Raw genomic sequence first — 121,899 nt, forward strand, 5'->3', positions numbered from 1 at the left:
TCTATAACCCGTTCATATATAGGTGCAAAGGCCCTTGTCCACACATAATATAACAAACTATTCAGTCACAATAATAATAAAAATAAAACTTTTGACCGCATTAGTTATTTTTGCTAGCCCTAGGCCTATACTCCCATGGCAAGTGTTTTTTTATTATTATTATTTTTTCCCTGGGCTTAAGTAAAAAGATGTCTGTGAAAATAGTAGTATAGGCTATAATTTAATTAAATGCATTTATGGTGAGATTACTACATTTTCATGTCAATCTATGTTCATTTTGACCACGAACCATGCGCTGTCACTTTAATTCAGCGCGTGCAGCACAGCAGAGCCGGTGCCGTCCCTTAAAAACAAACTACACTGCTGAGCATGTCTCGGAGAGTTTTAAATTGTGCAACATACAGCTCTAATAGGCTACATGTCTAAAAAGACCTGCCATTTCTCATATTTTTATCACAACATTTATCAAAATGGTAAATTATAAAACACATTTCGTTATTATAGCTGGAAAATAGAGTACAGACTAACAAAATATGCCTGGCCGATGCCTCTGCGATGTTATAGGGAGGGAGGCCGTTATAGGATCACAGTAGTGCGGACAGTCCGCCTAAAAAGAGCTGATTTGCCTGCAGTCTTAACATAGCCTAAATAATCTGTGAACTCATCTAATTAAAAAAATATTTGTTGTCGATATGTGCCAGTGTTAAAAAAAATCATGAATTAATTTTAAATTATTTGCAGTTGTGGTCATTTTCTTCTCTTGACCCATCTACTTGATGATTGCCGCTTGGTTATTTATTGTTGTAATAAATAAGGTCTTATGAGGCTTTGCTTTTGAGTAAGGGTTGATTTGTATAAATCACATGAATGTTTCTTAGTCTGAAAGCTGGGAAAAGTCTGGATTTATATCAAAGTTTATAGAAAAGGTCAAGGTCACAAGCACTTAACCTCTCTCATATAGTGGGGAAGTGCACATCTGTACTGCAGCTTTCCAGCTGCACTCGTCTCCTAACCTTTCCTTCTTCCCTTTCTCCACGTTTGGAAATTTACAGGTGTCAGCTGCTTTATGTTGTTATGATATTGTTGAAAGGGAGTTTTGAATTTCCCATGACTTTTTCAAAGAGTATCATCATGAAAGCACTTTATGACGCTTGACAGTATGTTCTCTTAATATTGTTTTAACAGACGTTATGAGAAAAACATTCTTAAAATTCCCTTTTGCTTTTTGGGAATTTGTATAAAACTCAGATTTACAAACCAACAGAATTTTTATATTTCACCAAGCTACTTGTAACAGTTGGTGGTTTTAATATAAACGCTCTCATATATTCTTGAGCACGATCTTCAACTCTGTGCAAGGTTCAATGTGTCTAACTTTTGAACTGAAGGAGGAGGATAAATTTACTTTTGGCTATAGGGATATGAAATGGGGCATGGGAGTGTGGAATCGGAATGAGATGTTGCCTGGGGGAAACTTTAAAGTTGTAGAAGTGGCAAAGATTTTAAAAGCTCCCGTCGTGAGTCATGTGAAGAAATATGAGGGTGTGAAGATGGATGAAACAAGGCGTTCAGTCAAAAGCATGACATTTTGTATAAAATATGAGCTCAAGCTTGTCCAAATTAAGCTGCTTTGGATATAGATTTATAAGGACTGAAAAGAAAGTAAAAACAGGATTTGTTTCAGAGATAAAGATGACATGATGACAATAATCATCAAAGTCATATTATCTGATTATTTTATTTTATTTTATTAAAAATTTTATAGATTTTTTTATTTATTTATATTTTGGACTTTTTATATCAGGACTTATTAACTGGTTTTGCATCAAGACTAAATTTTCACATTAAACATCAAGTGGTGATTGATAAAATATTATTTATTATTAATTAAATAAATGAATTCAATTATTTAGTTTCATGCTTTCGGTCTCGAATAATTCACAGCACAAAACACAATGTTTATTGTGTTGACTATATTAAACAAATGTGTTAAATATAGTAGGCCATATTTTCTTTTATGCTGTTTTATTCAGGATGAAGACATTTCATGTTGGCATCTGCCTAATTTGATATTCTGTCTAGTTACAGAATCATTTATTTAAATATTTAGTGTAGAATACTTTGACTGGACCCATGGCCTTTAACGGTAACAATAAAAGATATGAAAAGCTTATCATTCCCTATTTTTTGTCATCCTAATTATGCACAATTATATGATTAGCTGCATATTTTTCTGTAGCATAATTTTAATCGGAATAGATCTTCAACTCATTTTTATGTTGCGATCCACTATTTGAAATGGAGCTCATGTCATTATCAAGTCTATAAATGATGATCTGTGTTGGGCATAACGCATTAGCATGCATAACGTAATCAGATTACTTTTTTGATGTAACGATTAAAGGAAAGTAATTTTAGAAATGTTCACATTAATATTTGAGTTACTTTATTAAAAAGTAATGCACGTTACTTTTCAGTTTAATTAATTTAAAATTCCATTTGAATTCTCTCTTCTCCATAACGTAATCTCTTAGAGATGCACAATCATGCGTGTGCAGGAACAGACAAAAAGTACAAAAGTAACAAAACATATTTCAACTTTCAATAAAGAGTTTTAGGTAATTTAAGAGGTATTTTGTATAGCATACATAGCTCCAGGGATCAGGAAATATGTGTTGTTTTTTTAAAGAAAATGAAGGTGTATGTTATTTATGTTGATGAATTACATTACTGTGTTAAACTTGCAAAAAAAATTACAAAAAAAAAGAAAAGAAAAGAAAAAAAACACCTGCAAGGCTTGAAAGAGAGCAAGCCTCAGCCAGGTGAGAAAAAGTAGTGCAAAAGTAATGCAATACATAAAAAGTTACTAAGTAATGTAATTAGTTACTTTTTAAGGGAGTAACGCGATATTAGCCCCTTTTACACATAAAGTCTTTACTGGTAAATTACCGGTAACAGATCATGTGTGAACAGGACCACTTCAAAAATATAGGGTAAATTGGTTCCGGTAATTTACCAGTAAGGGAAGTTGTAACATTACCAGTAAATTATCGGTATATGCTCTGTGTAACGCGGAATTAAGATTACCGGTATTTTACACGTACAAGGTCAGAGCGCACTGACATAAGAAGTGATTTGGGCCAATCAGAAGCCGTTGAAAAAGCCATTCATAAAAATGTGACGCAGATGACGCGTTTAACTCAGAACTGTTTACAAATGTCTTCAAATTGTATACCGAAACTAAAGCGCTTCTCCTTGTCCGGGCGGATGAAGAGATTTGTAAACAACTTTAGAGGTCACTTCCGGTTAATGACGTCATCACAGAGTTTACCGGTATTTTGAAACTGATGTGTGAATGGTATATTACCGGTAAAAAGCCAGAACGCTGTTGCTTGTGTGAACAGCACATTTTTCAATTTACCGGTAAAGTCGTTCTCTCAATTTTACGGTAATTTACCGGGATTGCTGAGTGAAAGGGGCTATTGTAACGCATTACTTTTGAAAGTAACTTTCCCCAACACTGGAGATTTAAATTTTAGCAAGACAACTTCCAAGAAAATGCATTATAAAGAGTAGTTCCCTTCTGAGAGTAGCCTACTCTCTAATAGTTCAAAGAATATTGTGTAATTTGCTGGTGTAAAGTGAGCTATTTGTCCATGAAGTGACTGATGGATGAAGTGCTTGTGGTAAAGCTCAGCAGATCCTGGCCCTGTTCCCGGTCACACCCTCACATCCAACTTTCCTCTAGCTAACATCCCGTTTCCTGTTCTAACACCTCACCAACTCCTTCCCCTTTTTCTCCCACACATTCCCTCACTCTCACTCTCACTTGTCATTCCTCTTTTTTTCCCCTCTGACTATCTCTCTTGCTTCCCTCAAGGTCAGTCGAGACGCCACAGCAATAACGCAGAGGGTGACACACAGAGCTTTGAAGTGGTTTTTCAGGGATAGAATCACCTGGAGTTGTGAAGTTGTACGTAAGGACTAAGGTATTTGTTCTGGTGCTGCTGTGGTTATGGGTCTCTTGGGTGGCCCCCACGGGCCCTTGAAGATTCCGGAGAGAGGGAGCAAACGGACAGGATTAGGGCCAGGTCCAGCCAGAAGTGGAACTAATGGGTCCATGTGTGCACAGACACTTCTGAAGACCAGATGCTGAGGGGAGGGGGGGGGGGGTCTCGTTCTCTCACACCATTGTTCCTCAATAGAGACAGGAAGTGAGAAGGAGAGTAAAAATCGTTTGAAGTAGTGTGTAGTTTAATAATATTGTGATGTTTGATATCACCTAGTGATCACACATATATATATACTACCAGTCAAAAGTTTGAAATATTATGATTTTTTAAAATGTTTTTGAAAGAACTTTCTTATGCTACGTAGTAACAGTAGTAAACCGTACTATTGTGAAATATTATTACAATTTAAAACATCACTTTTCTCTTTTAATATATTCATTCATTCATTCATTCTCCAAACCGCTTTTATCCTCTGGAGAGTCGCAGGGATGCTGGAGCCTATTATTTCATTTTAAATGTTATTAGCTGAATTTTGTCAGCATCATTACTCCAGTCTTCAGTGTCACATGATCCTTGAGAAATCATTCTGATATGATGATGCTGAAAATTCAGCTTTGACATCACAGTAATAAATTGCATTTTAAAACATATTCAAATAGAAACCAGTTATTTTAAATTGTAACAATATTTCACAATATTACTGTTTTTACTGTATTTTCGATCAAATACATGTAGCTTTGGTCAGAAGAGACTTTTAAAAACATTTTCTTTAAAATAATTATTCCAAACTTTTGACCAGTTGTGTATTTTATACATTTTTATGGGCATGAAATGTAAATGAATGGTTGCATGAATGTATGAATGTTTATTAATTTTACAACTGCACTATCCAGCTTATTTGTAACGCAAAAGCGTATGTGGCCATTGAATGTGTCTGGCTTCCGGTGTCATTCGCTTCCAGTTATTTTTAGCTGTACAAAACAGCTTGTTATTATGCATTGCAAACTGGTATTTCTTACCACATTTGGCTAGAAATGTCAGTTTGCAGTACAAATAGATTTACCGTTTACTGCAATTTGTTATGCTTACTTATTTCCCTATAGCGGTTAATGAATAACAAGTTTTACGAATTCACGGAAAATAGCTACTTCACCGTTTAAAAATAAGGTGGATAAAGCTGAAAAGAAAAAAAAAAAAACCTGAATGGGAGATAAAATCCACAGTAGGAGGAACAGTAAACATTCACACAAGTCACAAGTGACCTTCCTTTGTGCCTTGATTATTGAAATGAATTTGTGTATATTACATTTTAAAATATGATACAGTATTGATTTAGAACAGATGATGGATCGTATTTTCCTGTGGATGAGTCAGGTCTTGGCTGGGACGGGGATTGGGAGGTGGTGTTTTTTGGCTGAAGGGTTCTTCTTTCACTTGGATTAATCTCTCTCACCTTTTTGAGGTCCTCAAAAGGTCCTGATAATGGTTTCTGACGTAATGGCCTAGAATAAAAAAAATAATAATAAAAAAAAGATGTATTTTCTTAAGTGCAGCCCACCAGATTTAACATTTGTAATCTACCAGCTGTTGGAGCGTCTTGAACGTGCAGCTTCAGACTAACAGAGGGCAGCGTCTTCCTGTGGTAAAAATACTAAGTGTTAGTCATTCGAATGATCATCTTTGATTATATAAAAACATTGATGAACTTTCTCAGTGAATATCATATTAATACAAAATGTTTGAGGCCAGATTTTTTTAATTGATGTGGTAAAAGGTCCTTTTGCGGGACTTAATCTACCTCGTGTACTTTGTTGGCAAGGAACTTGATCAGAATCCATCTGATTTTTATGCACTTCTATGCGGTCATCATTTTCCCATAATACTTGTCTTAACACTTTGTTTTAGATCATAGTTCAGGCTTGACATCAAATCCTGAAAATCTGGGAGCTTTTAAGCAGAATTAGGATCAATCAAAAGGTTTCTACATTCTGGCTTGCAATGATCAATGCCTGACTTGTAACACTTTACAAGTGCAGACTTTGGCAAAACAGGCCCGAAATCTTCTCTTAAAGCACTGTAGTAGCTAGTAACAGTTTTATATTGACATTTAAGGCATTTTGCATGGTGATCTTATCCAATATTTTGCTTGCTCTTATCCAGAGAAAATTACAAACATCTTTTTCATGTTAAATCTGGCATAGAAGGAGAGAGAAACTCCGACACATTTCAAACAGGTGTCTTATGATTATGTTTTCATGCATCTTGGCACTTAATGTGATTTTAGCAAGTAGGACATGTTCCTGGATCAATGTCCTGGTCCCGGAACAAAGTTTCTCTCAACCAATCAGATTTTCGGGATAAGGAAGGAGTTAGACCTGGGATTAGGAACTTTAGGAACATGTTATTATCAATTATTTCCCAATAGGTTTAAGGGAGGGGAATCTTGTTATCTTCAGTCCTTTCAGTTCTTTCATCATCTACAGGTCGATATCATAATTTGATTATGAAGCATTCAGGAAAACGCTGCTAAATATGCAGTGTTTGTTTCAAAGTATGTCATGCATATCTCAAGCTCTTTGTTTAGGAGGGATGTGAATGGGATGGTGATATTTGTCAGGCACCAAATGGAGATGCGAGCGCTCTGTTCATCGTCAGCTAGCAGAGGACATCGCCTCCCGTATGTGTTTATCAGAGTCTATCCTCCGTTACGCTGACAGAGAAAAAACTGAGGCAAGGCCAGATGGGAACTATTACTATCCCTCTCAGTGTTTCAGTCTGCTTTATTGGCATTACAAGATACGCTACATGTGTATTGCTTAAGCAGTTGCGGGTTAGCTGAAGACAATAGAAAGCATAACCTGTAAACAAAGCAAGAAAAAATTATTAGTAGTAAATCGAGGTTACAATAAGAAGTCAGAAAAGTAGTCCACAGTACATTCAGAAACATATCAAATCATTTAGGCACTGTCAGAACGTATTTATAATAAAAAAAAAAGTTCATCCAATAATATTCATCATTTACTCGCCTTCAAGCCATTCCAAACCTGTTTGACTTTTTTGGGTAGTGAACAAAAATTCATATTTAATAATAAGTATAAAATTGAATCCAAAATTGCAATTGTAAAATATGTATAGAAAATGATAAACAATATATAAAAAGGACAAAAAAACTCAATTTTAGTAATTAACTATCAGTTATGATATTTTTATGATGTTTTTCCATACTGGCAAGTTATTATTTTTCTCTCTAATTGGTCTCTGTTTCTTTTATTTTTGTACTTTTAAATTGATCTGATTGCTATTTTTTAATGGGTTCTCATAGTCTTATGATGGCTAGTTCTAATATGATACAATGTTTTTATGGGAGATTTTATTCTTAAAACCTCAGGAAATGGGTAAATTATACAATATCAAAAAATTTATAATGACTAAATTATATATGCTATTTTGAATTGGATAACTCAAATTCAAGTTCATACACTCTTAAAAATAAAGGTTCTTTATTGGCATTGATTGTACAAAAGGTTCTTTATAGTGGTAAAGGTTCTTTAGATTTTTAAAAATGTTCTTCACACTAAGAAAAATGGTTCTTTTAAGAAAGGTTCTTTGTGGAGCCAAAAATGGTTCTTATACGGCATCGCTGTTTTGGAACCTTTATTTTTTTAAGAGATGACTGAGAGCGAAATGTTCTGACAGGTTTGTGTTGATGAGCTTCTTCTGAATGCTAGCTATAGGATGAAAGAGGTTGATAAGGATGAAAGTTTAAGTAGGTGTTGAATTTCGAATCTAAATTCGTTCTGCAAGGCGTCCAGAGGTCTCTCGTGCTGATTTGGTATTCATCGTTTGAGATGTCAGTCCCGCTGAGAGAATATAGTGTGAGTTCTGATGTGATGGCCAACATCAGGTGAAAAGAAGGATGATGCAATATGACTCACCCTCAGAGTTGACCGAAATGAATTCAACAGCAACAAGCCAGCCTTCATCTAGTGTTACACTCCCTCCATCATCCAGAAGCGCTGGCAGAGAAGAAGAAAGAATGATGTAGGAATGTCGGAGTGAAATCCTTTGGCAGAACTGGGTCTTGTTTGCACAGTAAACCTCACAGTCTTGTGTAGCGCCATGAAGGGAAATGCCCACATTGTTGAGTTGGGAGACCCTGGTTACGGTGGAGCGAGGGGCCTCCACCAGGCAAGTTTGGAGAAACAACAGGATGAAGGTCAGCTAATATAGCAGTTAATTCCACTTCCCTGTCCCCATGGCTCCCAGCTGGGGTTTATTTGAAGATCCCAGACGTCAAAGTCACCGAGTACTTTGTTCGGCTGGTGATTGCCGCAGGCCAGTGCCAATACTTGGGAATATTAATGTATTCTGATGAAATGGGGGTCAATAGGGATTGCCTGTGAAGGATGGAAAATTCCATGCTCTCACCGTACTGTTGTATTTCTGTCCGCACTTTTGTTGTATTCCCATTGGGCTGTTAATCCAACAGTGCTTGACAGTGGACTTTCCTTTTTTTCACAGGGAACACTCCGATCTGATATTTTTTAATGTCCGATGAATCAGTGCATTAATGTTTTTATCTTCTCTGGACCTGCGCTGCACTTTAGTAATGCGTGGTTTGATTGGTTAGCTTTTTTCAGTGGTTATATTCCTTGAAGATCTTTCAGAGAAGATCTTTTACTTGTACTATTGTGCTACAGTCATGAATGTCACCTTAAATCTTAAAGGCTTTTTGAGGAAAGAGATCAAACCTTTTTTGCCTCGTGGATGATAAAACAGGTGAAGAAATCCCATAGACTTACACTTAAGAATTCATTATTTGAATTTGTTGTGTGATAAAAAAAAATATATTTTGGAAGTGTAGCATTCAAAAATAAAATAAAAAGTAATTGTGACTTTTGTACATGCAGTTGTAAGTTGATTAACTTGTTCATATTCTATGTAAGGAATAATTGACTCAGGGCCGAGGGTGTGCATTATTTTTCAATAATTCAACGGCCCTGAGTCAATTATTCCGCTTATACTACTGTAACAACACCTTAAAATTCTTCAGATCATGTATTTCAAGACATTTGTTAGGTTTTTGTCCTTAAAACGCTCTTGTGTAGGACTCATTTCTTACACATCTAAACCAAGCATCCGTCGCTAATTCCAAAATGTCATTTTAGAGCTAGTGTCTCAAACGGAGGCTTGAGACACTGATATTAATGCAGTTATGAGAGAGAGAGAGAGAGAGAGAGAGAGAGAGAGAGAGAGAGTATGTGAATTACCTAAGTGTGTCTTTCAACATTGTTTAGCAGCAGCATAATAGCTGTAATAATAGCGAAACTGTAAGTTTATCTTCTCCAAGAACAGTGCCGTTATTACCTCACTAGTGAGAAATCATGTCATGTAGCTTTTAAGTTGTTGAACTATTTAATCAGAGCAGCGCTGACAACACTTTTCTGTGCGAATGTGTGTCCGTACTGTATGTGTGTGTGCGTGTTTCAGTGGGAGAGTGGGAGAAAGTATGTGCTTTCCATTCATAATAAAAACTTAATTTTGTGGTAAAAAACATGGAAATAATTTGTCGTTTTTATCCTATTGTTTACTACATTTATTTGCTTGGTCATTGTCACTGTGGGTTTCGGTTCTTTTGCTGTAGACCTTTGAAATAAGTGATATAGAACTGTAACGCGGTCAAGACCTGCCTGGAACTACTTTAGCCGTGCATTTCTCTGAAAATAAATGCACACCTTAGAACGTTCGTCAGCCAATCAGATTCAAGCATTCAACAGCCCTGTGGTATAAATGTGCTGAAGTTACAGTTTTGTAAGTTACGTATAATTGCCCTTAAATGTTGTAATGTCATATTGTAAATTCCAATTCACCATTTTGTAGCAACAGTAGTGGGTTTGCCACTGTTATGAAATTATAAGGCAGCATAAATATATTGATATGACTGATAACTACATACATCAAAAGATACATACGGTATATCAATATTTACATGTTATTTCTCATAACTGTGACATGACATCTCATAATTGTGACTTTTTTTACTGTAACAATTTAATATAGCCATGTCTGCATGCAGGTCAGATTAGTTTTAGCCTACATTCAGGTTGAAAATGGCAATTATATAGAATTATTTTCGGTAAGTGATGTGATCTCTAAAGTCTTAACAAAAGGAATCCAATTAAAAGTGTATGTAGCATCCAACTCGTGCTTTCAATCAGGTGGAAATGGCATAAAATTATCAAAAAAAAAAATTTTTTTTTTTCACTCTGAGGTAAAACAGTCTTCCCTAAATTTGAATGTATAAAGTGAATAAGTTGTTTTAATGTTGTTGTTTTTTAGCACTAACACTTAAGATTGTATATTGTGGCCTGGAATGTGAAGAGCACATCTTAGTTGTCGTCCCACTGGCGAAACGAGAGCATCGAGCTCACACCTGCCTTTGCCCTTTCTTGACAGCGTGTGAATGAAAATTAAGAGTGCTTGAGCATTAGCCAATTGTCTTTTTCGTTGTTTACTTGCAGCTGGCGAGAGCATAGCTATATCCCAGGGAAAGGCTGACATATATAACATACAGGTCTTGAGGGCCAAGTGGCTTAATCCTGTATGGAAATGTTAATGAGATAAAAGCAACCCAACCTCACATTCCTGTGCACGGTGAGGAATCCCAGCCACTCTTATGCACATAAGAGGCGGCTTTGTGCCCGTGTCTCGTAAGCCAGAAATTAGTACTGAAAGAGAGGGGGAAATGGAGAGAATGAGTGAAAGGAATAAGGGAAAAGGACAGAGAGAAATGCCAAGGGCGTAGGTGTCAAACACTTGGGCCCCTATTTTGTGTGCATGTGTATGTGTGGCTGGGTGAAGCGCTTGATATTGAGCACCTCTTTGAATCCTGCTCTGATTTGGACTCCATTAAGGCGCCTGGGCATTTGTTTCTCATGGAGCAATTCTCAAAGGCTTTGGGCCATTCTGTGAAAACGATGTGAGAAGAGAGAGCGAGAGACGGGGAGAATTAGAGGGGTGGGAGAAGGAGAACTGGGAAGTGCACATGCTCAATGTGTATTCGCTTTGTTTCCAAACTGGCAACAAGAAAACGCTGAACCCTGATGCTCACGAGACAAGACACCAGAAAAGCATTGCGACTGTTTGGTTTGTTTCTTAAATGAACATTTGTATGGGGTTTAAAGAGGGCTGATGGCCTGCTTCTGCCTTACATGAGTATATGCTGGGGTGAATTAGGGTCATCTGGAACATTATTGAATAAAAAGTAAATAATAGGTTGAAAGTGCAAAACGTCCCAGTCAGGTAATCTTAATTTCTCTTGTAGTATATCTGCGTAGCTTTGCATATAGATTTCTGTGTCATAAAAATAAATAATTTGATTTTGGGAAAAGTATACTCCTATACATTCAAAACGTGATATATGACTTTTTGCTTAGCTACATTTCAGAAAAAAATTCCATCCTTATATTGAGGTGAAGAAATTGCAACCGATGTCCGTTTTGTGAACGAATCATTCTTTGGAGCCAGTTCTTGTCAATGAATGGACTGAACCCATTCACAAGTAGCACTGAATTGAATTGAATTGAATTAAATTGAGTAGCATTTGTGAATCCGACTGATTTGATTGTGGCAGTTACTGATTCCATCAACTCACTGATTCAGTGATCCAGTTGGAGCGAGTCAACAATTCCAAGAATCGGGAGTCATACAGTATTATTCCTCACAGCTCAAGTATAACAGGACGTTTTAGTTTAATAATGTCTCTATCTCTGTCTTAAATGAACATAAAGAATTAGAAAAGAAAGCGGATGTGAATCAGTATATTGGATCTGTGCATTGGATCTTAAAGTGAGAGCACAATAAACTGCTGCTACTGTCTGTGTCATTAATGTTAATCAATCCTAGTGTTGGGGCTAACACATTACAAGTAACGTGAGTTAAGTAATCAGATTACTTTTTCATGTAACTAGTAAAGTAACGCATTACTTTGACAGAATATCTTTCTCAAATAAGTAACACAAGTTACTTTGTTTTCCCATTTATGGACTGACAGCTCTCCTGTCCCCATGTTGAGAGAACATGTGTGCCCATGTCTGCGCTGTGTGAACATGATGTGTTATTGTAGTTCTAGACTGATGTGAACATGCATTTACTCATCTCACTCAAATTGAATAAAAACAGTGAAATGCAAACTCAGAATATTAGGAAAACCTGCAATAATTAAATATGTTAAATAATACAAATATACTTCTTAATCTTACTTTATTAACCAATGTCTTTGCTGCCAATTCAACCATACTGATGAGAAAAACTTACTTTAGATAAACTAATTTGTTTTGTTGTTTTTATTTCTGAAGTACAGTACAGGCGTGAATTAGCATTTCCTTTTGCATTTGCACTTTTGGTGTAAAAGGGCCTTTGCATTTGCCAAAAACAGACCTTTTTTTTTGTGGTTATTAAAAAACCGTATGGCAAGCCCAGTCCAGGTGAGGAAAAATGTACGCAAAAGTAATGTAATGCATTAGCCTGGCTAACGTCAGACCTCTTTCTCATTGAGACGTGGTCTGGGAACCACATGTTCATTTTCTCGAATTTGAGGCGTGGTTTACGAATGCCCAGAGACGTTTATTGGGCGCTACGAATGTCTATCAAATGCGCCTGTACGTAGCTTATAGCCAATCGTTTCAATTATACCAGATGACGTATGTAGAGCGACAGAAATTCGACGAGGAAGAAGACGAAATAAACTTGCGTTCTAAACTACAAGAACACTATCTAAGGCTGCATCGAAAGGTAACTTCGCGTCTGATGCCATGTTGGATCCATAGATATAAACAAACTGCTTCGGTGTGTCGCATAGACGTCGTCATCGTCTTGCTGCTCCCTCCCCGTTCTGTGATTGGTTCCCTTTTTGAGGGGAAAATCTGGTCCATGGTGTCCAGGCTGCCTAGCAGCGTGAATAAAATCGCACTGTGCTCATGGGGAAACCCAGGCTAGTAATGCATTACTTTCCATAAAAAGTAACACAATTAGTTACTTTTTAAAAGAGCAACACAATATTGTAACTGTACCCAACACTGATCACTCACTGAAAACAGAAAATCACTCACTGCTCTTGGCTAAATAATAAGGGTGGGCGATATGGCCAAAATCTTATTTCACAATATGAGTAATATTAAAATAACCAAACGTAAAAATAAGATTTTGGCCATATCGCCCACCCTTATTAATAATAATAATAATAATATACAAAAACATTTTTTCATATAACATATTTTTATTTAACTAATCTTCTATCACCTTACAATCCATCACGCTCTTTAAGGTCACAAAACTCTGGGCTTTTGATAGTACCTAGAATATCTAAGTCCACTAAAAGAGGGATAGCGTTTTCTCATTTGGCTCCTAAACTCTGGAATAGCCTCCCTGATAATGTTCAGGGCTCAGACTCATTCTCCAAGATTAAAGACGCATCTCTTTAGCCCGGCATTCATATAATGCATCTCCTAACCTTATACAGCTATATCAGATCAAATGCACATGATTATCCTTGATTAATGTTATGAACAGCAGCTACGCTAATTATTTTCTATTTGCTTCTCTGTTTTATCTTGGGATGCCCATCCTGAGGTGACTAGAGAGTTTGTCAGCTCCAGTTTGGATCCAGCCTTTTATGAAGACTTCAGATGCCAACACCTGTGAAGAGACGGTTCCAACCCCCGCAAAGACTTCAGATGACGCCAACTCTGAATCAACATGCACCAATGCTATATTTTCTAAATGTCATAATCATTTGTTAACAAACAAGTATTCAGTACTTCAATGAGCACATTGTATCTGCATTAAATTACTACATTGTTTAAATTAATACATCTTTAGCTAACTGTGATTATGTACCTGTACATTTCTGAAATACATAACTTAGACAGTTACCTGATAACAGAACACTCTAAATTGTAATATGGACTCATGCTATTTCTGTAAAGCTGCTTAGAAATGATGTGTATTGTGAAAAGCGCTAATAAACATGAATTGAATTGAAATTGAATTACTTATCTTTGAAATTGAGTAAATTTCCAGCAGGGTGTCTGTACTTCAGCTAAAGTATTTAGAAATTTTGGTTGCAGTATTCATGATGGCTTTATTTATAGCATAATTGCTGCTTAATCACTTTATTTGTTACCAAGTTGCCCAATGATAAACGATAAAGATGTTTTGTGTTACATAGCAAGATATACAGTTATAATCAAAATTATTCAACCCCATTTCAGATCTTCTGTGAATTATTTATATGATTTTGAGCACTTTTCTTGTGCTTTTGGGTCAGTAGTGGTGTATGTCTTGGAGCTCTGGCATGCATTTAGTACACGCCTTACTGTGCAAGCTGAAACCTCAGTAGCTGGGTTTCCATCCAAATGTGAACCAAATCTTTTCAAAGTTCGCAAAAGAAAAAAACGAATGCGAATTAGGTGCGTTTCCATCAAGTTGTTTGAGCAGATGACGGAGGTATTGGTAACCTACACTCACCTAAAGGATTATTAGGAACACCTGTTCAATTTCTCATTAATGCAATTATCTAATCAACCAATCACATGGCAGTTGCTTCAATGCATTTAGGGGTGTGGTCCTGGTCAAGACAATCTCCTGAACTCCAAACTGAATGTCAGAATGGGAAAGAAAGGTGATTTAAGCAATTTTGAGCTTGGCATGGTTGTTGTTGCCAGACGGGCCGGTCTGAATATTTCACAATCTGCTCAGTTACTGGGATTTTCACGCACAACCATTTCTAGGGTTTACAAAGAATGGTGTGAAAAGGGAAAAACATCCAGTATGCAGCAGTCCTGTGGGCGAAAATGCCTTGTTGATGCTAGAGGTCAGAGGAGAATGGGCCGACTGATTCAAGCTGATAGAAGAGCAACTTTGACTGAAATAACCACTCGTTACAACCGAGGTATGCAGCAAAGCATTTGTGAAGCCACAACACGCACAACCTTGAGGCGGATGGGCTACAACAGCAGAAGACCCCACCGGGTACCACTCATCTCCACTACAAATAGGAAAAAGAGGCTACAATTTGCACGAGCTCACCAAAATTGACAGTTGAAGACTGGAAAAATGTTGCCTGGTCTGATGAGTCTCGATTTCTGTTGAGACATTCAGATGGTAGAGTCAGAATTTGGTGTAAACAGAATGAGAACATGGATCCATCATGCCTTGTTACCACTGAGCAGGCTGGTGGTGGTGGTGTAATGGTGTGGGGGATGTTTTCTTGGCACACTTTAGGCCCCTTAGTGCCAATTGGGCATCGTTTAAATGCCACGGCCTACCTGAGCATTGTTTCTGACCATGTCCATCCCTTTATGACCACCATGTACCCATCCTCTGATGGCTACTTCCAGCAGGATAATGCACCATGTCACAAAGCTTGAATCATTTCAAATTGGTTTCTTGAACATGACAATGAGTTCACTGTACTAAAATGGCCCCCACAGTCACCAGATCTCAACCCAATAGAGCATCTTTGGGATGTGGTGGAATGGGAGCTTCGTGCCCTGGATGTGCATCCCACAAATCTCCATCAACTGCAAGATGCTATCCTATCAATATGGGCCAACATTTCTAAAGAATGCTTTCAGCACCTTGTTGAATGCCACGTAGAATTAAGGCAGTTCTGAAGGCGAAAGGGGGTCAAACACAGTATTAGTATGGTGTTCCTAATAATCCTTTAAGTGAGTGTATAACCAACAGTAAATAAAACACCATGAGCGGAAACATTAGTGATGTGTCGTTCACGAACGAGTTGGCTCTATGAGCCGGCTGCTTTAAGTGAACAGTGAGTCGGTTCCCGTCTGAGAGTCATTTTCCCTTTTTGTATATTAATACAAGAGAAAATGTAATGATTATCCTTTCACTACACTGCTCAGCCACACTTCAAGTAGTCACTAACTGAATGTTATTTTGATGTGTATGTGCGTGCGATCTCGTGTGATGACATTACCCCGCTGCTCTCGATTTGTCACACACACTCAGTAGGCTACACATTAACATAACATCAGACACTGCATGGAGTGCGTGTGGTCGAGCAGTTTGGCATCCTTAATATCGGGTCAGAAAACACACTGAAGAGATGAGTAACACATGCAAACGAAGTAGCATTTGTAAGGTAAAACTATCATATCGAGCAGGGACTATAAAGAGCCGTAATTCCCATTATGAGGAAACAGCCGATTAGTCACGTGGGTTTAATGTTCGCCTACGTCAGAATTTATTCGGTAAATGCATTCCCATCTCCCAGCCATTGATAGCTTCCTTTTTCTGCCCCATCCAGGTAGTGTATAACAACTGTTCCTTTAACTTCAAACTTACGAACTACTGTATGCTTCCAACGATGTCTCTAGGAACATTTAGTGCCTTTGCTATCTTTTTGTATCCTGTTCCTTGTTTGTGAAGGGCGATGATATCTTCTCTCAACTTTTTGTACCATTCTTTTAACCATACTTATAACATGCAGTCAAACGTGATACTCAAAAAAACATAGCCAGGTCATGTATTTCATGTGTTCTAGCTCAAGCACACCTGGTGCAACTAATGAAGCCCTTGATTACTTGCATCTGGTGTGCTTGAGACATCACCTTTTTTGCATATTTATGCAGTTGTGAGGGATTCTATTCAGGGGGTTGAATAATTTTTAGACTGTGGAAGTTATAAAATTATTACATTTTCAGTTGAATTTGGGGAAACCACTTGAAACATTTGTTGTGTTGAGCTATTTCAATTACGTTTGCTTGATTTGTTCATTGCAAACAGCTGAAAGTCTGTACATTTTGCCAATAAACCTGATTTGCAATGGGAGTTGAATAAATGCAAATTAATGGCAAAAAAAAGGAAACTCAATAAACTAGACGAGATGTTTTCTGAGGGTTAGTACTGTAGATGAAAGTCCAAGGGCCCCTCAGAACTGAAAGAGATCAAAACTGTAGATAGAGAGAAAGGGAATGATTCTTCATAATAGAACATCTGAGATGGGAAAAAAACAAATTAAACATTTCTCCTTGAAATGAAAGCAGAATGAATGTGATCTACAGTAAATGGGCTATGTTGACTAACCTCAAGAAGTTTAATGAGGTTTCTTATGGAGTCATTTCCTTCAGAAGCTGAGGCTGAGAAACCCAGACAAACAGATGATCCGGACGTTGATCCGTCCTTCCCGTCACAACAGCACACGGCTGAGGTTCAGCTACCCATCTGATGCTCTGAGAACAAGATATGCTCTTTGGTGCTTGCGCTGGTGTAGTCGTGTCTTGGGGTGATCTGAATTTGACCTTTCCAGCCCTACACACACTTGCAGACATTCCGGAAGCCGTTGTTTTAGGAGGTGCCTGATGGCTGTTAACAGAGACACAATGGTGGGAGTGTGTCTAAGATAAATGTTTTGAGAGCAAGCCGGGGAGTTTGCATTTAACTGGTGCTTCCCTTAGAATATCCCCCTAAATTATTGGAAATGTACACTTTCCATTTAGTCATATCTGCTTAAAATGTCTCCTCTGTTGCTATTGGCTGTCCTGACACTGACTGACATAATTCTTCAGCAGTATATTCAGTATATTTGCTTGCATCCACCATACATCCACTTTTAAAAAAAAATACTTTACTTTGTTAAGGAAATGCCTTTGTACTTTTATACACCTGCTGTATTGCTCAAATGGATGTTTAGGACAAAAGGCAAACTCCTCCATGCAGAAGATTTCTGAAAATGGCTTAATTTTCATTTGAATAAGAACCACCAAGTGCCCACCCTGTTACCAGTGGTCTGTTTTATGTGTTTGATATATCACTGGGTTAGTTAAAGCTGAAATACACGGGCCCTGACATTTACATGTTGAAGCCCTTCTGAAAGGCTCTGGTCTTTATTGAGGTCCAGAGAGCCAAAGTAAATGATGATGCAGCTTATCGCGTCTGCTGCTGGGTTTCGTCGCAAAAACAGAACTGTATTTTACTTCCATTTGACATTTATTGTTCACACTAACTCTTTGCTTCGCATTTAACAGGACCTCCATCCGTGCGGCACTTGACGTACAGTATTTAGTTGTGTTTAACTTGGCTCACTATTCTGGCTTTCGGAATTGTTACAATTATAATTTTTTATTGTTATTTAGTTGGTACTGTTAAATTAGCCTAGAGTGCTCATCTGTGTAGTCTCTTTCTGGCCATGAGGGAACAAAATAATATCACTAGGACATTTGAAATTTTATGATGTTCTATTACTACTACTATTGAATAAATAAATAACAAGTATTATATATATATATATATATATATATATATATATATATATATATATATATATATAATGTGTGTGTGTCTGTGTATATATACATTTTATTTATACACACACACACAGACACACACACACATATATTTATTTATTAATCTATTATATTATTATTTATCATTGTTATATTATAATAAATTATATAACAATTTCAATATAATAATGATTACTATAGCAATAATAATAATTATTATTAATATTATTATGAAATAAAAATAATTATTATATAATTATAGTTTTTAACTACGTTCATCCATATGAAAAATGTTGGGGTTTATAAACCCATTTATAATTATATACAATAAAATAACTGCATCTTAGAAATGATTTTGCTACTATTAATGGAGATTTTTTATTATTGTGCCACAATATAATTGAATATAATTACAAGTATACAGTTTGCAGAATTGTTTTCTTTTTTATAAGTTTTCTTTTTTTTTTATTGGTCATTAGTGGCTGTACTAAAAAAACTGAGATAATATATAAAATATCATATTTGGGACCAAAAATAAACACACAGCCATGTGAGTTCATGTATCATTAAATATGTTCATTTATGAGAATCATAATATATTAGTATGCATTACAGGACAATACACAGCTTTTGCAAAGTACACAGTAAAACATCATATACAGGAGGACCATGAACATTGTAAATGTCTTCATCAAAAAAAAAAAAAAAAAAAAAATCTGTTCAGAGTCATTTTCCAAAATGTCTGGAAAACTGGTCAAAGTCTACTTGTGAGGTCAGGGTGTCTCCAAAGACCTAGACCATCTGTGAGTTTTAATAAACCAAAGTCACTGACTTTCAGTTCGTAGTCGCTGTCAGAGATTCAGAGCTGGACAGTGACTGGATGTTAAAGTGTGTGTTTGTGTGTGCATGTGTGTGTGTGTGCGCGCGCATATTTTCATGTCACATAGACATAGTACATCCCTCTCTCTACACTATCAACTCGTGTAAACAAAGAAAACCTAAAATTCCTTTTTCTTATTTTCAGAATATTCATAAAATAAAAAATGGTTAATTGCATGTGAATATAATCTACTAAATATTGTACAAAAAAAAAAAGAAAACTATACAACTATACAAAAACAGTAGAGCATATCACTGTAGTAAAGTACCAGAGCAAAGAAAGGTCCCACACAAGTGATAACACAGAAAATTGTTTGTTTCCCTAAATAATAAGAGTCATTTTATCCTATTTATTTTGGTACGATGTAACCTTATGTTTGCATACACTGGTCAACATAGTCATAAAGACCATTCAGGCTTGTGTTCATTGTTCTGTTATATCCTTGATCCATGAGCAATGACTTACAGTATGTCTCAAATTTAGTATCTAGAACATTAAAATTTCATCAAACTCTAGTCATCTTGACATGCTGAAGGACATTGAGCTTCTCTGATTTCTCTTACTGATGACAAATCTACTTTTGGGGAATTTTGTGATTATTGCATTATCAATATCTGGAAAATCTCAGATTTATTCTGTATAATATAAGTAGGAGTCTGCAGTAAAGAGGGAACTTGTTCATAATGAAAATACACTTTTGTTTTTCAAATCAAAAATCATAAAGTGGTTTAAAAAAAATCATACTCTATTTGTATATCTAAACTCATATTACAGCTAGTTATGGAAGAGAAGGTAGACTTCACACTTTAAAGATCACCACAGTTATCAAAGAATCAAAGGCCAAAAGTATCAGCATAGCTTTTGGCACCAAATAAGCCTTATGGTGTCGTGCAATTTTGAACCAATCACAGTTCTTCCAAACAGCAACAGTGAGGTATTGTCAACAGATTTTCTATCTGAGAGGAAGGAATGTAAAGGATGTTATATCTAATTTTGGCATGTATTGGCTTAGCAGATCTTTACAGTTCCCTCATAATCACGTATGCTGCATTCTCATAAAAACTGTACAGTGGGGCCCAAAAATCTGAGGGAGATAATGAAAGTGCTTTTATTTTGAAAGAAAAATCATCCCAATGAGTCAAATGTGCACCACAGGTCAAATCATTTTTAATAATAAATTTGCAGATTCGTGAATATTTTGTCATTTAAATTCTTCTTTGTTTTACATTTCTGCAACTATGTATAATTCCAGGTTTTAAATCCAGATATTGTGCCCTCAGACCCCACTGTGTGCGCTTTGAAATGTCGACCGCCAGCACCCTTCTTCTGAAGTGAAACGTTGTAGATACATTGACTCAGTAGCTTGTTTCTTTTTATATTTGTGGAAAAAGGCAGAAATCATAAAGGATCACACATAAACGACTTTACATATATGTATACTTAATAGTAGGTGCAAATTCTGCAAAATTGAAGATATGAAAAAATAAAATCTTGATGGGAACAAAAAAACAAAACAAAAAACTCTAAACGACGGAAGGCAAAACTGCACAAGTGGTTGTCCTTCACCACGGTTCTGATCAATCGTCAATCAATCTGCTCCGACTTGTAGGTGCTCGGGTCATTATTTTGTCTTTCCTTCTCTCCTGTTCTTCAATCCCTCTATGTTTCCTTCTCTAGCACTTGCCCCTCTTGTCACGCTGCTGGAATTTCCGAAGCCGACGGGCCCACAGGTCCTTCCACGGGATGAGCAGGCTGCCCTTGTCCGCCACCACGCCGCTCTGACCGCGGGAGTCGTCGCCGTCAGACCCCATGAGCAGGTACTTCCTCCCGGGTTTGATCTTGTGGCACTTGCAGGCCACGTCTTTAGCGCGGACCCACAGGGACTGGTCTCCTCTGCGAATGCGGTGTCCCCCCTGCTTATAGACGGATATGATGTTGATAGTGAATTTCCACCATTCGCCCGCCTTGTCTCCTTTTAGTACGTGAACCTGGACCGCTGCGGAGAGAAGCGGGAACAGCAAAATGAGGACACTTTTAATTCAGACCCAAAAATATGTCACAGGTTTTAATTGGTTTGTGGACAGCAGGGAAAAATTCGAAATATATATATATATATATATATATATATTGGCCGGAAACCTATGGAAGCTTGTTTCTGCCACGGAATAAAACATTTTAAAAGATAATTGTGAATTTTCCTTAGAGTCGGACATTCTAATGAGGGACAAAACACTGGACAAATCTATTTGAGCTTGATTTTGATAAAATATTAATAATATAATGACACATGCAAATGTCTGACCATGTAAACTTTGACAACAACGTGTTTAATAATGTTTAAGTATTTTTCCATTTCCTGAAAAGTATTGGTTTTGGAGATGCAAGGTTTTTGCCCAACAATATCCTTCCATCCGTCCGTCCGTCCATCCGTCCATCCATCCATCCATCCATCCATCCATCCATCCATCCATCCATCCATCCATCCATCCATCCATCCATCCATCCATTCATTCATTCATTCATTCATCCATCCATCCATCCATCCATCCATCCATCCATCCATCCATCCATTCATTCATCCATATGTATATATAAACAATTATTTGTCAGTATAATGCAACAGTATTGTAAATAGTCAGATCTTTTTTTATACACAGAGAAATAATAAAAGAAAGGAACACATACACACAAAAAATCATAATGCATTTTAAAAGATATACAATATTTACATTATTTATATATGATATTATTTTTATAATTATTATATTAATAACAAATGATGGTTAGTATAATTAAATATATATATTTAATTTAATAAATATAATTAATTTAGAATTTTCTACACACACACAAAAAAAGTTTACCTTTTTAAAAATAGTTTTCTAAGATTAGCAGTTTTGGGACTAGGAAGAGTCATTATTTGTTGTCCAATATAAAATCTGGGTCCTGAAGCAGACCCATTTGAGCCACAGTTACCATAGTATCATTTGGTAAAACCACAGTATATTTAAAGTGATGTTTGACCACAATAGAAGTTGCCATAGAAATGCTTTCCTTCCATCTCCTGATACTGATAAAACGGAAAAGATGGAGACCCGCCCATTCCGCTCTCTTCATTATCTTTTGTGTGAAACGTTTAGCTTTTATGTGACTTTAAGAGAGGGGTGGGGAACTCATTGGCCAGAATATCACATCCGGCGGGCCGAGAACAGTCAGAACACTCTAATCTAATACTGTACATTTAAATAAAGTGTTAAACGTGACAGCAGATGCACAATAGAAAAACAATGAGAATCTAAGATTATCAGACAAATGTTATTGAATGAGTATACATTAGTCCCTATATCTGTGAAAAGTGTAAGAATTATGTAATCATAGAAAACCTATATGAAGCTTTACTTGTAAATATGAAGATATGTATTTTTGGCCACCCTTGAAATGGGTCATTCCATTCACATTACCTGAGCACTTTTGAATGGTTTAGGATTTTATAACAATTGTATTTGAACTTTTCCTTGTTTTTTAATTGTTCAAAATCAATTGTTATTGAAAATTATACCATCATAATCATTTTAGTTGAACTAAAAACAAATAATTATACAATATTATTCCCAGGAAAATCATTCAAAGTCCTGAAATGTTCTTTATTTACAGGTTTAAATGAAGAAGAAAAAAAATCTGATTTGAATGTGTTCTCAGTATTTTGGACACTAGGTATCCGCAGCTATGGAGCAAACATAAAAAGTTCTACATCAGATGTTAACATCCAGCCCATGTGGTAACCGCTAACAAACCCAGTCGGCAGAAATCCCCTCGGGTCATGCATTTTAACTATCATCAGACTCGCAGATTGCGAGCTAATCTGTACTTGACATGGAGTGTTTTCACACGGGGAGGACGCCCAGAGGGGGGGGAAAGATCTCGATTACGCATTTAGCATGGACCCGGTGTGTAACGGGGAAGCATCGCTGTGCTGCCCTGAAACACTCACACACACCCAGCAGCCAGTAACCCGTGAACCAGTGGCACATCATGTTTAAGAAATATGCCATTACAGCATTGTGTGAAAATGACACAGGAAGTGCTCTTTCTTTCCTAGCACTCTTTCTTTGCGCTCTTGAATGTGAACACTCTCTTTAGAGAGGGAGGCAAGGATCGCCCCGATCGCTGAATGGAATGTCCCAATTGAGCAGCAGGGGGGGAGGCTGCGAGCAAATTGCACCCAATTTGAGAGAACGCACTCCCACAGCCCCTCCATTCATCGCCTGTGTTTCTCTGGGCCGGAGCCCGCTTCGCCATCCAAATAACAAGAGATAAAAAGAAAAGAAGGGTGTGCGGGGGGTAGCGCGGCTAAGAGAGGAGGGGGGCCACTGTTTATCATCCCAGCCACAGAGAAGTTGCCAGAAGAATTGCGGATGTGTTTCGACCTCATGAGCTATCTGAGCCCGGCCGGCGGTGCCCGGTCCAAGAGCAGCGTGAGAATCCTGCTCCGGGTCTCGCTCTTGACCTGCTCTCGTTTCTTCACAGCGGGAGACGGCAGCGAGCCGAAACCTGACTCAAAATGTGTTGATGAGCTTATTTAAAAAAGGTTGAAAACAACTGCTTTGACTCATTAGTGGTGTTTGCTAAATTGTGTTCAGCTTGTATTAGAATTGAGAATTTGCGTTTTTTTCTGATAAAATTGCTTAAAAAGTTCCATTTTGAAAGTGAAACTCATACCATATACTTAATTGACTCTTTATGCTTGTTTCCAAAAGTAACCACTTAGAAACCATCCAGAACGCCTTTGCAACCACTTAGAATATGTTAGCAACAACACAGCATTGTCCTTGTGATCACCTAGAACCAGTGCTGAGAAAGTTATTTTTAAAAGTAATGCATTACAATATTACATTACTCCCTAAAAAGTAACTATTTGCGTTTCTTATTTACTTTTTATGGAAAATAATGCATTATGTTACTTTTACATTACTTTTTCTCACCTGGGCTGGGCTTGCTTATTTAAAAAAAAAATTTAAGCTGTATTTTTGGCAAATGTTAAGGCACTTTCACAACAAAAGTGAAATGAATAAGCCTCAGGCTGAAGGAAATGCATTTTTATGCCTGTCCAGTAGAGGGCGCAGCTCAAACAAACCTTTCAGCTGTTCTGCCGTTCTGGATCACTGAAGAATATGACGCAGGAGAAGAATGTTCAACACTCTTAAGCAATAGAAAAAATGTTTAACTAAACTAATTTGTGCTTATTAGTATGATTGAATTGGATCATAGAAGGTCAGCAGCCAGAAGGTCATTAAATTAAAATTTTATTATTGCAGGTTTTCATAATATTCTGAGTTTGAATTTAACAGTTTTTTTATTCATTTTGGGAAACACTGAATTTGTTAAGTGAGATGAGTGAATGCCTGCTCACATTAGTCTGAACCTACACTAAAAGTAATCTGATTACGTAACTTGCGTTACTTGAAAAAGTAATCTGATTACATAACTCGCATTACTTGTAATGCGTTACTTAACTTGAAAAAATAATCTGATAACATAACTCACGTTACTTGTAATCACGTTGCTTGTTACTTGAAAAAATCAGATTAAGTAACTCGCGTTACTTGTAATGCGCTACTTGTAATGCGCTACTTGAAAAAAGTAATTTGATTACATAACTCGAGTTACTTGTAATGCGTCACCCCCAACACTGCCTAGAACACCTTAGCAACCACATAACAACATCCTGGCAACAACAGAGAATAAACTGAAATCACACCATCCTGGCCTCCACATAGAACACCTTAGCACCCACATAGCAACATCATGGCAACAACCTAATACACCTTAGCAACCACATAACAGCATCCTAGAAACCAGACAGCACACCTTAGCAACCACATACTGTAGCAACTAAACAAATAGGTTAGCAACCACATAGCAGTGTGTGTGCTACATTGCATATATTGTATGACTTTCAAACAAACACGAGGAGAACCAACCTAAATGCTTTGTGCTGAAAATATATTAAAAGTGATGTCATCACTTTATTTTACACATACTGCATGAAGTGAGCTTATATTGAGAGTATGTTACTATAATATATCAAATCTTTCTCTCTCTCTCTGCACGACGCTTTAATGCTGTGATCACTGGCACTGGTTTCATCGTACCCTGCCAAACTGGCACATTTCCTGTCTGAATCCAGTACTGAGCCTCAGATACGCCATGCGGGTGGCAAACGCTTTCCAGATTTGTCCAGGTACTAAGAAAGACTATTTTCTGCAGCAAATTAAAGATTTTGTTCATTTCGTTCGTTAGTTGGACAACTTTGTTTCTGACCATGATGCAGCTATAGAGAGAAAATGGGAAAGAGAAAGGAGATCTTAGACAGATTCTCCTAGTCAGCAATGAAATTAAAAGGAGAAAAAGAAAGTGTATCCTTTAGAGTTTCGGACAATATCTACAGTGTCTCTCAGAGTGCTAATTTACATCAACTAATTTGTAAATATCAGCTCAAACATTTCTCATCACAATCTTCCAAAGTCCTCTTCATAAATGATCCAAATGATGCTATCTAAAAAAAATGATGTACATTTTTTCTCCTAACATATTTTAGGTTGACAAAGTTTATATAAATTAAATGTTTAAACATTGATGAAAATTAAATAAGACTTAAATGAAAAATAACAGAGAACTCCAGGAAGTCCTGTGACCTATGAAAGAGCAATAAATATGCAGTTTTGAGATGAATTTGAGCAATAAAATGTTCTTTTTCAAAACATTTCATTTCTCGGAATGAATTATTTTGTAATCATTTATATTTGTGAGTAGCTTACAAGAAATGCTTTCACATGTGGTTTGACATGCCATAGTCCATCTAACATGACTTTAAACCACATTTTGTTAATTATTTTATAATTATTAAGCATGTTGCCTTTATGAGCTCATATTAACTGACTGACTACATGGAATATTTGTATTTCAAAAAAAGTAAATATGTATTTGTCACACTGCAGGACAATAGAAATGTAGGCTACTAGTGATATGAAACGGAAGTTTTAATAGTATTTACTGACGTATATTTGAGTGAAACAGCTTCTCGAACAAGAAAAATAATAAATCAATAAATGTAAATTTGATTTTGTCTATATGGAATTGATTGGATGGTTGTAGTCCCGCCCTCACGCCAGTAAACACATCATAAGAGAAGTTATTCTGATAAAAGATTGAGGACACATTAATATAAAAATGAAGATGTGCACAGACAAATGATTTATAATAAACTCTGCACTATTTCATAAAAGAAAAAATAAGAATTGTCCATTTTTATTTCAATTGTGACTTGAAGAATAATGAAAATAATTTATAAATTTTTTTTGCAAAGATTTAATATATACATATATTAAAAATATAAAAAGAAAACATACATTTGAATCTAAATCTTAACGTTAAATTAAAACGGTTGACCTTTCTATATTCTTTACAAACGTACTTACTATGTGGCATAAAATCCTGACATATCCTGGTGATAATATAGAATAATTGGCTAAACATACCACAAGCCAAGATGCACAAGATAAGAATAGGCTATGTTAAAGTGTCTATAGGGCCTGTTTAATCTGGCAAGTTAAACCCTCTTTTGCATGAGGCCACACGGCACAGGGCAGCAAGACAATCCATCTCCAAAGCTCCATGAGATCAGCTGAATGGGATGAGACCACTTTTATTTTCTTTCATGACAATGCAAAGAGAAAGAGAGAAAGAAAAGAGTTAGAAGGTAAGGGATTTCTCTCCTGATTGAGAGAGGGAGAGAAATGAATTTAAAAAGAGGAAGAGGCCCCTAGATTTGCCAGGTGTCCCGCTGGTTTTCTGTGTGTGCAGTCAGTGTGCTGGAACACGACCCGCACGCGGTACACAAGCCGAGCTCTAATCTAATTAGTGCGCCTGATTACCACACTGAAGCTCCTGCGAGCTCCCCACTGGGACGCCCTACGCCCAGCCGCTTACGCCGGGGTACTGACTGCTGCCTCCGCCGTGTGTGTGTGGCAATGCTAAGCAGCTCCATACACACACTGACACACACACACACAGTTCTTTGATTCATTGTCATTCTCCCCCCACCCAAGAGTAGGAGAATGCGACCCTTTCGGACCGCTGTCTCCGTAGCGACGCCGAACAAAAGCGGATCGACGGGGAGTATTTCTTCCTTTCTCGCCTCTCTGTCGGTCTCATCCGACAGCACTGGACAGATTTAAAACTTCACCAAGGCCAGGACTGAAATGTCGAGCTGGATGCAGCAGCACTGACCAGTAGTATAAATGTCCTGTGAGTTCTGGACAATTTGTACCTCTTTGATACAAGCATTCACTGCAATGTCATTGCACAAAGTGGTCTGGTCTGGTCGCTGGTCTGTCGTGTGCTATATGAGCCCAGGTCGAAATTTTTCTAGGAAACCTTTTGTCCAACATCTTATTTGAGGTTGTAGAGTTCCCTTAAAATTTTCCTATGGTTTTTTAGAATGGGGTTTTTCAATTTATGAGTAAAATAAGGTCTGTGGTAAACTTAAGCTGATGATACTTGGACATTTTGTTCTACAACATAAACTGCACACAATCACACCCCAAACATTCTTATCTAGTTACTTTATTAAAAACACTTTTTTAAAAGCTTCAAATTTTGCATTTCCGATATGGGTGTGCAATTTATATAAAAAGTTGATCAATCAACTTAGATGTTTAAGTCATTTCAACTTAAATGACATTAAACTGACTTTAAATATGAGTTGAATCTTGTATAACATAAAAAAGTTGAAAATTGCTTAACTTATTTTGGTGAGTTAAAGCAATGTAAAAACATATGTTGTCATAACTTATTGATCACATAATTTTTTACAGCGTAGGCCTACTGTAACACTAGACAATGGATGCCAGAAAAAATGGATCCTGTGTTAATAAAACATTATAAGATCATAACAAATCTAGGCCAGACTTGTTGTTGTGTTGTGTGAAAAAGAAAAATTGGTCACAGTTTAGTGTCCAATTCTCACTCTTAACTAACTATTTCATAACTACGACTTTTGCGTCAACAAACTCCTAATTACTGCTTATTAGTAGTTAGTAAGGTAGTTGTTGAGTTTAGGTATTGGGTTGGATTAAGGGACGTATGGTCATGCAAAATAAGGCATTAATATGTGCTTTATGAGTACTAATAAATAGCCAACATCCTAGTAATATGCATGCTAATAAGCAGCTAGTTGATAGTAAGAATAGGACCCTAAACTAAAGTGTTACCGAAAAAATCATTGAGTCTTTCTCGCACATGGGGGCCGGTTGAACGGGAACACGCCATTAGCCCTTCCATACACCCCACCCAATGAGATTTATACTGCAGTCAGGACACTCGCCTTAGCCAATGTTACCTGTCCTATATAACATCAACATGATGAATGACTTCCCTAAGAGAGCAACCTCTGAGTATGAACACTTGTGGCTGAGAGTGAAAAACGAATGAAACTTAATATCACAGCCTGAACGATAGCAGCTACAGATGACCAGCAATGCCATTAATAGTTCGGTCTCTCTCTTGCTTTGCTTCATTTTATTGTTCACTTAGTCTTCGTGGTTGCTGATTCAACCTGTGGATATTATCTATATTAATATTATCTGCTTCGCCCCAGGAGATGCCTAAAAATGTTTTGGGAACCAATGTGATAGCAGAGAGAGATTGTAAATGAGTCATTTAAAAGTAATGAGAAGTACAGAGATCTTAATATAGATAAGGTGCTATATTAATGAGGAAATTGCACTTTAGATGGCCTGTGTGATTGGGATAAATTGGAAATGTGTGTTTCTCTCTGTGTGTTTATAACCCTAATTCTGTGTGCAATAGTTTTAGCCGCAAATTCACATTTCAGTTTGTACTAGATGCTGCAGACATGCTGAGGCCTTCATATACGCTGGGGTCCAAAACTCTGAAACCACACTGACAATCTGGAATGTTTTTCATTTAAAGGTACACTGTGTAGTTTTTTAAGTATTTTATTAGCTAAAATCAATGTCTTTATTCATAAATATGTCCTCATTGGAGTAAAATTACCTCTGCCAATGATCTGACTTATCCTCGTAAGCGAAGAATTTCTTATCTTTATTTACATTGGACGGGTAAGTCCAAGGAGGCTTCCATGTCATTCCGCCATTTTGAAAAACTATAATAGCAGAGCGGGACAAAAAGCACTAGCCTACCTCAACGCGTTTCCACAACGCTTCTTGGTACACAACGGCTACCGTAGTTGCAACACGCATTTGAAAAAACTAGATGGCGCTAGAGAGCACTATTCATTTGAACGCAAAATACAATTTCACCACTAGATGGGAGAAATTCCTACACAGTGTACCTTTAAGGAAATAAAAAAAGCTTTGCACATGAAAGCAAAGTTGCTTCTGCACTATTTCTAGGTCACTAATCAAATAAGCAAATTTGTGACAATGTGCATGCGAACTTCTTTGTGCAGATGTTTTTACTTCCACTGAAGCTCAAGATGCTCTTTAGATCATTTTCAAATCATGCTGGAGAACATGATCAGCGAGTTTTGCACCTTAACTCAACTTTAAACTTTCAGTTTCAAATATAAAATGTAACGCTAACTAGTGTTGGGGAAAGTTACTTTTAAAAGTAATCCGTTACAATATTGCATTACTCCATAAAAGATGGAAACACATTTACTGAATAAATCCCCCCATGCACAACAAAAAAACATGTGACTTTGCCTCAACAGTGGATGTGATAGGATAACTTGACTAACCAGCGACCAATTTATTGCACAGCATCTCAAATGTTGGTATGAATTTGGTTTAATTCCCTCCCAGAAGCATCTTGCATGATTGCGTTCACAAGCACCAGCCTCCGAATGCAAGATAACATGACGCGTTTATTTATTGCGTTTCATCTATGCGCTCAGACGCAAGTCATTTATGATGTACAGTAGGATAAAAGAGCAATAGTTTCTTCCGCAATTGCAGTAACTTCCATTTTAATTAGATATTTTGCACCAATTTCCCAGGAAGTTATGATTTTGCTCTCTTGAACACATGGAAACACTGCGTTATTCACAAATGTTTAAAAGTTAATTTCTCAGCTTTGGATGGAAACCTAGCTAATGTTTGTTTATAATTTTTCCGGTTTCAGTAAGGACAGAAAAAGGACTGCATTGCACCATTTTAGGACGTGTGTCTGTCTGTCTTCATTTTAGTTTTTCTTTCTAGCTTGGCAGTGTTTTTTTGCAGAGGCAGTGCAGTCCTCACTCTTGGACACCGCAAATCTCAGATGTGTTTCCAGACCTGAGGCCAGTAAGGAATGAGTTTATGATATCACACTGTGAAATCAAACATCTTTTCTTTTTCTCATCTCTGCGAACAGCCAGAGGACATGTGTGCAGTCAAAGACAGATTCTGCCTCTACCGAATATGCATGCAAGAGCCTTTATATTGGGCCCTGATAAAAGGTGAAGTATAACAAATATAGTTTGTATGTGCATTTATGAATTTAACAGACAATTTGATCCAGAGAAACTATATATAACTATATTATACTATATATAGTATAACTATATACTATAAAGATGAGCTGTGCAAAGTATCGTCATCATCGACATCGATGGACTACCAAGAACTAAATCAAAAGTTTGGAGTCAGTAAAATTTTTCTTTAAGAATGTAATCATTTTATCCAGAAAGCGTTTATTAAATCGATCAAAAGTAACAGTAAAGTAATTTACAAAAGATTTATATTTTAAATAAAAGCTGTTCTTTCTAACTTTATCAAATAATCGAGAAAAAAAGCTAAATGATTTTTACAAAAATAACTTCCTATATAATAACAATTCTTGATCACCAAATCAGCATATTAGACTGATTCGTGAAGGATCATGTGACACTGAATACTGGAATAATGATGCTGAAAATTCTGCTTTGATCATAGGAATAAATTACATTTTAAATGGTAATAACATTTCACCATTTTCCAGTTTTTACTGTATTTTTTATCAAATAAATGCAGCCTTGGTGAGCAGAAGAGACTTCTTTTAAAACATTAACAAATCTTACCGACCCCTTGTTCTACCAGTTGAGCTACTTTGGTTTACTACAGTTGAATAGAGTTTGAAATTTAGTGTATGTGGAGTTTTTTGTATTTTTTTTTTCTTTGTAATCTGTTTCTCATGTGTGGTACTACAACTTTCACAAGAAGACGAAAAAAACTTGCATTGACCAGATTTTTAAGAATCTGTTGTGCCACTTAAAACCTACAACTACATTCTTGAACTTCTATAAGTCCTTTATTATATTAACTATATTAGTATTTAAACTTGTGAAATCTCTGCTTTGAACAGGAACCAGCTGTCCCCTTTGTCCTCTAGAAGCTGCGAGGCAGTTTGAGAGTGTCCATCTGGAGAAACCTGCTGAGTTCACACGCTTTGATGCTATAACATAAACCTTTAGCCTCTGAATAAGCTGTCCGCGCTATGAGAGAGGGGGAGCACATATAGAGAGAGAGATAGAATAGACCTAGAAGAGAAAGATGTCTAGTGACGTGAAGTGAAAAGACAGCAGGCGTTTCTAAAAAACAGCTACTTACCGAAATCTTTTTTGCAGTATTTTTTCATGGTGACCTTCATCTTGCCCTTGGGGCTCTTACAGTGGGAGTCACAGTCTGAGGAAGATAGCAGACAGATAACTAGTGAAACACAGGTAAAATCTTCTGTGAGAAACAACAAAATTAGGTTTTCAGAAGTGTTTGCAGGTGGAGAAACATCTGCCATTTCACCATCTTTGGTACTTTCCCTTGTAAAGCCTGACATGAAATAATAATCAGAAGAAGAAAAAAAAAAACATTTTTGATTGGAAGAATTTATTGAACCTTGAGACAAAATCTAAATAAATAAAAAGTATGCATATGCGTTTTTTTGTTTTGAGTATCACATTTGATACATCAGGCTTTTATGGCTTATTTAGTATGATATACGAGAATCTAAAGATCACACTCGAGGAGGAAAAAAACACTTTTATTCAGAGGCCCAAACTGAGCAAAAGTGTGCAATTTGGTGCAGTTGCTGATATTTATATTACCAAAAATAAGATGAAATTCTGATGGCTTGTAATGTAAATCAATGAGTTCTTTATAAAAGTGTAAGAGACATAAAGGGAATATAAATATCAGTTTATGTTTTACCCTAAATCTCCCAATATGTCTTAGTAAGAAGAAGCTCTGTAGTTTTTAATTTTGGGGGGTAAAACATATTGCAATGCAATACAATGATGATTGACAGACGAACAAATAAACGTTCCTCAAAAGCCTGATGTATCATATCATCTTAACATGTTTTTTTTAGAAAATTATGAATTGATAATCAAGTAAACCTATGTTGCTTCAGTCCAGTAAGTGTTCATCTAGAAATATTACTAACAATATAAAAAATTATTATTATATTTACTTTATAAAAACAAAGATTTCACAGCAAAAAGACACATGTACCACAACCTTAAGGGGGAAGTTTTTAGAATTATATTAAAAAAGTATTTTACTCGCTAAAAAAAAATTATAAACTATCAATCAGACGACAGAAGGCATGTAGTAGATTGTGTACAACAGGTTTTCCAGTAAAGATTTGATAATGTTGAAAACATAAAAGCCTTAGAAATTAGCTTATTAAATATGATACAGTAGGCTTTAGGGTGAAGTTATGGAAAATGGACTTGGCTGTGGCACTAATGTATTAATAGCATTGCATTAGATAACAAAAAATCAAACCAAGTAGCATTTTCTTTTTCCAAGAAAAGAAATTTGATATGCTATTTCCGTTTTCAATACATGCACTAAAAGTCATCTCGGGACTCATTGGTTAAAAGTTACTACAAAAGCATAATATGTTTGTCAGTGCCACTTGTTTTGTATGGTATTGTCTAATGCAATAGCATTCATGCACTTTTAACTGCGACTCAAGTGTCCAGATGATTTTGGGGCTGCTGTTTCATTCATACATTTAAAGAGAGTTACGTTAGACCTAATTAAGACTTAATGGGTATTTAATCATTTAATCTTTTCTTCACTTAACCCAGTCATTTTCTCACCCTAATTATCAAGCGCCTCCCCATATCCCCCCACTTACTCAGCAATGTCAGGGCAGGGGGTTCACAGGTCATTTAAACTTCATTCAGACACAGAGCACCCCCGTCACAATGCCCACAATACCGAATCCTCATTTAAACGCAGCTTTCCACATACAGTATAAACCTCAGGGACGGCATCCAGCGCGCAATGATTTATAGCTCTAGCGCTCAGCGGATCTATTCGACACCACCATGGAGACCCGAACCCCACATTGAGCCCTCGGCGATGGAGTCGCTTCAACGCCAGGCAACTCTTGGACTGAGACCAGAGTGTTAAAATGGCTCAGTTCTCCTGTTGCAAACCGAAACCCGAGAGTCTCTCGTCGCAGCTACTTCACATAGCGTAATAACCTCAAGATTTCTGGTGGACTGGAAGAGATGGGAGCGAGAAGACCTTTCAGCTTTCGCCTGAATATGGACAAACTTCATTATTTTCTCCAGCCCTCTGTCCAATCCACCCTTTTCATGTCCCTTTATATTCCGTCTGAATGAGGTTACCTGGGCAACGGCGAAGCAGGAAAGAACCACCAACCCGAATATAAAAAAGTTTGAAGGGGAAAGTAAAAGAGGGGGGTGCTAGAAGAGCGAGATGTCTGGCAGCTTTGGGGGGTGGTGGTAACACAAAAAGGTGGTGCGCAGAATTAGGATGTGAAGGACCGTGGGGGGAGAACTGGAGGCAGGGAGTGAGAAAGTGCAGAGAAGGGGGTGGAGTCGCAGAAAGTAAATGATTCTGACGAGTCCATATCAGCCACGCCTGATTTCCATGTTAATGCATGAACGGAGGACGGGGAGGCTTTTGTGTGGCGATGGCCCTTGTCCGCCTCATCCTGCTTCTCTTTGATAAGACTGGGCGTCCATTAGGCATGCAGCACAATGCCTGACGCTACCCATTACACCCACATCCCCCAAATAATGGATGTCCCCTGTGGAGGGACAAATGTCTGCTTAATAGGGTCCCTCAAGCACAACTGTGCTGCTCCACCGGGGAGCCCCACCAGAGCGTTCTTCACAGTAGAGTACAGCAGGACAGGTACAGAGAATAAGGACTTAAGAGGTTAAATTTACTAATACATTTATATTTTGCCCTTTTGCCCTATATCAGGGGTGCCCAATCCTGCTCCTGCCGATCAACTGTCCTGCACAGTTCATCTCCAACCCTAATCAAACACACCTGAAGCAACCAATTAAGGTCTTCAGGATCACTTGAAAATTAAAGGCAGGTGTGTTTGATTAGGGTTGGAGATGAACTGTGCAGGACAGTCGATCGGCAGGAGCAGGATTGGGCACCCCTGAGCTATATTGTATGTATGATTTGATGAAAACACTTCTGAAAACATTAATATCTTATTAATATCCTTGTGGAAACCATGATAAAAAAAAATTGCAAGATTTTTTTAATGAATAGAAAGTTGAAATGACAGCATTTATTTGAATTATATATATATTATATATGTCTTTACTGTCATTAATGTATCCTTGCTGAATACAAGTATTAAAAGCTGTAAAAATCTTCTGACTCCAACATTTTTAACAGTAGTGTATATCATTTATGATATAGTGATGTTTCATGTCTTATGTTGTCATTCTCTCATTAATTTCTCATTATATTTGATTCTTCTTTTTTTCCCCTCAGCTCTCTAGTGGTTTCAAAAATAAGTATGACAGAAAACCTAACATATTAGCTGATATAAAAAGAGAAAAAATTAGTGGTCTGAGTCCACTTACAAGGCCAATGTCAATGTGAATGCAAAGTGAACTGTTCTTTTTCACTCAGTTCACTTATTGGTGTGAGTTTAGTTACTTTGAAGGACGTTCGAGATTTAATGCTTTGTACAATTGTACACTTTCATGATGAAAATAATGGCTGGTGATGAACAGAGAATTTTATACACTTGTACCTGTACCAGCCAATTTTATTTTCTCAATTAATAATATGGTCACACTGACCACCACTACTGTGTCTGTTGCATGTGCGCTAACCGGGGAAATTGAAATACTCTTACTGAAACATCTCAGAGCCAGAAAGTGTTCAGAAGCTGAGTTTGGCTCCATGGGACGACTGCACGTCACGGGCGTTACTCCCACAGCGCAGACAGTGATCGGGCAGCTTGGGTAATTGAGTATGAATGAAAGTACAAGGGTGTATTTTCCCTTACGGCACAGCGCTGCGAGAGTGTGACGGAAAAGCAAACGTGTTCAAATGAAGCATGTAATCAGATTAAAGTCCCAGCCAGTTTTGATGGTGACCGAGACAAAGCATGTGGAGAAGGAAAGCATTGGCTTATGTTGATATCACCAGATCATATGTGTGAAAGATCCACTAATACATTTTTATGGCTCTGTTTTGGCAATCAAAGGTTTGCAGTACAGACACAAGAGGTCTTGTATCGCCCTGAAAAGGTTTATTGTGTAATATTGACACAGGTAGCTGATAAACATAAATGGACATGAAATATTGATCCGTTTTGGAGTGAAATGAGAGACAAGCTACAGTAACACAGCTACAGTATGTAGAGAATTTGTTGTTGAGACATACACATATTTGTACCACAGATTAATATAATATTAATATATTTAATAGAATTAATATGCGGTTCACATTTTTAAAGGTACACTATGTAGCGTTTTTTTGGTTCAAAATGAGAAAACGACATTGACAACATTGACTTTTTCGGTGATGACGAGAAGTGAGGGACTTAAAATGTTGTAAAAGTGACACAGAGATGTCTGTGTTTTTATTACTCAACAGGTGAGTGAGGTATTTTATTGAACAGATAAATTGCCATATGTAGCTGTCTAACAGAGTTTATTGTAAAGCATTATCTGTTGTGAAGGGTCAATTTATTGTGGTTGTTGTAGCGCAGTGTACCGAGTCTATTAATGGGTAAAGCTACAGTGACGTCTTCAGCGAGTCAGCTTGAGATCCTTTCCATCTAAACTGATTATATCTCTTAAGCCTAGTAGTGAATGTTTTATGAGCAGTAGGATAACCATATTCATCCTCAGAGTCAAGCAGAGCCGAAGCACAACCAAAACAATGTTCTTCCGCAAAATACATGCAGTTTTGTTTTTTAACAGTGTACCTTTAATTTAAATAATTGATTTATTATTAATTACATTATTATTAACATTATATTCCATTTCATTCATCTTATTAACTATTACGCTTAAACACAATTCCTTTGCGTTACTCATTTAGGCATTGCAGAGAATGTTTGAATCAACGCATAAAAAAGGATATATTTTACCATATAGAGCTTGATGCCACAATAACGCCAGTAAATGGTTTCATTTATTTTGGACTCACCTGTAGGCTCTTCTGAACTGCTGTAGGTGGCTGTGGGTGCGGCAACAGGAATTTCTGTAACAAACCGTCAAGAACAATCAATCAAAACCTAATGCCGTAAAAAAAAAAAAATTCATTAGTTTTTCAGATAAATTTTAGTAGACATATCAGGTTTATTAGACATATCACTGGTGACATGAAGACGTGGTGGTGTCTAGTTTTAATGTGTTTCCTCTCTGAAGCCCCTTCTTCCTCTTTTAAGCGTTCTGCTGTTAGATATACGCCGATGGGGGATCGAGGCTTGTTAAAATGTGCAGTTGGCAAAATGTGTGATGTCGCAAAAATTTAATATCAGGCTATTAAAACAAAAGCACGTTATATCACAAAATATATGAGAAACCAAATATTTTCCACTCGATTGTCGGGGCTCCCTCTCTCTCTCCAGATTTAACAGCACATTTGTTACTTACCCTGAGAAATTAAGGGAAATCTAGTTTCTAAGGGTTTCATTTGTCTACGTGAATCCTTGCCAAGCAAATCTGAATGGCTTCATGTCTATAGTTGCTTTTGTCAGAGGGCCAGATAAATCTTTATTTCCATGTCATCAGTTAGTGCATAATAGAAGCGGTTCACATTAATAGCCACATATTGTATTGCTCTCCCAGTGAGTATCTTATCGAGAAATGCCAGCTGCTGTGTGGGCCTGTCCTTAATCGCCACAGAGACCGTCTGCTGCCTTGTTGATACTGCCAATAAACATATCACCCATCATGCCCCTGGAGCAGGCGTGAGATTTATGAGTTGAAAGGCCGTCAGCAAGGTTCGGGGCAGACTAGGTCATGTCAGCCAGGGCTTTATGGTCTGTTTGACTTAGCGGAGGGCAATCAGCGAAATGTCCATCCAAGGAAATAATGGAACAGGGGACCGATACGGAAATTAAATGGGCCGGGGCCATGAAATCATGAATAATAATAGGTGTTTATGCAAAATTTCTTTGGAGTATTTTTTTATTAATGTCTCTGTGGGTGGTAATGGGAAACAACTCATGTTGCACCACCTAATTTGGTCCAAGAATAATTTTTGAAGGAAGCTGCATAATAGTAGATTTCTTTCTTATTCGTTTTTAATTTGTAGGTCGCACTCATTTTTCAAGAGGTAGAGACAATGAAATTTAAGATAATTCAGAAATGTTTTCCTGAACATTAGTATGAGAATAGCTTCCTATTTATTTGTTGTGGTTAATAAAAAATAGTAAATATTTAACTGATCAAAAATATTGTTTGATTGGTAGGAGATCTACAACTGATCTTCTGGTACTCTCATAAATATTTTTAAATGCTTTAGAAATACACTTACTATTTTTTACGACTAGTAAATATGAAGCTGTTCTTAAAGTTTAACAGATTTACTTAGATTGACTAACGATTATTCTAATTATGTTACCCAAATTAGAACATACAATCTCGATTTTGTTTTGTAATTTATTCATCAGTAATGATATATCTTTCAATAAAATTATTTTTTATCAATCAATTTCCCATAAAAAGGTTTCCTAGGCAACATTTCTATTAAAGTGTCTATTGCATTTTATTGCAGGCTTTCTTAATTCTAAAGGTACGTTTACACGACAACGATGTACTAAAACGGAAATGTTTTTCCTGTGCCTTTTTCGCGTACAGACGAAAGCATTATCAAAACGATCCTCGTTCACAAGGATCCGCGAAAACGATTAAAAACGCTGTATTCTGCTGCCAGGCCAGTAGTTGGCGATGTCACTTTGTAAAGAAACACTACGCACCTGTAGACCGAAAACGAAATACTCATGCGCATGACGTCATCGTTTTCACAAATTTGCGTTTTCGTAGTTTACATGGAGACAATAACTGTATAGTTTTCAAAAACTTGCACTTAGAAACCTGTTTTCAAGAACGTGCATTTTCAGCCCAGCAAAACGCCGGTGTAGTGTAAATGAACAGCTAAAATGTATTCGTTTTCAGTTTTTAGTTGAAAACGGTGTTGTGTAAACGTAAGTATCTTATGCTCACCAAAGCTGCAATTATTTGATAAAAATTAAGTAAAAACAATAATATTGCAAATGATTATTATTACAATTTAAAACGGATTTCTATTTTAATATATTTCTGTTATGGCGAAGCTGAATTTTCAGAAGCCATTACTCCAGTCTTCAGTGTCACATGATCATTTAGAAATCATTCTAATATTTAATCATTTTTGTGGAGACAATTTCTTTAAGGAAAGTTGAAAAGAACAGCATTTAATTGAAATATCTATCTTTTGTAACATTAATACCTTTTCTGTCACTTTTGATCAATATAATGCATCCTTGCTGAGTAAAAGTATTAATTTATTTTTAAAATATATCTTGCTTACCCCAAACTTTTGAAAGATTAGTGTAATTAATTTGTTAATTTTTGGCACTAACAATGAATAAACATTTTTTTTTTTTTTTTTGAAGACACAGTAGGAGAAAGACAAAAACAAGCCAGATGAATCTTACTGATGCAAGGGGCGATAGGTGATCTGCTTTGCTGGTATCCTTTAGCGCAGCGGTTGCAGGTGATGCCAGTCACACCATCTTTGCATGGACACTGTCCAGTCGTCTGGTTACAGGTCTTACCAGCTGCACCGACCGGATGACAATCACAGGCTGAAGAGAAAACATAAAACCAGTGGTTACTGATGCAGCACTTTAATGATCTAGTGACTCATATTTGCCTGATTTTGCACTTTGTAATACTGTACTGTGGCTCTACATACATGTTTACACTGCAAATTATCACTATTTTACGTGATGTATCAAAAATATAGAGACCCACTGAAAATAATAATTACTTTCAGCTGCGTAAGGATCGGATGTTGATTCAGTTACAGCTCTGTTGAAATCAGTTCAGTGAAAGAATTGTCGACTGAATCAAAATGGTGAACTGGTTTTGAGCTATTCATTCTTTTAAAGCAAAGTTACCATCATTTGTTCGGGAATCAGACTACGCATCATGCTGTATGTTTTTGATTTCCTAAAAATAACTGGCTCATAAGAGTAATTTGGTCGCGAATGAGGCTCTATGTTTTTGATTCACTAAAAAGAACCGGCTAATAAGAGTCATTTGTTCAGGAATCAAACTACACTAGTTGCACTGTTTGTTTTTGATTCCTAAACAAAGACGGCTTAAGAGTCATTTGTTCGGGAATCAGACTACGCTAGTTGCGCGCTATGTTTCTGATTCAGTAAAAAGAATTGGCTCATAATATTCATTTGTTTGTGAATGAGGCTACTGCTTGCGCTGTGTGTTTTGATTCACTAAAAAAATAACCTTCCCATGGCTTATTTTGCCTTGAATCGGACTGGTACACTGGTAACGTTATATGTTGTTTTCTCCCGTAAGGAAACTATATAAAGACATTTCTGATCAAAGATCACTGTCTTTAATTGCATTGCATTCAATACAGACTTCAAACACACATTCGCAACTTAGGTAAAATAATATTTCTGTTGCCGTGGCATAGAAGATTTCACAGCGGGGGAGTGCAAGGTTATACCTGGGTTATGCCTCTTAAAATGATATATCAAGTCTGGTACTTTACTTTGCCATATCACAAACCAGAAACTTCAGTTTAAAATAAATGAGTGGGGTTTTAAGAACAGTTATGGCCCACACCTGTGTCCATGCACTAGGTCTGGATCCTGTCCAGAGAGTGTATGTGGATATGGTGGATACCCGCCGTGTGGAGGAAACAGACCTGTCATGCGTTCACGTTCTGACACAGCGCTGTCATTCGCATAGGCCGAGCACCGTCTGATCAAGTTTCTCTTGACACTTGGCATCGAATAACCCTCACAAATAAAGGCTGAATAATGTTCACATTAATGACGGAACGGCGTGTACTTCAAAGGTGCTCTGGCTGAGCTGTTAGTCGAGAGGATCACACGTTAAAATGTGAGAATTTCTTTGTGCGCTCACGCTGCCAAACGTTTACCATAAAGCTGCTTGTTTGAAGTCTAAACTTAACTCTTCCCATCAGGCCTTCAGCCGTTTTTATGTAGCCAGGGATTAATTTGGAAATTATATGAAGGGGTCCAGCCGTAGTGAGAGCTAAAGCTCTTGGGAATAAAAAAAAATGAATATTAGAAGTCACTTCTTGAATTAGTAACAAAGGCAATTGTTCGTCTCAGATTTATGTCTGCCCTGGAGAAGCTGTACACAGTCTTAGCAGTGCCAGAACAGAAATGGTTGTTCTGAAGAGACGAGTCATTGCGCCATTAATCATTTGGCTTTTTTTTCTCTGTGAGTTTTATGCAACCTCACAAGTGACTGATCTGAACGCACTAAATACTGTAGACACTGTTCAAGCGTCTGTCTGTCTGATGGGTGGTCGTTCTGTCTGTCTCTCTGTCTCAGTCTTTCTGTCTGTCTGTCTGTCTATCATTCTGTCTGTCTCAGTCTCTCTATCTGTCTATCTATCTATCTGTCTCTCTGTCAGTTGTTCTATCTATCTATCTATCATTCTGTTGGTTGTTCTGTCTGTCTGTCTGTCTATCTATCCATCCAACCATCCATCCATCTATCTATCTGTCTCTCTGTCGGTCGTTCTATCTATCTATCTATCTATCTATCTATCTATCTATCTATCTATCTATCTATCTATCTATCTATCTATCTATCTATCTATCTATCTATCTATCTATCTATCTATCTATCTATCTATCTGTCGGTTGTTCTATCTATCTATCTATCTATCTATCTATCTATATACTGTATCTATCTATCTACCTATCTATCTGTCAGTTGTTCTATCTATCTATCTATCTATCTATCTATCTGTCTGTCTGTCTGTCTATCTATCTATCGATCTATCTATCTATCTATCTATCTATCTATCTGTCGGTTGTTCTATCTATCTATCTATCTATCTATCTATCTATATACTGTATCTATCTATCTACCTATCTATCTATCTATCTATCTATCTGTCTGTCTGTCTGTCTATCTACCTATCTATCTATCTATCTATCTATCTGTCTGTCTGTCTGTCTATCTATCTATCTATCTATCGATCTATCTATCTATCTATCTATCTATCTATCTATCTATCGATCTATCGATCTATCTATCTATCTATCTATCTGTCTGTCTATCTATCTATCTATCTATCTATCTATATACTGTATCTATCTATCTACCTATCTATCTGTCAGTTGTTCTATCTATCTATCTATCTATCCATCCATCCATCCGTCCGTCCGTCCGTCCGTCCGTCCGTCTATCTGTCTGTCTGCCTGTCATTCTATCCCTCTCTTGGTTGTTCTATCTGTCTATCTATCTGATTGGGAAAGAAATTTCAATAAACATTTTAGAACGCAATGTATGTAATTCAGATTGTGAAGTATTTCAGTAAAGTATTTGCATTCACATTCATATATAGAATACATATTGGGCCTTAGCATTTGGCTAAAGAGAAGAGAATGCATATTGTTTTCTGAATAGAAGGTACACATGGAAGAACTGTAGAAATCACTAAAAACACATTTAAGAACAGTGTTTTAGCAGTGCATCAGTTTAATTTGGATCGCTTTCGCTATTCCCCATCACTGATGATTTAGCTGATGTTAATAAATGCTACACAAAGTGGTGGGATGCTTTGAATTTCAATGCTCACTTAACATTCGGTTAAAAGCAGCTACAGTTCTGCACTTAAGCCACCCACCAACCAGCCCACCGCCTGATGAATTACGACACCGCTCTTACGCCTTCACAGGCGACCCTACAGCTCTACAGCACATAATCTAAACCAGAGCTACTAATAATTCAGCAGTAGTAAGAAGAGATGCTGGGGAAATGAGCGTGGGGCAATGCGGCATAGACTGTAAGTTCTCATGGCTTTTGAAAACCCCTCTCCATGTTTAAAGGAACAGTTCACCCGAAAAATGTAAATTCTGTCATCATTTGTTCACACTTATGTCATTCCAATATGACACTTTCTTCAGTGGAGCATGAAAGGAAAACAGTTTTTTATTTTTTATTTCAGCTCGCTCATGCAATTGCAATTAACGGAGACTTCAAAAAGGATACAAAAGCACGATAAAAGTAGTCCAAATGCACTATACAGTATTCTACATCTGAAGTCATAGTTATTCACTAATAGTCCTTGCATTGAGTCAGTGAACTACTCATTTAGACCTGTTTTGTGAACTGAATTAACTGATTAATTACAAGATAAAACGATTAATTGAAAAGAGCCGACTCAGAAGAACAATTTGTTCACAAACCAGATATTGCTACTTTCTTTAAAGAAATCAGCACAGAGATTTGGTTGGATTTTTACGATTTTTTTTTAAATACATTTTCAAGTTTGAATTTACTGTAGGGCTGTAGAATACTTATATTTTTATGGTGAATTTTGCATCGTTTTTGTATTCTTTTTTCATTGTAACTGCATGAAAAATAACTTAAATTTAAAATTCCTCCGTGTTTCACAAAAGAAAGAAAGTCAAAGGTAGGGCTGCAAGATTTAGGGGAAAATCTAATTGAACATTTTCTGATAAAAATAATGATTGGGACTTAAGGTGAAATTTATCTTTTTATTTTTTTATCGCCGCACAATTTGGCCCAACTTTTTTTGATTTTATATCAATATGAGTATAAAATTGTCTATAAAATTACATGACTATTAAATTATTATTATTATTATTATTTGCATTTTCTGCTGAGTGTGGAGCAGCATTTACTGCAAATCAAGCCACTTCGAGACTCTAGATCATGAGCTGCTCGCATATAAAAAAAACTTTTCACGTTTCACTCTGATTATATTTATTCCGTTAAATCCGTCGAGCAGCCCTAGTCAAAGGGGTTAATAATGATATGAAGGTGAGTAAATAAATAGTGACAGATCTTTTATTTTTGGATGAACTTTTCCTTTAAGCACAAATATGGGACAGAAAGAAATGTGACATGGTGTTTATTCTGAACTCAATGAGGGATGAAGTTGTTAATCTGGGATATACAGTAAAGCATGAGGTGTTCCAGACTGCCACTGACAATGGATCTGGTTTTGGGTCTGATTTGTCTTGGTAGGTGCTCTGCCGTCTTGTTATTTACAAGCAATATTCCTTCCTTTTCTAAACGACCCCCTATAGAATTTCCATACGCGCTGAACACTGCTGGCACGATGTTGCGTTTCCCATCCAAAATAAGCACAATGAGATGGTTGGCTGACACGAACAATAAATACAGCAGTCCGCTACACGACGTCACAATGTTGAGGAGTTTGTCACCTGAGACGAGTGAAGCAATCAGCTTGACAATGGTGACTGGAACTCCTCAGCATTTCCCGGACAAGCTTCGACTCTACCGGCCATATTCTGTATGTTAAGGTCATTACAAGACCTTACAAGCCCGTATCCCTCGCATCTGGCCTCCGAGCATCCCATATATAGCTCGAGTAAATGTTTTGGCTGGCAGGGGAAAGCTGTTTAAAACCATTTGTAACCTCCCCTGAATCAAATGCATTCCTCTTGTGATAACACACAGCAATGTCAATGTAACATGGGCAGTGTTTGCCATCCATCACATCTGCACATTAGAACCCGACAGTCCGCAAAAAAATTAAGCTACTCCAGTGATTGGGTTAGCAGCCTCTCATATCAATTATGCTGTGGTTTGTTGAAGCTTTCAGTCCGTCAAACTCTGGGTCCGCTAGAGTCAAATGAGAATACAAGTTATCTTGGCTTGAAGGTGGGAAATATGCAATAGCAAAGAATGTTTTGTGAGTGAATGGACTATGGGAACCCGGGGGACTGACATTGTGAAATTCATCTGTGGACCAACCGTGGATAAAATCCATGCATTTAAAACTACAGCCGCCTTGGAAATGTCTGATTTCGCAAGGCTGTGAACGGATTTCATGTTTTATATGAATAATATAATAGCCTATATATATTTAAAATAATATAATATAATATATTTAGATATTCTTATCTTTAGGCATGTATTTGCACAACTGTGTGCCCATCTTTTTTGTTTCTCATTTCATGTCCACAATCAGGCCCCGTTGCAAAACCTAGTAGGAAAGTTTGATTGAAATACTAGGAAAGTTGCATAAGTGACTGATTTGGAGCGTTCTACATGGGCAGCAGGTGTGTCATATGAATTATGGTCCTCATGTGAAGTGCATGGGAGATTACAATCACAATTGATTCCAACAGAGTGTGCAACAATAGCATTAGCATAAGTTTGCCAAGATAATTTCAAAATACTCTAATAAACATAGAAATACACTGGAATATTATTAATAATTTAATTTAGAGTTAACTGTTTTTATTAATAATTTTGGCATTAAAACATTATTTATAACATTATTTATAACCAACATTTCTCTCATTTATCCATCTTGAATGGTTCTTTTCACTAAGCTTTTCACAATGCATTGCTTTGTTTGCAAAGGATATGCAGTGCTGCCTTAGAAATTGGCCAAAATAAAGCATAATCATGCTACCTACTGTAGGCTACCTTTTGATATATCAAAAGGCCATGATATACTTCAAACGAAATCGAAGAACGAACTGATGTGACGACATTTCGAACAAAATCAGGCCGAAACGAAGTTTGTTTGGAGTACATTTTGGGAGTTCGAAACAACTTGCCAAAGCAAACTTTCTGGAAAAGATAACAGAATATCGCCGGTCACGTATTTCGAACTTCGTTTTACCCCTAAACGAAGAACGAAAAAGAACTTAGCTGTGAGTATATCGGCGCCTTTAATTAACATTGGGAGTGTGCCCATGATGCTTTAAAGGCAGCTCACTATGTTTTTTAACAGGACCTTACAGACCTTACATCTGACCACTAAGTGTGAACATGAGGTCTAGAACATGTGCGTAATCTCTGGTGTCTTTACATTTATTTTCTTTCATGGGTGAGTGAATAATTGGCTTGTTTCACTATTATTGTTAATATGCTCTGTTGTCCCAAATTCCATGGCAGTCCCCCTTGTCTGCTTGGCCTGTGCTCATTTTCCAGGGAAACCCCATTGTACAAAAACTGTCTTATTCTAATCTCTTTCAGCTCAAAGTCATTAAGAGTTCTGTATATAATGAAGCAATTAAATACAATTTTATATAAAAGAACCTGGGGCCTATTTGTTCAATATTTGTTCATATGAAGACGAACATTTTGAATCCAAACCCAAATTGAATGTTTTCATTATGTAGTTGATCCTCAAAATAATTTATATTCAGAAATTATGTAATTTATTATTTATTTAATTACATAAATTCTTCTGGATAAAAACAAAAAAACATTTTACTGACTTAATAATTGTTCTCAGTACTGCTACTTTTGTTTTCCCAAGTAAGTGTATCCAAGTAAATGCAAAAATGTCTTATTCAATTTAATTCTTACATATGGATTCTTTACATATGGACTATTAATATGAAACGCTCATTTAAGCAAAGCTAATAGTGTTGTCTTTTCTCTACTTTTATGCATTTTAGATTTTGCTCTTGTAACTTAGAAATTGCTAAACTGTGAATAATTTTGATTCTCTATGATAAATTGTGTGTGATGTCCTTTACTTAAGTAGCGTTGGATAAAAGCATCTGATTAAATGTATTACATAAATACACAGACCATCTACAAACCTCATTATAGTATAACTTTGACGATTTTCAACCCGCTTTGTATTGTTACAATGTCGGTAGTACTATATGCTCGTTCTCTGTGTCACCAGGACTGAGAAATTCACGTTATTTGTCAACAACAATTCAGGGCTTTCATAAAAACTACAGAATATACTTCCGCATTTTTGTGTCCCCACCCACAGACAGTCGGATCGACAGAGGGTTATTAACAGAACAGTTATTATAAGGGTATTTTTATCACTGAAAATTGCATTGTTTGTCTACTCTTTAAGCAGCATTATGGTAAAAATAGGACACTATATGGCAGTAGCTTTTTTACCTGTATGCGGCGGTGTTTTTCTTTGGGCGGAACTGACAGAACAACAGTTCCCTTTAGAGTTTGGTTCTCTCGACTTTGTGTCAGTAGCTGATGCTATGGGTAAACACTTTTTTCAGAGAATACTGAAGCCCTATATCTCGCAGACAATGGCGTTCAAGCGCGAAATAGAGGCGGGCTCTTCAGCTCAACAAGGCGCCGCTGAACGTCATTCTCTCAGAATCTTTCTCCTTCAGACATCTACACTGTCTTCAAGAAGCCATCTACAGCTCGCCGTTGAGGTATGAGGTTGAGGAAGGGTGCCTGGATTGCCGCTCCCCTGTAGCATTCCCGTGAGTATGACATCTTTCTTTCAGATTCCTTCCTGACCGCTGTGTTTTCTGCTTGGGCGAGGCCCACTCAGAAGCACCGCTGCTCCTGACTCCTGTGATGAGCTCATGCCTACAAAGTGTCCGCATTTCTCTCACCCAGCCCTTCAGGAAACAAACCCGGCTTCTCATGCTCTCCGCTCTGTGGTGGAGCAGTGAGCTGAGCAAGGAGACTACAGCTAAGGGTTCTCTAGTTCCACAGGTTTCTGCCATGTACAGAAGAGAAAACATTTCCCACTGCTCACTCATATAAGCATCTCCCTGCCTCAGAGCAGCGATCGGTCGTGTACAAAGCACAAAAAGCTTCCGGCCACTACGATATTCACACGATATCCACATGATGTCCGCTCACTCATTCACACGATATGGCCTGCCTTGCATAAAGCGGAATGTGTGTCGGCTTAGGGCTGGGCGATATGGGCAAAAATGTCAGTCGATTTCGACAAAGATTCTTATCTTTGCCACTTTGGCCTAAATGTCTGCCATTCCTTTTTATTCTATATTTTGTTACTTTGTAAGGTTTTGTTTTTTAAATAGCGACATTAGTTTGTCTGTACTGTTCAGTCACTTGCAAAATAGTAAAACCAACATGAAAAAGAATCATGATAAAATCGTGAATCGTGATTTTCCTGAAAAAATCGTGATATGAAATTGTTGCAATATCGCCTACCCCTAATTATGGGTGTTTTAATTCTTCCTACCTATTTGGCAAAAGGGAAGACAACAGCCTTTTTTCTCCGTTTTCTCTAGTCAAGTACCATCGATAACATTTTTTACAAAATCACCTTCTACTGTATAGGCATGCAGCCAAGTTTTATTGAAAGCCCATTTTGCCAGCCCTTTAAGTGCAGATGATATTTTAACATCACTATACAACAAAAAACTAATAGACAGCAAAGCAACAATCCCATAACGTTAAGTTACTACATCATTTATTCATGCTGTGAACTCTCAAAATGCTCAATCAACAGCATTAGAATGTTTTGTTCTCTTTAGGCTGTTTTAGGCTAGTTTGGACAAAATTTTGAGGAATATTAATGTTTGTTTTTTTTTATCTAGATTTTAAGTACATTATTTGCAGTGATTGCTTACCTTTGCAGGCTCGTCTGTGTGAGATGGCCTTGGTCATGTCTCTGTAGAAGCCCTCTTTACAGTAGTGGCAGTGCCGTCCGGCTGTGTTGTGTCTGCAGTTGAGACACACTCCTCCACTCCTGCGGCCCGATAGCTTATACAGCTCCATGTTGAAGCGGCAGCGGCGGGCGTGAAGATTACAGTGACAGGCTTTGGAAACGATGGACATTGGGAAGATAAAAAAAACAAAACAAGAGATATATTTAGTGGCAGTGGCAGTTGTTCAATTCTCACAAATACATCCCCTTTTCTGTTTCTGTTTAAAAATACATTTTTACACGTTCCCTTTGAGAGCTTTAACTGACAGGAAATTGCAAAGGGAAAATGACTGCGAGATCACATTCCCACATTTTTACAAATGCTTATATCTGTAAAATACCCATGAAGTACATTTCTCACAGAGTATCATATATTTTAGTGAACAATCATACAATTGCTTTATTGGTGTTGAAGGGTGTACCACTTCTGGTAATGTGGAGTCTGAATCTGATGTGATGTGAAATGATTTTCTGTCCCCTGGTGATCATAAAAGACCCTTAACACAGTGAGCGAGAGAGTACAGGCCAGATTCATCTAGACATATGACTAGTATCCTGAGAGAGCTTTATTATTTTAATGACATCATTGGATCTCTGGGCTTCCGTCTATTTACAACGTTTTATTAAGAGACAATGGCTTCATAAAACGAATCGCTCCAGATCTTGCACACACATACACCTGCCCATGGCTTTCACCTCTAACCCTTACTGGCAAATGGTGTTCAACCTTCATCTATCTACAGGGGTTGGACAATGAAACTGAAACACTGGCCAATATAGAGTTGGAGGTTTCATGTCTGTATATGCGGGGCCTGGTGGCCAATCTTCACTGATTCCACATTCCATCAGTAAGAGCAGAGTGAAGGTTGAATTAGCAGAGCAACAGCACAGCTGAACATAAAATATTGCAATACACAACATAACGGGAGACTAAAGAGAGATTGTTGGTGCGCATCTCGCTGACTCATCTATCTATCTATCTATCTATCTATCTATCTATCTATCTATCTAATTGATACAAGTGTGCCACACAAGTCCTGAAAAGTGTAGCCAAAGCTTCTCGATCGCCCCCAGGTGGCTGGATGCAGTATAGGTCATAATCCCCGCCCTCTTCATGTAATCGAATGGGACGTAAGACAAACTAAACAATCAAATTACACTTCAAATCGATTTTTTCCAAAGATGTTTTCTGTCATTTTCGGTAGTTTTTTTATCATGCTGGTGTAACTTCAAGTGTTCGTTCTTTAAATAAGTTTAGTTTCAGTTATTTATTTGATGCTATAAAAACGGAGGTGTGACGTCATGATTGACAGCTGAGATTGACAGCTTCTCTGAGGGAAGTAGCCTAGTCCCTGAGGCAGCAAAGGACTTTTTTCGGGGTTTTTGTGAGGAGATTGGAGCTTTAACTTTAATTTCTACATTTCCATAACTGTTTGTTTCACTTCAACATAATGAGTTGCAGTAAACTACCGATTCTGCAGGAGTGTGGGCGGGGCCTTGATGACACGACTTTACTTTTCTACAATGGATTAGAGTGAACAGTCTTTTTCTCACAGTCTATGGATCGATATAGAACAGAGATGAGTAACTCCATTCCTGATATACAGTATATACATTGAAATAACCACAAAAGAGAAGCCACATTCGTACTGCTACACAGAGACTGCAGGCACCATCACACCTGCTGAGTGTGACTAAATAGGGACATGGACCGTCACTCACACATACACAGAAAAGAAGTGCTAAGCAGCTGTCATGTTTTATCCTGCCGACACCTAGAACACTTCAACCACTCATCATAGTGATAACATACCAGACCTTGACTATCTTTCTCTCTTTTATACACAATCTTCCATGCTACTTCTGATAGCGACAACATTTTCGCTTTAAGAAGCGCATTAAAAAATTACAGTGTGCTCATACTTAGTCAAGTCAGTTCTGAAATGAGGCTTCCATAATTTTTTATGACTTTTTCAGCTGGAAAAACACAACACAAATTGATATTGTAACAGTAAATTAGAATTGAAATGAATTGCTCTCCTTGCACCAGCTTCAGGGCACTTTCTTCTTTTTTTCTGAAAAGAATGAACATGTTTTTCCATTATCAAACCCTAATTCATTATGATTTTATTGCGCCGAAATTTGTTCCTCACACTCATCTGCTGTGCTTGTGTAATGTTTGTCGGAACATTGTTTGCACATTAAATCTCTTGCTTGTTTTTACTCCGTTATCTTCTGATAGGATCACAATATTATTACAAATATGTCACAATGTCAGTTAATCAGACATTCTGGAGATTATGTATTATTGATTGCCTAAACTAGTTGGAAATGGAAAAAGTCTGTTACATTTGTCATTCATCCAGGCACGCCAAGCTTGCATGTGAAAAGACATTCAGCCAAGCATGGCTCCATTATTCACAACAGAGACCAGCTCCTCTCACTACGAAAGCCTTGCAGGGTTTTTTTGGGTGAGTGACTGGTAATCCTCAGAGAACTAAAAATCTAAAGCAAGAGGTGTAGAAATGGGGCAAATTATCAGGCTAAACTCAGATGGTTTAAACATGGTCAAATGAACTGAATCCTGCCATTAATGTTACCACTGAGTGATTCCAAATGGTGCATGTGGACCAAAGAGGGCAGATACATTGGTTAAAAAAGACGACCCATCAGTGTTTGCACATTGTTTGTGCCCAAATATATATATATATATATATATATATATATATATATATATATATATATATATATATACTAAATACCCCTTATTGCACATTTTACTACACCAGCTACTTTAAGAGTTTAAACTACAGCTCATTTCCACAGCATCTTTTTTTTTTTGGAAAGTAGCCAAGGTTCCAGGAGAATGACTGTACAATAATGATTTATATGTATCTATCTGGAATGCTTTTGATGGCCTTAGATAAATGTAAGCTTATAGGAAAAAGAAAGTTACTCATGAGTCACATCATTGATTTCATAAATTGCCATGTGTGAGTTGAGAATACGTATTTATGTGGAAAGAAGTGGATGTACAGTATCAGGGTTGACAATTTAGCAACTTTGTCACTAGATTTGTGACTTTTCGACTTTTCACACACCTGTAGCGAGCGACTTCCCCCATTAAATATGTAAATGAAAACAGCTTTATTGGATATTCGGCTATGTTAATATTAAAATACAGTATGTGAGCACGGATTAGGGGAGAAAGACCGTTGGCACGACATCATCTAGTGACATTTAGCGGATTTTTGAGCAGGCTTTAGCTACTTTGTAAATAGACTCTTGCTTTTTTTCATTCAGTCAGAAATTAGAGTTAATTCTTCTGTTTGATGTAGGTATAAAAACACATGATTTTAGTAGCTACCAACTATTTGAGTAGCTTTGGAGCTTTGGGGGTAAAATTAACCCGTTTGCCAAGTTAGAAACACACTCACTACTAACTTACCTAGTTCTGCTGTGTTTCCAGTAACAAGCTAGTTTTTCCACAACCAAACGCTAGCTACATTGTTTTTCAAATGCCTGAGCTGAGGGAATAATCAAACACTCACCTCAACGGTCCTTTCTTCCTTTCTCTCATTTACTGTTAGCGCTAAAGCTTGAATCATTCTAGTGAATCGATTAATCGAATCTCTCTCTCTCTCATACTGCGCTGTGTGATTCATTCTAGTGAATCGATTAATCTTAAACGAATCTCTCTCTCTCTCATACTGCGCTGTCTGATTCATTCTATAGTGAATCGATTAATCCTAAACAATACTCTCTTTCTCTCATATGCAGCAGTGAAAAGTCCAATTCATTTTAGTGAATCCGTTTATTCGTCTGGTTCAGGAAATGTAAATAAATAAATGAAAAACTGCTCATTATTCAAGTCCCTGAACTATGTATTATATATTTTCGGTGAAAATTAGGGTGTATTTGTTGTATTTTTGAGTTAGCAAAAAATCAGCTCTGATTAAATTATGAAATATATAATTGGATTCTTATGTTTTTTATTTGGGCCTATAAAAACATATTGCTCCCTTGAGTAACCTTTTTTTAGAAACTGGAAAAGGTTTCAGAGGTCACTGTTATAATTTCACTATTCGTAATGATTAAAGAACTGTTTAAAAAAAGATGCAAATGCTCTCACAAACAAAATGCTCTTCTTCAAATAGGTTTGCTGCTTCTCATTTTTAAAGATCTTTCCTCTCCCGCGTGGCCACCTGGAAGAGCCTCTGTTCGCCCGAGTGTGCTGTGATGTAATGACGGGTGAGAATTAAGGGGGAGTTTCCGTTACGGGCCTCTGTAATAGTTTGCCAGCACCAATTAGCGGGGCAATCGGACCTCCCTGCTTTTTGTTTGTGTAACTGCTTGCCACAGTTGCCTAGTGAAAGTGATATACAATGTCTCAACAAATACGATCTGACCAAATAAAGCCACAGCGTGCGCTTAACTAGCAAAAGACAACAAAGAGCTTATTCTGCCACTAACTGGCTGTGAAATTGCTACAGCATTCATCACAAATCGGTATGACATTGCACGTTTAAAGCAAAAATGTATGTGACCTTTGAATGGCATCATCATTTAACCTGCTTCAGTATTGTTGCATTACAACGTAGATTGTTACTCAGCCTACTACTTCATGTGATGTTTAATGATTTAAAAAGCCAAAAAGACTATCTAGGGATCAACACAGGGACACGTGCCAGTAGCAAAGTTGTAAGACAACATTACTCTTTTAGACTTACAATAATTCCTAAAGTTGCTTCTGGAGGTCATGAGCCTCTTAAGGTGTGGAATCTTGGGACAACTCAATGCAAAATAAAGATTTATATAGATAAATATATACAAATATTTATACATATATAAAATATCTATAAAGATAAATCGTATAATTATTAAATAAGTTATGTGCAGCAGGGCTGTACACAGACATTTTAGGGGGGAGGTGTTTAAGTGAGAAAAACGGGCATCCCTCTCATAATTACTATACAAAATGCATAATATGAAGATAGTTACATACTAAATATGTCTTTTGTTGGCATTATGCTGGAATTGGTAAATGAGCTAAATCAATGTTGTGCATTACTGACAGAAATTACTATTTATTATTACTATTATTATTATTATTATAATATTGGACTCATTATGGTCTCATTAATATCGTGTGTGATAAACTTGTTTGTGTTTGCCTTTTTTAGCTCTGTGTTTTCACTCACTCATTGCAAAGTCTTATAAGTCTAGCATTGCAAACACTATTTTACACCAATGCCGGACCTGTCTTTTTGTTGTAAAGCTAATGTGGGGCTACTGCCTAGTTAGGCGGCTCTAAGATATTGTGATAGAGGTTTATTTTGACATTATCATTACCTGGCTGTCACCAGAGAATGCTGCTCCGCTTGATTTGCAAGGTGGCTATATGATGAGGGACGTAGAATTAGATCTTAATGCAATTTTCGGCACACATTTAATTGAGAATTTATGTCATGGGCCAAACTTTAAAAAAAAAATGTATGACTTAGGTCTTAGGGTACGTTTACACGACAACGATGTGCTTAAAACGTAGAAGTTTTTCCTTTGAGTTTTCTGCATACAGACGAAACCATTGTCAAAACGATCCTCATTCACACGGATCTGCGAAAACGACCAAAAACCCTGTATTCTGCTGCCAGGCCATTAGATGGCAATGAAACACTATAGACTGAACACGTACAGTAGAGATGCGCGGATGGGCTATTATTTCATCCGCAACCGCATCAAAAAACTCATCATCCGTCCGCCATCCATTCGCACCAACGTTTTTGACCAATTTTCAAAACCGCACCCGCCCGCCATCCACTGATTGGTTTATACATATATTTTTCATTTGATTGGTTCAACCGCCCGCCACCCGCCCGAATTTAATTAAAATATCATTTTTCGTCACGTCATCCGCCCGATCCGCGGTTTATCCGCGGAGTCCGCGGCTGTAACCGCCAACCGCGCATCTCTAACGTACAGTACTATGCATGTGCATGACATCATCGTTTTCAGAGATTCACGTTTTTGCTGTTTACACAGAGACCGTTTTCAACTAAAAACGTAAAACTTTGTATGCGTTTTGGCCCTTTATTTACACGACAACGGCGTTTTGGGTGCCTGAAAACGCAAACTTTTGAAAACAGCTTTCAAAGTGCAAGTTTTTGAAAACGGTCTCTGTGTAAACAACAAAAATGCGAATCTCTGAAGACGATGACGTCATGCACATGCGTATTACATGTTCAGTCTAATGTGTTTCATCGCCATCTAATGGCCTGGCAGCAGAATACAGAGTTGGGGATCGTTTTGACCATGGTCTGTATGTGGAAAACTTAAAGGAAAAACTTCTCCGTTTTAAGCATATTATTGTCATGTAAACATACCCTTAGAAAAGGGCACTTATCTAGTATGAGACCAAAAAGGAAGGTGCTTTGAGCACCACTCGGGGTCTATCTGTGCACATGGCTGATGTCCAGGTCTCCATTTCTTTCATGAATAAATCTCGCTAGTGCATTGTGCCAATGATAACAACATGAAATGGATAATAATACATAATAGCCAGAATATCTCTGGCAATTTCTCCTGTTTAGAGTGTTGGAATTGGCCCAGGTTATCCCATAAGGAATCCGGCTGGTACCATTACTACGCTCAACTCTCAGAGGGAAGCGGTCCAACTGTTCTCAGAATCGTAACTTGTTTCTCATGGCCTGTGTATCTTCATGTCACACTCTATTGACTCCTCGTAGAACCCCTGTGCTGTGTTATTAAACCTCTCTGAGGCTTATTGAATCAAAATGGCATTGAGTATACAAGACCTTACAGTAAGAATGACTTGACTGCTTGGGCGGGCGGCACTGGAAAACATTGGCCCATAAAAATTTCCAATTAAATCACTGGCTGACACATTAGTCGCACTAATATTTCAGGGCTTCTGAGCAGTTTGGGAAAATAAACAAAATAGGTGGATGTGTCGGCATGTTCTGTTGAGGAGAGTATGTTTCTTTTTGGAATATAATCACAGGCGAAATGTGCCAGGGGGAAACTCATCGCACCACGCTGACTTATTGCATCAGCGAATCATTGCGCGGCTTGTTAGTCATTTGATTTATCTCCGAGTTTTGCCTGTTTGTTTTCATAAACGCAACACACCCATTGAGTAATTGGTGATTAATTTGCAGCACTTTAATTTTTCTTTACATGTACAGTGTTAAGAGTGTGAGAGCAGCTGCAAATCTTAGGGAACAGTCAACCTGCCAACGGAGCTGTTGCGCTGTAACTTTGCAGCAAGAGTGGCCTTAGGAAACGTCAGATGCTTTTCCAATTCGAATGAAAACATCCTGTCCAATTAAGACATCTAACATCAAGGAATATCGAAATCTTGCAGTATCCATACCCAAGATTTAACATGTCTAATTGGACTTTTACTGATGTTCTTGTAGCTTAACTAGTATAGCATGACGCTAGCAAAGCCAAGGTTATGGGGATTCTTTCCCAGGGAGTGCTTGAGCAAGGTTGTGCGCCATTCAGAATTGAACTGAGAATGTTTTGAGGTAGCAAAAGGGATGGGGAATTGTAATTAGAATGTGACTAATAATTCAAAGAAATTCAGAAATTAAATTGTAATTAAAAGGCAAACTATGAATGTTGGCCTGACAAAGCCTTGTTTGAAAGTTTTGAAAAAAGAAGCTTAAAATCATCAAGTTTGTATGCAGATTGATGCGTTGCTTTGAAGTACAATTCAACAAATTCCTCTTCATTTCAATTCATTTAGCAGAAGTCATTCTGCTACTGAGAAATTCTGGTACTGTGCATGAAATTGCATTTGTTGCATTGCCAACAGTTGTGAAATACAACTACTTGAATTGGAAATCGAAATTTCTGATTGGCAAGTACAATGTATTTGAGACTGTGACTGTAATTCTCCCAGTTCATGCATTTGTCAGATTGGCTTTTATTTCAAGACATATTTTATCTTGATACTCAACCCATTGCGTTGTTGGTACCATATTCTATCAAGTTGAGCAACAGGAACACTTTATGATCCAGCATAAACATTATCCTAGTTTTTTTACAGTTAACGTAAGTCTTGCTTGGATTTCTCACGTTTTTAAAGTCTGTTCTTCTTTGTATTTACTGTATTACCCTGAGTAAATGTTCCTTCAGTCATTCAGTAAACTTCAATAAAATATCTCATGTTGTCTCAGAGTTGAAAGCTGAAGACAAGTGGAACTAGTGGAATGGAAAAAATTATACTGTAGATTGGAGCTGAGTGCAAAAGATAAAGACATTTGAAGCAGCACTGGACACCAGACGCTGAAGAATTTGGCAGGACTGGATAGGCTTCCCCATGGAACATAAATCAGTTTGAAAGAGGGGGACCGCAATGTGAGCGCTTCCCATCTTTTTGGCATTCCTTCTGTTTTTCGAGCCTATGTAAATCATCCTCACGACAGGCCCGGGCTGCAGATGTGTGGCCAATCGGTTCCACCACAGCTGGAGTCTGGGGTCCAAATCCCAAATGATCCGTAAATAGGAATCTCCCTCGGATCACGCTGTGATGTGGCACGGGACGGAGGGATTGTGCTTTTCCACTGCAGGTGTCGTCACTCTGTTCTCATTGTCTCTGACCAGCTGAGATTTACAGCCCTTGAACGGCACTACGAAGCCTCATTGACGCTGCCTTACTGGAATGCAGCTCCACGCTGAGGAAAGGCCTCCGTGATGAGCTTTACAAGGTGTGCAGTTGATGTGGATGATTGAAAGGCAATGAATGACTACAGTGTGCTTAACTTAGTGGTATTAAATTTCAGTGTGAATTCAGAAGGGATGCAGGCCTATCAAGACTTGCATTTGTCAATATTGGATATTTATTAACTTGTGGATGCTCATTTCGCTAACTATTTTTATTTCAACTACTCAACCATTTTATCAACTTCATCTCAAAATCAGGTCTAACAGTCATTCATATCTCATGCTGTACATGATAATATTGTCATGCATAAATTCAATTAATAATTAATAACATTGGTTTGACATTGACAAAAACTATTAATCTGAGTTATTTAGAGTGTTTTCGATGGATGTTGAATTACAATTTATTAAAATCCTCAGAATATTCATTCTGGTAATGAGAAAACAGAGCTTGGATGCGTTTTAATTCTGTTTGGATAAAAGTGACTGACACATGCATAAATGATTTTACAGGTATACTATTAATTACAGTAATCTATATAGATGCATTAAAAAACAAACTTAAATGAGCATGTTACAGTTCTGCTACACCTAAAAGTCACACATTTGGGGCATACAATTAATAATGTTTACAACATGCAATTTATTGAAACATTGGCATTTTGATGGATACTTGCATAAAATTGCATTTTGTCAATTAGAGTGTTTTTTACAATCATTTTTATATGAGCCATTTGTTAACATCTATGGCATTGAATATGCTTTCACTTGTGCTTTAATTTGTAAAATGTTTAAATCCATTGCACTGGTTTTCCTCCAAAATCTGCACAGAATATGCAGGAAAAAGTCCTTTAATGTCTCAGTGCACAAGAATGTGGGTCATATCATGGGGTCATATCATGTGGAATCAAATTTTCCTTGATCTGTTAAGATTTTTAAAAAAGAGAGTTTAATGGACTTTGAAAACATAATGTAATTTCAGAACTCAAAACATCAGTGGAAAAAGTCTTTTACTGAAGCTATAAGCTACAAAAAAGGGCTTGTTCCAAAATGGAACTCGTAATGAAAAAAATGACATGAAATGACCCGTTTAAGGTCTTAGCCATTTGCATTATAGCATGCAAGTGCTCTGTTTTTACCATTTAAGTCTATTACAATAAGGAGCTATAGAGAAAAAAGGACAATACTAGGAGATGTAGCTACATATCCATAAGCAAAACCCAACTAAAGACTGCAGACAAAGAATATGAAGGTGAGTCTAGAGCTATTAATTAAAAGTTTGCCTGAGGAACAGAGAGCAATAGCCTGCTGTCAGTCAGACTCAATTATAGAAGCACCAAGAAAATTAGATGAATCTCTGGAGGCTTGAGGTGTATTTTCTGTAGACGCCACAGCGGGCTGAACCTCAACCAATCTGCCACACGCTCTAGCTGCAGTTACCCCACCGCGGACGAGAAGCCGAGTAGCAGAGCTGTAAATTACAAACTTCAGGAGGCCATTCATCCTAACTGTGCTTTGACTGTTTTGTTGCAGGCCTGTCGTACATAACACTACAAACTCCTCCTGACATATGTTGAATTGTGTGAGTTATATAGCCTCTACACAGTACCGGCACTTCTATATTTGAATCTAAATAAATATTTAATAGGGATGCACCGATATGAAAATCATGGCCGATACGGATAACCGATACATCTTTATATTTGAAAGCAGATAACTGATATATTGGCCGATAAATCTAAACCCAAATTTTTATATAATTTTTAAGAGCCTGATTACAAAAACAAAAGTCTCACCATTAAAAAATCCATGTCCCAAACACACTATTATAATGTTTTCATTATAATTTTAGTTATCCTATATGACAGATTTGCGAAGCGCATGTTGCACTTTACTGTATTTTCCGTTTTTCAAGTGATTCCAATCATATTTCAAGCAATTCAAAACCATCATGGGGAACAGTGCACATCTGAAGGAAAAATCATTATTTTTCTGCTTTAATATATATATATGGGCCGATAACAATAACATTAAAAATGAATATAGTAGCATCCCTAATATATCGATATATATATCGTGCATCCCTAATATTTATTTAAAAATAATAAGTCTGATCACTTCTAAAAGTAACAGCACCCCTCTTCAACAAGCCATATGTTTTCAGCCAGCACCATTATTTGTTATAATATGAAATGGCAACTGTGTAAAGAAAGCTGTGCCACATACAGTACACTTTATAATGAGACACACTTGTAGCTAGGTGGCTTCCAGCAACAGGGTGGGAAAGGAAGAGGGAGAGAGCTTCCTGCTGTGAGCCAGAAGTGTGTTGTCCCAGGAAACACACTATAGCCAATTGCATCCTGAGCAAGAGAGCACACACAATGATCTGACATGCGCAACTGTTTGTCTGGTAACCCTTGGAAACACCAACATGCAATATGTCATCATCGCTCTCGGACCGGCTTTCCGCATCTGTCAACACGATGTGGCGCATCAGCTCCACGGAATATTTGAAGTGTTTGGAACACCAAACGAGTTGTAGATTCGAAAATTTGCACTGTATGTGTAAGTGGCACATCTTGACATCAGCATGCCTATTAACAAGGTGCAGTATTTACACTGGAAGTAGTTGACTTTTAAGCTGTATGTATGTTTGTGGGCTGTACAAGCATTCAAGTTTTGGGTATTTATAGTGTATAAGAGTGTGCTAAGGAAATGGCGAGTGTTTTAGCCGGAGCAGCTGTTGAGTGATCTTGACGTTTGTGTTTTGTTGTGTCGAACACAGGACACAGAATTCACTCCGTTTCCCATTAGAGAGTGTAGAGGGCAAATAGCATATCTCAACAGAGATATCCTGCGGAAATAGAGTTTGCTATCTGGACAAATATACCAGTAATAGGGCTTGAGACTTTGGCGTGATTTGAAATGTCTCCAGCTAAACGCTTCGCTTACACAGGAAGGATTCACCAGTTTTTCTGTATTCATTTACCGAACAGAAAAATGATGTTCCACACTGAAAGTTACATGCTGACGTGAAGTGATGAAAGTTATGATCCAGTGGGATGTAGTGAGTGAGTGTATTCATCAGTATGGGTGGAATACCAGTAAAATTTAAAGCTACACTGTGTAGGATTTTCTCCCATCTAGCAGTAAAATTGTTTATGACTACCAACTGAATATTACTTTCTAGCCCCTTCCATTCCGAGGGTGTTTTAACTCCTACGGTGGCCGTATTATTTCAAATCTGCCGGCAGTCGCGAGTAATCTCCCCCTCGCATTCATCACGGTGCCACTGAGTGTAAAAACGCGAAAGGCGAAGCTTGAATTTCCAGGTATGTCCCTCTTTGGCTAATGTATTTTCAAGATGGAGGCACAACATGGCTGCCGCCATTCGAGTGACTCGCTCGTATTTATTCTAAATGGCAGATTCTACGCTTACGAGAATACTTGATTAGTGGTATAAGTAATTACACATTAATGAGTACATATCATTTTGAAAGAACAAAGTGTTTTTTGCTAAGAATCAACTTAAAAAATTAAAAAGTGTAGCTTTAAGGTAAAACTTTTTTTCAATAGTCCACTTTAGACATTCTATAACTATAAGTTTTTTTGCAACTACATCTCAGAGTATTAATAGACTGTCTGATAGCTGAATGTTAGCTGACATGTAGTTGCAAAGTTATATATAATCAGAATTGAATGTCTAAAGTGGGCCATCGAAATGAAGTGTAACCAAATATAAAAACCTAAATCTTTCCAGATTTGTTATATCTTTCCCCATTTTAAACCATTTTTCTGCAGATGTAACCCAAGGCTGATGGAAAAAATTAACAAATAATCTAATGACCATTGAACCAATAGTACTCGTATGTGATGTATTTCAGAGTGAAATTTGTTTTCTTGAAATAAATAACATATGGAATTTAAATGCATTGCAAATGTTTCATTTTACTTGCACAACAAGTAAGCCGCAAATACACAGCGATGATCCCAAACTTGTTTTACAGACAGAAATCTGATCTTCTAAGAAGGTATAACATGTATAATAAGTAATTGTGGCTTGAAATTGCCTCTACTTTCTGACAGTATAAAAGTATGCCTGAATCATCTCTCAACAGCCAATGACAGAAGACCTTCATCCATCATTTCCTCCTCATTGGCAGCCATTGCGCAGATGTAGTCATGATTGGAATGCATTCATTTCTGCGTTTACTGCAAATGCAGCCATTGATGTTGCTTGTAGTGACTGTAACAGCAGTGTTGGGAAGGCTGGTATGAAGCTACTCATCATTTAAAGTAAGTCAACTACAGTCAAGCTAAATGTTAGCTTTCCTAGCAGATTGATCTGAAAGGAATTTGGGGTAATTGGCTATTAGCAAAGGAATCTGATCATCTGTGTGTTTCTAACCCTGGCTTGGTCATGTGGCGGCACAAAACGTTTTTGGCGGCATGTCCATTGTGTTAAGTCGTGAAGCGTGAATTCTGTTGGTGTGTGCCAGTGTGTGTAATCCAAAAAAGTGTGTGTGTGTGTGTGTGTGTGTGTGTGTGTGTGTGTGTGTGTGTGTGTGTGTGTGTGTGTGTGTGTGTGTGTGTGTGTGTGTGTGTGTGTGTGTGTGTGTGTGTGAAAGAGAGAGAGAGAGAGAGAGAGAGCAGAAAATGTGTCCATTTACTCTAGCATTCATTATTCCACCTTTTCTCTCTCTAGCTCAGGGTGGTCCTGCCTTTAGCCAGGGGCGCTATCACAAATGCAGGCCATAAAGATTCAAACCTGCACTGCAAAACCAATAGAAACATGCATCTCACCATGCACAAGCAGATTTTTGACTTTCTCACACATACACAACTATGCAAGACCATTTAACCTCAAATTACATGTTTACTTCTGAGCTGCTGTTGTGTTTGCCCACTGAAACAATGTGAGCTCGGTCAACATACTGCGTCATCGAGAGCCAATGATTTTGTTTGAGCTATAAAAAAAAAAGCATTATTTTTTATTTGTCTTATCATATCATTTTAGTTTAGAATGAGTAAAGCTGTTTGTTGCTAGGATGACAAAAAGTTGTAAAAGTTACATTTTTAGGCTGCCCTACCTCAGCAGTCTAACAGCACTCATCAATGTAAAAATGATTGAGACGGCCAATCAGATCAAAGAAGGCGGGTCTTACTATTTTACTGTCACTGTCAATGAGTTTTTTTTACAATAGAAATGTTCAGCGGCCGACAGTAATAGACTCTAGTGATGCAAATTTCCCTGTTTTGAATTGAAAATATGTGATCATGATTCATAAATGAATGTGACACAAGAAACATTTGCGTTTTTGACACACTAGACATACATAGTGAATGTGTGCACATTTTAAAATAAAATATTCAAGTTTAAATTGAATACTTCATAAATACAATTATACCTAGAACTTATTTTTTTTACCATTCTTATTTATTCCATTAAATCTTATTTAATCCTTCAATTATTTAATTCCTATATTATTATTATTATTATTATTATTTAATACTAATATTAATTATTATTGATATTGAATTACCCCCGGCCCCATGCTAGGCATATGGTGTGTTTAAATACTTAAATTATGCTTTTAAGTTTCTTTTTTCATTTATGTGCATCGTGGTTTAAAATGAGTTAATGGGTGATTATGAGGAAGGCTGAAGACAGATATATTACCCTACTCTAAATAAATACTCCAATTTAATAAATGAGACTTAAAATGGATTAAACCAAATAAAGACTTGTTTAAGATAATATTTAATCAAGATTACTTTTTTTTTTTTTACTTTTTTTTTTATGTGTGTTTTTTTGTTTATTTTGTTGTTCATTAGCCTCTCAAAATACAAAAAAAAGCTCAAATATGGCTTGTTTTATTTGCCTGGCCTATACAATATATCCATGTCATTCATTCAGTATCATAGTAAAGATCAAAGCGATATGGTATTACCATTACCATTTGATATCCATACTGTACTAGGGTACAATGCTGCCACAGAACCATTTGATTCAATTTCAGCATTTCACAGATGATGTTTCATTTTCCCAAAACAAGTGCATTTCAAAAGTGACATCATCACAGGACCTGAAAACTGCCGGAAAGCTTTGGCAAGAGTTTCAACCCCTGGGATGAAACACCGGCACAGACATCCAAAAAGAGATTCAAATAATGCCCAAAAGGCCGATCGCAAATATACACTGACTGACAGGGGATTCAAAACATAAATATTAGTGGGGAAACAAGCAGAAGGCCAAAGCAAGCAGACCCTTCCACCAGAAAATGGACCACCTCTCCTAACCAGCCTCTAAACCCAGGATATATCGTGTTTTCTCTGAACTCCCATAAAGCCAAACAAAGCCTTTTGGCTCATAAGTCAAGTGTGTTTTGAATTATGAGCTCAACAAATCAAAATCCCTAAAACATGGAGCTCTTTGCCCAGAGGACTGCAGATACACTCGGGTTTGGATTTTGAAATCCTAAAATGCATCCCTTTTGTGTTTTCTTTGTCTTGTTCTGTTTTGGGTTTTTTTTCCTTCACCGCAAGAGCACAATCCTGCGATCCTACAGTTTTGGTTTGTCAAACAATGCTTGTGGTTTAGAGGATGCTTTTAAAATGGCTATAAATAAATGAAATGTTACATTAAAGGCTTATTCTGTAGAAGACAAAAATAGCATAAAAACTCTATAGCAAGTAAGAGCATAAATATTATAGAGCCATTGTTTTTACTTGTGAGCAAACCCATATCTCTAAGTGTTAAACTAGTGCATAACTTGTGTTGAGGAGAGATGTGGCACAACTAAATTGGTGGATAAAGTAGGCAAAAAATCCTATAGACTTGCACGGAAGGAGGGACCTACTTTGGAGTAGTGAGCCTGAAAAACCTTAGCAACCACATACATAACAACGAAGCATTTAGAACACTTTGCAACCACATAGCAACACCTTGGCAACCATCAACAACAGCCTAGTATTATGGCGGCTCATATTTTCTTATGAAATCGAGTTGTCTTTTCAAGAAGTAGCAATGGCAAATCTTAATACACTACAGATTATTTCTGTTTTCTGTTCTGACGCAAATGTCCAACAATCATCTTGAGAATTGAATGGTTTAACCTGAGTGAGTCACCGAGGGTCCCGCAGGGGTATGTCAGGAGATGTGTGAGTTTACATGTATTCAGGGTCAGTAGCAGCTCTAAAGGACTGACCAGCAGCCCCACCTGCTTCTGATTAGCAGCTCTTTCTCTCTTTCTCCTTTTTTTCCTATCTGCATGTTTTCATTTTTGTGGCTTCATTTTCTTTTCATTTAGGAAAAAGGATCACACCGAGGTAGTTTTATGAGATTTGAACAATTTCATTTCCTGTTTTTAACAAATAACCTTTGATTTTCTTGAGGCACATTGGTTACACAAAGTCATAACCAATTTTTCCATCCACAAATTGCTGCGTGGCAAGAAAAAATCAGTGCCAATCAGAGGATATGATTGTAGTTATGAGTAGAAGGATTTTGGACCAATCAGATTTCACAGTAGGTGGGGCTGTACTCATTTACATTTTATGCATTTGGCAGACCCTTTTATCCAAAGCGACTTAGACTGCATTTAAGGTGTAGCCTACATTTAAAGGGGGGGTACAATGGTGTTTCATGTATTCAGAGTTGTTTACAGTGTTAAAGAGATGGATTCTCATGCTAAACATGGGCAAAGTTTTAAAAAATATTTTGGACGAATAACGGAGAATTTCTGTGCTGAAAATCTTACTTCCGGGTTGGTACAAGTTTCGGCTGTTTTTTTTCCGATCGTGGATCTAATGACGCAGATAAGAGTGGAACTCCTTATATGAGCATTTCTCTCGGAAAAGCTCGCCTGCGCGCACGTCGACCAGAGGAGAGCGAGACCGCGCACATCAACGCGCTTCAACAGGAAATCATCGGCGCCAGCGCTGCATAGGAATTGTTCAAGAATGTCTCCAAAAAAGTGTGTTTTTGGATGTGAGGGATAGCTTACCGTGTCCAGCTTTCCAAAGAACCCAGTGTAACAGGAACAGTGGATGCAGTTTGTTTTTCCGGGGCAGCAACGGAGTGTAGGAAGTGCGGTTGTGTGTTCTGGCCATTTCAGTGACGAATGTTTTATTAACAAGGCTCAGGTCGACGCTGGATTTGCAAATCGTTTGCTATTGAAACGTGGAGCGGTCCCAGTGATAAAAGACCCCGTTCATGTAAGTACAACTGGATCAGATTTCTGTCTTTTGCTGGAAATCAAGCACTACCGCTTGACTCTATAGCTCCGCCTCCAGGACCTCGGCTTTTTCCGGAGAGAATCGGAAAGCTGTATTTTTCTTTTATAAATATAATAAAACTAAAGACTTTTTGGAGATATTAAGGATGCACTACTACTCTATAGGTACTCAAGATTAACATGAGATTAGGTGAAACTGTGCATGTTATGTACCCTTTAAACACTTCCACAAACGTGCATTAGTGTTGTCCGCTGTTGAGCTGAGTCATAAACACCTCTGATTGGCCATTGTGTTAATCCGCTCATCAGATATGTCTGTGATTGGCTACAATGATCTACACACGAGAGTGTTTGAAAGTGTTTTGAAAGCGTTGGAAAGCACAGGCGTCTATCAGCAGACCGTCTATAAATGCGATGTATATTTACAACATGTTTTTGAAACGCTGATCATTATAGCCAATCACAGACATATCCGATGAGCGCGTGGGTACAATGGCCAATCAGAGGTGTTTACGATTCCGCTCAACAGCGCACAAAGCGTCACATTTTTAAAATGTCAGTACCGACTTGGTACCGAAGTCTGAGAATACTGTCTGAGTAGGTACTATGTTTGTATGCTATATTTTACTATAGGTACTCACGGCCGTTAAAAAAATCCATTTTATAGGCTATAGTACGGATATGGGTAGTATGAATAAAATCCAGACGTACTATCGCCATGTTGTCAGTTCACTGTCATTCACAAATCCTCTCCCGTGGCCCCATGAGATAATAAAGTGTGCATTTCTGCACTTCAGAATCTCTCCTGAAGTAGTAGGTCATCCGGGTACTTTTCACCTGTTTTTCAAATGCTATGTATTTGGACATACTACTCTGATTTTCGCATACTACAGGGAAATATTTGATTTCAGACACAGCATTAATGCTTTCCCTGGTAATCAAACCCATGACCTTGGCGTTGCTAGCGCCATGCTTTATTGTCTGAGCTTTTTACTTAGTGTGATGCTGCAGCAATGGAAAACCAGTAACTGATTTAAAAGTAACTGACCAGTAACTTTTTTTTAAAATGTTGTTAAAAAAAAAAGTTATAAGCTGCTAAAATGAAAATTGCTCCCGAAGCCTCATTTAAACACACATGAGGAACTGAAAGTCATTGTTTTCTGCAGGGGGACCCGAGAGGTCTTATGACATCATCCTTTTGCACAATTCTTTCATCAGACTTATGGTCCGGCAACACCACTGAGAAACCCACAGATGGTCCACAGACCTCGAGCAGCTCTTCATGGTAGCCCAGAAATCTGCTCACGGTTCCTGTTAGTCTGCTCACATCACAGCAGGCCAAAAACACAACGACTCAGAGGACCAGAGTGGAACAATGCAGAGAGATCCAACGGCAAGACAATTCCAGCCGTCTGCTCTGTGTCAAGGGCTGCGACGCACGTCTGGCTCAATCAGCTTCCACCCGCGGGTCAACTTGCTTATGTGAACATTTAGTCAATGACAACATTTTGTCTAAACTACATTTACATTCAAACTACACGGCACGTTGAAAACCTCCTGCCTGCTGAAGACATATTTATGCACAATAAAAATTGACGTATTGAAAGTTTTCTGATAGAAATTGTCAGGTTTTATCAAAAGAGATTTTATCACTGTAGACCTTTTAAATCTAAAGTTTAACACGGTAGATGAGCTGCATTGTGGGATATATTAAATGCAATGGCACATTTAGTTTTTTAAACCACACAAAAACTGTCAGTCAAAAACATGTTCATGTACAGTAAGTGATGATCTTTCTGAGGGATCTTAAGTCATGCGCAGATTAGTTCAAAATACTTTCTTGATATCACTACTCATATCTTACAAAGATGCAAAGTTCACATACCAAGCTCTGAACGTACTCTGAAAACTCCAGTATAGTATACTGTGATCTCTTAAAATTTGAAACAGTTTATAAAAGGCAAAAAAGCCAAAAAAAATTATTTTACCAAAAACCTTTTTTTAAACTGAGGAGTTCAGATGCAAAAGCCTCTAAGTGCAATTTTCTTCTAGAATGATCATTTTTATCAAGCTTGTATATTTAAGTTCAGTAAATTCACTTAAGTGGCAATGAAAATTACCTATAAATCAGAGCTTTTTTTAATAATTGCATTTTTAAACATGCTTGTTTAAAAGTTGCATTTAAAATTAACGCACACGTTTGAATGATGGATCTGATTGTGAAATCCAAAAACTAATTTTAAACACTTTTTGTTGTGACGATGATTTTGCATCACTGACAGATGAGATGTTTAACAAGTATTTCCTATCAAATCATTTATAGAATTTATTGACAATATCAGTGACATTCATTTTAACCACAGCATTTGAGGATAGACTTCCTGTTCTCTCATTAGGAAGAACCATTGCCATCATGCGTGGCCATGAAACTAAATGAAGACATTTTATTCTGTATTCTTAAAATATTGTGGTGATATTTAATGCATGTTAGTGTTTGCTAATGAACTAAGGTGAGATCTTTAAAGTTATCTATCAAGTTATCATAATGCACAATGTAATATATAATTATAAAATAAATACATTTATCTGTTAAACATGACGTATTTTAACAATGTTTTTTGTCTGATATGTGGTGATGACTTATGCATGTTTTTGCAAGTTTGGCAAGAACTGTACAGAACACACCAATCCCGGAAGTATCTATCTAGATAACATTCCTATCATCCTGTGAACGCTACACCTAATTTCCCTCAAATACCTGACTTGCCCACCTCATTCCACCGAGAAGAATGGAAAGAATCCGCACTGAGAAACTTAATCTTAACTATGAATCATTTGATCAAAGCAAGTAAATTCGTACCAGATGTAACAATCTCTTTGAAACTGTTTGAGACAAAACTTTTTTTTTTTTTTTTTTTTGATTCTGTCACAGATCTCATTTACAGCTTCATCATCAAGCCTTCCTGTTCAGCTCTACATTGTCGCGTGCAAAAGCACACTGTGAGAAAACAGCTTCTGTCAGTCATCTCTCATATCATGATGGTGCCCTCATTCTCCATTCATGGGAACAAACTTTTATTTATAACCACAAGCCTACTGACACACATTCATTTGCTGCACAACAATGTTCGCATATGCGTGACGGCCATCTGTCAGGAGTGTTTCATATCTATTCACACATTTTTAATTTACTTTTTGACTTTGCCAAGTGACAACAACCTCATCAAATAAAGCCTTTGCTGACAGCTTGATGCTTTTGTTATGGAGTCGTGCTTAACACGGCATGGATGGAAGAGAGAAAATCTTTTTACGGCAGCAAACGTGACAGACCGTGAAAGCAACTTATCATGAAATTTAAAATCATAGATGTTGATAAAACACCTGAAGCCCATTTTAAAATTGAGAAAGTGGGAAGAATCATTTGGTCTGCCCGAGTTCTTTCGCAATAACATCTTAATGCTCATAGATCATTTTCTTCCTTGACTGGGGAAACTAACTTTTCATCTGGAAACAAGCAGTTTACTTTCAACTTACCAAAACAAACAACAAAACTGATGTAATCTTTCCTTCAATCTGATAATGACACCTGCCTTGAAATAACACCACAAGCCTTTTCTCTCCCTCCAAAATGTTTCCTTCCACAGAATGGATGTTGAAAGGCACTTCCAAACTCAGTTACACCCACACAACCCATTGAACTGAATAGAACTATGGACACTGTAAAAAAAAAAGTTGGATCATTTATGTGATTCAGATAACATCATTTTTTGAGTTTCTGTTGATTAAACCAATCTCCTTCATTGTATTAACTTTTTTTTTTATTTCAATGAACTTAAGATTTTAAGGCAACCCTGCAGGTTACTTACTTTTTTAAGTTAAACCAACACAAAAGTTTTACAGTGTATATGGTAGACTCACTGTATGTGAAAGAGTTCAAGCTAAATTTGATGCGAAACAGCTGCAACAGGTCTGAAAATCAGATGATTTTCATTTAACTAAATGCAAGGAAATCCAATCAAATGTTACAAATCTAATCAAATTATTACTGTTGTAAGAGCAAAGATTATATAATATGCCTTATGTGGAGACATGGACACATAGTCAGGTGAAATGTTGGTTCAATTTAGTTACTTTTTCTGAAGTATTCCTGGCATAAAATGTGAAGAAAAGGCACTGTAAAAAGTATTGTTGGTTTAACTTAAAAAAGTAAGTAACCTGGTTGCCTTCAAATTTTGAGTTAATACAAATGGAGATTGGAAATATTGTTATCTGATCCACATGAATTATCTAATTTGATTTGACAAAAGAATAAATGTGATAAGTCGTGGAAATGTTTTTTCTCGCAAAAAAAGTTGCAATCTAAACTGATGTAGATATTTTTAATTAGATTGAATGCAGTTTATTTCGTGCATTGATAACAAACTGTTTCAATAAAGCAGTGTGCAGTGTTTCAGGTTGGATATGAAAGTTCATACAACTCATAAGATTTTAAATCATAAGTTTGTAAGAATCTGTTTGCTGATAAAATGAAATATGAATTGATTGCATGAAATTAATAAAGTGAATCTGATATGTTCCATTTGCATTATTCCTTTTTGAACTAAAGTTGATTATTTCATCAAGAAAAAAGAATGAATGAAACCAAAAGCTGACAATTCATTAAAACAAACGCTGTATGATTTGCCTAACATAATAAAACGTCTTATATTACCTTCATTTTACATTTGGCAGACGACTTTATCCAAAGTGACTTACATTGCATTTCAAGGTACACATTTTAAATTCTTATCAGTTCTTGCTTTCCCTGGGAATGGAACCCATGACCTTGACGTTGCAAGGCATTACATTATGATTATTTTGGTTACACTTTAGTTAAGGGTCCAATTCTATTTACAAGTTGCTTATTAGCATGCATAATAGGATATTGGCTGTTTATTACCTGTAAACCACATATTATTTGCCTTATTAATTACCATATTCTACATCCCTAATCCTACCCAATACTGAAACTTAACAACTACCTTATTAACTATTAATAAGCAGTAATTAGGAGTTTATTGAGGCAAAAGTCATAGTTAATAGCTATTTAATAATGAGAATTGGACCCTAAACTAAAGTGTGGCCGATTTTTTTTTTTTTTTTTTTTTACTTTTCGTCCAATCTTTTAAACATTTTGGAAATGTCTAGCTCTGGTGAGGTCCAAAAATCTGAGGCCACTAATGAAATGGTGTTTATTTAGCTTTTTTCTAATTTAATACACAATTTTTCCATCACAAACTACGCCATCATTACAATTTAATTGACAATTGCTTTCAAAATCCAGGAAACCCGTTCATTTCCAGGTTTGAATGAATTATATGTGTGGTCTCTCAGACTTTTGGACCGGGGAAACACTTAACAAAGTAAATTAAAAATTGGCACATTCAAATAAGATATTTAATTCATATTCTCATATTTGAATATGCCATCATTAAAACATTTATTAACGAAACCTATTATGAAGTGTTTCCTTTCAAAGAACCATCAGCACTTGACTCACCGACACATTCGTTCGCCTCTCTGGCCGTCGCGCGCTGCCACGGCCGGTCGTAGTGGAACGGCTTACACCTGTCACACTCCGGTCCCGCCGTGTTGTGCTTGCACTCACACACTAGGTTCCCTTCCCGGTCCTTTACGCACTTTGACGCGTGCCCGTTACACTTGCAGCGGCCGCCGACCTGCAGGTCAGACACCGCGTAAAAATACGAGTCCCTGGCGAGCTCCGAGTCATCCTCATTCTCATCCCCGAACGTGTGCAGCCGGTTGAAGGTCACTTTGATATCGGTGGCCGTGACCCAGTCCTGCAGGACGGGAGAGTTGTCGAAGTCATGCGCGGAAGGTCTGCCATCCAGCGTGCTGAATGCGATGAGCCCACCTGTTAACGGCTGCATGTCCGTGTGAGAGTCCGTGCAGATCGCTTCCTGCTCGTTCTGCTTAGTGATCGCAGCTTTGCTCGGCTTGTTGTACATTTTCTTGCACTGGGTTGAGTAGAACTGAAAGGGCACCCAAGTTTTCCCATAATCCATGGACTTGAGGATGGCCATGGATTCAGGACGTGGAGAGCAGAACTGGAGGCTCACATATGTCACCTCGAACTTCTTCCCGAGGGACAGCGTCAGAGTCACATTTTGGGGGTACTGCACGTAGTTCTCCGATTGCCAACAGGTGAGGTTGTGAGGGTTGTTGAGGTCTGTGAGATACGCAGGTGGATGGGTCTTCTTGGGGTCCGTAGCGTCGCAGATGTTGCAGTCCCTCGATCTTTCCTCGCCCTTCTCGGTCACCACGCAGTACCGCGACGCCGGGGTGCCGCAGGTGCTGGAGACGCGCACGTCCTTCCCGAACGCGGAGTTCACAAAGTCGGGGATGCAACGTCTGGGGTTGCCGTTCTCGTCGTAACACGGGTCCGGAGGGGAGGATTGAGCCGCGAACATACTCATTCCGTATCCACCACGACCACCAGCCACCATCGCGGTGATAGACACCATGGAGACGCAAGTTACCAAAATCCTTAGCATTGCAACCCCTGGTCCTCAGTGTCCCTGAAACTGCACTGAACAGAAAAGAATCGTTTTTGCATGTAAAAAAGGACTCGTTTTGCAATGCAATATGCAATCTAGCATGGAGTTTCCTACATGCTATGTTGAAAGTGTGTGAAAGATTTGTGCGTAATTATAGGCGACTTTTCTTAAAGACAAATCCACAAAGTGCACTATACCTCAGAGAGACTGCTTTATTCGGGTGGAGAAGTATGTCAAACCCGTCTAAAAAATAAATTATAGGGTTCTCTCCCTTTCTTTTCTCTCTCCCGGATATGTTGTAATCTCTTTCCCACTTTCAACCAAAATGAAACAGAAAACCTGCTATTACTTTCCAAGTCTCCTTTCTTCCTCTGCCTAACTCACTCACACCTCTGCCTCTCTGTGACTGAGTGTCGCAGCTCAGCCCTTCTCTCTTTCTGCTGCTCTGCCTGTATTCAATAGGAAGGGGGTTCAGTCATTCACCATTCTCTCTGTGCGCCTGCATGAGTAAAGCGCTTTATTGCCCTGTGTGCAAGCACAATGGAATTCTGATGTACGTTTATCTAGTTGCATTTTGAGTTATTCGTAATTATAGGGTAACGTTCGACTACTTTCAATCTTGAAAATTTCCAATTTAAACCGTTTTAATTACGCGCGATGATTTGTGGAGAGCATTTTAAGGAATGCAAGTTGAAAACACGCACACCAAATTATTGAACAAAAATATGTATATTTTTAAAGTTCTTGTGAAAAAGGGCAAAGTAGAATTTCCCCTGACTAACACTTTTTTTGTCAATTTGTAGATGGGGATTAAAAAGTCGGTGTTGGGGACAAGCGCGAAATAGAGAAATTCTGGCAAATATCAACACCTGATAGCCTATTATGAAAAAAGAATTAAAGTGACACAATAAAACGTCTTGATCTGTGGTCTTTTCTTATTACAACTAAATGAAAAAATTATTAAAGTTATTTTTAATTTAATTTAATTATCGTATAGGACAACATTTCCCATAAATACGAACCACATACTACAGCAGACAATATGCACTGCAAAACATCTAAAGCACAAAAAAAAAAAAAAAAAAAAAAGAATGGATGGATGGATGGATGGATGGACATACAGATTGACAGATCTTCTTGACAAACTTTAACACTGCATGCAAAATAGAACTTCCCAGCTACACAGTTGCAAAGTTTTAGCCTACATTGCATATTGAGTTATAACCCCTAACCCTTTTTCACAGAATGCTCCTTTTCATCTTTGAAAACGGAAATAAATAGCATATGCACATCATACATGTAGGCTACATTATATTCCAGACGCAGTTCTGATTACGCAACTCTTGGCCACCCACCGTGCCCAGTTGTTGATTCATGGTTCCTCACAATAAAGAAACAACGACACCGTGTGGTAGAGTGGAGAATAGTCCAATCAACAGCGAATCACTAGACCAGAGGTCTCTCTTCACTTACCTTTATACGAGAATTAAGTAGGCTACTTACTTAGCTAATTATACTTTCTACTTACTTTACTTACTTTTACTAATTTTCTAATAGCTAGCTTGTAAAATGAACTCTGGATAACATTTAATATTCGGCTGCTCCCAACTTGTTACCTGTTTAGGATTGAATCACTCAGGAAATGTCCATTTTAGTCATTTAAAAAAAAATTATAATACATATATGTGCCATTGTTGCTCTATAGTTTTAGGTTTCAAGCTATAAGAACTTTGCCACCCTCAATGCAGTTCAAATTTTTATGTTAACTTAGGCCTCTGCATGCAAACAGACACATAAACCCCTTTCACACAGCGCTTTGAACCCGGGAAATTGCCGGCAAATTGTCAGAGTGCCTTCTGTGTGAACGCAAACACGACCCGGGATTGATGCCGGGATCGATGCCGGGTTGGGGACCTAGTAACATTAACGTGTTCAGTCCCGGAACGCGCGCTGTGTGAACAAAAGCCGTAATAATGCCGTCGTATAATGACGCTGAAGCGCATGATCGTTCGCCAGCTGTGAAACGGTACGTAATGCGCAAGTTTATGATCAAATCAGAGAAAAAAATACACAAGCGTGGTTTCTCGAGAGAGAAATCACAGCTCATAAGCAAACTTAAGACGCTGCTGAGACATTACAAGTCACATCGATGTCACGTGTCTTTACGGGTTGTGTGAACGCACTCTCTGATTCCGGAAAATCACTGGCAGTGTGAATGAACCAAAATCAAACGAACCCGGGTCAAATCCCGGGTCACTTTATCCGTGTTTTTTCCGGAATCTCTGTGTGAAAGGGGCTATTGGCTACTGTATGGGTTCTCAAGTCTCACGCATTGGCCGTGAGACACACGCAATTCAACCAGTTCACACGCTCACACGCCACACCGTGTATTTCTCACGCTGAAAAGGCAATGCCAACCAAGTTGTCCTGCAAGCTTTATAATATAACGTTGTATACGAGGCGCGGGCACACAAAGTGAAGTTTCCTGTCGCCAGCATGTATCTCGGCCAGATTGCGTTCGTTAATAGGCAACATAGATGCGCGAACACACGGAAGTTGACGGAAGATTCTCGGCCACCGTACGTTCGTTACTAGGTAACCAACAACATCGCGCGAACACACGTCGTGAATGATGGAGAAGGTAAGTTAGTTGGAAGAAAGCTCGTCTAACATTTTTAGACTAGAACATTTAATATATAGCCCATCGTATACATTATTATTGATGCAGTCAAAAACTCTACAACTAACGTACTTTGCAACCAGGCCAGAAGCTTTGGCTCAGTTTGGCTAGCTTACGTTTTCTGAAACTAAGGGAAATGTTAGTGGGTATGGGAAGGAATGAAGATGTATTTCTTCATTTTATTTTAAATAAATTAAAATGTATTTATTTAATTTTATTTTAAATGATATATTAGGCCTATACTGTATTAATAGTCTTTCTAGTTACATTAAGGCTAGCCTACATGTATTAAAGCAGAGTGCTCTGGGTAATATTTTATATCCTGTCAAAACATACATTAATCATTGCCATTGGGCAATTCCACGCAAAAATGTCACATCCATAACGCCAACTAAATACAATGGCATTGTGTTGGTGTTATGGATGTGACAGTTTTGCGTGGAATTGCCCCATTGCATTTGAAAAAATAAATAAATAAATAAAATCATTGCCATTGCATTTGTATTTTTCAAACACTTACAACACAAAACACATTTCATAAGCGTGTGTACTCTTGTGTACACACACACACACCCCTTAATAATACTCTAATATGTCATTTGTTCTCAATGTCCCACCACACAATAATCATTATACCATTTCAACTAGACACATTCAAAATGCAAAAAGATTTGTTTTTCCAAACTGTTTGGAGCAATTTGTTATATTTTTGTAATTTTTGTATAACTTATTTGTAATTTTGAAATATAACATTAAAGAGTATATTTGATGTGATGAATTGCTCTGTCATTTATCAGATTTACCAATTGTTATGATTTCAATTTGTGCTGGTTAATTATGAACAATGGGTAAAATTGGGGGGCGGGAACATGTGGGGGCGGGGCTCCATTATGGCTCCTCCCCCAACCGCATTTGATCTCACTCCAAGCTTTTGATCAAACTTGAGAACCCTGACTGTAATATGCTCCCAATGTTGACATCCACCTAAAATTATCTATATTTTTAGCAGGCTACAGAGTTTACAGAGTGTATGATACTTCTAAAGAAGCTTAAGAGTACAGATTTAAACAGGGAACAATCATTAGCATTCGTATTCTTGGCGTCATTATGTATTGTGTTCAAGTACAGGTCCACTGAAAGCAACAAGACCACAGGCAACTTTAAAGTCACCATGAAATCAAAGTTGACACTTCTTATTATTTTTATATTTATGTGTCCTCGTAATGTTTAATCCTCGCTCTTGTAACAACATCTCTTCTCTGTTGATGTTTACTGACACGAGGGCGGGACAACCTGTCACTCATATATCACAGCAACAGCAAACCACAACCATCCAATCAATTCCTCATGGACAAAATCAAGCCCCGCCCTACATTTGTTCTTGTCCGAGACGCCGTTTCACTCAGATATAGGCCTACGTCACAATAGGGAAGTAAAGGCTATCACAACTTCCGTTTTTATGCCGACTTTAAAAAAGCAACAAATTCATAAGCAGAGCATCTTCTAAAATCACTAACTTGGATCACATGTGTTCTTTTTGTTTCCTGGCAGAAGATGAATGTATTTTTTATTTGTATTTCTTATCCTGCATGTCATTTTTCCATGCCACTGTCCTTGGTGCTGAAGTCACGGACAAACTGGAATAATGTCATCATCACAGGTCTCATAGAAATAGCAGGTTTTCCATCATTACCAAAGATTTGTCTTAATAATCAATAGGCTATACTAAGAATAAGGTTCACTGAAACTGCGTCCATCTAAAACATCATTATACAGAGGCTATTTTAGCACTGATGTTGTGGGTTGCTTCCCACTTACGTGGTATAAGATGACTTTAGATTTTTCCATTTAGTATTGGGTTTCATTCGATTCACGTAGGCACAATGGATGTGTACGACAACTGGCCCATGTGTGAGTCACTCATACAGTAGGTCAGTTTAAAACCACTGAAATAGGGAAATGCATGTGCATGCAAGGCAGAGTCAGGTTTCTCATGTCCTCTTTTACATCAGCAAAGGCTATTGTCGCAAATTAACTTCTTATTGTACTCTTTGGTGGTAATGTCATAACTCTGGCTACTTCAGGTGGAAGTTATTTGTTACTTAGTGCAAACCAGTGTTTTAGTTCCCATGTGCTATGGATTAAGAGCAGGGGCTGGTATTGGGTTGTCATTAACTGCAACATTTGTGCATGTAAAAAGCACGATAGATGGTCATCCATCAAGCAGCTTATCATCTCGTTTTGGGGTGAAATGAGAATTAAAAGCTATACATGTGTGAGGTGTTCTCTGAGTGCAGAGCAGGGTTGTGGTATATGAATAGGAAGTAGACTGTTTCCTTCGTATACAAAGAGAGCTGTGTGTGCAAATATAACTGTGTAAAAAAAAGTTTGCCCTTTTATGTACATCTGACTCATGTATAGGGGAGTTGGCGGAGTCTGTTAGAAAGCAGACATGCATATTGGATTGGATTACCAAAAATTATATTTTTATTATGTTATATAAACATATACAGATATGTGGTATTTTTTCATTGAAATATATATATATATATATATATATATATATATATATATATATATAATGTGATAAAAGTTATTTATGTAGTTCAGCCTATATATTTGTTTATTTACTTATTTATTTGAGTAGAGTTCCTCGTTTAGTTTATTTATTTATTTGAAAAGAGTTCCTTATGTATGTCATTTCTCAAAATTGTATCAGTCGATCAAACGATTTCAAAGACGTCATTAATTTGCATTGTTGATTGCAATGGGAGTGCTCCAATGGGAAGTGACGTGATGGATGTGGGCGGGGCTACACAATCGCTGCGCTCATCTGTCATCTGTAAAGTGTGAATGAACTGAAGCGGATCTGCATAAGACAAACACGAGAGGTAGGTCGATTGAAAATGTTCTGTGCATTTTCATAACTAGCTTTTTGTGAATCTCATGGCTCAAAAAATCTGCTTCCTATGAACTTCGGTTATGTTGTCACGGTTATTATAACTTTCATTCTCATGTGTTGTGTAGTAGGACACTTTTAAGATCCAAAGTATGAGAAGAGTTAAAATAATAGCGATGCAAATTTATTTATTTATTTTGTTGTTGTTGTTTGCCTCAGTAAAGATGTTTTACATGGTGTCAACGTAATAGATCTAAAAAATCTTGCTGATTATTGTTGACATTTTAATAGTGATTCAAAATATATGCTATTAAGCCTATAGGCCTAGCACTTACGCTTACAGTATTTCATATATTTTTGTAAAAGAACAAGTGTTGCTCACAATCATTTTTGAATCACTCGTTCAGAGAAAATTAGGAAAGAAGTTGGCTATAACATGATTTTTAAAAAGAAGTCTAATTAATATATACAGGGTTCGTACGTTTTGAAAAAACCTGGAAAAGTTATGGAATTTGAAAAATGCAAATTCCAGGCCTGGAAAGGTTTTGGAAAAATAAAAAGACCCAGAAAGTTTTGGAAAAGTCATGGATTTTTTTTTTTTTTTTAACACAGCATAATATGTGATTAATACAAAAACTGTTTAATAAAAAAAATATTTCGCGTTGTCTTAACGTCCTTATTTCGGGCGGCATAACGTTCAGTTCACTTCCGATTCACTTGTTGCGATGTTGCTGAGGCGAAGTCGGTGCTGACAGAAATTTAATTGAAATGGCAGGAAAGTGGCACGAGCATGCTAAAGTTTTGCAAGCACCGGTGGGTCGAGAATGTAGCGGAAAGAGGATTGCTGCTCTGGCCGCATGTGAAACAATACGCAGAATATTAGCCTACGTCTGTCTCCTGCACGCGAGAGGAGAGAAGAAAATGAGTAAAAGTCAGTTCAATTGTGAGTTCATTCTATATGTTCTTAGGAGTGTGTGCGATATTGTCTATGAACTATGATGATATTGTAATCATTGTTTTAACTATGTACGAGGCACTGCGAGTGCGAGCTGACATCGCGTTTGTCTCTCATGCTTGCTTTCACTGCGTGATGTGTCAGTGCAGTTATGCCCCCAAATGAGTTTTTGTCTTATATTTATATCATATTATGTTGTTATATTAGAATATCACATGAGCAAGAGTGCCGTTTTCCTTTGCACAATTGCAAATGTGCTATTTATTTTATACAACAGTTAAATTAACAATAAAGTTAACATTGCGAGTTACTTTTTGGACACAATATTGTCAATTTTCACTTTATATCGCCGACGAGAATTTCATAATAAAGTTGTAGTCCAACAGACATCGATTATTTATTTATTTATTTAATGAAATCCGCGTTTTGAATGAATCATTTTAACGATTCAATGAACAATCACTTGTTTTTCTGAATGAATCAGCCGTTTGAACGAATCGGTTGAATAAATGACTCCAATAACTCGCTTATTAAGACAGTGACTTGCCGCCACCTACTGGTGGTTTTAGTTTAATGTTTAAAGTATCCTTTAATTAAAAAGTTAAAATTATAAATCATTTAAATATTGAATAGCTTTATTTATGCAATTGTAAATGAAGTATAAATATAGTAGGCTAATGCCAGTTTTGATGCCACTTCTGTGTCACCTCTGCACTGCAAGGATGGATTTTAATTCAATGATTTAATTTGACATTCGTACTGTGTTATTCTAATATAATTTAATTTGAATGTTAGAATTTGGCAAAATTCTATGAATGTGGCAAATTTTGCCCCTTAATAAAAATGTTGATTTCGGTCACTGCTGTGAACTGACCACTGCATAGAATATAAAAAATATGAATATCTTCGTGAGTCTGCTGTCAACAACAGGCCTAAACCGGCCAGGATACCAGTACAAAAACACAATCAGTAAAATATCATCTAATTATTATCAAGAAAAATTTTGAAAATATCGAGACATATTTTTGTCAATATTGCGCACCCCTAATGTACGGTATTAATTTTGAGGGTAAATTTTAACACAAATTTTTATTCTTATAATGTCGACTGACATTTTCAGGAATACATAGGCGTCATGGAAATGTGCCAAAAAGTCTTGGAAAAGTCATGGAAAAGTCATGGAAAAGTATTGGTTAAAATGTGTATGAACCCTGTATATAGAAATGTCTGATTAAGCACAATGTGGAAACACTTTATTTTTGTATCCTTACATATGTTACTTGTAGTTTCTATAACTATAAATTATGCATAATTACATGCAATTAACCCTATGTTACTCAATATTACTCAATAAAAGTGTAACAAAGACACCTTAAAACAAAGTATAACCCAAAATGTTAGATATAAACAGCTCCTAATCAAAAACTGGACCAAGTTTACGAACCTTAAACACAGACATCATGTAGGGTCATTTAGGTTGGTCAAGGCGTAGGAGAGACATTTTTACCATTGTCGTTAATAAGTAAGGAAAGATGACAATTTAAATATTATATGACTTTGTGACTGAAACCTGTTACAGTATAGGTGTTTGAAAACCCCATGTGGGTAATTCTTTAACCACTGTTGTCCTCACTCTGTTTCTGTAAAGATTTAATTGGTCAGTAATGTAAAACCAGAATGACCACATCCTTTTTTGATGAATGTGCTGACAGTTATTTATTAGTTTATTTGTTTTTCCAGAAACTCGTTGTCAGGGGTCATCTTTATCAGTATATCTAATGTTACAGGCAGTTCCCTTTTCTTCACGAGATCAAACAGGGGTGGAGCTCAGGTTTTGGTCTCTGCAAAAAAAGTGTGATGTCCGGGTATATTTGCACAATAAAGGAGATTAAAATGTGTGATGAGCATGAGGTTTTGAGTGATGTGGGCCTTTCTGGACGAAAGGTGAAAAAATTACAGTGCTAAAAATATATCAGCTCAGCTTCATTCAGCCACACATTGGTATGGCCGGAAACCAACTCAGTCTAGTCTTTAGTCTGTCTATCTTCAAAAGAGAAAGACAGCGTTTGAATGTCTTGGCAGTAAAGAGCCTGTTTCTTCATTTTATCACAGGCAGGCGTTCACACAGATGATCAGACTGAGGAAAGGAGACTTACTTATGAGCAAGATTGTTGTCAAGATTATTCAAATACCTTCTGCTCTCGCTCGAGGACTGGGATTATCACATTTTCACTGTTCCTTATAGGAACTGCAGTTTTATGCATGGAAGGTAGGCTTGTGTTATGTAAATTTACTGTGCATTTCTGCTTTGCTCATAATTTTTTGTGTGGATAATACAATAATAAGCAAAGCATAATTTATTCAAATGTACTATTTTAGCTATAGGATGAAAGCAGCAGCATTTGTTTTAGTCTTATTATAAAAAAAATAAAAAAAAGTTTGTTTAGTGCAGTGTTTCTTAGTTAGCTAACGTTATGGCAATGTTATGAACAAACATTCTTCCAGTAACATTAATAGAATGTTTCGTTCAAAGTTATCTGGTCTTTAATGGTGTTCTCAAAACATTAGCACTAAAACAATGTGCTAGCCTAACACATGGAACGAACACTAGGTTAAGTATTGTATCAGCATTATTCATATTATCAAATGGTGCATTAATTTGTGGAAAAGTGGCATACATCCTTTGACGTGAATTACTAAAGATACTGGAAGTGTTGTCTTCTTCCTTTTAAAAGTTGCCTATTTATTTTGCCATCCAAGATTATACGATTAATTGCTTTTTATTATTTGTATTTCGCATTGTCTTTTCCCTGCTGTCCTATAAGAACAAATCTGCGGCCTGTTTCTGAATTGCGACTCACCAGTTGAGAACTGCTGGTTTAGTGCATGTTAAGCTCATTCATTTGTTATATGCAAATATGTAATTATGTCTAACACATGATTTATGAGAAACAACAACATTTCTCTCACAACATGAAAACCTGTGAGGTTTTCACCCCTTTGAAATCTGCTTCCTGTGCCGAGAACTGTGGGGTCTTTTCTGCATCCGTGTTGTGCTCTCTAAATTAACAAACTGTTACCTCAATGCAGGAAATGGGCATAAATGCAATATATTTATATTGCTGATGTGTGTATGCCCTCACAAAAAAATGAATTGGCTATGATTAAACCGCTTGTTAAAAAAACGCGATTTGATCCTACAGAATTAGTAAATTACAGGCCGATCTCGAATCTACCTTATCTGTCAAAGATAGAAAAGGCAGTATCTTTACAATTATGTTCCTTTTTAGAAAGAAATGGTATCTGTGAGGATTTTCAGTCAGGATTTAGACCGTATGATAGTACTGAGACAGCTTTAGTTAGAGTCACAAATGATTTATTCGTGGTTGTATCTCTCTATTGGTGTTGCTCGATCTTAGTGCAGCATTTGACACTATTGACCACAACATTCTTTTAAATTGACTAGAAAATGATGTTGGCATTAGTGGAATTGCATTAGCATGGTTTAAATCATAATTATCTGACCGTTATCAGTTTGTAACAGTAAATGAAGAGATGTCTTATCGATCAAAAGTTCAGTAAGGTGTAACACAAGGCTCAGTACTAGGACCATTGCTGTTCACTCTGTACATGCTACCCTTGGGAGATATCATTAGGAAGCATGGAATTAGTTTTAACTGTTATGCTGATGATACTCAGCTCTATATTTCTTCACGCCCTGATGAAACTTACCAATTCACAAAATTAACAGAATGCATAGCTGATATAAAAAAGTGGATGACTAATAATTTCCTACTACTTAATTCTGAAAAAAAACAGAGTTTCTAATTATTGGACAAAAAACTCCCACACGTAATAACCTAGAATACTGTCTGACACTTGATGACTGCTCTGTCAAGACTTCGTTGTCGGTTAGGAACCTGGGTGTGCTCTTTGATACCAATCTTTCATTTGAAAGTCACATGTCTAGTATCTGTAAGACCGCATTTTTCCATCTTAAAAATATATAAATATGCTCATATGCTCTCATTGACAAATGTGGAACAATTAGTCCATGTGTTCATGACATCAAGGCTAGATTATTGTAATGCTATTATGGGTGGTTGCCCTGCACACTTGCAAACAAACTACAGCTGGTCCAAAACGCAGCAGCTCGAGTTCTTACCAGAACCAGGAAGTATGACCATATTAGCCCGGCTCTGTCAACACTGCATTGCCTCCCTATTAAACATTGTATACATTTTAAAATATTGCTGATTACTTACAAAGCACTAAATGGTTTAGCTCCGCAGTACTTGAGCGAGCTCTTAACACATTATAGTCCTTCACGTCTATTGCGATCTCAAAATTCCAGCCAGTTGATAATACCTAGAATATCAAAATCGACTGCTGGCGGTAGATCCTTCTCCTATTTAGCACCAAAACTTTGGAACAGTCTTCCTAATATTGTCCAGGAAGCAGGCACACTCTGTCAGTTCAAATCTAGACTAAGCATACACATAACACATTATAGACTTCTATAATTCAATGTTAGGCTGCGTAGATTAGGTCAGCCGGAACCGGGAACACTTCCCATAAATCCTGATGTACTCGTTACACCATAAGAAGAATGGCGTCTACTCTAATATTAGTCTCTCTGTTTATCCTGAGGTTTACCGCAGTCCGGCGGCTGTCAACTAGTCTCTCCCATGTGAAGGCCTCCCTCCCTTCCCTTTACCTCTGTACAGATAAAACGTTGTAGGGATTGTTCTGGTTCACGTGGCTATGCAGAAGCGATAAAAATTCTGTATTATAAATTTTAAGGCCAGACAAGTAGTTTGTTGAGGGTTGGTTTGTAAAGAAGGACGACACGCCTGCGCACATATATATATATATTCAAACGCGCATACCTATAGACTAAACACGTAATACACATGTTCACGCCATCAGCGTTCTCACAGGTTCACGTTTTTAAAGTTTGCGCAGAGAGAACTTAAGGGTTTTCTGTTCGAACGGTGTCGTGTTAGCGGCCCCTAAGTTAAAAACTAATGATTGTTGCGACGGAAGTGAATCAATCAAAACTAACTTTGGCTGGACAATAACTTTATTCTAGAGCTGCTGTAAAGCCAAAACAATCTCTGTTACTTTAATTAACATTCTTAGTTCCTATTATCACTGTAAAGTTGCTTTGAAACAATCTATGTTGTTAAAAGCATTATATAAATGAAGGTGACTTGACTTGACCTGACAAAAGCGTGTTCTCTTTATTTTGTGCTTGCAGACATGAAGAACCCTCAATGACATGTGGAAATTATCTGAGCTGTGAACCCCACCATGGAAGAAACATGTACTAAAACACTCTTTCCTAACACTTGCTTTTCTGTTATTGACTTCCATTTTATACATTACGTTAGTTTTATTATTGCACGGAAACATCTGAAGGCTTGATTTTATTTCAGTATTTCTTGATTTGTTTCAATTTCAATTATTTTACCATAGTACAATATTTATTTAGTAGTGTGTATGCAATGGGAGTATATAGTACTACCATATATTACTTTAGTACTTTACTATAATGAATTATTCAAGTTTGCTTTTATTTCAAATGCTATTCTTTCGAACTTTCTATTCATCAAAAGAATCCTTACAAAATGTATCACATTCCAAATATGAAGCAGCACAACTGTTTTTAACATTGATAATAAGAAATGTTTCTTGCGCATCAAATCATCATATTAGAATGATTTCTGAAGGATCGGGTGACACTAAATACTGAAGAAATGATGCTGCAAATTCAGCTTTGCATCACAGAAATAAATTACATTTTAAAATATAGTCAAATAGAAAACCGCTTATTTTAAATTGAAATAATATCTCACAATATTTACTGTTTTTACTATATTTTTTATTGAATAAATGCAGCCTTGGTGAGAATAAGAGACGTCTTTCAAAAACGTTAAAAAATCTTACTGACCACAAACGTTTGAAGGGTAGTGTACTGTATATATTTACACGTTTCATTTCTTATTAGTCTAAATCTGCTAATTGAAGACTGAAGTTTTCAAACATCTGTAATGTTGATGTTTCATGAGGTTGTGTGAACTGTTTTGCAGTCGGTGGCGTCTCCTCAGTCGTGGAGTCTAGTCTCTACCACAATGTCCATTCCATCCTCAGGGAACTGGACTGTGAACCTCAAGCTGGATCAGCCTGCAATAAAGGTACCGACGCTGTTCCAACAATCTAAACTAATAATGCATGTTAAATCTCCAAAATGTGCCTTGAGATATCATGCGTTTCACCCTGAATGATCCATGATATTCTATTTCCTTGTCCAAGATGTGAAGATTAACCCTCAGATGCATTTTACTTCTAAACAATAATATATAATAATAATTCCTAATGTTTGTATTCCATCAAAATAGTGTATTCTGGGTTTGGGTTTCCTTTTGGTTATTTCTTTGGGAACCGAATCATAACATTTGTGGAAACTTCTTTTAACATAGTATTTTTTATAACCAAAAATATACAGTGTTTATATACAATTCACAATAAAATATGAACAAGACAGACACATAGAATTATGGGAAAGGGTCAAAGGTAATTGTCTATGATGACTTTTCGCAGTGGACATCATCATGCTTCAGAGGGTTAATGGAACAGTTCACCCAAAAATGCTCAACTGTTCCAAACCTAAGCATTTTTGAAGACTTTTCTTGCAGCTCAATATTATAGTTTATGCTAATCACATCTGAAAAGACCAAAAAGTGTACGATTTAAAGGGATACTTCAGGATTTAGCATTAAGCTTTGTATTAGTAGAAAACCTGTTGTATTTTCGAATTACCGTGCTTTCCACCCTCATATCCCCCTGAGTTGAGAGATTTATGTATTTTTTGTCTGGAAAAAAATCCTCCGATGACGCAAAAATCGTCATTTTGAGTCATCGGAGGATTTTCTGTCCAGAGGCTAAAGACTACAGCCAGTAGTAGGGGCTGTTCCGCATTTGTTCAACCCGCCCACAGGAGGTGGGATCTCACTCACAGAATGCACACAGTGTCAGCCGTCTTTCTTTGGAAGCTAAGCTTGCAGGCTCTTGTTCTGTGAAGAAAGCTGAGTAGTAGGAGAAAGCTGAGTAAGTAGGGATTATACCATCCTCCTTTTCCCAGACTTGTCCGGCGGGCGAGATCGTTCAAAATGTCCGGGATTCACCTTTTGCTTTCTGCGGTCGCCATTCCTTGTTTACATGCACACCTCTTGTTTCAATCTAACTGAATTCATTCCGATTGGTGAATCTGAATGTAGTGTTTACATGAACGCTAAACAGGTGATCGGTTGATGTGCGTTTTAACATTTCTAAGAAAATTCCCGCTCCTCCGTGAGAGATACGAGACCGGCGTGTCTCAGTAATGACGCCACCGGCCTCGCGCCGTTCTCCCGCGGCCCTCAGCCTCGTCCTGCTCGCCACAGTAAACATGATGAATGGCGACTGTAGAACGCAAAAGCCGAATCCCGGACATTTTGGGCGATCTCGAAATCCCAGGCAGACTCGTCACGGAGATTCACTAGTAGCCTAACCTTGTTGTTTTCAACTGCGCTCTCTAACCAGTAGGCGTGGCCTCCTAGGGCAGCGAAGCAAGTGCATTCTGGGAGTTGTTGTCTTTCATCCACATAAGCCAAAAATACATTTTCTGGCTTTTCTCAGTCTAGAAAGCTCCAAATTAAAAAATTTCTTCACATTTCTTCTACATAAATGACCAATTTTAAATACACATTCATCTTTCCAGAGGTGAAGTATCCCTTTAAGTTTATATGTTATGTCGTTTTGTTTAGGCATGTTGAGATGGACTCTGCATAACAGGCTGGACAGAAACCCATCTATCAGTGTCCCTCTGGTGAGGGTTTTGATAAAAGAGCTCGAAAAGGTTTGTTTCTTTAACGTTACATACTGTATGTCAAAGGTCTGTGCGGAACATCCAAAGATTTTAGAGTTGCAGTCGTGCAATTTTCTCTGTGAATGATGATCTGATTATTTCTCTCCTTTTTATATGATTTATTCCAGGCGGAGAGAATCGATTCCAAGATTCGCATCATTCCTTTACTTCACACACTTGCCTACACAGTCCTGCAGGTCAGATTTCTGTGAATCCTTTTGTTTGTTATGTTAGTGTTTCCAGTCAGTGATGTGGAATACATCTGCAATCAGGTTCCCGGCAGATTTGTTATTGTAGGAACAGTTCCTTGTTGCTTATCTGGAAATCACCATTATTGGTTTGTTTTTTAGCCATGTGTGATGCATGTTGCTCATCAGGTTCTCTGCTTTATTTCAGTCTGTATTTATTCCAGAAGACCTCTATCGAAGGATGTACATTTGCCTGAAAAGTTTAGTTACATTACCTGTACCTTACTGTGCAATTGCACTCAACTATGCAAAACAGATGAAAATGGAACAAATTGCACCAGGTAATACAGTTACATTAAAGCCCTCATGCTGGAGGGCCACTGTCCTGCAGAGTTTAGCTCCAACCCCAATTAAAGACACCTGAACCAGATAATCAAGGTCTTACTAGGCATTCTAGAAACTTCCATGTAGGTGTGTTGAGGCAGGCTAGAGCTAAACTCTGCAGGACAGTGGCCCTCCAAGACTGAGTTTGGACAGAAATAAAAGCATTTCTGGTGTTCATCTTTATGTGTTGTGCATTTGATCAGAATGAAACTGGGATGCCGTCTATGTATCGAACAAATTGTTAAACTGGAGTTTTGGAGTGTTTTTCAGTTTCATTTCTGGTAACATTGTTACTAGCATACACTCATTTAACCCAGTTTGGTTTGCATGGGTATTTCTTACTAACCACCATTGGTGCACCGGTAACTCATGCGAGGAGATGGCAACTTTGGATGTGGTTAATCTAAATCATAGTTACGGCATTCAAAAGAAGCACCAAAGAAAATATGGACTCCAGATATTTCCTTTTCGATAGCTACTTCATATGTGTATTTCATTCTGTGGAAATCCCATAATGCAGCAGTTTTCATGGTGCTGTTTTCAATCTGTTCCAGGAATACTGTTTCAGAGGAGAGTCATTGCTGAACACAGCCTACGTAATGATCTTTATCCACATCATGAGAAGTAAGATGATGCCAGTCTATTAAGATTCCTGTACTTTTTTTTATACACAACCGTTCAAAAGTTTGGGGTCGGTACGATTTTTTCTTTAAATTAATTAATACCTTTATTCAGAATGGATGCATTTAATTGGTCAAAAGTGACAGCGAAGACTTAATTCTGGTGAATAGCTACATATTTAAATCCCACCCATGTGATCTGCCCACGTTGGTTAGTAAGTCAAACTGTAGTGACTCATTTACGATTTTTTTTTAAACATTCTGAAGAAATGTTACCTCATTTGTACTAGTATGCATTCCGATTTTTATTTTAGGCATGTGAAATTAAAGTGTTTCCGTACCTTTTTACAAGAGGGAAGTTTTAGTGACTAATTGTTTTTATTTGTAAGTGTGCTTTATGGTCTTTGTATTCACTGTGTGCAACTCTCTGTGTTTCTTTGATCAGGGTGTTTGTGTTCATAGATCCCGCTGTGTTTCCTCTGTCTCTGCTGAATGCGCTCAGGGCGGACGTGGAGTCTGCGGACGCTGGTGGTGGAGACCCGCTGATCTGCAAACGCAGGGTTTTACTGCACACAGTGATAGCTGGATTAGGAAAGCAGTGCCATGTTGACCAGCTCGCACATGCTCTAGAGGTTTGTGTGCGATTAAAAACACCTGTAGAGCATCACTATACTCACAACACATCCCATGGAATTTCAAATGATTACATTTATATATACCGTACTGTTCAAAACACTTATGAACTCTTATAAGTCTCGTATGCTCAGCAAGGCTGCATTTATTTGATCAATAATACAGTAAAAACTATTTTCAGCATCATTCCTCCAGTCTTCAGTGTCACATGATCCTTCAGAAATCATTCTAATACGGTATGCTGATTTGGTGCTCAAGAAACATTTCTGATAATTATCAATGTTGAAAAATGTTGTAGAAACCATGATACGTTTTTTTGGATTCTTTGATGAATATAAAGTTCAAAATAACAGCATTTATTTTTAATAGATTTTTTGTAACAATGTAAAAGTCTTTACTGTCACTTTTGATCAATTAAATGCTTGCAAATGAAAAGTTTCTTTTAAAAAATATTTGTTTATTTAAAAATAACTCACTGGTTCCAAACTTTTGACAAATGGGATAATAACAACAATATCAATTGGGATGGGTGCTTTTATATATATACAGTATATATATATATATATATATATATATATATATATATATATAAAATATAATATATATATATATATATATATATATATATATATATATATATATATATATATATTGTTTTTGTTTTTTTTATACTGTAATCAGGTTTAAACCTTTTAATCCTAAGACGTAGATAAAGTATTTAATGAAAAAAATCTATTCAATTATAAATAAATTAGATTAAAATAAACAAATAAAATGTTTGAATAATAAAAATAAATAAAAATTTGATAAAAGTTTGACATTTAACAGTATATTTCTAGTGAGTATACAAAATATACACTCACCTAAAGGATTATTAGGAACACCTGTTCAGTTTCTCATTAATGCAATTATCTAATCAACCAATCACATGGCAGTTGCTTCAATGCATTTAGGGGTGTGGTCCTGGTCAAGACAATCTCCTGAACTCCAAACTGAATGTTAGAATGGGAAAGAAAGGTGATTTAAGCAATTTTGAGCGTGGCATGGTTGTTGGTGCCAGACGGGCCGGTCTGAGTATTTCACAATCTGCTCAGTTACTGGGATTTTCACGCACAACCATTTCTAGGGTTTACAAAGAATGGTGTGAAAAGGGAAAAACATCCAGTATGCGGCAGTCCTGTGGGCGAAAATGCCTTGTTGATGCTAGAAGTCAGAGGAGAATGGGCCGACTGATTCAAGCTGATAGAAGAGCAACTTTGACTGAAATAACCACTCGTTACAACCGAGGTATGCAGCAAAGCATTTGTGAAGCCACAACACGCACAACCTTGAGGCGGATGGGCTACAACAGCAGAAGACCCCACCGGGTACCACTCATCTCCACTACAAATAGGAAAAAGAGGCTACAGTTTGCACGAGCTCACCAAAATTGGACAGTTGAAGACTGGAAAAATGTTGCCTGGTCTGATGAGTCTCGATTTCTGTTGAGACATTCAGATGGTAGAGTCAGAATTTGGCGTAAACAGAATGAGAACATGGATCCATCATGCCTTGTTACCACTGTGCAGGCTGGTGGTGTAATGGTGTGGGGGATGTTTTCTTGGCACACTTTAGGCCCCTTAGTGCCAATTGGGCATCGTTTAAATGCCACGGCCTACCTGAGCATTGTTTCTGACCATGTCCATCCCTTTATGACCACCATGTACCCATCCTCTGATGGCTACTTCCAGCAGGATAATGCACCATGTCACAAAGCTCGAATCATTTCAAATTGGTTTCTTGAACATGACAATGAGTTCACTGTACTAAAATGGCCCCCACAGTCACCAGATCTCAACCCAATAGAGCATCTTTGGGATGTGGTGGAACGGGAGCTTCGTGCCCTGGATGTGCATCCCACAAATCTCCATCAACTGCAAGATGCTATCCAATCAATATGGGCCAACATTTCTAAAGAATGCTTTCAGCACCTTGTTGAATCAATGCCACGTAGAATTAAAGCAGTTCTGAAGGCGAAAGGGGGTCAAACACAGTATTAGTATGGTGTTCCTAATAATCCTTTAGGTAAGTGTACAATAATGTAGCTTAATAGAAACTAATTTTAGATTTATAATATTAATTTTTCAGTGTTTTTAAAAGATAGACGCCTTTCGGGATGGGGGTCCCTCACACGAGGATGCACATATTTGAGGGCCCTTGGCATCTAAAATATTGAAATCTCCTGCTCTAAAGAACACTATGGCCCAGATTTACTAACAGCTTACGCCAGCGCAAACCCTGTTTTGGTGTTAAAAACAATATTTTACTCAAGATATACTCAAGACTTGCAGTGAAAAATAAGCGCTGAAAAGGCATGGTCAGGCATTTTGCGGCTGAAATTATTGCATATGCATTTGTAGTATTTTGAGCTTCACTTTCAGATGCTAGATTTATGGGAGGAGAGTATTTAAAGGTGACATTTTATGCCCCTTTCCACAAGATGTAAAATATTTAACTTTTGCCATTGCGTTAGAACTGGTTACAATGTTGTCGCTTGCGTAAACCAAATGGCGGCACCGTCAGTGGAAATGTGCGGATTAAGGGGCGGTAATATTATAATAAGATCCCCTTCCTACATCAAAACAAAAGGGAAGCGAAATCTGATCGTCTTATTTTTAACATGCTTGGAGAGAAAGCCTTACCAAAGCAAAGTTACTGGGTTGTCACTTTTCATGTTTTCTGGGTTGGTAGATGCACCGGGGACCCAATTATAGCACTTAAACACGGAAAAAGTCAGATTTTCATGATATGTCCCCTTTAAATGAATCACGCAAGTTGATTTACTAAGGTTTGCGCTCGTCAGTTTACTGGTATTTGCAGCATTATTTGCCTCCCAAAAAAAGAACGTCTTAAACCAGACACTAATTTGCGCAGAACTTTCCACTTCCATCGATGCTTTTATGGGATTGCGCTCTCACACTAATTTGCCCTGTTTAGTAAATCTGGCCCTAAGTCTTTTGTTTCTTTCAGCATTTAGGCGAAGACCTGGAGCTGCACTTCCAGAATGTTGTCACCATCCTAGAGCAGAGAACGGAAGATGGAGCTTCTGATGATAACCAGTACAAAACAAAATTACAAAAGATCTACCAAGACATCCTGACTGCTGCAAAAGGTAGACATGTCCTCACCACAATCCAATAAGACACTATTTATAGACACAAATAGACAGACTCAAACATATAGGCCCGGTTTCACAGACAGGGATTAAATTAAGCCAGGATTAGACCTTAGTTCAGTTAGGACATTTAAGTAGCTTTCATAAACGTACCTTAGAAAAAAACAGTACTGGTGTGCATCTTAAGACAAAACAATGGCACTGACATATTTTAAGTGTGCGTGTGTGTGTGTGTGTGGGGGGGGGGGGGGGGGGAGTCTTTTAATATTCACACTTTTTGTCTGTTCAGATTCATCATGTCCTGCCTCGAAAGTGGAAACTCAGCTGCCCTGTCCTGAGGTCAGCTTCCATGTCTGGACCAAAGAGGATGAGATATGTGAGCTCAGCTGCTGTTATTTCAACTAATGCCTGTACACATCTGACATAGTTTGATTGTTTTATGTTTTCTTTAAAACAGGGAATGAGCTGGTTAACTTTGCACTAATGGTTCCTGCCGACGGAAACTCTGCTTATATGGACGAGGATGACCTGAAACGTGACTCTGTCATGTCCACCGTGTCCACAGACAGTGGCATCGAGGGAGACATGCCCATCAGTGAGTTCTGCTCTATAATGATAGAGTCTCAGGGCGGCCCAGAGGAACAGAGCAGCTCCCAGTCCTTCTACAGGAGGCCGTGTGTGCGATGTCCTAAAGCTGGGAACAGAATGGCGCTCATGATGGAGGCCATTAAGGGAAATGGAGGATACGTCCTCAATAAAGAGGAAAGGAACCTCACGGCTCGTATTGTTGTTATGGGTGACGACAGAACGCTAGGACGGCTAGCCAAGACTCTTCACACTATACGGTGAGATGTCTGCATGTATTCTTTTATATGTTTCATTTGCATTTGAAAAAGTAAAAGTCTAGTTTAATGATTTCGTCTTGCTGTGTTTGTGCTCAGGAAAAGGGAGGCACGACATCTGCTGCTGACAAAGAGAGTGAATCTGGAGATGTATTACATTCCAGTCACTGACCAGTCGCCGCCTTCCATTCAGGTAATAGATTTTATGTTTTTAGATGCTTCGGTGTTCCTTTAAAAATGCACTAGCAATGACATCTCAACAGTGTTTCACTGTAATGCATGTCTTCACCAGGGGGGTCTTCCTGAAGACATGCTAACACTGGCAGGGTACTTGGGAAGCGTGGATCTGTGGTATGACTGTAACATCACCGGTTTGGGGCCCATGATTCTTAAACTGGCCCAAATGGTAATTAATAGTGTGTTCCGGTTCCTATTACTCTTAACTATTCCGGTTTCTTAGTGGTCATTTTTTTCTGTAATGAAACCAGTTCTCGATTCCAACTTCCAACCCTCCAACCCAGTCATATATCATCCTCTGTCTTTTCTGTACTGTTACTTTAATAACGGTACATTTGCATAAATATTGAACTTAAAGTGAGAGCATAACTGTGTTTTTAAGTGCAAGAAAAAGATTGACAGCTCAAAAGCATCTGTGCAGCAATATAGAGAAAGGAGGCTTACTGTACTGTCTTGGTGCTTGAAGAATGGACTAAAAATGTCTATTTTTCCATTTTCAACTCCAGCTTTTTGAGTTTCAATATGTTGACATTCATTATCTGTGAATTGCATTACATTGACAACATTTGGGATGAAAATACATATGTAAATGTGCTGGCCCCGAGAGTTGATTACTATATTAATGTATTGAGTTGAAACTTAGAACACACTTTTTCACTTGCTTGCCGGAAATTGTTTTGATGCATCTATAAATACAACATATTCAAGAGCAGTTTGAATACTGGTGGGGTTTTTTTAACCTTCCTCTTAATTGGTTTCTTTGTATAGCAGAGCATCAGTCAGAGCGAATCTTCAGACCCCAACACCTTCCTGCTAGATATCATCTCGTACTACACGCGTGTCAGCCAGCATCCGGTGCACCTTCCCGTCTACTCTGTCAAGGTAACATTCAATCATGCAAACCAGCGAATGAATACTTGTGTGAAAAGGACATTGACCTTGTTCTATCCAAATGTTTATCAATATTGTATAAATTGTGGGTTGTTATCAATGACAAAAGCTGAATATCTGTATGCTGTCACATCTAGATCTGCTTCTCTGGCCTCAGCACCCACATGGTGGAGGAAGTGTTTGTGGCTCAGCTCACGTTGGACTTCCCCGAGGTCAAACGCTACAGAGCTACATTTAAAGACACAATTAAAGGTGCTCATGCCATTGAAATGTTTTAAAGTCCCCCTGTAGTCAATCATTTTATCCCTTAAAACTCATCTTTGATCAGCAAAATTACATATTTAAACTTTTTTAAATTACAAATTAAAAAAAAAATCTTAAAATAGCTTGAATGTAACTCTACACACTTGCCTCATTTAGTTTATACCCGGTTCTATGAATATGCAAATTATCCCCACCTCCATTCACTCACTAAGAGATCTACTCGTGGACGATCACGTTTACCTGATTGGTTACAGGGTAGTTTGTGACGTCAGAATTTTAAAAACTTGATTTTCACCACAGGTTTTTTTTTTTACTACACAATATATCTACTGTAGGTGCTGTTTCATCTGAATGTTTGTCATTAAATTTTGTCTTGAAGGTTCAGTGCGTTACAAAAAATACAACCTACAAGAATTTCATGGTGCAGTTGTGTCAGTAAATTACAGAAAGGTGAGTTTCCTCTCAAACTATTGACTCTTAATAAGGGAAGCTAACTAGCTGACATTATTTTGGAAAACATATAAAAGAATGTAAAGATTTAATCCAATATTTTAGTATTATAAACAGTTTGGGGTCAATATGATTTTTTTTTTTTTTTTAAAGCAACGTTTGGTAAGGATTCATTAAATTAATCAAAAGTGAGAGCAAAGACTTTTTTTATTATATTTCAAATAAATTTTTCTCTTTTTAATTTTTGTTCCTCTTTTTTACATTTTTGATTCAATAAATGTAGCGCTGGTGAGCATAAGAGACTTCTTTCAAAAACATTAAATCATCTTACTGACCCTAAACTTTTGAATAGAAATCTATGTAATAAAAGATTTGTTGTTAATATTTCTCTCAGGCCTCAATAAGTGACCGAGAAGTTGAGAAGGGAATGTCTTTGTCAACAAGTGGCATGTTGATGAGGGTCACACCTTCCTGCAGAGTCAGAAGTACGTCACATATTTAAAATACTACATTCTTCTTTTCGGTTTATTTATGGGCAAAATCTTTATTTTATTAATAATATTAATATTTTTTATGTTTTCTGTTTTATTTTCTGTTTCATTCTTTTTTTTAAGGTTTTAGTTCTTATTATTTTAGTACTTAATTTCAAAAATGTAATTTAATTTCTTAGAATTTATATATATATATGTAGTTTTAGTTAACGATAACAACAACTGCGTCATGGCTGACAGTATTTATTAAAGACTTATCAAATGTACTTTCATCAACAATAAGGTACTGATACATATTTTAGATGAGGAAAATAAATAATGATGTTAGTTTCCTTGTTTGTAATGTGGCGCTTTGGTTCTACAGGTCTACATAGTGTCAGCATGAGTTTCAAAGATATGAATCCCACAAGGCCTAGCATGGTGAGTGAACGTTTGGACAGCACTTATAAAATAGTGTTACATTCTAGATGTTGTATTTAGTAATCTTGAATGAAATAATAAAGTAAAAACTGTATTTTCTCTCTAGCCTTCACTCAGAGCCGTCAGTGCCAATATCAGGGTTCTGGAGGAAACAACATTCACAGTGTGTTTGGATAAAGACCCACATAAAACATTCAAGAATGTACAGAGGTGAACAGTCAGATTATGCCTTTCTATACATAAGCTATTAACATTTTTTACTTTAATGTCAAACATTACCTATTAGGTAAACCATATATATTCCAGAGCCATTATGTGTGATCTTTTGCCCACAGCATTGAAGTTTCTCCATGCTTGGACCCGGGATACTGCCATCAGCCGACTGCCAAGTCCAAGTACAGTCTTGGAGAGGAAGGCGAATCACTGAACAAATATCTGAATAAAACCCTCACGCTACCAATCAACACCTTCTGTGGAAATGAGCAATGACATAATGACTCCAATTCATGATATGAGCCCTTGAGTCACGAGACGAACTGAAACCTTATACCTCTCTGAGGCTTTTAGTGTTTGTACGTGTGCATTTCCTCTTTTTGCCTCTTCTCTGTTGTCTAAAATACATGTAACCTCAAGGGGCCATGACTTCCTGCTGAACTGTTAACACATTCTGTTTATCTAGACTGTGAATGTGTAGTGAGTTATGTTAAAATACTGTCTGAGGATTCATCTTGATCTAAAATGCATGATATTTGTAAAATGTCCTGCAGTCTGCACATTTTAATATGCCATGTTTACACTACTTTTATACTTTCATGCATGACAATAATGTGTTTGCATATTACTTTGGACATTTAACACTTTGGAAGCACTTAGACTTTCATGTTACACTTGTAAATGCTTGGATTATTTTGTTGTGGAAATTTTGGATGAGAATAGCATGCTATCCCAGTTTTTCTGCCGCATAGGCCTAAACACTTTGTGCAGTATGCAAGTTTGGAAACCTGTTACGTTTGCCAAAATGTGCAGTATCATATGTGAGATGTTGAATTTCACAACAATGTTCTCGATTTTTATTTACTATAAGACAAATGAACCGGAGCTAATAGAATTTTGTTTAACATTTTCTTCTTGATGATTTGATCGGATTTTAAAGAACTAAAGAAAACATTAGGTTATATAAAATAGGCACCATACAAATGTATAACATTTTTACAATAGATGTGCAGTTTACATTTTTTCACTGCCTGAAGTGACTTCATTGACAGAGCAAGTTAGTTACAGAAACCCTAATACAAAGACGGGGGATTTTGACATTCGGCATTTATGAATAAAGAACTTGTCATTCAGAACTTCTTGCTCGAAATACAGCTTCTTTTTATCTTTAAATGAGATTAAAAAGCGCTCATGTGACCGTGCCATTCCTTAATTTTAAACTGTGAGTTCATCCTCTCACCAACAGATGTCACTGCAATCTCAAACAATAGAATTTGCTCAGTTCGCTGCAGATCGGAGGTCGGCCATTGGTTGTTTGTCAAAGAGAAGGAAAACTTTTTACACCTCAACTGGATACGGTATGGACATGAAAAGTCAAAGAAAACTTTAATCGACGATATTTTGTCAAGCAAACCATGCTTTTACGGATACGACAGATCTCAGGTAAATATCAGCTAAACGCACAGCAACATCATGACGTGTTACAACAGGTGCACGATTACGATTAACCTGTTACTGAGAGTGTGTCGTGTACTTGTAGATACTGAAAAGTGAAGTTTTTTTTCTTTAAACCATCACACGCGATTTAAAATGAAGTTTTACAGACTTATTAGAAAACATCGGCTTAAACTCTGTTATAATTTTTATGTATAGGTTTCATTTTACGAAATTGCGATACTGACTGCACGTTCTCTTCCGTATTTCTTTAATAGATAGCCTACTTTTTATTTGCTTTGCTCTCATTTGAATTGACATGATATGTTACGTTTTCTATAAATGTCCTGTTTAAAGAAATCATGATGATAGGATGTGTACATGTGACTAAAAGGCAGTTTACTGGACTAGCGTTAAAGAATTCAGTCTGGTTCCATATGGAATTTATTAACCCATTATGTTACGTGACGATATCATATCATGGAATTCTATGAAGCGCCTCGAAGTGCCATTTAAATGCTATAGAAGCCTACATTTTGTGACAATTCATGTGACCCATTAGAAAGAGAAAATATAAAATGAAGTATAATAATTTCAACTTAAGAAAAAGTACCATTATGATATTACTATAAAACTTTTATAGCACCACGTTTTTGGAACATAATAAATAATATCATCAAATTTAAAATATGCAGTTACGTCATATATGTAGCAAAAATTCTAAACATTCCACAAGAAGTAGGCTACCAATCTATCACCATAATAACATACTGTGTTATTTTTTTAAATATCTGCGGTATGTGAATTCAGTGAATGTGCCAATCATTCAGTAAGCCTGTAAAGTTGCCAATATTTTTTAATTTCAGGTTTTTTTTTCTTTTCTTTAAACCACACAGAACTCTAACTCAAGTCGACAAACATGAAGAAGGGAGCAATGCAGAAGAGCAAGCAGTGGAACGTGAAGGGAGCCTTGTGGATGGCTGGCATCTTTCACTTCCTCCATTCCTGTGGCTCCGGTTGCCTCCTTCCCTTCCTGACGCTCTACTTCCGGCACCTGGGTCTCAACGCCGCCATGATCGGAATCATCATGGCGTCCAAGCACCTGCTCGCCCTGGTGTGGCGGCCGTTCTCCAGTGTCCTCGCCAGGCAGTACGACAAACGGCGGACGGTCATAGTGGGCTCATTGCTCAGCTCGGCGCTGGTGGTTTTGACTCTTCTGCTCTTCCCGTCTGCAGGAATCCAAGCTGAAAGCGAACGGTGTAACGCTAGTCTACCCGATGCTGATCCTACCGCACTTCTAGCCACGCTAGAGCAGATGACGGTCTCATCGCAATCAAACGCTACTGTTTATTCAGTGAACCAAACTTCTTTAAGTACCGAACAACCTGTCGAAGTTAACACATTTGTAAGTCCGAACCGGTCGGCAAGAGGATTGAGATCTTTGAAAAAGGAAGAAGGTCTTCACACTGAGTTCCTGGGGAGCCTGAAAGCTATGGATGCCCAACACCAGATGTTCTTTCTGGTTCTCATAGTGATGGTTTTGTGGGAGTGCATGGCCGCCCCGTTGGAATGGACGGCAGATGATGGACTGTATGAATACTTGGATTTCGTAGATGCCACCGACCGCTATAGTGGCGTGAAGGTCTGGAAGCAACTTGGGGCCGCTTTTGGCAACTGTGCAGTTGGTGTTCTAGTAACCAGCCTGTTTTGTCTTACAGGAACTTCAGTGGAGTTTTATTCCTACACCGTACTCATGATCCTAACCATACCTACTGCCGCTCTACTACCAATCTACCTCCGAAAGCGTGAGCGCCTCACTAGTGGCGGCTTTAAGGCACTGCAATTGGTGCATGGGAACTCACAGGCGATACTTTGTGCCATCACTGTGGTTTTGATGGGCATGGTGAGCTCAGCTGTGTCGGATTTCCTCCTCTGGCAGATGCAGGACTGCGGTGCAACGGAAATCCACATGGGAATCTCTTTAGCCCTGGTGCACCTAAGCCAGGTTGCCTTTGCGCCACTTTCTGGGATTCTCTCCCGGCTTCTTAAGTACCACGGTTGGTTACTAGTACTCGCCGTCGTCATTTTAGCCCTGCAATGCCTTTATTATTCCTTCTTGTGGAGCCCGTGGGCCGTAATACCCGCTCAACTGATGGCGGGATTCAGCACCAGCGCCCTCTGGTGGTCTGTAACATCGCAAAGCGAAGACATCGCCACTCCTGGCACTGAAAAGACCATTTTAAGGCTGTTTGAGGCACTTTCTCTGGAGCTGGGAGCTGCATTTGGCAGTCTGATGGCCGGGTTCATTGTGCAAAGGTTTGGGGTCATGTTACTTTTCCAAGGTGCGGGGGTGGTTTTGGCTTTGTGGAGTAGCGCTCTTGCTGTACTCAAGTGGAAGATTCCTCGGCAGCGGCGGATAAACTACTCACGGCTGCTGGCCGCCGACACCGAGATCAGTGAGTCCGAGTCGGACCAGGAGAAAGATTGGCTGGAGACGGCAATGGAAGATGACAGAGGGAAACCAAGTGGACAATGGAAAGTAAAGTAAAGAGTGACTTGTAAACATCTACAGAGAGCAGTTTAAAAGAACTGAGAGTAAAACGGCACTAAAATTGTTCATTAAACTGTAAAAAAAAAAAATCTTACTCTGTATTTTTTGTCTTGTTTTTCATATATCAAGTATCAAAATATTCTTAAATCAAGATATGTTTACTTGAGAAGGAAAATTATTTAAGATATTAAGACTTGTTTCTGGAAAATGGATCAAATTTGAGTACGTTTTTGCTTAAAACAAGACAAAAATATGTAAATGGGGCAATAAATCTAAATTTAATTGAAAGGAAAGACAAGATTATTTTTCTTACCGCACTGACACCCCATTTAATTTTCAGAAAACAAGACTTAGAGTAATATCTTAAGTCATTTTCCTTCTCAAGGAAATGTATCTTGATTTAAGAATTTCTTGATATTTGTAATGGAAAACGAGACAAAAATACCAAGTAAGAAAATAATCTTTTGTATTGCAAGACTTTGAGAGTGCTATGAAGATGAATCATCATAAAGTCCATCAGGGATGAAGACATCAGTACTCTTTCAAGCCGGCTAAATCTCTTTCTGGGATCATTTAAGGCTTTGAGAGAAGCATTACAGCTCCAACACCAGTATAACACTTGAATATCCTAAAATGTACATCATTCTTTTGTGAAAATGTATGATTTTATATATGGCAGCTCTTTGGTAAACTGATGGACTATGACTGGAGACGAGCTGATCTGGTTTGTTTGCTTACAGTAAGTGTGTCGTCTCTGCCGAACGGCAATAATCACGTGAGCAAATAGTGCCTATTGTTTAACAACTTCACACCCTTTCTTTCCCACTCATTCTCATGCTTTGAAAAGATTTGTGATCTGAAGGTAAGCTTCAGTTACCTGTTATGCAGAGACTTTTTTGTATTTATTGTGCGTGAGGCACTCATGTTTTGCACTATTAGGTGTCACTAAAAAAGGGGGAGAGGTTTATTGAAGATAATCATATAGTAAAAGTGTCATATTTACAGATTAAGGGATTGAGAACGAGACTTGGCTTAGATGTGAGGTTTGCCAGACTTGTATTGGGGTGGGGGGAAGCTTCCCAAACTTGTTCTTGAGTAAATTATCCTGTAGAGCTGGTCTGACTGCAGAGCGGTCTAGTTGTGACTAACAACTCTTTTTAAAAAAATGTGAGGAAGGATTGGAATAAATATTCTTTACATTTCATATATTTGAAATCAAGAACATCTATTAAATGATTATTTCCACTTTCAACAAATGCATACAGTCAAGTGTTGTGTTTTTTTTCTTTTTTCTAAAATGTCTTGATAAGCCCTGCATCGTAAAAAGTGGTGTACTTTGATCCTGTTTGTCCAGCATTGACCATTTTATGACATTATTATATAATGGAATCAATAACCTTGAATTTGCCGTGTTGACATTTCATTGCATAGCATTGTGTGTCAGTGCTGATGTAATTTCCTTTAGATTGGAACTGATGCTGCTTTAATATAACAGCAAGTATTGACACATAGTTAGACCACATACCGTAGCTAAAAATATTTTCTCCTCAATTGCATAATCTATCATTGCAACCAGGCTGTTAATGGTTCAGCAATAGATGCCTTCATACCGTAACACATTCTTTAGCTGAATCCCAACATTTTCTGTAGGCTTCATTCCCAGTGCAAAAGTATGTATGTTTAACTTTTATGTCCTGACTGTTAAACCACTTGATTTTCAATTCAAATTGATTTATGCGCATGCTCATATTATCACACATAGAGGAAAGCCTGTATCATGTGGATGATAGATTTACATAAGTTTGCTCTTATAAAACAAGTTTCTAAGAATTTGTGGATCATGGATCATTCTTTTACAGACAGGGAGAGTGTTAAAAGTGTATAGCCAGTCTTACAGCTTTTGTAATGAAACTGTAGATGTGTTAATGTTGTCTGGTTGTAAACCTTGAATATGAACATGGCGAAGGCATCAAGTCAAATGACCCAAAGGCTGAGGTATCTACTACAGTCGTGTTACTTTTAGATGTGTGAATTTTGACTTTCCATAAATGTCAACTTGAACTAACAGAAAACAACAACATGGTTTTATGTGAATTTTTACCTCTAGCAAGTAAATAAGTAGTTAATAGTAGGCTTTTTAGTAGTTAATAGTAGGCTTTTTATTCAAGTGGTATTTTCCATTTTGCTTCTCAAGTGATATTGTTGGGTACTGCTAATTGGTAAAAAATATTTTAACTGGCATTTTAAGCCATGCACCATATAATACATATGCCAAGAATTTTATTTTATGTGGGAGAATACCCACAATGCACTGCGAATTCCCACGTCTGACCAGAAGATGGCGCCCGCAGCTCAATCATCCATCCATCCGGTCCGATGTGGCTACAGCATAATAACATGCAGGTATACATTTCTTTTTGATTGATTTTTAAAAAGTTTAAACGAGGTTTAGTTTCCATGGCAGAGTTCAGGATGAATATTTTTATAACTGGAGCTTCTAGTTTGATGAGATTTATAATAATTATTAGACACCAAGCAGGTGCAAAAGTAATTCGCTCACTCCTTTTCATTCACTCCTTCAAGTAGACTTTATTAGTCGAGTGATGAAGGGAAGAGTGAATGAGGGTATAGCCAGGGGCCAATTTTGGACACAGCCAGACTGTAGATGTTTACATTCATTATTATTGCAATGTTATGTGCTTTAAGACATTATTAAGTAATTTAACGCTTTGCAGATGCTGGCTGCTGTGTTTATTCACGTGTTTTGGAGGAGGTGTGGCTTTGGATTCTCTCTGAAGTGAGGGTGGGATCTTGCTTTCAAAGCAGTGTTGCCAGAGTCCAGACATACCATATTGTATTTGTATGATAATTTTGACATCTGTAAGATGGAAAAAAATCTCATAATGTATGATAATTTCAGAATTTCGTGACACTTCAAATGATGGTTGTTGTAATCATAGGACTTCTATACTCATTGATCTAGCTGTGAATCCTACTATCATGACTGTGAGGAGAACGTGAACGTGCATTATGTCTTCACGGACAAAATAAAAAAAAAACGTCTTCTCGGTTAGCGCTTAGGTCAGAATTGTTTCAAGCTGAGGTCGATAGTTTAGCAATAAAGTAATTTGCTGGCCATGTCAAAAAGTTGTTGGTCTAAATCGCTGTATTCTGTAGCCTACGTTTGGCTCGTGTACGATAATTTTATTCCAAATATGATAACTTTGAGCTTCTGGTATGATGCTTGAACATTTCCAAACTAGCAACACTGTTTCAAAACTAGCTTGCTATTGCTAGCCGCTCCGAAATCGCCTACCCTACCTTCAAGGTTGCGTGAAATCGAAAAACAGAGCCATATTAGTTTTCCATATCATATTTTCAGTGGAGCCATATTAGTTTAGTATAATATGCAAATGTGCATGTTCAATGAGATGTTGTTTAATTAGCATATTTTTAACACTTCAACGGGTGAAGTAACAATGCAAAAATGTTTTGTGAGATGTTTAAGTAGCCTATATTTGATCTCAATTAATGAACATTTAACTTAACGTCACTTTTCTCATTATTCACAGGGTGGCGCTTTCAGGTAATGGGAGAATAATCGTGTTGAGCATCACTATCTCTACAATGTGTCACACTCACACACCGATCACAGCAGCATCGATCAGCAGCAGGTGCGAGCGCGCCGCGCGCATCACTCTACATCACCGATGACATGGACTTAAAAACCTCCATCAGTCAAACTGCGCTTTAATTCACCGGCCGAGGAGCAAAGCAGCGACATTCTGCTCCAGCTCAAACTTAAAGTGTGTTGTGGTGGAGCTTCACAGAATGGAGAAAGGGCGAAGCACCCCGAAACAGTACGGATCTCTGGATCAAACAGAGCTCTGCGAAGAAACAGGAAAACAAGGTGGGAAGAATGTTGTGATCAAATTCATCCGTCTCTGCGTTTATGAAGGTGTTTGATTGTGTTCACATTGCTTGACTTCATTTTGACGTACTGTATGCACGAAAGAACTTACTTTTACATTGCTGCAGTTCTCTTTAACATTGTCAACTTGCGTAGAAATGAAGTTATTTATAGTGCCACTAATAGAAAGCTACATGCAATGCAACGTAAAGACATTATTTTAATTAAATATTTTGAGAGTGCAATTGACTCATTTATATGAATACAAATAGACAACAGGATAAAAAAAATTTACAACTGTTTTTATTATGAATTATGAAAAATTCACTAGCTGCTTTTTCACAATTTCTCTTCAATATCTTTAGTGAAAATTATTTGGATCTTAATGTTAGAAAGACTGCTCAATTACTTTTTGTTTCAATCTGAACTGAAGTGTAGCCTACTTACATTTCTTAGGACTAGTGACAGGCATGATTTGTCCCTCATTTAACAGTAGATTACATTTTAAAGTTATTTTTCCTGTCAGGTTCCAGTATTTTTTTTTATAATGATCCAACAAAGGAAATGCAATAATGTTTTCATCATTATACAGAAATAGTGACAGCAGGGTGGAAATAGAGGCTGCTGTGGTTTCTTTCTGCTGTCATGACTGATCCTGACTAAAGAAATCCCAATAAACAGACCTTGTGGGAACTGAATACTCACCAATGGAGATTGATTATCAATAAATACTTGTTTGTGATGCCCGTTCAGCAGTCATTCCTTAAAATATATTCCTTCTCACAGACTCGTTCTGTGACCTTTTCGTTCTTTAAAGGATTACTGGTTGATTATACTTAAGCATAATGTGTTTTTTACTCAGGGTGTGTTCAGTTTATTTAACTAAAGGCCATTAGATTTCAAGTGATAATTAGTGATAATTAGTTTTAACAAACATACTAATTGTGGTACAATCACTTGTAGCTTTGTGTGAAGAACAAAGCCAAATTAAGCCATTATTTACTGATAATCTTCTCCAGTGGGATGTCAGTGAGTTGAACTTTAGAAAAGTCTGATTTGTAAACTAGATCAACTACATGATTCGTTGGAAGGATTTGAGATGATTGTGTATCTTATAATGAGAAAGTTGTAAAACAGATGGGGTCCCTACAGTATAATGTGATGATGCCAACACCATTCTGTTAAAATGATGCTCAATATTGCAAGATGTTAAATCTGGATCATGCAATTAAAACTGTTAGAGAAACACTCAACTTCACTGACTGAAAGAATTCAGTTCTCCGCATGACAATATGGCTCAGCAAACAGCTGTGTGAATGTTTAAATCAGAGTGCGCTGCACTAGAGATTTTTATGCAAAGCGACAAAGCAAATTGGAAACTGTCTTTGTGATTCAGCTTTTCTGCATGACATAGCCTAAGTGAATATCTGAGTAAATTGAATAAGAGTTGTCAGAGGAGGCTCAACGCAGATGTACGAGTCTGTTAAAGGCTTTCCGTTTAATCTAATGTGGTCTGTGGAGTCTCAACTGTTAAGCCAAACCATCATGCACAGCTTAAGTAAGGCGCTCTATTGCTATTCTGACTAAAACAAACACAAAACGCATGGTTTAACACATCTTTAAGTCCACTTCATTGTTTTTTCGTCATGTCTCTTTAAATTTGAAGGGGGGATGAACTGCGTTTTTTTTTTTTTATGTTCACTGAGGTCCACTTATAATTTTCATATTATAATTTTGCATTTTAAAAAACTTTCAATGTTGAAAAATGGCAACCACTGAAATTCTAGTCTGATCCCGAATCAGAAGACATATTACACATGCTTTATAAGTCTTGGTTGTGGGAAATAAAGTTTAAGTACTTGTAGTTACCACAGTTACACACTGTAAAAAATGATATTATCAAAAAGTTGACAACATATGTTTTTACATTGCTCATCAAAATAAGTTAAGCAAGATTTAACTAATTTTTAAGTCAGTTTAATGTAATTTAAGATGAAATGACTTAAACATCCAAGTTGATTGTGCTTAAAAATTTAAGGCAGCAAACTTTTTTTTACAGTGCAAACGTATTATGAGGGAATCGTTTGCCGCACTGACGTTCTTACATTCATCGTTCATCATTTTCAGTTAAATAAAAGTAAAGGAACTTTCAGTTAAGTGAGTACAAATCAAACGATCTGTAACAGACTAAACAATAGTGAAAACATTGTAACCTTTTGTGCAATGGAAAGATTCCATGGATGGAACCATCGACGCCAAGAAAGAACCTTTATTTTTAAGAGTGTAGAGTGTTATTCTCGTGAAAGAGCTGTATTGTTGCAGTGTCAGAATGAGATAAAACACCAGCGCTGACTTCGCTACAAACAAACGCTCTTCGCTCCAGGCAGAATCATGCAAATCCACTTCCACTCCAATACTTTGGCATGTGTCAGCTACAAAAGAGCTCTGACTTTCAGAAAAATACAGCTGAAAAGATACAAAATTTGAATGTGTTTTTTAGACAAGCCTCTGAGGGTTTCAGAGTACAGCGTTAACTTTAACCCACATAAAAAATCTGTGGTAAGATCCGAAGACCGCTGTTCACATGAAGTCGGACAGATCTTGACAGAATCTGCATAGAAAAGTGTAAGAAGCTCTGCCAATCCTTGGGCACAATAATACTTTAAATCTGACTCATTATTTAGATGCAATGACATTAACGGTTATAGGGTTCACCTTTCAGACATACTAAACACAAACAATGAGATAAAAAGGGCTGTTTTCCTCACATCTCTTGGGTTTAGCTGGATAACAAGGCCAGAGTGCATGTCACGTAGTACTTTGATGCTTTTTGCGCAGCGGGTGAAAAATACATGTGGTTTTAATGATCTAAACGCTGAGGGTTGGTTACAATGACAATCACAATAAAATGTGATAAAATGCGTGTGTGTGTGTTGTAAGGCCGCATGAGCTGGTGTAGGAGTGTCTCCAGGCATTGTGACTGAAACTGTGAAGATTGATTGACACTGTGAGTTTGTGTGAGATCCCAACGCCTCCACAACGGGGATTGACGTAGATCTCCAGGTTTAAGGGATTCTCGAGCGTAGGAGATGTGCCAGCCTCATCTGTTGTTGTCGCATTAATGTTTTAAAGGCTGTTGACTCACCTACTATCATCATTTACAATGTGTTATTGTGTATTCAAGAACTGTTATTTTTAATTTGCTATAGTTCAGACACTGCTGATAAGACCAGCTTAGACCAGTATGAATTTCCTTGTTGGTTCACAGGTGAATCTTGTTTTGAAATTTTTAGGAAATAATCGGTATATTTGGGCCAAACTAGTATTTCCGGGACTCTTAAAGCCCCACTGAAGTGCGTTGACGTAATTTCCACTGATACAGGAAGCTAAGGCGGGACATATTGAATGGCTCCTCCCCCTTTTCAAATAGCCAGTAGCGTTTAGTTTACCTCACAGACTGCAATCGTGCTTGACAGTACCGAAGCGAATCTGAGTGCTGATGATACGTTGGATTCAATAGTAGAAGTGTGAATAAATTTAGCCATTTCACCCTTAACCAACGCACAGTTGGAAAACGGAATAAAACTCGAGCGTATGAGCAACCGAACACACATCTCCAACCCGTATCGCTCCGTGACGTGTCAACGGTCGCTTTGGCCAGATGGTATTTATAACATAGGGGCGGAGCTTTAGATTCGAGAGAGCATTTGATTGGACAGAAGATATGATGAGAAGCTGAAGGTGATGTCATAAAAATCCATGATCCATTTTAGCGTAAGTGAAGGACTGTAAGTTTTGAATGCTTATATCTCCTAAATGCGAATTTTGTCATTGGTTTGGAACACACCAGCTTATTCATAACCTTAAGGCTAACATATTCATACTAAAAGCTAAAAAAATTCAATTTTGATTTCAGGGGGCCTTTAAGCACAATTGTTCCTGGTAAAACATATTTGTATACACTGAGAACTGAAAGGAGAAAGGAGATTTAAAAGTGCTAGTTGTAGTGAAAATAATTTTACGGTGCAAAAAAAATATGAATGGTCCTCATCAAGTTCAGGTTCACAGTCTTGCACGACAGCCTCATGGGGATGCAGCATTTCTTCCATCTCCATCTGAATCCTCTCTGACACCTTACCTGTTCCCTGTCAGAGTATCACTGTTGTTTTTATTCATGAAGCTGTGAATTCATGTATGAGCCCTGAGTGAGACTGTGGTGAACTGACACATGAGAATAAAACTGTCAGGACTGATCTGAAACCTTTGGGTGCAGGGCGGCGATGACTGTCAGCACACTGACCAATTCACATTAGGATATCCCATAATCCTTCTCTTCATTTAGTAGCCCTGTTTTCCAACCCTGTTGTTTTCCCCTGGTGGATGAGGATGTGGTTTGTTTAGACGTCTTTTCTCCCTGACTGTCAGGCAATTAAAAGCCAATATCTGCTCAGCGCTGAGGTGAGTCATAGCTTGTAGGGTTTCCGAGGGCAGAGAGAGAGAGAGTAGCCTAAGCACTGGAGGGATAAAAGATGTACTTTATATCGGAACAATCTCTTTCGCTCTTTACAGCCTTAGAAAGGTGTCAGCATATAAGATACTTCTTTCAAAAACATTAAAAACCGACCTCAAACTTTTGAAAGGTAGTAACAAACCCATTTATTCTGTGTTCAAAAATATCATAAAGACAACATGCTGGCTTTTATGTTATTAAAACCAAAACCAATTAAAATATCATCTGGAAATTATTTGCTATAAAGTTCTTTTTCTTTTTCTAGAATATTGTAATATAATATTTAGAAATAAATTATTAAATTAATAAGCATCCCCTTGTTGCCCGAGGACCCTCGTTTGAAAATCCCTAATCTAAATCACCTTTATTTTGGCTCTCGTTGAGTCCGTAAGGCCGACTTATATCGCACTAACCTTTTGGTAAGTAAATCTGTTCAATATCAAACATAAATCAGGTTTGTCCATTATAACAGAGAGATATTGTTCACAGGGGACTCTTAAATCATGATAACCTGATAAGTATTATTGAGTATAACAGCAGACTCTCTTAATAAAGATGCAATATGTTACCCGAATGAAATGAACCGGATGCTTACACATGCCTTTTTTAAGCTTGCATGTGCCAAAAAAAATCATAAAAACAGTAATGTTCCTCTAACTCATTTTATGCTTTTTGTATTTTTGAAAAGGACAGCAATGAAAACTATTGAACAAAACCAACAACCCATTAATGATTCTGGTAAATATATCTGAAAACTAGCTTACTATGTAGTTCATATTCATTTTAGTTTTGTTTACTTTACCATGCAAAGGTAAAATAAGAGAAATTGTCGTGTTGTGTTGTCATGGTGTGTGTTTTCTTGGTCGATCTGCACCAGGGATCACAGTGGCTTAAACCAGGACTCCACTGGGTTTGGGGGTCAATCCCATAGTTTTGAAATCCAATAACTGTGTAAAACTGAAGGCCTGGGTTGTTTCCATAGAGACAGAACTTTATTTTATGAGGCATTGCAGTTGTTGAACGCATCATAGGATAAGCCAAATGAGTCATCGGAGGATACGGACTGCCTTTTTTTCAGGGTGCAAAAATTCTTGGCCTTTTCTGCTGTTCTTCTCAAGGCTAAAAGACCTTGAAATGTTAAAAATGAATGAGCAATGCCTGTGCACATAGAATACAAATTAAAAAAATGTCATCAGCTGAAACAAACTAATTAAAACAGTTTCTAAAATAACAGTTTTTAATGTATAATATGGAATTCAAGGTCAGAATTTACTCTTTTGCCCAATTTGTTAATTTTTTTTGATGTTCTTTGTTTTATTAGTGTCTGATTCATCAGATTCATCCTGTACTGTTTTGTAAGTCACAAATCATGCAGACTTAACTATAAATAGATAAATAGAGAGAGCACTGATCCTCTGAATAAATGCTGCATGCAATGAAACGATGTTGGTCTGTCACAGACTGACTGACCAGAACATTCTCACCCTCCCTCGGATTCATGCAGAGTTCAGTGATGATAACACGAGCCCAATTAGCACAGTGTCGAGCGTCATATACACAACACATGCTGCGCGACTAACCGACTCATTGGTTTCAGCCTGGTTTGAAATGTGGCTGGGGTGCTTGTTAGCTGTTTCCAGATAAGAGATGCCCTGCTTCTGAAGAAATGTGTGATGATGCTTTTCATCTTTGTCTTCAAGGGCACAAAATTGGAAAAACAGTATAACAATATTACAGTATAAGCAAAGTGTCGCTGTCAATTTATCTGGAATATCATCATGCATGTCCTGAAATGCAAATTTATTATATTATATTATATTATATTATATTATATTATATTATATTATATTATATTTAGATTATATTAATGATTTTATTCATTTATTTGTTTTTACATGCATTTTCTTTTTATTTCACAAAATGACAAACTTCATCGTTAAATTTCTTGTTGTTACAAATATGCAATTCACATAAAATTTTTATTTTTATTTTAATACTTCATGATTTCAGTTCAATTATGCTTAAATTCAAACCGGGAATTCCAGGAATTTTTAAAGTTGGAAACTTTACTTGGGAATTAATGGGAATAAACAAAATTGCAGGTTAGCCTATAACAGGGAACTTAAATGTTGTTGGAAAAAATTATACGGTTTATATAAATTACCTAAATTTCCAATTAATCCCCATAAATTCCCATTAATTTTCCAACTTGGAATATTTCAAAAATTCCCCTGCTCACTTCCGCCCCTTTTGCAACCCTAATTAAGACCCCCTGTGGTGAAAATCAAGTTTTTTATATCTCTATGTGGTGTTTTTAATATGCTTCAAGACAAACCTGGTGCAAATTCAAAAAACAACACCATTGCTGAGTGGTTTCTCCTTAAAACTGACATGAACTAAAGACAGTCTCAAAAACAGTTTGAAACCGTCCCTCTCTCCTACCAGCACAAACATGTAACCAATACTTTCAAATATTGTTGATTGTTATAAGGCAGCTGTCTGACTCTGATATGCATGGCGAACGGGACATTAGCAACACATTATTAGCTGTCTGATAACATAGTCAAGCATAAGGCTAATCATATGTATTACCGTTATTTATCCGACGATGTAGAGAGAGACACATAAAACGCATTGCCATTCTGATACGTCGACTAGCCTGTATAATTCACTCTTCCTCTTCATTTTCTGAATCAGTTTCTGGTTCAAAAATAAATGGCTGAATTAAACCAGTATTTCCACTTGCCATTGTGCAGCGTTTACTACAGTAAAGTACAGTAAACCGAATGGATCAGGTATTCTGAGCTGGTGAGAGTGAGTGGAGATGGGGCTAATTTGCATATTCATATTCATTCAACAAAAAAATGGGATTTAAATTAGAGAATTGTATCTAGTAGATAGGGCTGGGTATCGATTCAGATTTTACAAATCGATTCGATTTCGATTCTCAAGCTCTCAATTCGATTCGATTTCGATTCTCGATTCGATTTTCGATTTCGATTCTCGATTCGATTTTGATTCTAAATTCGATTTCGATTCCACTCAATGAATAGCCTATATATTTAATACAAATCCTATATTTATAAAGAAAAAAAAAGAAAAAAAAAAAGTAAAGTGAACATAAGTTTGGAAGTGGTTAATTAATAAAAAGAAATTAAGAGCTACCAACCTGTATATTAAACATACAATAAATAGACAGGATTTTGATGCAAGATGAAAAATTTATGCTGAAAATTGGACAAGTCAGAACAGTTGCATGCCTTGATCAAACAGGTTAACAATCTTCATATAAACCCATAAAAAAAAACTTGCATATATTTTATCTGTCTAGGTAGGACATATAGGCCTACAGAAATTGAATAAAGTTATCAAACAGTCGGCGATGCATTAATTCTAAAGTGTATATAGACTAATCCTTATTAAAGTTACAAAAGTTATTTAGTCAAGAGCAGTGAGTGTTTTTATCTGTTCCCTTTGTTCTTTGATTAACTTTAACGACAGAGATAAATTAGTGGCTACTGTGTACTGTCCCTTTAAGAGACCAACCGCTGCTAACAGAGACGCGGATCTCACACGCGACTCATCATTCACGTTCATCATAAGACTGCTCTTATGTTATGAAGATACTCGACAAAAAGACATTTTGGCATAATTGTGTGTGTTATTGTTCGTTCAAGCACGAAAGAGAACTGTATTCTGGGCTGTCTTGTGCGCACGCACGATATCAGCGCGAGTCTTTCTGTGTGTCACAGGACATTCACGTCATTGCGTAGGCTTGACATCGCGATTGCGATATGATTAATTGTGCAGCACTAGTTGAGGTTATTTTATGATTAAGATAAAACAAACATAAAATCTCACAGCATTAGCTATAAAATGGAGTTTGCAAGCCTATGAACAGTGGAGGAAAACTAATACTGGCTTTTGGGTAATAGATAAATAAATATGGAAAAAAATCGATTCGTGGCGTTTGAGAATCGATTTTGAATCGACCACATTTTAAAAAACGATTAATCGAAAAATCGATTTTTTTGCCCAGCCCTACTAGTAGATAGTAACAGCGACTGGTATAGCATCTTTCCGAAATTGCTTCTTTAGATGGGCATAATGTAATTATGTGCTTGATGTGAGCCATACATCACTCATATTTCATGTGTTGTTCCTCACAGCTGAAGAGGATGTGGTGTCCATGGCTGATTCCACCATCACTGTGGAGGACATCGAGGGGGAGCTGTTCAAAATCGAGCGGATAAAGGATGCGCTGGTCCGGAAAGAGTCTGAGCTCAGATATATGTGAGTGAGGTGTTTTACTATGGTAGAACCTGAGGTGGCTCCTTTATATACAGTAGGAGGTCAAAAGTACAATGGTGTTCAAAATCATACAATATGTCAGCTTGCACTGCATCATGTGATGTCATGTATCCTTTACTGTGTCGCACTGCATCATTGCATTCATCCCTTCTGTTCAATACATTAGACATGAATAGAAAAGATAAGTAAATGTTCCATAATTCAATGCAACACAGTGAAGGCTACATATTATCACATAAGGCAGTGTAAGCTGACATAACCCATTATACCATATGCATTATTTTCATGATTTATCCATTTTTTTTCTTTTGTCAGATCAACTTAGATAATTTATTTGGTTCAGATAACATAATATTTTGAGTTTCTGTTGATTAAACCAATCTCCTTCATTGTATTAACTCAATTTTTTCATTTCAATGAACTTAAAATTTTAAGCCAACCAGTTTTCTTGCTTTTTAAAGTTAAACCAACAATATTTTTTACAGTGTGTGAATATCATCAAGTAATGGGGCAACTGACATACACTTTCTGTCAACAATTACAAATCTAAATTAAGGTATTTTCACAGAACTAAAGGATAGGCTTGAACCTGGACATGAAAATAGCATGAACAACATTTCTGAAACAGTGAAACAAAATTCCTGCCATTGAAAAGTATTTCCACGGATGTATCATAATTATTAGCAGACTGAGACCATGGAGCAAGAAGTACATTATGGCACATTTTACCCACAATGCACATTAATTCCACAGAACTAGCTATACAATGGAAGTGAAACATCTGAGGTCACCATTCACATTTATTATGGAGAGAAAAAAGCATCTTGGACATTCTGCAAATTTTTTGTTTTTGGGTGAGATATGCCTTTAAGCAAAATCAGAGAAAGGTAGGGCTTGCAGCCAGCGCAATTGACTTTGCACAACGACGCATGTATCATTCCTATTTTGCACCCGCGCACAGCGGACTTTACCCTCCACAGACGCACGTCGGTTAACTAAGAAATACACTTGCGCTCCCCGGGGCGGTTCAGCGCAAAGAGGAGGCGTGTTCCGGCGCAAACGTTCCCTCATGCTATTTTGCAGGTTTAGAAAACAATTCCGCCACTGACCGAAAAAAACTAGTTTAAAGTCAGTGGTGCGTTGCGCATGTTATTCATATGCTATTTTAAGGGCGCATGCTTGGCCATAATCAATGTAGCGTGTGCACAACGCACATACACTTTGATTCTCTCATCTACACACAGACGCAGCAGGTTTCATTTTTGCAAATCATAGCCTACATTATTAGGATAGATAGATAGATAGATAGATAGATAGATAGATAGATAAACAGTTTATTATAAAAGCATACATCTAGCTTACACATTTACCCAAATTATCATACGCCTGTTTAACCAAAGTTAATTTGGGTGTGTTTCTCCATCCTCAACGTCCCTGACGAGAACGTTGGTCTCCTCGGCTGTGAACTGCTCCTCGCGTGCGTCTGGCAAATCCGCCGCTATAATAGGAATCCGCCATGGAACAAGCGCGCCTGCTCTTAAAGGGAATGTGAGATGACGCTCTGATTGGTTTATTTCACGTTACGCCCAAATCACACCTATGAATAATGAAGCTACTTCAGACCAACCCATTTTAGATTTGCGTCGGGCGCAAGAGTCATTTATCCCGCCGGTATAATAGCAACAGCGCCCAAGACCCGCCCACAAAGTTACTTGCGTTTCAGATCGTTAAAATAGGGCCCATGGTGTCACAATAACTGTCATTCCACAATGTTTGTTTTTTTGTTTAATAACAGTTTGAACAAAAATAAATGTTTCAAAGATCCGTGCAGAGCGGGAGTATGAGATACATAGACTAAATAAAAGCAGGGGAAATTGTTGAGGACATTTATTGATAGGGATTCACTGCAGTTATTTACAGTAATAGCTTCTGATGGGAGTCTGGAGTTAGACATCAACTCCAAATGTATGTGCCTGTGTTGTTATTTGTGTGCGTATGTATGATAGCAATGTGAATATTACCTAGAAAAACATATTATCTGTTATTTCATTGCCGAACAGAGACTACTTTGGCATCAACCAGTGAAAATTGTTTTGATAAAAAATGGTATTCACACTCGACTGGAAAATGTTTTGCGACATGCAACACTGTGGATCTAAGTGCATGAAAGACAGGCTTTTGAAGTCATTTTTGCATTTGTTTTCCATTGAAAGAAATTTTGATTTTAGTGATTTAGAGAAAAAATCTCAAAAGTTTTTATTCATTTTGTTCCTCATTCCTCAGGATGGATGACATCCAGTTGTGTAAGGAGATCACAAGGCTCAAAAAAGAACTCCAGAAATTGGTTTCCATCCCAGGTATGTTCTCTAAAAGACGTTGTACCAAAATATTAAGCATTAATATATTGCTGGAAGATGATATCGATCTCATTCTCAGTGGTGCATATGTTTTTCTCTAAACCGAATATCATGTCTGTTAGATGCTCAATCAATAGTGGGTTTTTTTCTTCGGTACATTCAAAGCTAAATCTTAAAGGCCCTTTGTGACCCATGAGCATCAAATCAGCGTGTTAGAATGATTTCTGAAGACTGGAGTAATGATGCTGAAAATTCAGCTTTGCATAACAGGAATAAATTACATTTTACAATATATTCAAATAGAAAACAGTTATTTTAAATTGTAATAATATTTCACAATATTACTGTTTTTACTGTATTTTTGATCAAATAAATGCAGCCTTGGTGAGCATAAGAGACTTCTTTCTTACCAATCTCAAACTTTTGAACAGTTAGTATATAATAAAGAGATTCAGCTAATGAAAAAAATTAATTGCCTCCCCTAGTATTATGTGACTACTTTTTAATTTCTGCATTCTCTTCTGGTTCTCTTTAATGGCATCATTTATAGATCCTTCTTTCATGTCAGCCTCTTTTCAGCACATGCTTGTGACATACTTCACTATAGGTCTCCTGTTTCCAAGGAGATGCACGAATGAAGCATACACCATGTTTTGTTTACCGCTGAAACCTCATATCGCAAGTGCATACAAAGCTTGCACTCACAGAAGAGGTTATTTATCCAAACCGGCAGATAATATTGTCTTATACAGTTCCATCAATGCGGGAAACAAATCACATTCCAGTACTAGTGATGTTCATTTATTCTGAGACCTTCAGGTTCTTTCTGGTTCATCTATGGAGTCAGGATTTTGATATGCTTTGGTATCAACTCATATCTGTCATCATTTATTCATGTTAATCCAAACCAGAATGATTTCCTTTCTTCGGTGTAACAACAAAAACTGATATTTTGAAGAAGGTTCTTATTTTCCATAAAGCAAAATAGCAGACATTGATACTGAAAATCTCCACAAAGGACACGCTATTCTCTGAAATTTGTCTTTTTTTTTTTTTTTAAAGAAGTCTCACCAAGGCTGCATATATTTAATTAAAAATACAATAAAAACAGCAATATTTTGATATATTATTACAAATTAAAACAACTGTTTTCTATTTGAATATTTTTAAAATGTAATTTATTCCTCTGATCAAAGCTGAACTTTCACTGAAAGATTTTCAGCATCATTACTCCAGTCTTCAGTGTCACATGATCCTTCAGAAATCATTCTGATATGATTTGATGCTCAAGAAACATTTCTGTGAAACATTTTTTATTCTTTGACGAATGGAATGTTCAAAAGAACAGCATTTATATGATACAGAAATATTTTGTAACATTATAAATGTCTTTACTGTAACTTTTGATTAATTGAATGCATTCTTAATGAATAAAAGTATTAGTTTCTTAAAGGGGTGGTTGTTTATGATTTCACTTTTTTAACTTTTGTTAGTGTGTAATGTTGCTGTTTGAGCATAAACAACATCTGCAAAGTTACGACGCTCAAAGTTCAAAGCAAAGGGAGATATTTTCTTTTACAGAAATCGCTTTTTAAGAACTACAACAAATGGCTGGTGGTGACTACAAGCTTCTTCATGAGTTAGTGACATCAATAACCCTAAAATGTACATAAACCCCGCCCCCGGGAATTTTTGGATTATCATGAGAGAATATGATAATCAGTGACTAGAAGATAGTTAACTCTACCATTCAGAAATGTCCTGTTGGGGGGGGGGGGGGGGGGGTTCTGCTGATCTCCCTCGCCCCCTGAGAACCACTGGATTGCTACGTTGTCACTTTTTCTTGAGTCTCTCCATCTTTGTCCGACTCCGGTTTGAACATAAAAGGCTAAAAGTTTCACCCCTTTTAGATTCAAATCTTACTGACCCCAAACTTTTGAACATTATATTCAAATATGTATATTCTAAAGGCCCGTTCACACCAAGGACAATAACTATAAAGATAACGATAAAGATATAATTCTAAAAATCGTTCTCCATATTAAAGAATAACAGAGTTCACACCACAACTATAACGATAAAGATATGAGGAACGATATCGTTGGGATCACTTTCAGAACGATTTTTTTCCAGCTGTCGAATGATAAAACACTGACAGCCAATCAGAATCCACATTTTAATTTAAAGGTCTCGCGCATTTAAAATGGATCTGGATCATCCGGGCGCGCGCGTGCTTAGAATAAAAAGACCGTTATCGGTCGTTGGTGTGGACGCATAGTTATCTTTATCGTTATCTTTATAGTTATCGTGCTTGGTGTGAACGGGCCTTAAGAGTGTCAGACCAGGTTTGAAGTCAACAGCAGTCAGGACATTCTGTAAAATATCTTCTTTTGTGTTGCATGGATGAGCATCATACGGGTTTGGAATGACATAAGGATTAGTGAATGATCATTTTGATTTTGGGTTAACCGTTCCACACGTGTCTCCTTTCTGCAGACAAAGAAAAGTCTAATGAGGACAGACAGCGTGAGGAGGAACTACTTCAACAGATCCAGAAGCTGGTGGAGACGCGGGACTTTCTAGTGGATGACATGGAGTTTGAGAGGCTCAGGTCAGTTTTAAAGAGTCGCCAGCCTTCAGGGACAGGAACGTGGGCCACAACCCTTTAGATTGCCGGCTAGCATGCGTGACTATCTGCCCCAAGAATGTGTTCTGTCCCTCTTGTGGCTGTTCCCTCATCTGTGAAGACACTGCAATCCAATTACCCTCCTCTTGAAGCCAATAATCCACCCTTACCTCACCACGGCCGTCACACACACACACACCTCACATCACACTCACAGATGGTCCCAGCGGCTCTGATTCTGAGAAATGAGAGATTGATTTGCAGGCAAGAAAGAAATGGAAAGAAAAAAAGAGATGTTTTTTTCGATGGGTTGGGCTGATTGTCATCTGCCAAGATCTCACGACTGTGTGTGTGTGTGTGTGTGTGTGTGTGTGTAATCGTGAGTGACGCAGGCATCAGAATTAAGTCCTCACAGTTTATTCATGGGATAAATGAGCCACTGTCACCCACATGACAAGCCGCTATTACACGGGTGGATGGTGGAGCGAGAGAGAGAGAGACTGCGAAAAACTGTCAAACACTCTTAGTTTGCACACTAAACCCATGTGCTAAGAGAATAACTGATTGTTTGGAGTTTGGGTGTGAATGTTCAGTGTCTCACTTCACAGATGTTTGTGTGTGGGTCTAGTTTGACATTGCAGGGAGTGGAAAAATAGTAAATCTTGCTGCAATTTGGGGAACAAACAACAACTGAACAAGAAAAATGGCTTAATAAACACTAAATATCTTAATGAAAATATAAAAATGCATAAAGCTTAGTGTAATGGTTAGGTTTCAAATTAGGGGATATATACTGTGTGTGTGTGTGTGTGTGTGTGATCCAGATGTGCTTAATGACTAGCAGTATGTTTTGCTGTACTTGTATTGGCACATCCATTTTAATGTAGTGGATATGCCAATACAATAACTGTATATAGGATCATTTGCAATGATTTTGTATCCATAGCTTCAAGAATGAGTGTTAATTTAAATCTTTTAGATCAGCAGTATAATAAATTAAGAAGAAATTCAGTAATAAGATTCTGTTTTATTCACTAATATTATTATTTTTATTTTTTTTATAATATTGTTATGAAACAGAGTTGACATCTACCATATTCCTGAATGTGGAAGTCTCGTACTGGCGGTACTATCCTTTACGTTTCTGGTGTTTATATTCAAATTAGCATAATTTCAAGCTTATAATATAACGAGTGAGTGAGTGGATGACATGAAGCTGGCTGATGTTAGACACTGAAAACAGATGTGTGCTCATATCCCTCATACAGATCCTGATCGGGTGAAGTCCGGGGCAGTTTGTCCTCAAAATGATAACAGCGCACATATAGACTACCTTTTATGAGGACTATTTTAACAGAGTATTTAAATTGTCGTTTTCTCTTGTATACCATTCAAATGTTTGTGGTCAGTAAGATATTTTGGTAACACTTTATTTTACAGTGTCTTATGTTACATGTACTTACCATAGTAATAACAGTAAATTATGCATAATTACATGCAAATAGCCCTCTACCAAATCCTAATCCTACCCTAACCCTATAGAAAGTACATGTTGTTACTTAATATTACACAGTACTTAAATATATTACACTGTAACAGTGACACCTTAAAATAAAGTGTAACCCATATTTTTTATTATAATTTTTTTTATACTTTTATTCTGCAAGGATGCATTAAATTTACCAAAAGAGAGTAAAGTCATTTATAATGTTATAAAATATTATTTAAAAAAAAGTTGTTCTTTTGAGGCTCTTTGAGTCTTAAGTTCTATGCATCAAAAATGTATTGCGGTTTCCACAAAAATAATAAGTAGCAAAAAACTAAAAATGATTAATAATTTAGCCTTAATGATAAATGAGCAGCAAATCGTCATATCAGAATAATTTCTGACGGATCATGTGACACTGAAGTCTGAAGTAATGATGCTGAAAATTCATCTTTGACATAACAGGAATAAATGACATTTAAAATATATTAAAACAGAAAATATTTCACAATATCACTGTTTTACTGTTTTTAATCAAGTAAATATAGTGAGCTTTAGAAACTTTTTTCCAAAAACATAAAAAAAATCTTACCGATCTCAAACTTCTGCACAGTTGTGTACACTTGACATTGAATCCTGACTTATGTATGTGTTTGTGCTTTTGCCTCCCTGACACATGCTGCTCTTCACACAGAGAGCGAGAGGAAGACAAGGAGATGGCTGACTTCCTACAGACTAAATTCCCCAACAGGTGCCGCATGAAAAGTATGTAAAAGTGTGTGTGTGTGTGTGTGTGTGTGAGCTCAAGGCCAGTCTCTTAAACCTCTACATGAATTAACATAATAATAAATTCTTTGAGCATCTCCATAATTGTTTTACTCAGTGCATGTTCAAGTTGAATAAAATTGGAAACTATAGAACTTAATAAGGAACCTGTGTGAATGTTAATTCTGTTCTCAGGGTGTTAATAAGCTGTCTTCTTTTGTTTTCTTTTAGCTCACAACTAATGAGCTAATTCAGAACTGGAATAAAAAGTGCAAAAGTACATGAATGTCAATAGAATTGGGAATGTTTGACTAAATTAGAAAGAACAGTCAAATACTAATTAGTGTTATGGAGAGAATTTGAAACTTCTCACAAAAATCTTTCATAATCTTTAGTGCTGTTTTATAAAAGTGTACAAACTGAGCTTTCCACCCAAATAAACATATTATAGATTTATGTATGCAGGTAAATTAGGACTTTTCATATATCGTTGGGCGATAATATTGTTTACATTTTTGCTTATTAGTATGGTTGAATTAGATCATCGAAAGTCAACAGCAAAAACATTCGTTTATAAAGTGAGATTAAATACATAAAGTGTATTTGTGTAATTTAACTCTGCACTTACTCACGATTTCTCTCAACATTGGGACAGGAGACGTGTCAGTCAATAAATGGGATACCAAAGTAACTTGCGTTACTTATTTGAAAAATTAACTCATATTTTTGTTTCTCAACTGCTTTATTGAACTTCACTGATTTAGTTCAAATCAGACTGAGCTGAACTGTTCCTCTGAACTATGTTCCTAAAAGCAGTTCAGTTCAACTCAAATCATCTTAAAGGTGCAGTGAGCGATTTCTGAAAAATGCTGTTGGTATTTGAAATCACCAAAAACAAACATAAAAGGATGTGGTCCCAAAAGGATCACACCCACTGATCTATATAGAATGACTGGATAGCTCATGACGTCATAAACAGTGAAGCCACCGCGCCGCCATATTGGTATTCCCTATGAGCCCACGGTTCTATTGAATCAATAGGAAATTTTATGATTTGACTGAAAAAACATTGCCTAACGAGACACAGTTTTTAAATCTAAAGTCTCCCAGTACATTCTCACAACGCAAACATCCTAAGCATTTAAATGGGTATTTGTTTAAAGTCGGAAATTTTTCCTGCTTATTAAAAAACGTTAATTTCTTTGCAAAAGGAATAAAAAGCTGTACGAGAACACTAGTCGGCCTTCACTGAAAAGCTATCTTCACAGGTAAGAAAAACAGTTTGATACTATTAATTAAATAGTGAATGCTAAAGACCTATATTTTTGTGAATTGGTGAATATTCAGGTGAATATTGTTTCGTAGCCACGAATTAATAATACCTCAGCACGTTATACTAATTTGTTCCCTCGTTTTATTATATTGTAGCCACGTTGTAATTCGTTAAATCAAAATGAGGGAGGGAATTAGTTCGTCGTTCAAGTCGTCGTAACAACGAATTATTTAGATCAGTGGACAGGGCGCATAAGAACAAGCAGAGAGAGAGAGAGAGAGAGAGAGAGAGAGAGAGAGCACCCCGGCCGCGCGCACTCTCACCGCCTTCAAACATCACGAGCACTGTAGGCTATTGCTCTCTCTCTCCCTCGCGCATATCAACATCAATTGACACAATAGTAAAAGGTCGGAAGACCGATTGTGTTTTATAGATTAGTAGTTTGTTCATATAAAGTGTTTGATTAGCAAGTACATGTTCAGGAAATGCATAATACAAATTGTATGGGTTAATGTAACGGTAAACGGATCTCTGCACGAAGCTCTTTTGAAGCTGTCAAATGGTGTCGCTATTGGACACTTAATTGTGATTATTGCTGCCCTGAGGTTTCTTATAGGCTACTGTTGACTGTTTTATCGTTGTTTTTTGAAGAAGCAGCAGCATTACTCTTGCCTCGGAGAAAACAACACGGGCATAGCGACAATTTTGCATATAAATTACTACTAATAGGGCTTGAATTACAACCTGTGGGCAGTTTTTCCTACATCCTTTTGTGAACGTCGTTTTACACTTGTATGCTGCACAGCGGGTCATCTTAAAAGTGCCGTCGGAGCTACCAATCTCTGTATAACGGGCGTTGGAGCCCTCTGCTGGTAGGGAATCGTAAGATGGCCGCTCGAACACTTCCGGTGGCTTCACTGCCTAGTGGCAGTTTAGAACGTCATGAGCTATCCAGTCATTATATAGATCAGTGATCACACCCCTATCTTGATAGCCCCGCCCCCAAACTCACAAACATGCAACACAAGCACCTCCCCCCTAATGAGTGTATACGCGTACCTTACTGCTGATTGGCTGCAAGTGTGTTGTGCTGCTTAGTCCGATCTCAGAGATCGCTTACTGCACCTTTAACTGTGCTCCTCAGATCAGTCCAGTTCAATCAACTCTGTTCTACTGACTTCTAAATTCCATTCAGTCACTTCAGTTTTACTAAAGTGAACTCAAATCTGTTCCTCAGTTAAATTCAGTTGTATTTGTGTAGCACTTTTCACTATACACAGATGATTAGAAATCATTTTAAATGAATATCTAAAAAAAAAAACTGGATGATGGATTTCAGCAAAACACCGTATATTTGCAAATGTTCTGCATCGCACATTAAACACCTCAGCGCTCATGCTCGATGGTATTGCCTAGAATGATTCTGAGAAGGTCAGTGCATTTTTTTCTCTCTCTCTCTCTCTCTGTTTTTCAGGTCAAACCAAGGACAAGAGAATGACGTCCAGAGCCCAGCAGACCTCGTCTCCTTTTGTGACAAAGACAGGCGTCACCCTGCTGAAAGAGTGTTGCGGCTTCACCTGCTCCGTCATGTAGACACGCCAGTGTAAAACAGGAGAGAGTAACAAGCCCTCAGACCCACTCTCTTTCACATTCATTTCATAACAGACGGCAGTACATGGGTGCCCAACTGATGTGCATATTATGCAGAATTATTGCATTAACCTAATGGAGATGATATCCAAAATGAGGAGTGTGATTAGATGGTACAGTTCCTCATTTCCACAATTAACACTGAGCTGTCTTAAAGGGATAGTTCACCCAAAAA

The 121,899-nt window shown here is 37.3% G+C and overlaps 4 protein-coding genes across 8 annotated transcripts; 3 read left to right on the forward strand and 1 right to left on the reverse strand.

Moving 5' to 3' along the window:
- Positions 1 to 18,676: 18,676 nt before the first annotated feature.
- Positions 18,677 to 72,238, reverse strand: ntn1b (netrin 1b). Of its 2 annotated transcripts, none has more exons than XM_079873340.1 (7): positions 71,819 to 72,238; positions 70,604 to 71,653; positions 48,060 to 48,248; positions 39,147 to 39,296; positions 36,650 to 36,703; positions 31,811 to 31,885; positions 18,677 to 21,195 (listed from the first exon to the last, which is right to left on the reverse strand). In XM_079873340.1, the coding sequence occupies exons 2-7, from the start codon at positions 71,616 to 71,618 to the stop codon at positions 20,873 to 20,875; spliced, it is 1,806 nt and encodes a 601-aa protein (XP_079729466.1). In that variant the 5' UTR covers positions 71,619 to 71,653; positions 71,819 to 72,238; the 3' UTR covers positions 18,677 to 20,872. The 2 variants fall into 2 exon arrangements, with proteins under 2 accessions (XP_079729466.1, XP_079729467.1); XM_079873341.1 differs by having other exon boundaries at positions 18,683 to 21,195; positions 70,604 to 71,648.
- Positions 72,239 to 77,088: 4,850 nt separating this feature from the next.
- On the forward strand, positions 77,089 to 96,143 carry pik3r6b (phosphoinositide-3-kinase, regulatory subunit 6b). Of its 3 annotated transcripts, none has more exons than XM_079876562.1 (21): positions 77,089 to 77,192; positions 80,268 to 80,424; positions 83,416 to 83,481; positions 84,248 to 84,352; positions 85,964 to 86,055; positions 86,193 to 86,261; positions 86,461 to 86,593; positions 87,191 to 87,260; positions 87,702 to 87,888; positions 90,899 to 91,040; positions 91,333 to 91,419; positions 91,501 to 91,888; positions 91,985 to 92,078; positions 92,178 to 92,291; positions 92,891 to 93,004; positions 93,151 to 93,265; positions 93,657 to 93,727; positions 94,122 to 94,212; positions 94,583 to 94,638; positions 94,745 to 94,848; positions 94,974 to 96,143. In XM_079876562.1, the coding sequence occupies exons 3-21, from the start codon at positions 83,469 to 83,471 to the stop codon at positions 95,125 to 95,127; spliced, it is 2,199 nt and encodes a 732-aa protein (XP_079732688.1). In that variant the 5' UTR covers positions 77,089 to 77,192; positions 80,268 to 80,424; positions 83,416 to 83,468; the 3' UTR covers positions 95,128 to 96,143. The 3 variants fall into 3 exon arrangements, with proteins under 3 accessions (XP_079732688.1, XP_079732689.1, XP_079732690.1); XM_079876563.1 differs by having other exon boundaries at positions 92,894 to 93,004; XM_079876564.1 differs by lacking the exon at positions 83,416 to 83,481.
- mfsd6l (major facilitator superfamily domain containing 6-like) lies at positions 96,144 to 100,093 on the forward strand. Of its 2 annotated transcripts, none has more exons than XM_079876585.1 (2): positions 96,144 to 96,209; positions 97,182 to 100,093. In XM_079876585.1, the coding sequence occupies exon 2, from the start codon at positions 97,205 to 97,207 to the stop codon at positions 98,831 to 98,833; it is 1,629 nt and encodes a 542-aa protein (XP_079732711.1). In that variant the 5' UTR covers positions 96,144 to 96,209; positions 97,182 to 97,204; the 3' UTR covers positions 98,834 to 100,093. The 2 variants fall into 2 exon arrangements, with proteins under 2 accessions (XP_079732711.1, XP_079732710.1); XM_079876584.1 differs by lacking the exon at positions 96,144 to 96,209 and adding an exon at positions 96,221 to 96,294.
- Positions 100,094 to 102,492: 2,399 nt separating this feature from the next.
- Positions 102,493 to 121,689, forward strand: LOC307159808 (bMERB domain-containing protein 1). Its single transcript, XM_079873432.1, has 6 exons — positions 102,493 to 102,746; positions 111,426 to 111,549; positions 113,851 to 113,924; positions 116,421 to 116,535; positions 118,731 to 118,801; positions 121,549 to 121,689. Exons 1-6 carry the CDS (start codon positions 102,668 to 102,670, stop codon positions 121,665 to 121,667), a joined length of 582 nt encoding a protein of 193 aa, XP_079729558.1. The 5' UTR covers positions 102,493 to 102,667; the 3' UTR covers positions 121,668 to 121,689.
- The last annotated feature ends 210 nt before the right edge of the window (positions 121,690 to 121,899 follow it).

This window comes from Squalius cephalus (assembly GCF_949319135.1).
Source record: "Squalius cephalus genome assembly, chromosome: 1".
NCBI lineage: Eukaryota > Metazoa > Chordata > Actinopteri > Cypriniformes > Leuciscidae > Squalius > Squalius cephalus.

Excerpts from the sequence above, each read along its gene's own strand:
- ntn1b (XM_079873340.1), bottom strand. The coding sequence starts at position 71,618 with ATGCTAAGGATTTTGGTAACTTGCGTCTCCATGGTGTCTATCACCGCG. Across the intron at positions 36,704-39,146 it reads ACCTATCGCCCCTTGCATCA|AAATTCCTGTTGCCGCACCC; the intron begins GTAAGATTCATC and ends GGTTTGTTACAG. Across the intron at positions 21,196-31,810 it reads ATACTGCAAAAAAGATTTCG|CGGTCCAGGTTCACGTACTA; the intron begins GTAAGTAGCTGT and ends TTCTCTCCGCAG.
- pik3r6b (XM_079876562.1), top strand. Across the intron at positions 86,594-87,190 it reads AATGGAACAAATTGCACCAG|GAATACTGTTTCAGAGGAGA; the intron begins GTAATACAGTTA and ends AATCTGTTCCAG. Across the intron at positions 93,266-93,656 it reads ATTTAAAGACACAATTAAAG|GTTCAGTGCGTTACAAAAAA; the intron begins GTGCTCATGCCA and ends TTTGTCTTGAAG.
- mfsd6l (XM_079876585.1), top strand. The coding sequence starts at position 97,205 with ATGAAGAAGGGAGCAATGCAGAAGAGCAAGCAGTGGAACGTGAAGGGA.
- LOC307159808 (XM_079873432.1), top strand. The coding sequence starts at position 102,668 with ATGGAGAAAGGGCGAAGCACCCCGAAACAGTACGGATCTCTGGATCAA. Across the intron at positions 111,550-113,850 it reads GAGTCTGAGCTCAGATATAT|GATGGATGACATCCAGTTGT; the intron begins GTGAGTGAGGTG and ends CTCATTCCTCAG. Across the intron at positions 113,925-116,420 it reads GAAATTGGTTTCCATCCCAG|ACAAAGAAAAGTCTAATGAG; the intron begins GTATGTTCTCTA and ends TCCTTTCTGCAG.